The sequence below is a fragment of the Aulostomus chinensis genome, chromosome 7 (assembly GCF_037954235.1).
Source record: "Aulostomus chinensis isolate RoL2024-O1b breed Wild chromosome 7, RoL_Achi_v1.0, whole genome shotgun sequence".
NCBI classification, from domain to species: Eukaryota; Metazoa; Chordata; class Actinopteri; order Syngnathiformes; family Aulostomidae; genus Aulostomus; species Aulostomus chinensis.
The window spans coordinates 31,020,056-31,147,331 of record NC_141326.1 but is presented as its reverse complement, the minus strand read 5'-3'; the positions used below and the strand labels follow the sequence as shown (position 1 = coordinate 31,147,331).

Here is a 127,276-nt window from a genome sequence, read left to right as displayed (position 1 = left end):
CTTGTTCTTGGTCCTCTCGTCCCCTTCCTCCGCATCCCCCCAGCACACCAACCGTTCCGCCTCTGCCTCCCTGGATGTGCCTGTCCCGTCCACTCAGAACTGACCTTTATTCTGCCTGACTGGTCGATCCCATGGCTACAAACGTGTGCTCGGGTTTGAGTGTAATGTGTAGAAGACGGCAGCTGTGGTGGAATTGTACTCCCATTTTGCTGCCAGTGTTTCCAATTTTGCAACACAAGTCTATCACAGTGTGGAATGAGTTAAGTGACTGAGAGTGTGTGTGTAAGGGTCAGCAAAAAAAAAGCACATGAATTTTGCTGATTGTGTCCAAGTACCTGAACAGTGTTTGGACCAAAGAGTGTTCGATTCGAAAATTCGAACTCGAAGAGTTCAGGCCTCTGAGAGCTTGGTTCAGAAAATGAGGTTTCGTGTTTTAGCAATCAGGAAAAACTGTAAAGCTGTGGAGGATAAAACAGATCTTCTTGTTCGTCTCTCCTCTATTAGCACAGGATGCTAATCAAGCAGCCTTCCTCCCCCACCTCCCCTTCTGTTGGCATCCTGTCCTGGCTGGGAGGAAGAGGAGGGAGGGGGTCCACCCATCCGCATCCTGGCCTTCACACAGCGCTGATACTGAAAACACCTGAGTGACCAGAGTCAGCTGATCAACATGAACACTGGGTTTAAGTTCCACTCAACACACAAAAGAATGGCACCCAAAATGCAACCGTGGGTTTCTGAACCATCAGCTGAGGTCTGCCACTGAGCCAAATCAGACGACCTTCATGTAACCACTGCAGAATCTTCTTTTAACATCTTTATTGTTTATCTTTTTTTATTCAATGTGAGTTATTAAGAAAAGAGCGAATGAAAATACACTCAGGATTTGTGCAACTGAAGATGACCTGTTCCAGGTTACAAAGTTGTAAACTTACTTTGTGGTTGGCAGATTGATGTTTGCGGATGTTAATTTTAATAATCTGAACTATTTGACCTCAACCTGGGCGCCTATTTTGAGATTTTGAGAATTCTTGGATGTGACATGACTCTCCCTTCAAACTGCATGGCTCCTCCCTGACAGTGATGACGCTGACTGTTCCTCAGAAGCATCAGAGAACTTCTGACGCTCTATGAGTGCTGGAACTTCTCTCTCATGCATGAATAAAGTGTGTAAGGTTTGAGAAAGAGACCACCGCCTCCTTTCTGTTCACTGCTCCGCCAGACGACCACTCACGCCGGGCCACTCAGCCACACCACGGAGACGAAGCAGACTTCTCCTTCACCTCCAGTCTTCCACCTTGTCTCAGCTGATCCACATCTTCAGACATCTTCAGTCACGGCAACATGCTGCCAACTTAACGAGCTCCTGGTGAGCTCACGCGTTGGAGGCGGGTCTTGAGCTTGTATTCAGCGGGCTGATGGTCCCAGCCAACATGACTTGATCAGTTGGCTGCTCGTGTCAGGTTGAACACTGGATGTCTGAGAAAATGATTAACTGAGCAGAACGTGATGCTAGAGAGCTGCATGTGAATTATTTAGGGAGGGAAGTGTGTTTCACTTCATTCCCTCTGACTGGGATGTGACGGACACCCTCAGGAGCCTCCGCTGCAGGCTGAGCCCACATCGTCTTTCCTGTTGGTCTCTGAACCAGGAACTTTTCAGCACAAAGGTTCTGTGACACAGTTCAAGGGGTGCGTGCTACTTAGCCCAGCAAGAGCTGATTAGTTCCATTGGAGACAGGACTGGATACTTGCTTGCTAGCTAGGCAGAGGTAGCTGAGGCAGCATGCTAGCTTGAAAAGCATTAGCTGCTGATGTCATTTCCTGTGTAAACTCGTACTCTAAACCTGGAATAAAATGACTGACATGAAGAATTCAAGTAAACGGACACTAAAGTTGGAACTCACAAACATTTTTCTTGGTGTTTTAATACCCTGAAACAACGCTGAAGTTGCCATTTCTTTTTCAATTCACTTGATTTGTGATTGATGCTTTTGTTTGAGTGTTCACGAACATCACCAGCAAGAGAGAGAGAGAGAGAGGGAGACACAGAGAGAGAGAGGGAGACAGAGAGAGAGAGAGAGAGGGAGACAGAGAGAGACAGAGAGAGACAGAAAGGGGGAGAGAGGGAGAGAGACAGAGAGAGAGACAGACAGAGAGAGAGAGACAGAGTGAGAGAGAATGAGAGAGACAGAGAGAGTGAGAGAGAGAGAGAGACAGAGAGTGAGAGAGACAGAGAGAGAGGGAGAGAGAGAGAGACAGAGACAGAGAGAGGGAGAGAGCCAGAGAGAGAGAGAGAGAGACAGAGAGAGGGAGAGAGACAGAGAGAGGGAGAGAGAGAGAGAGAAAGACAGAGAGAGAGAGATGGAGAGACAGAGACAGAGACAGAGAGAGCCAGAGAGAGAGAGACAGAGAGAGGGAGAGAGAGAGGGAGAGAGAAAGAGAGAGATGGAGAGAGAGACAGAGAGAGAGAGAGATGGAGAGAGAGAGACAGAGAGAGAGACAGAGAGAGAGAGACAGAGAGAGAGAGAGAGGGAGAGAGACAGAGAGGGAGAGAGAGAGCCCAGCCGTCCTCACACCACAAGACTTCCTAAACAAACGTCATGTTTTCCTGAGCAGAGGCAAGGGTGTGCAGGTTGATTGGAAGCTGGAATTATTGACACAACTGAGTATTTCTTGTGTCCTGACGTCTCTCGGAGTGTTGTAATCTCAGATGTCCTCTGGTCCCCTCACAGAGACATTCACAGTGGGTCTGATCCTGATTTTTTTTCTGAGAGGCACATCAAATAAAACCTCTCACCACAGCAGAGACTTTTCCTGGTCAGATGTTGTCCTGGTCCCTCTGGGGGGGCTTTTCCCCCTGGACCACACAGCTCCAGACAGGAGGGAGGGCAGGTCGGCGCCGGGACCCTCCAGCTCACCTGCGTCCTTCTTATGTCACGTATAAGAGTGTTTCCCTAACCTGTAAATTTTCTTTATATGACTGATGAGGAGAGGCGTCGTTATGGCAACAGGGTCAACACCACAGATTGATTGATTGATTTGTAAAATGATCATCAGATCAACTGATAATTATCAATAATTTGACTTAAATGGAATAATCCACCACGATCGATTGATCAACCCTCAGTTTTCCCCGTACACATGGAACTGAATGGTACATTCATCATTTTCAGGCTCCAGCTCACTGCTAAGACACTCATCGCTTTGTTTCTTCTGAGGTCATAGGTCAGGGTGTGGTGTGTTTACGGTTGTCACGCCCTGACTGGCTGAGAGTCTGATGGACCAGGAAATGTGACTGTGTGTGTCATCATAACTTTGGTGTGGAGTCGTAGTTATGTGAGGTTAGGGGTCAAGTACCTGTGTGCCAACTTGCTGAAAGACACGCGTAATATTTTTTCATATTTTGGTGTTGCAAAGAAACAAATCTACGAAAGAAAATTCTAGTCCTGGAGAATATTCAGGGTGTGTGTGTGTGTGTGTGTGTGTGTGTGTGTGTGCACGCATCCTACCAGTTACATTTCCTATGTAAAAGTTCAGTTGCAGCAACCACAGTGACACACAGACAGGCTGCTGGTCCTTCTGATGTCTGACTGAGGGTTTTAACTGCTCATCCAGGAAACAACAGACCAGCGGAAAGAAGAAAGGTGTCGATAGCCAGAGGTCAGTTAGGGTTTGTAACCAGAACTGCTTTGCTCTGTCCAGGACACCAGCAGGTCTCTGACGAGGGCTGTGGTACCCAGCACCAGGGTGAAGGGTGTGATGAAGAGTGAATGATAAGGAGTGTGATGAAGAGTGTGATGAAGAGTGAATGGTGAAGAGTGATGAAGAGTGAATGATGAAGAGTGTGATGAAGAGTGAATGGTGAAGAGTGATGAAGAGTGAATGATGAAGAGTGTGATGAAGAGTGAATGATGAAGAGTGAATGATGAAGAGTGTGATGAAGAGTGAATGGTGAAGAGTGTGATGAAGAGTGTGATGAAGAGTGAATGGTGAAGAGTGATGAAGAGTGAATGATGAAGAGTGTGATGAAGAGTGAATGATGAAGAGTGAATGATGAAGAGTGTGATGAAGAGTGAATGATGAAGAGTGTGATGAAGAGTGAATGATGAAGAGTGTGATGAAGAGTGAATGATGAAGAGTGTGATGAAGAGTGAATGATGAAGTGTGAATGATGAAGAGTGTGATGAAGAGTGAATGATGAAGAGTGAATGATGACGTGTGATGAAGAGTGAATGATGAAGTGTGATGAAGAGTGAATGATGAAGAGTGTGATGATGAAAAGTGAATGATGAAGAGTGTGATGATGAAAAGTGAATGATGAAGAGTGTGATGAAGAGTGAATGGTTAAGAGTGATGAAGAGTGAATGATGAAGAGTGTGCTGAAGAGTGAATGATGACGTGTGATGAAGAGTGAATGATGAAGAGTGTGATGAAGAGTGAATGGTGAAAAGTGATGAAGAGTGAATGATGAAGAGTGTGCTGAAGAGTGAATGATGACATGTGATGAAGAGTGAATGATGAAGAGTGTGATGAAGAGTGTGATGGACTGAATAGTGAATGATGAAGAGTGAAAGATGAAGAGTGAATGGTGACGAGTGTGATGAAGAGTGAATGATGAAGAGCGATGAAGAGTGAATGATGAAGAGTGAACGATGAAGAGTGAATGGTGAAGAGTGAAGGTGTAGAGTGATGAAGAGTGAATGATGAATAGTGAATGATGAAGAGTGTGATGAAGAGTGAATGATGAAGAGTGAATGATGAAGAGTGAATGATGAAGAGTGTGATGAAGAGTGAATGATGAAGAGTGATGAAGAGTGAATGGTGAAGAGTGATGAAGAGTGAATGATGAAGAGTGTGATGAAGAGTGTAGTGAAGACTGTGATGGAGTGAATAGTGAATGATGAAGAGTGAAAGATGAAGAGTGAATGATGAAGAGTGAATGATGAAGTGTGATGAAGAGTGAATGTTGAAGAGTGTGATGGAGTGAATGATGAAAAGTGATGAAGAGTGAATGGTGAAGACTGTGATGGAGTGAATGATGAAGAATGTGATGAAGAGTGAATGGTGATGAGTGAGATGGAATGAATGGTGAAAAGTGATGAAGAGTGAATGGTGAAAAGTGATGAAGAGTGAATGGTGAAGAGTGTAGTGAAGACTGTGATGGAGTGAATAGTGAATGATGAAGAGTGTAATGAAGAGTGAATGATGAAGAGTGATGAAGAGTGAATGATGAAGTGTGATGAAGAGTGAATGGTGAAGAGTGTGATGGAGTGAATGATGAAGAGTGAATGATGAAATGTGAGGTAGAGTGAATGGTGAAGAGTGTGATGGAGTGAATGATGAAGAATGTGATGAAGAGTGAAAGGTGAAGAGTGTGATGGAGTGAATGATGAAGAATGTAATGAAGACTGAATGATGAAGTGTGATGAAGAGTGAATGGTGAAGAGTGTGATGGAGTGAATGATGAAGAATGTGATGAAGAGTGAAAGGTGAAGAGTGTGATGGAGTGAATGATGAAGAATGTAATGAAGACTGAATGATGAAGTGTGATGAAGAGTGAATGGTGAAGAGTGTGATGGAGTGAATGATGAAGAGTGATGAAGAGTGAATGATGACGTGTGAAGAGTGAATGATGAAGAGTGTGATGAAGACTGAATGATGAAGAGTGAATGATGAAGAGTGAATGATGAAGAGTGTGATGAAGGGTGAATGGTGAAGAGTGTGATGAAGAGTGAATGATGAAGAGTGTGATGGAGTGAATAGTGAATGATGAAGAGTGAACGATGAAGAGTGAATGGTGAAGAGTGAAGGTGTAGAGTGATGAAGAGTGAATGATGAATAGTGAATGATGAAGTGTGATGAAGAGTGAATGATGAAGAGTGAATGATGAAGAGTGAATGATGAAGAGTGCGATGGAGTGAATAGTGAATGATGAAGAGTGAAAGATGAAGAGTGAATGGTGAAGAGTGTGATGAAGAGTGAATGATGAAGAGTGAATGGTGAAGAGTGATGAAGAGTGAATGATGAAGAGTGTGATGAAGAGTGTAGTGAAGACTGTGATGGAGTGAATAGTGAATGATGAAGAGTGAAAGATGAAGAGTGTAATGAAGAGTGAATGATGAAGAGTGAATGATGAAGTGTGATGAAGAGTGAATGTTGAAGAGTGTGATGGAGTGAATGATGAAAAGTGATGAAGAGTGAATGGTGAAGACTGTGATGGAGTGAATGATGAAGAATGTGATGAAGAGTGAATGGTGATGAGTGAGATGGAATGAATGGTGAAAAGTGATGAAGAGTGAATGGTGAAAAGTGATGAAGAGTGAATGGTGAAGAGTGTAGTGAAGACTGTGATGGAGTGAATAGTGAATGATGAAGAGTGAAAGATGGAGTGTAATGAAGAGTGATGAAGAGTGAATGATGAAGTGTGATGAAGAGTGAATGGTGAAGAGTGAGATGGAATGAATGGTGAAACGTGATGAAGAGTGTAGTGAAGACTGTGATGGAGTGAATAGTGAATGATGAAGAGTGTAATGAAGAGTGAATGATGAAGAGTGATGAAGAGTGAATGATGAAGTGTGATGAAGAGTGAATGGTGAAGAGTGTGATGGAGTGAATGATGAAGAGTGAATGATGAAATGTGAGGTAGAGTGAATGGTGAAGAGTGTGATGGAGTGAATGATGAAGAATGTGATGAAGAGTGAAAGGTGAAGAGTGTGATGGAGTGAATGATGAAGAATGTAATGAAGACTGAATGATGAAGTGTGATGAAGAGTGAATGGTGAAGAGTGTGATGGAGTGAATGATGAAGAATGTGATGAAGAGTGAAAGGTGAAGAGTGTGATGGAGTGAATGATGAAGAATGTAATGAAGACTGAATGATGAAGTGTGATGAAGAGTGAATGGTGAAGAGTGTGATGGAGTGAATGATGAAGAGTGATGAAGAGTGAATGATGACGTGTGAAGAGTGAATGATGAAGAGTGTGATGAAGACTGAATGATGAAGAGTGAATGATGAAGAGTGTGATGAAGGGTGAATGGTGAAGAGTGTGATGAAGAGTGAATGATGAAGAGTGTAATGGAGTGAATAGTGAATGATGAAGAGTGAACGATGAAGAGTGAATGGTGAAGAGTGAAGGTGTAGAGTGATGAAGAGTGAATGATGAAGAGTGTGATGGAGTGAATGATGAAGAATGTAATGAAGAGTGAATGGTGAAGAGTGTGATGAAGAGTAAAGTGAAGACTGTGATGCGTGAATAGTGAATGATGAAGAGTGAAAGATGGAGAGTGTGGTGAAGAGTGAATGGTGAAGAGTGTGATGGAATGAATGATGAAGAGTGTGATGGAGTGAATGATGAAGAGTGAATGATGAAGTGTGAAGTAGAGTGAATGGTGAAGAGTGTGATGAAGATTGAATGATGAAGTGTGATGAAGAGTGTAGTGAAGACTGTGATGGAGTGAATAGTGAATGATGAAGAGTGAAAGATGAAGAGTGTGATGAAGAGTGAATGATGAAGTGTGATGAAGAGTGAATGTTGAAGAGTGAATGATGAAGTGTGATGAAGAGTGAATGGTGAAGAGTGTGATGGAGTGAATGATGAAGAATGTGATGAAGAGTGAATGATGAAGAATGTGATGAAGAGTGAATGGTGAAGAGTGTGATGGCAAAATGTAAATTCATGCAATTTGTTAACTGGTCTGAAGATGTTGATCAGGAGTGTATGACCATGCTCTGGCTCCTCCTACCCTTTTCACAACAAGATAGTCAAAGTGAGGCCAAGACAGCAGAGAGTCCCCTGGGGTCCACGAGGTCCTGACATCTGTTGGGCTAAACAGGAAGTAACCGCGTGGCATCTACGATGGTCTTGACAGGAATAAATCCAGGACAGACTAGAGACAAGGATGACTCGGGACTCGCAGGTTTATATTCAGAAAATAATTTAATACATTTAAATCAACAAATAAAAACATGTGAGAAATTAAAGTCGCATTGTTCAAATTCAAACAAATCCCACAAGAGCGAGGCGTTTCCTGCCGGCGCCGCAGCGTCCATCAGTCTCAGCAGGCGGCAACCATGATCACAGTTTGTATCAAAATAAAAGTCTGGTTTGTTCTTCGAACACAAAGAAAACACACAGGGGTCAAAGCCCCCCTCCCCCCCAGGACCCAGCGAAAGGTTACGAATCCAAACCAAAAGGGACAAACAGGTAACACAGCAGGGCGATACTTACGTAGACGGCGTGACCTAACGAGGAGGAGGGGGTGTGGTCCCGCAGGAGGGGAGGAGCCTCCCTCAACTTTGACTGACTCAAACTAGACGTCTCTGACCTCAACTAAAGCCACGCCCACCTCCTGACAACGGGATAACAGCCGCCGCACACGCTCCGACAGCACGCCGCTGGATGCCGCCTCCACCTGCAGCAGCTGGGGGAGATGGGCGGGGAGGAGGAGGAGAACAAGAGGAGGAGAGGAGACGATAGAGGAGAGAAAGCCATCAACAGGAGAGGGGGAGGTGTAAATGTGCTCCAAGTGAGTAGGTTGACGTGTCTGAGTTGATGTCCAGTGTGTATGAGGAGGTCTGATGGGACGCCTCATTACCATCATCAAAGAGTTGGACTCAACCAGGTCTGAATCTAACTCTCCTAACTAGCTGTTGGTTAGCACCTCTGTCCTCAACGCGATCAATCGGTCAACTGGTTACGTTTCACCCTCCCTTAAAGTAGCACAAATTAAGAGGTTCTAACAGTCCAGCTCTGTGACAGGTTCATCATAGTACAACCGTGTTCCACCAGGGGGTGTGTGTGCGTGAGAGTGTGTGTGCACGTGTGTGCGCGCGTGTATTACATCAGTCCAGAGGGCAGCACACAGCGGAAGGTTCTGGAGAGCTTGTTGATAAAGACGTCGCACCTGCGAGGACAGAAGAAGAAGAGGAAGGAGAAGCAGCGCCGTGTCATCACCACGCCAATCACAGCGCCATCAGTCTGTGACATTTCCACGGCCATGGGTCATGAAACATCCTGGTGCAACGGACTCACCTCTGACCTGTCCTTCAACTCTTTCCCCACGGCGATGGCTCTGCAAGGAAACACTTTGTCAGGTGTTTGTCCTCAGACATTCTTACACGTATGTGATTTCAGCACCGCCATGCCCCACAGTATCATCTTCCTGAACAAGTAAATGTCTCAACATGGTGGTGTAAGTAACATGCTGACATCATGAGGTGTGTCTCCTCCCCCTGACCATAATCAGGAGTGTCATTAGACTCCGCCCTCACCTGTTTCGATGTGTGGTTTTGGTGACTTACATTTTCCAGCTGGACAAACACTTGGGAGCGTTACTGGTCAACATCCTGGCCTGGAACTTCAGATGTTCAATGTTCCCATCCCGCCACTCCTGGTGCAGCAACCTGAGGATCAACACATCAGCTGACACCAACGCCCAATCACGCACAGCGACACCAACTGACAACAGCCATCTGATGAACACAGGAGGGTGGCTCAGCTGGATGCTCGCCAACACCTCACATCAACGTCCCAACTGTGAGGACCCATCTGATTCTGTGGTAGGAGATTTGAAGCCACAACACCTGGACATTGCTAACACAGGTTCTCAAACTGTGGTATAGGCACACCAGCTCCCCCTAGTGGTATGCAGAGGGATCCCAGGAATATTGATTTGAAAATGAAACAAGTCGAAAACATTTAAAAACATGGAGGACTTTCAAAACAGGAAATAATTTTCAATGATTACGTAAACAGAATCATAATTCATTCTGGGCTCAGGTGGATGAGCGGAGGCCCCAGTGTGTGTATGAGATGTTCTCAGCAGTGGATCATGGAACAAGAACCTCAGATAGAACCTCTGACCCAAACACCCAGGACTGCAGTCCAGATCCACGAGTCCACCTTGAGCTCCACCAGCAGCTCACTAGCAGGTGATCTGGCAGGAGGGAATCGTAGATCTCACCACTGGTGGTGGAGGAGAAGAGGATCCTGGTGGTGGTCAGCCCGAATCCTCCTGGAAGAGACATGATGGAGCCGGAGCTCCTGGACCGGCCGGAACGCTCCACCTCCTGGTTGTCCTGAGGACCAGCACATGCTGCTTCTTCTCTGCTCCCTCCACAGTAGAATCACAGCCAGCACTCCCTCTGACTGGTCACATACGTTCTGATGAGTCGGATTCTACAACTTCCTGCTGCTTCACAGTTGCATGGCAACCGTGTGTGTTTCAGAAGGGCTCAGTGCTGTGGCGCCCTGCCTGAGCCAAACCACTGTGTCTCTGCAGGAGCCGTGACTGAATGGGTGCTGAGCGTGTACTGAGTGACGAATGAGTGTGTACTACTACTAAAGGTACTCCACCAGGGGTTCCAGCTGTCTGCTGAAGTCACACATTCCTCCATCAGCTGGATGAGAGCGCTGACATCAGAGACGCCGCCCACTTATGTTCATGTTTATAAGATAACTCAATGTGTCTGATCAGTGATCAATACATCAATATACAGATCAATAACTGGTACCATTGTGACCTCAGAGTTCACCAGACTGACAAAACCAGTTAAACCAGTTTAGATTCACCAACATGTTCCAGCAGGTGTGTTTCATGCCTCCTTCTGATTGGCTGTCTCTATCCAGCCAGCGGGGCCCCCTGAGGAACCGAGTTGACCCCTGGTGGAGCTGGAGAGCGTCACCACGCTGCTCCAGTTCAACTCTGGTCACCATGGTTCCTCTTTGTCCGACTAGTTTTAGGAGCCTCAGCCTTCAAACACCAGATGAGAGCACCAGTCGACCTCAGCCCTGAGGATCGGACAGCCAACAGGAAGAAGGCAAGTCCACCACAGCGCCCTCCTTGATGTCTTTAGGTAACACCTGCTATTGATCGGCTGTTTCTTCTCATGTTTTCGTCAAGAAGTCATTGGTGGTTTTACAGACCGCCCTTGCTTTGTATTTGTGTGCACACACCTCAGGCTGAGCTCGATGTTGTTGGGCATGGCGTATCTAAGTCTCTCCAGGACCAGTGCATGCTGGGATTGCGGCAGACAGCTCAGATAGAGTGACACCACCTGGAAGTGCAGAGAGGGATGAACATGTTGACGGAGCTGGGCTGAGTCGACTGTAGAGTTCAAGTCTACAGGAAGTGACACGGTCACTCCAAACTGCATGACAGAGCAGACGTGGTTTTGGAAAGTCCTGACAGGTGCAGCATGAAGCTGGACTCGCCTTGTTGTGGAACCGGTAGCAACTCCAGAACTCTGCCGGGTTGAAGGGAACCTCTAGACGGGACGGGACGGTGCTCAGACAGCGGAGAACCAGATCTGAAAGGTGCGTGTGGCAACCACCAGCCTGCTGGCTAACGAACACCAGGTAACTGCACAGAGAAGCAGCAATTTGGTCTTGAGAACACGCTCACTGCAGTGCAAGATCCAGAGCCTGCGGCAACACTCACTCCATCCAGAGTCGGTGAAGCTCGTCTCGCTGCGTGGCGGCCCCCAGGGCCCTCTCGAAGGCGTCGACAGTCCCCTCCTCAGAGCCGTGCAGCCATTGCCATCGACTAAAAACACACATGATGCAGCTTCAGGAGAATGAGGAGCAGAACAGCTCCTCTTGTTACTTCCCACCATTCTCAAAACTCAACGCACAGAAACTTACAGCCGAGTCCCAGCAGCTGCACTTGAGCTTCATGCCAACAATGCCACATTGGTCATGTTATTAGGAAAATTACCAAAAGTCATTAAATAACAATGAAGAGTTCTAATTATTCGAATACGTTAGAACTGAACTTGGCCACAATGCGTCTGATGTCTGCTGAGATGTTGGAGATGGAAAACCGTAGGACGATGGCGTTCAACGTGTAGAGGGTGGAGGGTTTTCGTACCAGTGGACCAGGTGCAGGAAGGCTGTCTGCTGCCTCAGTTGCTCCTCCAGATCGGTCTTGATGATCGGACCCAACTGCAGCTCTTCAGTAGGGAAACCCAGCATGTGTCTGACGGGAGGAAACAGGTCCAATGGTCAACTAGTCCCGTCTCGCAGCAGCCAGGGAATGAAAATTAAGGACCTGCTATGACGACTGGCCAGGACAAGAGACAACTGCGATTTCTAACTTTCACCAATTTCAGAAATCTTCGAGACAAATTCTAATCATTGGAACGACCAGCAATTTCATCTCAGATCACACCGATGTACCTGAGAACATCCACTGGCGTCTTCTGACTCTGTTCGTCCTCACACAGCGACAAGACGAAGCCACGGAACAGAGGAGCCACGGCGCTCAGCTTGCCCTGCCGATCAACCACGACAGCAAAAGAACAGATGTCAAAGATCAGAACTAGAAAAAAGCCAAAGAGGGCCTGGGGCCCATTGATCTCCACTTACAGATGAACCTGCTGAGGAATTAAAGGTGAGTTCATCTTTGACAGGTTGGACCAGACTTCTTCTCATGATAGTTGACCAGCTGTTCTGATGCTCTGACAGCTCACTATCAAGCTGACGAAACAACCCGCCCCTAAGTTTCAGCCACTGATGCCTGAACTCACCTGAGCCATGAGGAACTTGCAGGAATGATAGAAAACCTCGGCATTGTTAGGACACTCAACCAGCGCGTGAAGCCACATGCTGACAGCCTGGTCGCCATTTCCCTTCCTGATGTGGAGGTCGGCCAGAGCTTCTCGCAGGCGACACGACTCGGGACACAACACCAGCAGTGACTCACACAGGACGATGCCCTCATCCAACCTTCAGGGAGCACAGGAAGACAAACCACGAACACACTCATCACAATGATCCACAAGGCTGTGGTCCACTCAGCTGAAAGAGAAACGCATTCACCTGATTTTACCGAGGCTCCAACCCCAGGGTGAGCTCACCTGTTCAACAGCTGGTGAAGAGCAAGGAGGTTTGAGTGTAGTGGCAGGCACGCCAGCGCCCTCTCACTCGGAGACAGAGACTCGTCACTGCACTGAAGGATCGCGTCTACACACAAACACAAACTCCCGCTCATCATTGCCGTGGCATAACTTTGAAATCAGCTGTGACCTGCTTGAGCCCGGCTTACCTTGGAAGAGTGCTATGAGGATGTCACTCGGTGTGCTGATGTCCTGTGGCGTTTGCCAGGGGAGCAGGAAGTCCTCTCTGCTGACCAGTCTGGATGGGCCAGACTCTGCAGGGTCATACAAGTCCGAAGGCAGCCGGTCAAACTCTGTCAAGTGGATGTATGAGAGCCAGAGCAGTGCCCGGTCACCAGCCATCAGGTGGTCAGCAATGCTGCGGTCATGAGCAGATTTCAAGGCACTCTGAAATCAGACAAATTATGAGTAGCAAGTTTCTGATAACTGGTTTGGACTCATGCGGTTCGGTCTTGCAGGTGGTGGCGCTGCTGCGGCTCCACGCAGTGACCTGAACCATTTAGATGTTTGTTATCCACACCACAGACCGGACAAATGCCATCTTGATATAGATAGACTGTGCTGCTAGGAGATGGACGTGTCTGACCTGTAAAATGGCGAGCGCGCTCTCCATCCGCCCTGTAAACAGGTTGAGGTTGACTCTGTAGAGCAGCGCCTCCATCAGCTGGAAGGACAGCTTCTCAGTGACACCAGAAGAGGCTTCGCTGAGCAGAAACTGCAGCAGGCGGTTGCACACATAGTCCTTCCCCTCGAATGAGCTCTCCAGGTTGAGATACTGGAGACAACAACATAGAGACAACGTGTCACATGACATGTTTCAGTGTCACTGCCAACCTGATCCAGAAACAGCACCACTCACGTTCCACCAGACACGGTGGTCGGGGGCATGCTCCACCGCCATCTCACACATCTCCTGGACTTCATCGCGGCTGCCTCGTCGTGAGAAGAGAGACAGGTAGTGACTCCACACCTCTGGGTCGTCACAGTTACTCTCCAGAGCACGAGACAATGTGTTCAAGGCTGCTTCCAGACACTCGGCAGCAGAGCTACACAACAACAACAACAACCACGTCAACCAAAATAACAATAAGAAGAAGGGATTTTCTGTACCATAGCTGACTTGTAAGCAGAATGTCACCATAGCAACCTCTGCCACAGACCCAACCAGGAGCCTGTGCTAGTGGTCAGGAGACGGAGGGCCGAAATCCAACATCGGTAAAATGTCTGTAGAGACCCTTTCACCCTGCCCAAAAACCCGTGTTGACCCACGTTTTTGGCAGTGTGAAAGGGTCGACTTGGCATTTCGACCTGCGTCAACCGACCCTCCAAGCGACCCGGGTGTTTAGCAGCTCGGGTCGCCTGCAGTGTGAAAAAGGCAACCCGCGTCGTCTCAGGTTTCCTGCGACCTTCCTGTCTCATCCTGATTTTGTCTCTGTGCCGCCTGTCAGGCTTCACCTGTAGCTTCTTCGGCTCCCTTCCAGACGAGCCAAAAACTCCATCCTCCTTCGCTGCTTTGGCGCTCAGACATTTTCAATCTGCGCCGAGTTTGTCTGCTTCACAAAAGAGACATCTGTGCAATGCACGCAACAAAAACGCTAACGTTCTACTCGGCAACGTCCACGTTGTGTTTTGTTTACCTCTTGGTGTTCTGGCGCACGTTTACGTGTAATGACGACGTTGTCAGCGCGATGACCTACGAGAGAGAAAAACACCAGCACGCGGCCTCACAGCAGGAGTTCAGACCCGGGACTTCTGAAAGCTTGAATGAGGCGTGATGCTGAGTAAACGAGGGTCACATTGACACGCCGTTTTCAGTGTGAAAGGGTGTAACAAAGCCATTGTAGCGGTTTTAGACTGCTAACGGAGTGTAAACTGGCTACTCGTGTTTGCTGTGTCAAGTTGTTACATGAACAACAAGTAGTGGAGTGAACAAGGGAGTCTTGGACCGGATACCCCTGGCAACTCCAGAACCCTAAACACTGGCCCTGTTCAGAGAGGCTGCATGGTCACAAGGAGCTGGTGGGTTCCGGGAACGATCCCCTCTGCCACAGATGGAACATTTATGAACTAAGAACACACCAACACTGATGTGACCAATGTGACATCCACCATCCTCTGCATCACCCATTCATTCAAGGTCAATCACAGCTGATTATGATCGGAATGAGGAACAGTGATGTTACAAGTCTGTTCAGAATTCTTGCAGCTGCTTAAACTGCAGCACCAGTGGATCATGGGATTGGTGAAGGGTTACGGTTCGTTCCGCAAGTGAAAAAAAAAAAAGCTCTCGTTCTCTCCATGCTGGAGATGGCTCATCCAGTGCTGGCTCCGCCCACTTTATATAAAGATGCACACAAACAGGAAACGTCAGTGTGATGTCATGAATTGATAACCTGCATCAAGGTGCCGATTCTATGATGGAGCCTGTTTGGCTTTGTCAAACTACAAAAAGTGAAGAAAGACCAGATCAGTGGATCCTGCTTCTTACCACAGAAAATCCTGAGTAAGGCCTGAATTTCTCTCGCTAAATCTTATAATAATAATAATAATAATAATAATAATAATAATAATAATAAAGATTATAATAATAATAATAATAAACTTTATTATTATTATTTTAATAATAAAGTTTATTATTATAATAATAATAATAATAAAAAACTTTATTTGTACAGCACTTTTCAAAACATAGTTACAAAGTGCTGTACAGTTCCCAATAAAATGATACAGACAAAACAAAATCATAATAAAAGCACACAAAAACCTGATCTGCTGAAAGATAAAACAAACACGGTCAAACCATAAAACACAAAGTTAAGACAAAGAACACCGGCCCCGATAAAATAGGGGATGAATAAAACAATGAAATAAAAGTAATAAAATGATGGCAGACAACAGATTTACTCTAAAAAGACCTTCCTGTAAAATTAGGTTTTCAGGCGTAATTTAAAAGGACACTGAGTCAGCGAACCCAAGATCCTCAGGCAGGGACTTCCACAGCCGAGGGCTCTGACTGAGAAGGCCTGGTCGCCTTTTGTGACAAGGCCAGCTGTGGGTGTAGCTAGGAGGGTCCTGCCAGAGGAACGTAGACAGCGGCCAGGCTCATACGGTTTGAGCAGATCAGAACTATAGGCAGGTGCAAGGCTTTAAAAGTACTAAGTTTAAAATCAATCCTGTACTTCACGGGAAGCCAGTGTAGTTGGGCAAGAGTGGGGCTTATGTGGTCATGTTTCCTTGAATTAGTCAGCAGCCTGGCAGCTGCGTTTTGACCTTTAACCTTGACTCCTACGTCCTGGGACACAGCCCTGGACGTGAGTGGCAGGGCTGAGGGGTTAGACTGCCAAGTGGACTGGAAGTTGTCAGTGACTTACATGTCAGGCTGCTGGAGATATTTGTAGGCCAGTTTGATCCACAGCTGTGTGTCGCAGGCGCTGTCCAGCACACTCATCTCCAGGTTCGATATGTCATCAGTGTCGCTGGTGAAGTACCGCTTGTCCTCTGATGTGATGCATGCGTCCAAAGCCCACTGGCAGGATGAAGAGCTGTCGTCTGTCAAAGATGAGGCCAACGTGATCGTTATTTGCTGGAGATCGATCAATACCTCATCAGATGGCTGAGATATAAATATGTATATTCTGGTGCTGGCAGGCACTGAAGGACGCAGACTTCTTGATCTGACTTCCTTCAGCAGCTCCTCCTCCTCGGGAACTCACCAGGCCTGGCAGCCGTCAGGTTTCCTCCAGCCGCTTCGTCCTCCGTGTCGTCATCAGCGTGAGGGCTGCTTGGCTGCAGGGGCTTGGGCCTCCACATCCTCACGTTTTTACAGGTGGTGAAGGGAGGAACTACAGGACGGGACAACAACATATTGCTGTTCGCATCCATCAGGCTGGATCAGTGTGAGAATGAGGCTCAACCCACCATGACGCTTGCTTTCATTGACTTTGCTGACAAGGAGGACGGCCTTCTGGTCCACGCCCATACGGTCTTTGTTGGTGCCGAACAGCTTCTTCATGTACTTTTCTATCAGAGACACAGAGACATCCATCCAGCCTTGTTAGCTGCAGACCACCACAATTGTCAGGTTCGTCTCTGGTGGCACCTTTGAACCATCAGACTACGTTTGTAGCATGTTCAAGGACATAAAGCCTCCACCCGCCCCCACATGACCCACCCCTTTTATACAGCTTGTTCTGGTGGATTTCATGGGCCTTGCTGTTATGTTTAAACAGCAGACGTGACACAGACGATTTCACCTTGGCAGCAGCCCACCTTTGGAGGTAGCCGAGGGGCACCTCTGGGTACATGCTTCGGCATTTCATGACATGTACTTGAGCAACCGCACAATTATAATATGCAGGGCTCTCAAGTCTCACCTATTTCAGTCCGCTCACACGCCACACCTTGCGAAAGGGGCCTAAACCAGAGTCCATTCATTTCTGATGACAGACACTTTGAAGGGCCTTAACAGTGGTCACACCTCACCTGTGGCAGCGCTGATGTCATCGTCAGTGCTACTCTCAGAGCAGCCAATCAGAGGCAGATTATAGGACAAAATATCCTGAAAGAGTTGGTTTCCCACCAGGGTACAGTTCCGCATGTGCTGCCTAAAACCACAGGAAGAGAAACCATCTCAATGTCATGAACCCACACCAACACACCACAGGTGGATCTCACTGCTCTCACCATCGACAGTCATCATCGTTGCAGGTTCCTGTTAGGTCAAACCGACAGAAACATTTCTTTGGGTCAATGGCGCTACTGTACGTGACGGAGCTCAGGGACAACTTCTCCTTGGTGCGGTAATATGGACTGAACCTGAACACACCATCAACAACACAATCAGCTGAGTCACAGAGTTTATGCTCACCTTTCTATAGATTATTTCATCTTGTCTGTGAGGCTCTGTATTAATCAAGTTTTTAAATAACGAACTGTGTAATAATAAAATTCCATCAGTTGAAGAGTGAACAGTTGACCTGTATGATCTGAAGACCAGCAGGGGGCTGTGATATGGCCCAAAAGGAACTGGCTTCAACTCTGCAGGAGCTGTGGGTGTGTCCCCTTCCACCGATGCCACCTGCCGGACACAGACACACAAACTTGGAACTGTGAAGCCACTCTGGTACAAAGGATCATTTTAACTGTCATGTCTGAAAAGGAAGAGTCCAAACCTTGGCGGCGGTGTGTGTGTCTACATCTCCTCCCAGGGTCTGCAGCTCCAGCAGCAGCAGCTCTCCCAGCCGGGCCTGCTGCTGGTACCTGCGTCTCAATGCGTCCATGTCCAGCTCAGCAAAAAACATCTCCGTAGGTGGTGTGGAGGTGCTGCAGGTCTTGGTGGGCTTGGTGCCACCATTATCTTTAGCCGGTGTGGAGCTCAACTGCTCCAGATTGGGTTTAGTGAAGGAACTCGACTGACGGAAGGAGTGGCGCCGGGTGCCGCTGACAGCTGCAGGAGCAGGTTCTGATTCATCAGGCTCAAGGGTGTCCTCACTGTCTAGGGTGAGTTTGTCTTGGGTGAGGTCATGTAGGGAGGGCTGAGGCAACGGGAAAGAGCTGGAGGTGGCCTGCGTGCGGCTCCGAGGGTCAGGAGGAGCTTGTGAGTTCAGCTCAGCAGCTGGTTCCGACACAGCTCCTTTGTTCCGCAAAGCCTGAGCCTCTTTCAGCTTCTGGATCTTGAGGGCGTACTCAGACTCTAGCTGTTGCAAACGCTGCTTCTGAGCAATCAGCTCTGCAAAGTGCCGCTCTGAGCCAAGGGGCGCACTGTCCACACGCTGCAGCTTACTGGCCTGAGACAGGAACGAGACAGAGGTTACTGGTCACCGATCCATCAGTTTACCTTCACACACAACTACGAACAAACCAATCGGGCCCCGGACGCAGTGATGTCACATCGGCATGTTAACCTTCGACTAAGAGCCATGCTTTCTTGGTTTGTGATGCTGTGGTTTTGTCTTGTGGTAAACCTCCAGGTCAGCTCTGCTGCTCGCCATGACAGGCAATCAGAGAGCATTCAAAGTACAACACAGTTGCTCAACTTTCAGGGTTACTTGCACTAGTTTTACACCAACAGAACTATCACAGGTGTGTGCATCTGTAGCAGATAGGAATCCTCAAACTCTTCCATGGTCATTCTTCATGTCTGAGAAGCTTCTCTTGCCATCACTCCTTCTACAGTGACTCCTGTCACAAGCAAGCACTCCAGCACAGGAGAAGCTATACTGGCGCGAGCCAAGACCGACCCCAGCAGGACTTAGGCATGAACCACCCCTAACTACCGCCACCGTTTCCTCCACTACAAAGACATGTTCAAAGTCATTCGTCATCATCAGTCTTTCATGTGTTCCTTTGACTGAACAACTCTAACTTATTACAGCAGTTTTTTCAAAGTGGGAAAATAAAGTCTCAAAACTGATGAGACAATGAGCCACTAACCAACTGCATCTTCTCAAACAGGAAGGGTAAGCTGATAGAAAGTTGATTCATCCATGTCCAGAAACTCATTTCCAGTGTGGACAGAGATGCAGCAGCGGCCGGCTCCAGCTACAGTGGCTGGACCTGCAGGGGGGCTGCCCACCCCTCCGCTGCTGCTGCTGAAGCAGGATCAATGTTGGCTTGGACTGCAGACATCATCAACTCCAACAAACATGCAAAACCCAAAGAAACTGACAGAAACTGTGTGATGTCAGAGTTGTGGAAGCATTTGCGTCAGAGAAGCTGCAGCAGATCTAGGAGTCTCAGATATTTGACCACTGACAGCCAACATTCTTGATGACCAATTGCATGGCGTTCAATGTGCAGCAAGCGGAGTAGGAACAGGAACTGCTCACCAGCCTCTGGCTAGCATTGGCTCTGCGTTTGTTCCCCCGGCAAGCAGCCTGCTGAGCCTGCAGCAGCTCCTGCTCCAGGCGGACTGCTACACTCTTCTTGATGGCCACTCGATGTTCCACACGATGCACCTACACACATACGCACACACACAGATGAAGATGTGCCCCCTGGGTGTCCGAGAGTGTAATGACAGGTGAACAAGTGGTGCCACCTGCTCTTGGAGTTTCTTCAGCAGTGTCCTGTTGGCATTGACAATCTTCTCAGATGCCTGCAACTGCTCCCTCAGCTTGGCAACTTTGGCCTCTGCCACCTTCAGAGACTCCGCCTTCTTCAGCTCCTGCTGCAGCAGATGTCGCAAGACAGCCTCGTCTTTGTGCAGCAGATCTCTGTAACAGACAGACTCATCAACACTCGCTGCAGAGACACGACCAGGATCAAACATCCCAGCATGGTGGCATAAATGTTTGTCAAATTCACCCAACTACACGCCCAGCTGCCTATCGTCGATCGGATTAGAACTCCATTCAGAAAACCAGTGTTTTAAAAATTGTTCGCTTGTCGTCATTTCGACACACTTGACATATCAGGAAGGCTTTTTTTACAGCTCACCTTCGTGATGTCATTATTTTAGCATCATTGTGATCCATTTATAACAATTGAATCTGTCAAATCTACACGCCATGACCAACTGCGTCTCTGTTGTCCATGAGTACAAGACAGCAAGATGATCGTGTAGCCCTGCTGGAAGAGGGAGAGACCTGATGCTCCTTTCCTGTTCTGTTCCTTTATGTTACCTAACACGAGCCATGGAACACACCATCAGACCCTCCGTTTATCTTAACAGCGGGTCCCTGTTGCCGGATTGTCTCACCTGTGTTTCTGAAGCCTTTGCTCGGCATCGGCCACCGATGAGTCTGCGGTGGGATTGGAGGCGGTGGGGGACAGCGAGCTGCGAGAGCTGTGGTTCAACATCTTCTGCTTCTCTCTACTACCGTGAGTCAAACACACTGTTAGGACACCTGAGGCATGTCGCAGCGTGTCATCTGGCCTCCAGGCACTCAAGTCATACCTGGCGATTTCCTCTTTGAGCAGGCGGTACTCAGTCTTCTTGGCTTCAGGTAAAGTTTCTGGTGTTCGTACTGGGTTGTTCTCCTTCTCTGAACCCGAAATGCCTTTAGGCTTTGCCGCCTGGAAACAATGAACTAGGTGAGTGAGTCATGTGACACCAAACTTTTCTATGAAATCCATGTGTTTTTTTAGCTAATGAGATGATGGTGAGTAAACAGTTCAGCTCTTAAAGCCACCCACCTCCACCGTCCTCCGTGCCTCTTTGATCATGAACTCCAGGCCTCCGAAGGCAGCCTGCGTGGAGCTGCAGGCTTCCACGTCTGAGTCGCTGTCATCCGAGTCGTTGAGTGAAACCACCACAGACTTGTGTCTGGGCAGCTGGAGGGAAACAGGCAGCCAGTGAGAGAGATTCCACTGCACGCCAACACTCCGTCACTCATCTATGGAAAAAAAACAAATCAAAACGAAGAGACAGGTCTTACCACGAGTGGCGCTCTGGCAGCATGCAGCCCTCTGGGGAACTTGCTGGTGCGTGACCGAGGCACTGTGTTGAGGCTGACGGTGCTCAGGTTTCCTCTGGTTAGCTGCTGAATGCCTGCTGGTGGCTCACAGCTCGGAGAGGGAGGGCTGCTTGACACAGTCTCCTGGAGATGTTCATGACACACATCAGAACACAACAGTGACGCCACCTGCTGATGGTTGATGGACAGAGACACTCACCTCGGTCGTCACCACCCTCTTGTTAGCCATGGACATCAGACATGTCTCCCTGAGCAGCATCTCCTCCTCTTCTTCCTCATCAGCGAAGGGTGGCTTGGGTGGAGGCTCCAGCTCATCTGGTGGTGGCGGGAGAGGCGGTGGTGGGGGAGGAACACCAGACATGATAACAGGCGGGACAAAGGGCTGCGAGAAAGAAACAAATAACTGACTTGCTATTGAGCACCAACGTCCCTGTCACATCTGTAGTGTTACATATCCTGGCGCTGCGGCCTGGTATGCCAGCATAGCCAACACCTTAGCCTGTAGCATCAATGCTGTGCCAGAACAGAGCCAGACTGAGGACTTGGTGTCCAGTGCTGACCACATCATGCTCCTGGCGGCCTACCGTCACATATAGAGGCATCGGAGGGAGACATCCAGGATCCTCAGCAGAAAACGGCATGCGTGTTGGAGAAGGAACTGATGATGAAGGAGGGCAGAAACATTAGGAGGATGAGCTGAGACCAAACCAGTAAACAGAGTCGTGGTGTCTCACCTGGGGAACTGGTCTCGCTGTCTGTATCCATCGCCACCTCATCATAGTTGTCGTACTGGTAGAGGTTTCCAGAGGTGTCCAGGCCTCCTTTACCTGTTGACTTCCTGTGTTCAGCATCCCTGGACTGAAGACATGACATAAGTCAAGAATGCTCACTTCCTCTTTTACCTGGCTTCATACACGAGGTCATGCATGCGAGTTGACAGTGATGTTTTAAGTTGCTGTCCGAGCAAAACACCAATGAGGCTTTTCACAGGCTATGGTCAACTGAATGCCTGCTCAGAGCGTCATCCTGCAACCTGATGCAGTGACACGACATCAGTGGGTCAGAACCTGAGTAAATAGTCCCATCAAGTCACCGCTCCTGTTCCTGGGTCACAATGTTCAGGACTCACCTAACGCCAACATCCGCATCCAAGTGCTCTGACATCAACCATGCCAACTGTGACCATGTCAAACGTGACATAAATAACCAAGCTGCCACACCTTGCTGCGTGTTTGCATCTTCCCGCCCACCAGCTTCATGAAGCGGTTGTACTGCTCATCCTGATTGGACAGGTCACGGATACGGCGTATCTCATCTTCCCGTTTGCGCCGTTCGTCGTCCTCCTGCCGTCGCTTCTCCTCCTGCTGCCGCTGCAGCTTCCAGGTGCGCAGCTGCTGCTTCCTGGCTGCCTGCTTGGCTGATGAGCCTGGAGGCCAAAGGAGAAGGCCCACAGTCGTGAACAGGATGGATGTAACAGTGCTCTAGAGGTGACCACCAACCCATCTCACCTGGGCTCATGGTCTTTTTGGTCATGTGGGCTTTTCCTGCAGTACGGCCTCTCTCAAGCGCCACTCTGGGTCCAGGTTTGGGGCTCTGCTTTGGCCTGTCTCTGGCTGCAGGCCGTGTCCCGGCTTTTGACCTATCTCGCTCCTGCTCCAGAGGCTTAGACCGGGTTCTGTTTCTGTCCGCCATGGCAGCAGCAGTGGCCGACCTGGTGGTGACCCTCTGCCTGCTGGGGGCTGCAGCTGCTGGGCAGGAGGCCAAGTTCTTGTCCTGTGTTGGCTTGATGATTCGCTCCCGGCTCCTCTTCATCACCTGCTGCTCCTTCTGCTGCCACTTCTTACTGGCCGACTGCAGGGCGAGGAGGCGGAGCTGCAGCTCTGACAGGTCCTCCTCTTCCACGTTCACAGCAGGCAGCTGGAAGGGATGGAGGGAGTTTTCGTCAGCCATCGTTGCACTGCCCTCAACACTGACACCGCCATCCACGAAGCTGCTTTACTATCGCTGAGTCAAATGTCTATCATCGATCATGATTTGAAAAAAAAAACAACAAAAACAAGAAGGCTGACAGAATGGTTACCATAGTAACCAGCAAGCTGACCAGTATGGTCCTACCTTGTCTGGAGACCCGACATGCATGACAGAGTCCTCGCTTGAATCTGATGAGGCGCTACAACACTTCTTGGTTTTCCCAGCATCCCCCTTGTCCTTGCCACAGCAAATGCACTGCGTCTTTGCTGGCTCCGCCTCATTATCAGCTCTGTGTTCCATTTCCTCTGCTGCTGTTTGTTGTTCTTCTTCACCTGCTGAGGACACAGGAAGTCAACCCAGAGGCTGAAATCCTATCAGGCTCCAAAAGGGACAGAGAACTACAGCCAGAGAGCAGCCATGTTGGCGTTGTGTTTGCACATTGTGACACAGCTGCTCCAGAAGGAGTCACGAACACAACGCAAGACACTTTTATTCATCAAGTTTCACCTTTGATGACATCATCACTTACCATCCTCTTCCTCCTTGCCACTCTTGTTCAGGTTCGCCGGTGTGGGAAGTTTCTGTCGAAGTGGTTTGATGTTGAATGCCTGGAAGACTCTCTTTATCTCAGGAGTTTCCTCCGCTGTGGCTAGACTCTTGTTCACCGCTTCGCCGGACACCCTGGGTTCTTTAATACCGCCAGGGTCACTGGGCTGCTGCTCGCCTGTCGTTGGCGAGGGAGCTTTGGGCTCCAGGGCCTTGCTCTCCTCTTTGCGGATGCACTCCAGCTCCAGCTGGATCTGCTTGTACTTGGACAGTAAGTCCTCGAAGGACTCATCAACACTCTCTGGCTTCACCACAACATGAGATGTTTTCCTCACCTGGCTCCTCCCCGCCGTCTTTTCTGAGGTCAAAGGTTAAGGAATATAAACCTGAAACTCGCTTCATTATGGTTTCCGTGACAAAACATCCTGGAAGAGCGGCTCAGCTTGTGATGGGGTTGGGGTCCTGATGATGTCACAGGGGAAAAAAATTGGAGACTTTAAATTCTGGCTTGATCAAAAGTCCCAACTTGTCGTCTCTCCCACCGATTTAGCTCTGAATACACAAAACTCCTATGGTTGATCACCAGGGAGCTGTGAGAGTCGTTGAAATCAGGGGAGCGACATGCCTGCAGTTGGACTTCGCCACCTGTAGAACCTGCAACCAACCTGCTGCTGTCAGAGTCTAGTCCAGCAGGTTCCTCTGTTTAGAACTTGATCCCTCCAGCTATTCCTGCTGACTCTGTCCAAGTAGAGCAGGTCCAGCACCTCCCTCCTTCAATGAACCTCCACCCAACAATTCTCCATCAGCAGCACATCCTGCAACAGCAGCTACCAGAACCTTCCTTTACCAGCAGGAAGGTGGAGCAGATCCAGGATCAGTGGGGACGGATGTCTGCTTAAACCTGCTGGAGGGAGAGAGAGAAGGAGGACAGGGACAGACCCAAGTCCAGTGTCCCAGACAGGGAGCCTTCTCCACGGTGTCCGGCACTGGCTAATTCCAGATTATAGCTCAGCGGGGTCAAAGGTCATTGTGCATTAAAGTTAATGGCTCTCACGTCACAATGGATGTACTAAATTAATGACAATCAATTAGTCGATGGACAGATGATCAATTTCTATTGTAATGAAATACAATAGACTAATAATGGATCAATCAGTATGATGCTGATCGACCACCTTCACCTTCATAAAATTGATCTCTAGCAATTCGAGATCGGCACCGGTAAAGGATACGTTTCCGGGACGGGGAATCGTTCTTGCCGTGACTCTCTCCGGGCCCGTACCGGCCGGGCGGACCTCTATCCCCCCAGTTGCCTCGGTTCCAGGCGCCACGTCCGCCGTTGGGCATTCCACGGTGTCTGAACCTCCCCAGGGCACCGTGACTCCTCTCCCAGAAGCTGGAGCGGGGACTCGGCTCACCGTGAGGACCAAGCCCCGCAGGCGGCAGCGGAGGCGGTGGAGGACTGGCAGCGCGGAGCCGGTCGGGCCCGCTCGGCCCGCACTGCTGCCGGTGGCTCGGGATGAAGGGCTCGTGTAAGTGAGGTCCGACATTGTATGGCAACAAGAGGCGGAAATTCGGCGGCTGGTGACCCCGGTGTGGCAGCATTTTGTGCGGATGTTGGTGCGGTTTTCTCGTCCGCGGAGGAGCCCTGCCGCCGCGGCAGGGCCTGCTACCATCCCCCCGCGGGATCAGTGCACTCTCCGCGGTTTCATCGTCGCATATCTCTCCGTCTTCCAGCTCGCCCTCCTCCCTTGGAGAACGGCTCGCGGAGTCCGAGTTCATCCTTCGGTAAAGCGAAGAAGCTGACGGTGGACTGTCAACTCATGGAGTCACGGACGCGGGGCACATACCGTCCTGTAGCTAGCCTAGCTCTTTTCCGATTGAAAACACTCGCGAGAACACGACCTTCTTCTTCTGGGCGAATTACATCAGACTGTACTGCCATCTGCCATAGCGGATGAGGCAGAGCAGCTAGCAGAGAGCTAGCTGGAGCTAACTCGGATGTGACTGGAGCTAACTCTGTTCATCACTCGGGACCAAGTCCCGAGCTGAGACGTGTCTGTGATATGCGGATGAGTAGTGAAGGCGAGATGAAGGCCCGTGAGGCTGCGAGCCACTTGAGCCCGTTGCTTCGAGAAAGGCTGCATTTCTCCAAGTTCATGTGTACACGAATCCACCTACTGGTCAGGAGTATAATCACAGGCAATCATCACGTTATGTGCGTTGCATTGAATTTTGTCTGTTATGGCTCTCAAGAATGACGATGAATTCCAAAAATGTATGACGAAAAAATAATTTCTCAACATAAATTATCACGTTTTCTGTCACTTTCGGAAAATGGCGTGGGCTTCGGGCTTCAGCAGGCTGAGGACAGTGATTCAAGGATCTTTATTGTCTCACCACTTCACATTTTCATGTTAGTGGTACGAAATTAGGACTCAGGTCCCGGGTTAGCAAGAGATAGAATAATATAGAGTAAAGTAACAGAATAGGTATTTAAAGTATATCTATATAAATAAGGTATAAATTCAAAACAAACTATATATAAAGAAAACAGTGCTGTTGAGAGTGGGAGGAGGCGCAATGGAGGAGATATATATATTATATATAGATATATATAGAGATATATATATATCCTCCATTGTGAAAGTATGTACATGTACACGGTTGAGGATATTGCACTTAATGGTGGAGATATTGCTCTGAAAGATGGAAGAGGGTGGGAGACTACATTATATATATATATATATATATATATATATATATATATATATATATATATAGTGTATTTATTTATCACATTTTGATTACCAAAAACCAGGACACTCACAACTGACAATGGGACACTCAAATGATACTCGAGGTTTACTCAGAGCTGTCATTTCAAGTTTGCTTCCTCTGCATGGATAGAAAATTGCTACATTACAAAACTACTTTGCAATATAACCACAAAAAACTAAAACAGGTTGTCAGAGTGGCGTCCAGCAAATGATGTGGGCTTCTTGGATGAGAGGCAAAACGTCTTCTACTCACACGACATTCGTCCAGTTGCCATTTTTTATGCTTTTTTTACACTTACCATGACCTGGATGACTGAGAATATCCACAGATACATTAATAAATAACTGGCAGAATTTCCACTCCTACCACTAGGAGGCGCCCACGTACCACTAGTGGTCCGCGGACCACCAAATGAAAAACCCTGCCCTAGACGACCTCACGTGAACCATCGCTTCAGGTGCAGTTTTTCTACTACTTGTGCTGTTCCGGTTCTGGGAGGCAGCAAGACATGACGGAGGTTCATGTCCTCCGGTTTTTTTCATGAGGGGGGACGTGTGACCGTAGTTGCCATGGAAATAGCTGATCAAATCCACGTGATCAACTCTGGCCAGACTGAACCAGCTGCGTCGGGAATGCGAAGTGCGCATGCGTCGCGGCGCTCCCACCGGAAGCTTACTTGTCAGTGTTGTTGTGGCGGTGGACAGGCACGTGACGTATACGTCAGCAGTGGAGAGTTGGCGACATGGCGGCGGATTCTTCCGTGAAGGTAAAAATATCTCCCGTCAGACAGGTTAGTCTGTGCGTTGGTTCTGGCACCGGTCGGACGGAGCAGCGGTGTTTGCGGCTCCGTGTTCAGCTGCTCTGCTTCGCTGCAGCGTGGTTCGGTCCCTGAAGCCGCACTAGCCTGCTAGCTAACCAGCTAGCTAACCAGCTAGCTGGTTAGCTGACATCATCCTGCAGCTCCCCGCCACGGACGCGCTGCGAGTTGCGGCTTGTATGGAGACAAAAACACGGAGGCTGAAATTCATCGTGCGCGTCAGTGCGGATGAGTAGTGAGCCGAGAACAAACCAGCAGAATCAATGCACCTGACTAGGTTCGATTCCCAGCCGCTGTCACGAGGCTGTCTGCGACACCCGAGCCAGCAACCATGGCTGCGACGCACCTGACCACGCCCCATGGCTCACCTGCACCTGCAGTGACTCGCATACGCTGATACCCGTCATAAGTCAGACTTCATGTCAGTGGTCAGAACCTCGCAGGCGTCACTCACCTCAGGCTGGGGTCCATCAGCTGATGGGTGGGAGAGGTTGGAGCGTTGTTGTTGTTGTTGTTGTTGTTGTTGTTGTTGTTGACCTGAACATCACGTTCACCCTGCAGGTTCTGTTTGAACACGAAGGAGTCTTTATCCACCCGAGCAGCGATGAAGACGGCGCTGATCAAGATTTGCTCGTTTCTGGGACTCTTCGTATTGTTGACAGGGTAAAACGTGATGTTGCCATGACGATCTAAGACACATTATGGTTGATTTTTGTATGAATTTCAGTATTCACAGTGTTGTCATCTTTTGTAAACACACCAACCACCAAAACAATCAGTACCTATGTTGGGCCACTCTGTTCTGTCTAGAACCTGAAAAAGTCAGAGAACCTCTGAACTTGATGTGATAACGTTCAGGTTCTAGATCAGTGGTTAGTGTATGAATGCCGTCAGTTATTTCTGCGATGGCCAGCTCCATCTGGCGCTGCCTCACCGGGACTCTGGTTTGTGTGTCTTCCTCCACACGGGCAGGATGGAGAAATCCTGGTGGAGTATCGACCATTTGAGGACTCGGTTGACCCGTCAAACATGCTGTGTGCCGGCAAGGTTGGTTCCCTCCGCATGGCACCTGTAGAGTTCGTGGCTCACGTTTGCTCGTAGCCGGACCCGGCCTGTCAGAATCACACGTGTGTCCTGTCACAGGATTCCAGCTCGGTGGTGGAATGGGCCCAGTGTCCAGGAGACCGACCTCAGCAGCTGTTGGAGACTCAGCAGAGCTATGAGACCGAGTGGGACCTGGTCAACGCCGTGTCCTTCAAGAAGAAGTCCTGCAAGAACGGAGACAGTGTGTCTTCCCCTTGTCTCCGTTTGTGTCTTTGTGTTTCTGAAAGTGAAAATGATCAGACGTCGATCCTCAGGACCAGCTGCAGACACCCCTCCTGTCCATCTGCACTGACACCCGCAAACATCCTACTTCTGTCCGTGGGGGCGGTTCAGCAGTCACTTGTGGGTCACATGACCTGCTGTAGTCACAGGCATTGTTCGGCTCTGCCGTAGGTCCCGCACGCTCACCAGTTTTTGCAAGAAAAATAAATCTGCTGCCATCCTGATGTGGAAGTACAGGAGTGAGAGGAGAGGCAGGCAGGTGGTAGCGCCACTGTAGCTGTCAGCTGACCAGCTTGGTCAACAGGCTTCAGATATGCTAACAAGGCATGCTAACCCACTGCAGATGGTGAAGTCACCGGCCAGGATGAGTCCAGAGATTCCTCAGTACGCTGGATTTGCCCCTGGTGAGGGGAGCACCACTCTGACCTTCTGGCAGGGAGATCTTATATCAGAGGCTCTCCGTGTTTGTCGGTGGTTTATTGCGTCCTTGGGCTCCAGGTGGAGGTTCAGACACATTGGTGAGGATGACGGTGGAGGAAGGGTGTCACCCCCGGTGATATAAACCAGAATGTTTGCTGGCTGACTGTTAGCCCATCGGGTCCTAAAAATGCTCCGTCATCATGTCAGGAACCAATCAGCTGCTGGTTCTTTAACTGTTGTTTATGTTCCGTCAGGTGCTCTGAACCACAGCCATGAGCGGAGCAGGTGGGCGTTGTCCTTCAGTGTCAGCGACCTCAGGTCTGTCACGGTCAAGGAGGAGGGGTGGTCCTTTCTGGTCTTTCGACTGAAGGAGTCCTCATCCCTGCCAGCTCTTCACTTCCACCAGGGCGGCAGTAGTGAGTTCCTGGATGGCCTGAGGAGGTTCGCTCTGCTCAGCGAGTGAGTGCCAACACCTCAGCAGCCAATCAGATCCCTCCTCCTCAGCCTGGGAGAGTTTTTCATCTGCATTCTTGTAATTGAAGGTTAAGTCAGAATCAAATCTCGTCGAGTCGTTTGAGGGCTGTAAAATATTGAGTTGCTGACATGTTTGGTGTCTTCTGACCGCCGGTTTCTCCTGATGTCATTCCTCCGGTAACGCCCACATTTACATGTGACCCTCATTTGAGGCAAATATCAGCAGAGATGAATCTCTCCCTCCCTTATTACTCTTCTTATCAAAGCCTCAAGAGGAAATTGTGCTGTAGCACCGCCTGCTCTGCCAGATTGGCTCAGCCACACGACGTGCGGAGCGTTGGTCCCTGCTGGCTCTGAGATGCTGCAGGAGAAGAACGAAGCTCTTGGCCGCTCGTGTCCTCAAGCAAATGATGGACAACGTCCTGACGTCCTCATTTCCATAAATATAAGTTCCCAGTGTTCATGTCATTTGACCTGCAGTAGGAGGAGACATCTGATCCCTCGCTTGTTTCTGATGTGGCCGCTAAGTGTGGGGATGATGATGATGTTGATCAACTTTTATGTTAAACTGTAATCCAGAATTTTGATTGACAGCGTCTTCAGGACATCTACAACAGACCAACGAATGACTGGTGAATAGGGCCGAGTGTCTGTCACACGTGCGTTTGTCTTTGAAGGGCTCCTGATGATGACACGTGTCTGCTGGTCAGCACACCAAACAAGGCTCTGTCCCAGTCCTTCGAGAATCTTCTAGATGACAACAACTACGGCCTGGTCCACGTAAGAGACGCCACTCGCTGGGACGTTACTCTTCCTCTTTGATTATTGACGATCAGTATTTGTGTGTAACAGAAGCTGAGGAAGGACCCGTACGTCACCACTCTGGGCGGCTTCTCCAAGGTCACCAATTACATATTTGATGCATTCCGGGGCAGTGAGGAGCAGCACCAGCGCCCCCCAGAGGAAGTGGCCGACCTGCTGGGTGAGATCATCCCCGGCCTGGAGATTAACCAGCAGGAGGAGCCTGGCTTTGAGGTCATCACCAGGGTGAGCGCATGCCACGTTTCACTTCAACGTTCATTAATCTGTGATAAGTGCACATCACGAGAAGGGCAGACAACGAGCGCCGGTTCTCTAGCAGATCACGTGTGTGTGTGTGTGTGTTGGGGGGGCAACAGATCGACCTGGGAATGAGGCCACAGGTGACCAGGGGTGCACCGCTGTCTGCAGATGACTGGTCCAAACATCAGGACCAGGACGGACGCGTGGTCAATGTCCAGCACCTCAAACAAGTCGTCTTCAGGGGGGTAATTTGATCAGTGGTATCCTTTTCGATGAGTGAGGAACATCAGTGCAGTGTTTCCTGACCGTTGTGTCTGTCATGTGATCCAGGGGCTTTGTCATGCAGCGAGGAAAGACGCCTGGAAGTTCCTGCTGGGATATTTTCCCTGGGACAGCACGCTTGACGAGAGGAAGGCCCTGCAGAGAAATAAAACGTACGACACTGTTAACTGATCAACAATCGTGTGTCACCTACTGAATGAGATATTGGTGGATGTGCACATGTGAGGATGGTGCTGCTGCTGAACTCTGGGAAACGTAATTTTGCTTGTTGTAACTGAGATGTGCTTCTCTGGTCTTTTTGGCCCAGTGACGAGTATTTCAGAATGAAGCTGCAGTGGAAGTCAGTCAGTGTGGAACAAGAAAGGAGGAACTCCCGCCTCCGAGACTTCCGCAGCCTCATTGGTCAGTTGAGTCCTTAAGGGAGAGCCGTATTTTCATTAATTGGTCAATCGCTGGTGTGACTTGATGAAAGGAAAGGACAAGTCCATCATTTTGATGCTGGTGGAGACTCCACAACTGAAGACCTCCTTTCATGTGTGAAGTTTTGGACCAGCATCACGGGCTTGTCTGTGTCTTTGCCACGAGCTCGTTTATGATAAGAACCATGCCAGCGATTCGTGACGTGAGCTACTGCAGCCGTACATCGCTCCTCTCCACGCCGCCAGACAGCACATCTCGCTGCTTCTGACATCTGAGTTACGGATCTCGGTCTTCCCGACCTTCCTTCAGTCTCAACCGCCACTTGGGGCACTGCAGAAAGTTCTGCTGGTAAATCACATGTCAGAAGTGACGATTGTGCGAATCCTGCATAGAGTACCGCAGCTTCTCATGCAGGGTTTGACTGTCTTGGATGACTCTTCAGAAATGGAATTAATTGGCATCCTGGTGACCTGCAGGTAGCGCTTGGCCGTAGCTGTTAGCTGCTGAATTAGCAAGTCAAACGATTGACTTCGTTCCTGTTGCAACTGCTTCACTGTAACGGCTGCTGTTCCTGTTTAGAGAAAGACGTAAATCGAACAGACAGAACAAATCGGTTCTATGAGGGCATCGATAACCCCGGCCTGGTGCTCCTCCACGACATTCTGATGACGTACTGCATGTATGACTTCGACCTGGGTGAGACGACTTCATCACACCAGTCCCTAACTTCCAGTCTTACCCGCCGCCTTGTTGTGTGTGCTGATGATGGAACTTTGCATCCAGGTTATGTCCAGGGCATGAGTGACCTGCTGTCACCAATACTCTACGTCATGGAGAATGAGGTCGACGCCTTCTGGTGTTTTGTGTCCTTCATGGACCAGATGGTGAGCGATGTTTCTTATTGATTGGCTGGAAGATGGAGAATCAGCTGATGAGTGTTTGTGTTGTTGGCAGCACCCGAATTTTGAGGAGCAAATGATGGGCATGAAGAGCCAGCTGATCCAGCTCAGCACCCTGCTGAGGCTGCTGGACCTTTCTTTCTGGAACTACCTCGGTACGACCGCCAGACCACCACAGCGTGATGTCCACTGACGCAGTATTTATTTGAGTCTGTGCTGTTTCCTCTGCAGAGGCTCAGGACTCGGGTTACCTGTACTTCTGTTTCCGCTGGCTGCTGATACGATTCAAGAGGGAGCTCTTCTTCCATGATGTCCTGCGACTCTGGGAGGTCAGTTGACGACTTTATGACCACACGGTTCGCCATCATCAGCGACCTTAGTGACTCAGCCCTCTTAACTGGAGGGACACACTGCGGCCTCACACTTGTAACAACACATCAGTAGTATAAGTAGTAGTAGTAGTAGTAGTAGTAGTAGTAGTAGTAGTAGTAGTCGTGTCAGAGTAAACAGGGCATGTAAATGATAGTTGACCCATGGTCTGGTTGCCATCAGGTCATGTGGACCGGTTTGCCCTGCCAGAACTTCCACCTGCTGGTCTGCTGCGCCATCCTGGACTCTGAAAAACACAAGATCATGGAGGAGAATTACGGATTTAATGAAATTCTCAAAGTAAGCGCAGCATCCTGGTCCTGCCCTGGTCCCTGGTTCAGCCCTGGTTCGTAACGTGTGTGTGTGTGTGTGTGTGTGTGTGTGTGGCAGCACATCAATGAGCTTTCCATGAAGCTGGACGTTAAGGAGATTCTTCAGAAAGCAGAGGGAATCTTTCTGCAGATCCACACGTGTAAGGTATGTTTTCCAGCTGTTCCTCAGGGCCAGCTGATCATCCGTCATGTGACTTTCAAGGGTCAATGATACAAATGTGTAATTCACTTAGAGGAAATAATCATAGAAGTGAGAACCAACTTTGTTTTAAGTGTGTTTGACTTTGGTCTTGGCGTGTCTCCTCAGGATTTGCCTCGTTCCATCATCAACATCTTAGGTTTGGACATGGACGCTGGCAGCGCTGACACACGTGCAACGGGTCCAGCAGCATGTGGCGGACCGAGGTTGCGGCAGGATGGCTGCTCCAATGGACACTTGATAGAAAAGCGCTCTCACCAATTTGCCTTCATGTCGTCGTGAAGAGTCGAAGAAAATGTAAAAAGGACTTGATGATGAAGAACTGTATTTTTGTAATTTCTTGTATCGTATCATCTTTTCTTATCTGACGGCGTAGGGTAGGACATGTCTTCCTCCCCTGATGGTGGAAGGTAGAACGTTTCCTCTTCCTCTGACGCTGGACTCAACATGTGTGGCTGCTGAAAGTTTAATCAAAGCATCAGTATTATCAGCTGCTTCCACCAGGCTTCACGCGTCTTTTAGACATTAGGAGGTTGTGCAGCATTTGGGAAACTCATCATCCCTTCAAGATGTTGGATGTTCTACTCAGTCAAACTCAGGCTCCAGTTTCACGCTCCTTTGGGAAGATAAGACAAAGAAACTGGTGAGACATCAACTGGTGACCTGGCGGACGCCCTTTGTCACGCCACAGTATCGGTCTCATCTCACACCGAACGTCACCTCATTTGGTTCTTTCTTTATCTACCAATAAAAACAATGTCCTCAACAAGGAGACCTTGGAACTTGGCAGGTAAAAGCCATCGTATGGAAACTAGCTCAGACAACCTGGGCGACAAGAGCTGGATAATTCCCTTCTGGCGTTAGCTGATCAGCTAACTACCTTATGGGCTAACATCAGCTGACTAGCTCACATTTCCTTATAGGCTAATAGTTGATTAGCTCACATCTGCAGCTTTCACTTGAGCGCATCGTTCTGGGGGTCATGAACAGCAGGATGGCAACCCTGTTGTCTCCTGTGACTTCAGCATAATAAAATCCTGCTGACGTTTCTGGGAGTGAAGCAGCGGCGTGAAATGATGTGTCTCTAAAATGCTGCATGTTTCCATTATCAGCAGCCCAGGGGAACGTTCACATGGCGCCATGATGGTGACGGTGCCAGCGATCTAGTATTGAGTTCCCCGCTGACTTCCTGTGCCTCGCAGCAGGTTGAAGCATTTGTGATTTCAGCTCTTTTCATGTAATTGGTTGAATTTTGGGCAATAAAAGGTTTTCAGGACTGTTTTCACCTTTCCAGGCCAACTTTGCCTTCCATCCTTCATATTGTTTTTCAGTTGTTGCAGCCAGCGTCATCCTGTGTGATGACTTCTTACACATCTGCCATGCTGTGGTCGCTGACTGCAATTATGATTGCGTTCAACAGCGTAGCCACTGCTGGAACTCAGCAACCACTAGGTAGACGTTCTGGTGTTCTGTGGTCTGGCGGAAGAGGAACCGTCACATGGGGGTGATGCCAAGCTGCTCTGAACAGATCCAACAGGACCGAGGGATTCCCGTTCATGATCTCCAGGACTCTGAAGAGACAACCTGTTTCAGTAAAGGTCAGCGAGGAGTCGACATGTCTGATAGTAGAACAGGAAAAGTTCTCAGCGAGGACTCAGAACCTGCTGCTGGCAGATAATTGTAGAACATGATGTGGATCTGAAATTGGTTTTTTTCCAACATGAAACCAGAGCGCATCAGGTGTGGTCACTGCTGACTGTGGTCAGGTGGCTGCTGGGTGGCTGGAGGTGCCAGCTAATCACTTAGAATGTCCACTTGTGTTCTCCTGATGTTCAACAACAGCAGCAGTGACTGGCAGGAAGAGCTCCAGTGTCTTTGACCTCCAGGAATGCCACAGAGGCTGAAGACATGCAGGCTGAGTCTGAAAGACTGTTTTTTCATCAAACAAATTTTTCTTGCCCTGAATTTCCTGCACAGCCGCTTGTGTGAGAGGAAAAGCTCTTTTAGCTGATGTGGGTGTCCTGGCTCACAGATAGAGGTGCTGACCAATGGCGGCTGAGTGTCAGTGAGGTAAACGCGAACAGTTGAGACCGAGACATGTTTGAGTGACTGTTTTCATTAACATTTCAACTTAAAATCTGCATGTGAGTGTTTATTCTCACTCCCACTTAGAAGCCTGTGATGGATGTGACCCCCCTGACACACACGCACACACACACGCACACTCGCTGGTTGGAGTTGTTTGGTCTGAGCTGGAGGAGATGAGGACACTATCAGCTGCCATCTGCTCATAAAGCCACTTCGCTACCACAACAAAGTGGCTGCTGCTCCTCATGCATCCCTCAGCTGCTTCATTTCCTGTGTGCCAGGAAATTGCCTGCGCTGAGGCTGATAGCACGCCGTCGCTATCAGCTGGACGCCTTTCATCTCTTGATGGAGGCTTTGTGTGGACAGTTACCTCAACTGTCAGTCAACTGGACAGATGCTTCATAAATGCACCAGCAGCCAATAACCTGCTGTTCCAAAAGAGTGAGAAGCTAAAACGGCAGCGATGGTATCAGAGTGATGACGAGCCAGTCGGCACGGGAGAGAATTGCAGGGTTTCACATGAGAGCCTGAACCTCTAACTCTTGAATAAAAGCATCAGATTTAGTGGAAGGATCCTCCGCCCAGCCCCGCACCTGCTGCTGAGCAGTTCCTGCTGGCTTGTTGTGCTGCATTCAGGTGCCAGAAGCTCTGTGGAAAGTTTCAGAACACAACTTGAAAGTTTCACCGGGATTCATGTTTACCTGCCCTCCATTCTTCTCTTTTCTCTCTCTCCTCCCTCCCTCTTTCCCCCCTCTCTGCCTTCAGTCTCTCCTCTCTCCTCTCCCTCCCCTCCCTCGTACAGACAGCATATAAGAGGCAATCCCTCCCAGCGCCGGCACCAGTCCCTCCCGGAGTGTTCATGAGTGAGGACGCAGCAGGACGCAGCCAGCCGGAGTCCTGGTACTCCTACACCCACTGGTTCCCAATGGCCTCCACCCATGTGATGAAGGGCAGCACTGAGCCGCTGCCTCTGCCCCGTATGCAGCCCGCCATGATGATGTTCTCCAGCAAGTACTGGACCCGTCGCGGGCTGTCACTGGACTCAGCCATGTTTGACCGGCAGCCGCAACGCCACACTGGCGGCCAGATGGTGAGAGACACGCCTGCTCTTCCTCCGTCTTCTTCTCTCACTACTCTAAGCCTCAGTCTTTGACCTTTGTACTTAGCAGGGCATCATCTTCCTCTGTTGTTGCTGAAAACAAGTTAATAACCCTGCAGGTTTAACCAACAGCTCAGGACATGAGCTGATCCAGTAAATCCCAGGCTGCTAATTAAGGTAAGATGTGATGAGAGGAGAGGAGAGGAGAGGAGAGGAGGGGAGATGTGACGAGAGGAGAGGAGATGTGATGAGGAGATGTGACGAGATGAGGAGAGGAGAGGAGATGTGATGAGGAGATGTGACGAGATGAGGAGAGGAGAGGAGATGTGAGGAGAGGAGAGGAGATGTGAGGAGAGGAGAGGAGATGTGATGAGGAGATGTGACGAGATGAGGAGAGGAGAGGAGATGTGATGAGGAGATGTGACGAGATGAGGAGAGGAGAGGAGATGTGATGAGGAGATGTGACGAGATGAGGAGAGGAGAGGAGAGGAGGGGAGATGAGGAGAGGAGAGGAGATGTGATGAGGAGATGTGATGAGGAGATGTGATGAGAGGAGAGGAGAGGAGAGGAGATGTGATGAGGAGATGTGATGAGAGGAGAGGAGAGGAGGGGAGATGTGACGAGAGGAGAGGAGATGTGATGAGGAGATGTGATGAGAGGAGAGGAGAGGAGAGGAGATGTGAGGAGAGGAGAGGAGATGTGATGAGGAGATGTGATGAGGAGATGTGAGGAGAGGAGAGGAGATGTGAGGAGTACTGGAGAATTTAAAGGACATTCCAGGCTTCTCCAGGTGAGATGGGGCTCTCTGCAGGAGCAAGATGATGGCTGGACTGGTGCCAGGCTGGTGATGAACTGAATTGGTGGGTCTGTTGATGGTCTTGCAACAGGGTGGAGATGAAGGACCTGCCTCTCCAGGGCCTCCATCAGGAGGGAGGGGAGAGCCCACAGCCTGGAGCAGCTGAAGTCCCGGGGGGTGTGGGGTCTTGGTGCAGGTAGAAAGCAGAATGTCTTCCTCACCTGCGGCGCCCTCCCCAGCTTAAACATGTGTTCAACAACCCACCCAGCTGGTCTGAGCAGGATCTCAGGAGCCAGGACCTGCTGCCACCAGAACCTGCTGCCACCAGGACCTGCAGCCACCAGGACCTGCTGCCACCAGGACCTGCTGCCACCAGGACCTGCAGCCACCAGGACCTGCAGCCACCAGGACTTGCTGCCACCAGGACCTGCAGCCACCAGGACTTGCTGCCACTAGGACCTGCAGCCACCAGGACCTGCTGCCACCAGGACTTGCTGCCACCAGGACCTGCAGCCACCAGGACTTGCTGCCACCAGGACCTGCAGCCACCAGGACTTGCTGCCACCAGGACCTGCAGCCACCAGGACCTGCTGCCACCAGGACCTGCAGCCACCAGGACCTGCAGCCACCAGGACTTGCAGCCACCAGGACCTGCAGCCACCAGAACCTGCAGCCACCAGGACCTGCAGCCACCAGGACCTGCAGCCACCAGGACTTGCTGCCACCAGGACCTGCTGCCACCAGGACCTGCAGCCACCAGGACCTGCTGCCACCAGGACCTGCAGCCACCAGGACCTGCAGCCACCAGGACCTGCTGCCACCAGGACTTGCTGCCACCAGGACCTGCAGCCACCAGGACTTACTGCCACCAGGACCTGCAGCCACCAGGACTTGCTGCCACCAGGACCTGCAGCCACCAGGACTTGCTGCCACCAGGACCTGCAGCCACCAGGACCTGCTGCCACCAGGACCTGCAGCCACCAGGACCTGCAGCCACCAGGACCTGCAGCCACCAGGACTTGCTGCCACAAGGACCTGCTGCAACCAGGACCTGCAGCCACCAGGACCTGCTGCCACCAGGACCTGCAGCCACCAGGACCTGCAGCCACCAGGACCTGCAGCCACCAGGACCTGCTGCCACCAGGACCTGCAGCCACCAGGACCTGCAGCCACCAGGACCTGCTGCCACCAGGACCTGCAGCCTTCATCATCTGGCAGGCTGTGAGGGAGCTGCTGCAGCAGGGGGGGCTGTGGGCTGAGGGGGGTAGCAGAAGAAAGGGTGGGTGTGAGGCAGTGAGCTGGACGTGCTAACGAGGGGAGGTTGGTGCAGAGGTGGGGTGGTGAGGGAGGGGTCGGGTCAGGGGAAAGGTCTGATCTTCTCTGTGGAGGAAGACATTCTTCTCATTTACCCACTCTTCTCAGACATGGTTTTCAGACTTAGCTGACATTCGTCCTCAGCTCCTCCTTATCTCCTGACCTAGGGACCCTCTTCTTCTCCTCCAGAGGAACCTTTATGTCTGGATTACTCCAGGTGTTGTTGCAAAACAGCGTACAATCCCGGGGGGTACAGCCAGCCACCAGGGGGTGATTGTGGCCTCAATCAAATTGTGGTCAAATCAAAGATGAAGTGAGAGACGATGAAGAGCTCCAGGAGATGCAGACGTCTGTTTCTACTCACCTTCAAATGGTTTTCATGAAAATATAGTTCAAAACAATGTATTAAGATATGTTATAACAGTGTGTGTGTGTGTGTGTGTGTGTGTGTGTGTGTGTGTGTGTGTGTGTGTGTGTGTGGGTGGGTGTGTGTGTGTGTGTGTGGGTGTGTGTGTGTGTGTGCAGTCGCGGCGTCCATCCTTCAGTCCCATCAGCGAGGGGCAAGACAGGGGGGCTGAGGGGGAGGCGAGCCGGACAGCTGTGGTCTTCTCTCTGAAGAACGAAGTGGGCTGTCTGGTCCGAGCACTGCGACTCTTCCAGGTGAGCCAACTCCTCTTCATCATCTTCATCATCCTCATCTGGCCTAGCCTCTCCCTCTGTCGTTCTGCTCAGGAGTTGATTCACACGTAAATATGTCGACACGCACTATCAATGCAGAAGGGCGAAAAAAGTTGACCACGCATGATAACGTGTGAACTTGTTGATGATGTCACATCCCCTCCCCCAGGAGAAGCGAGTCAACCTGAAGCACATCGAGTCTCGGGGATCGAAGCGCATCCCTGATGAGGTGGAGATCTTTGCTGACTGCAACTGCAGTAAGAAGCAGTTCAACGAGCTGCTGCAGCACCTCAAAGATCACGTCAATATCGTCTCCTTTAACACGCCAGCGCACGTGTGGTCAGCAGAGGCAGGTGAGGTCACACACTGCTTTTGTAGCAAAGGAGAGCCAACCCGGAGGAACCGATGACCCCTGAGGTGGTTTCACATCGGGTTCTTCTGTGGTGCATCAGATGATTCTAAAGATTTCAGTGCAAACGTAGAAATGTTGTTTCTGTACAATTCTGCACGAAAGGGTTGGGTGTGAAGATGATGGCGTGTTGTGTTGTTGGCTGCCCTGCACACCTGTGACGTCCTTCCGTGTTTCAGTCAGGTTCTGGGCTCTCACATGATACATCTCTGTTGGTTCCAGATGAGGAGGATGTTCCCTGGTTCCCCATGAAGATCTCAGAGTTGGATCAGTGCTCTCACCGGGTTCTGATGTACGGCTCTGAGCTGGACGCCGACCATCCTGTAAGTTTCATGTGGGTCGTGATGCGCCGGCATGCACACATTACTGCACCTCATACTAAGTACGAGCATGTGTTCTCCCTCCGGCAGCTCTAGCAACACTGGCCATTTAGTCACCAGAACATTTACTTGACTGGGTCACCTGTGCTGGTGGCCATGGAGGTTCTAGGGGGAATGATCCGCATCTCCCTTCGGCTCTCTTGGTTGTAAACACTTGAGAGCTTGTGGCTGTTGATGGCCAATATGAGCAGGATCTCTTGGTTCTTTGGTTGTCACACTACCACTGCGGTGTTGTGTGTCTGTTCTATGTTCCTTTCAGCGAAGGTTCTTGAGCTGCAACTGTGAGCTGTTGATTGTCTTTAATGGCAGCAGAAACGTCCAGACTAGAACCATGACAACATGGTTCCCCTTTAGCATGTGATGACTTAGGCAGTAAACTGACCACTCAGCAGAGAACCGCATATTCGATTTAGATCTACACGCGTTCCGTCATAATGTTCTCAACCAGCGCACGACATGGAGCAAGCAGGTCAAGTCTGATCTGAGAAACATATCAAAGCAACGAACAAAACTAGAACAACAGAACGTGTGAGTGGTGACCACCGGGACCCCACCCTGCCAGAACCCCTGAAACCACCACGGACATGTTGGCATGTGCCAGAAGCACAGATGGAGCGTGACTGCGATCTGGTGCGTCTGGCCTGGTTGGTCAACACGAGACGTTCCTGCTTGTCCAGTGAAAAATGACTAAGGAAGATAAAGTTTGTTGCCATCTTGATTTTCCTGCCTAAATGCGCGTTGACGTTGTGACATTCGTCACAATAGAAGCTTCACCGCTGATGCACTCGGTTTCTCCCAGCTTCTGACCGGGCGGCGCCCAGCGCACTGACGTGGCTACTTCCTGTCTCTTCCAGGGCTTCAAGGATGATGTTTACCGCCAGCGGAGGAAATACTTTGTGGAGGTGGCGATGAATTACAAGTTGTGAGCACATTTTCCTTTCACACTAACAGAGACACAAGTGCAGAGTACAAGCAAGCACTCATTCTGTTGTTTGTTCCAAATCCTGCATTTCCATGGCAACAAGCCCGCTGACTCCTCAGTGCAGAAGAAACCAATTGTTTGACTGAACATTCTGTCTCTGTGGGGACACCTCGGTGGTGAAACATCTGGCTACTGTGCTGTCCTGTGTCCCTCCAGCGGGCAGCCCATCCCTCAAATCGAGTACACGCCGGAGGAGGTGAGGACGTGGGGCGTGGTCTTCAGGGAGCTGACCAAGCTGTACCCGACTCACGCCTGCCAAGAGTACCTGAAGAACTTGCCACTGCTCACCAAACACTGCGGCTACCGCGAGGACAACATCCCACAGCTGGAGGATGTGTCGCTCTTCCTCAGAGGTGCTGACCTTCCCTGGGCTGATGGCTGCTGCCTGGGAGCCATCAGGAGGACATTCATGGTTCTTTTAGATTCTAAGATCTCCATCTCACACATTTTCCCATAAAATATTCCTGCAACATAACCAGAACTTCCTGAATGTTCCCCCTGACCACTCCACATTGTGACAGAATGTTCTATGACATGGTGGCATTCTGGGAAGGCGTCGCCACTGTGAGGCCTTATCAGTTGATGCGGGTTTCCTGTGTTTCAGAACGTTCTGGTTTCACAGTGCGACCAGTCGCAGGTTACCTGTCCCCCCGGGACTTCTTGGCTGGTTTGGCTTACCGAGTCTTTAACTGCACACAGTATGTCCGCCACAGCACCGACCCACTCTACACGCCAGAACCGTAAGCTCAGAAACAATCTACTTGGCAAGATCAGGCCTGATCACTCTTTTAACGTACTGAATGCCTCAGTACTGAAACCCAGTGGCGTTCTGTGTGGTCATGTGTTTCAGTGACACGTGTCACGAGCTGCTGGGTCATGTTCCGCTGCTAGCTGATCCAAAGTTTGCTCAGTTCTCTCAGGAGATCGGCCTGGCTTCCCTGGGCGCTTCAGACGACGATGTGCAGAAACTGGCCACCGTGAGTGAATGTGGTTCTGCTACTGGGAGAGAGGTGAGGCGTTGCAGTCTAACACTCGTCTCCTCTGAACAGTGTTACTTCTTCACCATCGAGTTTGGTCTCTGTAAACAGGAAGGTCAGCTCAAAGCATACGGAGCTGGTTTACTGTCGTCCATCGGAGAACTGAGGGTAACACACAGACACACACACACACACACACACACACACACACACACACACACACACACACACAAGAATATTCCACCCCCCATTAGAGTTGTAGTGCTCAGTGAGTAGGCCACCTGTTGTCAGGGTCGTTCTCAGGCCTGTAGTTTGGTAGGTTGTAGTTTGCGATGCTGCTGAGCTCTCCTGGGTTTGGCTGACAGCTATATCGAATATTTTCGGAATGAAAGCGACAAATATGAGGAACAGTTCCCAGCATCAACCAGCACAGGAGCAGGTCAACTCCTCCCTCCAACAGGTGCGTGTTTGGGATTTCTCTCAAGTCCATAAAAGTAGACTGAAAGTTTACTTTCTTATTATTAGTTTAAAAGAAGTTTACAAATAGCATACTTGGACAATATGGACAGAGTTTGAATTCATGATTTATTTGGTCTGTCACCATGACAACCAGCTGACTACTATGACAAATTCACATCCAATATGTTTGTCAGAAGATATGTCATCAGTGTAACGTAGTAAAACAGCTTCAGAACTGATCAATAAAGTTTTCTGTCACATGAAACAAAGCATCAGGTGGCGTCTAAGAGTCAGTGGATTTGTCTGATGGTCTGACCTCGCTCAAGGTTTACAACCTTTTTTCCCAGCATGCTCTGTCCGACCAGGCCTGTGTGAGGATGTTTGACCCAAAGACGACCTGCAATCAGGAGTGTCTCATCACCACCTTCCAGGATGTTTACTTTGTCTCCGAGAGCTTCGAGGAGGCCAAGGAGAAGATGCGGTAACAAACATCATTCCATTCCAAAGTTGGTGTCACCGTCCAGAACCTTCACATGCCCATGTCTAATCACATCCCCACCCACACAGAACATGTCTCAACCAGGGTTTAACCCTAACCCCCACCTGACAGGACGCACAATAACAAAAACTGTGTTCCAACTTGTGTTTTCCTGCCTCTGCTCAAGTGACACCTCACTGTCACCATGGAACACCGGCATTCCCCATCAGTCAGTGTTTTCTAATAGTCCTTCCACTCTCCTCTTCATATCCACGTGTCCTTCACCCCAGTGGAAAAGGTCATGGGGTCAAGTGAAAGTGGACAGGAGAGGATGGCAGCGGTGCTGAAAGAACGCAACTACATTCTCACTCACCAACGTGATGAACAGGCAGCCATGTTTCTAACGTGTATCTGCCTCATGGAACGGCAATGTTCTGCTGGTGGACCATAGAATGGCCATCTTAGATTCTTCACCTTGTTTGCATGGAAAATAGAACTTCATAACCGATGTTGAACAATGAACAACAGCTGTCAATCACAAAGGCAACAGGAAATGATGTCACACTGAGAATGTTTGCTTCTCCTGTCAATCATATCTATCCTAGTTATTAGTGTAGGAAATGACTGACAAGTGTCAGTCTACTAGTCTCCTGTGACATCATCTCATCATTCTCAGTGTTAGCGTCCTCTGGTTGCCGTGATAACGCCTCTCTCCAGCAGCCGTCCTCCTAACAGCCGATTGGTTCCTGCTGGCTGTTGATGTGATGACGTCGTGTCAGCGCCAGAGAGGCTGCTGAAGTCCTTCCACATGCGTCCATGAGAGCAGCAGAACTACAACTGTAGCTGTCAACCCTCCAGAGGAAACGCTGCTCCACCTGGAGCTGCTGGAGAGAAAACCATGGTGGTTCTGGTTCTGGCTTCAGTTCAGGTCCAATCTCTGATGGACAGAACCCAGATTCCCCTTTGCTAGAGCAGCAATCATGGAGGTTTGTGGGAGCTGTTTTACCAAACCAGAGGAACAAATCCTCCCTGGAGGCTCAAGTTTATCTGGTGGTGGTGCTGATTGGTTGTTGGGGTGAACAGCTGAGTGGGGCATCACCGTCAGAGCTGCTGCAGACCTGCCTGGCAGGAAGACACTCCGGTGTATCGATGCTAACAGAGGAGCTAACGGAGGAAGCTGGAGCTCCGTCCTGAGAGTTCTAGAGTTCCAGCAGCTCCCATCATGGCCGCCACACAGGTACCTCCAGGTCACATGACTCAGAGGGTTCCTTGGAGCTACAGACTTCTGGAACCCAACCAAACACTGACACTCACCTCCAGCTGCTGTCAATCAAACACATGCACACCCTTCATCAAGCTCTTTTGATGGCCTGTGATGATGATTTTGTGCGTGTTATTACATCATGAGTCTTGAGGTCTGGCATTTGATTGATAATTTTATCTGTGATTCTTGATCCTTGTGGTTACGACAGCAACACTTATCCTATCATGGTGACGACATGCATCTCTTCCTCTCACAGGGAGTTCGCGAAGAGCATCAAGAGGCCGTTCTCGGTGTACTACAACCCTTACACTCAGAGCATCGACCTGCTCAAAGACACCCGTAGCATCGAGAACGTGGTGCAGGACCTGCGCAGTGACCTCACCACCGTGTGTGATGCTCTGGGGAAGATGAACACCTACATGGGCATATGAAGCTGCACAGAACATTTGGACAGAAACCATCGGTCATTAGAGGTTCAGACATCACTTTAACATCGCCAGGTTGGGAACGATTCCCCCGCAGCAGCAGAGCAGCATGTGCGATGGCGCCTGAAGCAAAGACCACAGAAATCCTTTGACTGTTTGTGTCAGTTACCTTGATGTTTGAGGGCGTGACCCTCTAGTGCTGATGTCATTGCATGAATGCTTTACTGTGGACTCTGACACCACTGCTAACCCTAACCACCCAGCAACCCAAAAGAACAAAAACAGAAATTTTCTCACTACATTTTGATGTTCTGCTACTTTGTTTTTGTTGTTTTTATGACCACCATTGTGTCCAAGTCATGACATCATCAGAACCGTGGTGTCTGCATCCTGACATCATCACCTCCATTGTTAAACATCATCACAAGTGTGTGGTCTGGGTCCTGATGTCATCACTGCCATTGCATCTGGTTCATGACATCATTACGACTGAGTCATGATGTCATCACAGCCGAGGTGTACAGGTCATGACATCATCACTGCTTCTATGTTCAGGTCATGACATCATCACTGCTGTGAGGATCAAACACCTAAATGCAGTGTGTCTGAGATCATGCTCATGCTAGGGAAGTTAGCATTTAATTGATTCTTACAATAAGGGTGGCCACATGCTGCCCCCTGCTGGCTGAAATGTTGATAAATGATTTCAAACTTCCTGTAACGTGTGTGTTTGTCTGTCATGTGACTTTGCCTGTAGACGTGACCGAGATCGTACGCAAGGCAATAAAAATCAGTGTGAAGCAGAAACCTGCTCTCTCCCTCATATACATAATCAAGGTCAAACAATGGCCTGACACCTTACATGATTTTTGATGCACAGGTTCAGAGAAACAACTTATTTGTCTTGAAGTATATCCCATTAAATGCATCCAAGGTGTAAAGAAGGATTCTTCATCAGTTGCCACTGAAGCACTGACCCTCCTACATTACCCACAACTAGGGTTGGGTATCATTTGGATCTTACTGAGTCCGATTCTCAGTATCGATTCCTGTTCTAAACGATTCTCGATTCCGGTTCTTTGAGATGGAAGTCAGCAGGTCACCGCCTCCTCATCAGGAGAATCTTTGTTTGAAAAGCCTTCACACAGGCCAGGTTATTCCTCCACACTGCCAGTTTAGCCAATCAAAGCTCTACAGCCCAGACGGATGTACATGGATATGAATGGATATGATGGAGGTGGACTTTGCTGGCTGGGGGCGTGGCTGCTTCACGTAGCAGCAGCAGGTTGTGACTGCTAACGTTAGCATCATTAGCGAGCGTTCAACAACTATAAACAGACCCAGTCTGCAGAGCTGGTCGTCTGTCACTGAAGCAGGTTTGTTCAGAAGGAGACAACCATCATTGGCACCTAGCGGATTCTGGCAGCAACGAGGAGCTGCTGGCTGATGGTGAAGGTTGACCGTCCGAAGTGGAAGAAGCGACGGAGCAGGAGAGCGACCCCCCAGTTGAACTCTCTACTCGCTAATTGTTGCACCAGGCAGGCCGAGGTGTTTGTCATGTTTGTGGTGATCCTCCTTTGGCAGAAGCTGTTTCTTCAGATGTTGCTCTGTGGGACTCCGTCCTCTTCAAATTAAAATGAAGCCAGACTTTCCAGTGTTTGTTGCGGTCCACGTTCAGACGACTGATGTTCTAAAAAGAACCGGCCCAGCGAGCTGAACGACTTCCGACCGGTGGCACGAACTTCACACCCGATGAAGACTCTGGAGCGGCTCTTCCTCAACCTCCTCAGGCCTCAGGTGCAGCATGCTGACGACCCTCTACAGTTTGCCTACCGTGGGAAGGTTGGTGTGGAGGACGCCGTCCTCTACATGCTACACCAAGCCCACTCGCATCTGGACAAGGGAGAAGGCACAGTGAGGATCCTCTTCCTGGATTTCTCAAGTGCCTTTAATCCGATCCAGCCCCCTGCACTGCAGGACAAGCTCCTACAAATGCGAGTGGACCCCGGCCTGATTGCTTGGATCTCCAGTGACCTCACCGACAGGCCACAGCTCGTCAGGCTGAAGGACATCACGTCTGACACTGTGGTCAGCAGCATCGGTGCTCCGCAGGGGACTGGACTGTCCCCTATCCTCTTCACCCTGTACACCGCGGACTTCTGCTACAACTCTGAACTGTGTCATATCCAGAAGTTCGCAGATGACACAGCCATCGTGGGGTGTATCAGGGACAGTGAAGAGGAGGAGTACAGGTGCCTGGTGAGGAGCTTTGTTTCCTGGTGCCACAACAACAGCCTGCAGCTCAACACCTCCAAAACTAAGGAGCTGGTCATTGACTTTGGGAGGGACAGACCCAGACCTAGACCAGTTCTGATAGGAACGGAGGAGGTTGAGGTCGTACAGACCTATAAATATCTTGGGCTGTGGCAGGACAACAGGCAGGACTGGACGAGCAACACGAGGCAGCTGTACAAGAAGGCTCAGAGCAGGATGGACTTCCTGACGAGGCTGAGAGCCTTCAACATCTGCAGGAGGCTCCTGTGTTCTATCAGTCTGTGGTCTTCAGCATCCTGTCCTACGCTGTGGTGTGCTGGGGAGGGAGTGTGACGAAGGCAGACCTCTCCAGGCTGGAGAAGCTGATCAGGCGGGCCAGCTCAGTGGTTGGGATGAAGCTGGACCCTCTGGCAACAGTAGCAGAGAGGGGAACTCTGGACAAACTGCTGGACATGATATATGATGTAGACCTGAACCTCCAACATCCACCAGTCTGGTGTTTACTGGTGGATCTGATGTAGAACTGAACCTCCACCATCCACCGGTCTGGTGTTTACTGTAGAACTGAACTTGCTAATATTTGCAGCTGCTGGGAACCATACACCTGATTTCAGGTCACTGACATGGAGACAAGAGAACCAGATGTTCTAACTAACGTCCAACTTGTAGGACTTGTTCCTGCGCTGCTGTATTTGCAAATGATGGTGATGTCACTGCATCTTCACTTTGGTGTGAGAAATGATGTCTCATGTCAGTTTGGTTACTTTGTGTCATATTAGTTTGGCTCAGAGGTTGAGGGCTGTCGAGCAACCGAAAGTTTGCTGGTTCGAATCTCACATCCCCTGCTCCCGATGAGCAGCGGCTGCTCCATCAGTATTTGAGTGAATGAGAGGACACTGTAAAGCACTTTGAGGTAGAATGGTGTTCCATAAAAATTAGTCCATTTAACATTTGCTATTAGTGTGAAACTTTGTATACACACTAGACATTTAAAGGCTGATGTAATCAATGGTGGCAAGGAAGGCCAGGCGTGTCCCTCGTGGTCACAGAGCTTCCATCAATAAAAACAAAACATGTAAATATGTCAGAAAACAAGTGTCACATTTCCTTCACCATTTGCATGAATGTTTTAGCATCACTCATCTATGCAAAGCTGACGCAGTGGTGTTCTGAATGTTGGAAGGTCGAACGAGAAAGAGCTGCACAGACACCTCAGAGGCGGCAGTGACATCCGTCTTCCTCTTGAAGGTTAGTTCAACTTTGTTCGAACCAAGAAGCAGGTTTCAGGTGGCGACCACCAAAAGGCACAGTATTGTACCTCGAGGATATTGGAGGCTAATTAGCATTAGCTTGTTATCTAGATTTATCTCATCAGGAAGCTAACTGGTGTATGACTGATACCACAATTGACGCATTTTCAGTATTCACGTTTAAATGAGTGATGAAATTATCGTTTGATGAAATTACTAAGTGGCATTGTTATGTTAGAATCTTCAACAATAACCAGTAGTTCCTCTGGTTTGGGACATCATCCACCCAGCAAACATGAAACTGACAGGATGGGAAGCATCTCATTTAATCCCTTCGTTTCAGGAGACGCCACGATGGGAAACAGCAGCATGACTTCATCGTCCATCATCATGAGCAACATAAGCAGTAATAACTCTCTTGGCAGTGGCGCCGGCCACGCAGCGTTTGACCTCAGCTTCTCGTGGTCATTGAGTTTCACAGAGGTTATCAGCCACTGTCATGTTCTCACTGCCAACATGGGCTGGTTTGGAGTCAAGCTGGTCATCCTGCTGACCGCCCTGCCTGCCAATACGGCATTGGTGTGGATGCTGCTGCACAGGAAGAAGGCAATGACGCCATCTGAGGTGCTGGGACTCAACGTCTCCATCATGGATCTCCTGTGCTGCCTCATCCTACCTCTGGACATCTACACAGCAATATGGCAGAGCTCAGATGTGGCCTACACTGTCAGTGATGCCTTCTTTGCTTTCAGTATGTTTGGCTGCCCGCTCTTGCTGACCGCCATGTGTGTGGAGCGCTACATGGCGGCAGCTCACCCCATCGTCTACATGACACTTGGGAGGTGGGAGTACCGTGCTGTATTGTGTGCATGTGCCTGGAGTCTCAGCATGGGTGTGGCCCTGTGCCGATACTTCATGCACTTGTTCACCATGGTGCTGTACTTGGCTGCCACCATCTCTGCGCTGTTCCTCGCCATGCTGCTGTGTCTGCTGGGAATCGTCCGAGTATTACGTCAAAGCGGCCTGACATGCAGTTCAGGCTCCAACACACAGCTGAAGAGGCGTGCTCTGAAAAATGTGGTGGCTGTGATTGTGCCGTCGGTGGTAGCGTACTCTCCCCTGCTGGTGCTGGTTCCCTACATGATTGTGATCGTGTCCAAACCAGCAGAACATGTCAGTGCGGTCCAGCGCTGTATCCTGAGGGTCCTGCTGGCCTTCCCTAATGTGGGCCTGTACATCGGCCCGACCTTCTACCTGTCCCGCCTCACACTGGCTGCACGCTGCTGCAAAGACGAGCGGACCAGATGTGAACCCTGAGGTTCCATTTCTCAGATGCCACATCCATGTTTCATTGTCATGCCCACAATAATAATTTTGTGAATGGGAGTTTTTGATGTGTATGCCTACGACCCAGCGCACGAAAATAGTACCCAGATAAAAGACCTCCTTGGACACAGGAATCAAAGCCCTGTGTTTCCCAGCACCGCCCCCTCGCCAATTCACCGCCATCACGTTCCCTCCTTCGCTCTGGCCACCAGGGGGTGTCTGAGGCAATTACTGGTTTTTGTCGCTTAACTCAGCATCTGATACCATGAGAAAGAGACATGGCAGGCCACCGGCAGCATGAACCCTGATTATATCCTCGTGCAGCTGTTACAGTGAAATTATATACCCTTGAAATTATTTCAATTATTTTCTATTAATTTATTAAAAAAAATTCTTTTAAATTCTCCATCCATCGTCATCTTCCGCTTATTCCTACATTGAGGGTCGCGGGGGGGTGGAGCCTATCCCAGCATCTACGGGTGAGAGGCGGGGTTCACCCTAGACAGGTCTCCAGTCCATCGCAGGGCCAACATAGAGAGACGCACAACCATTCACACTCACATTCATACCTACGGTCAGTTTAGAGAATCAATCAGCCTCGTCCCCAAATTGATGTCTTTGGACGGTGGGAAGAAGCCGCTTATAAATTCTCATGATATTAATTAATGTATTTTTTTATATTAAATTATGTCATGAGGATTTGATAGTCATGAGGACAAGAAATAAAATTATGATAAAGTAATAGAAAGTTATGCACATAATATTCAGGAAATTGAATATTTATAAGCAGCATCATTATAAATGGCCTTAGAAAGTTCAATCGCTCTTAATGTGCTACTGAAAATGATCAAAAACCTAAATAGCATGGATGATGTAGTTAATAACTTAAATACGTCCTTTTTAGGTAGCATGGGGTCTTTCTGGGTGAGTCTCCATGTTGTCCCTGTTCCTGCTGGGTTCTCTCTGGTACTCCAGCTTCCTCCACAGTCCAAAGACATCAAGAGGGACCAGGTTAATCCAGACTCTAAATTGACCGTAGGCGTGGCTGGGAGAGCCAATGGTTGTCTGTCTCTATGTGTTGGCCCTGCCATGGACTGGTGACCTGTCCAGGGGGAAGGCTGCTGGGATAGGCTCCACCCCCACCACCCTCAACAGGAGGAGAGGGAGAAGATGGAGGGATAGATGGATGGATGGAGGGATGATGGAGGGATGGATGGATGAAGGGATGGATGGATGGATAGATGAAAGGATGGATGGATGGATGGATGGATAGATGAAGGGATGGATGGATGGATGGATAGATGAAGGGATGGATGGATGGATGGATAGATGAAGGGATGGATGGATGGATAGATGAAGGGATGGAGGGATGGATGGATAGATGAAGGGATGGATGATGGATGGATAGATGAAGGGATGGATGGATGGATAGATGAAGGGATGGATGATGGATGGATAGATGAAGGGATGGATGGATGATAGATGAAGGGATGGATGGATGGATGGATAGATGAAGGGATGGATGGATGGATAGATGAAGGGATGGAGGGATGGATGGATAGATGAAGGGATGGATGGATGGATAGATGAAGGGATGGAGGGATGGATGGATAGCGGGAGGGAGGGACATTCTTTGTAAGTGTTGGACCAAACTTAGCAGAAAACATCCCAGGTCCACAGACATCTAATAATTAAAGTCATTATTTATAGAAATTAATCCAAGTTCAATGTTTCTTAAGATTAAAGGGTAAAGAAGAAAGAAACTGTCAATAAATGCAAAAAACAAACCTTACTGATAACAATAAAACAGACATGGGAATCAAACAAAGGCCATTGAGGGGATTTCCAAACCATAACTCCTATCTTTGACTTTTTATTCCTAATAAAAAGAAAATAGAAAAAATCATTATGGGCCATTTCTCCTCTCGCACACTTCTCAGCAATTCTAGAAAAACTCTAACAACAAATGAGAAAGGGTTAGGGTCACTCTTGACAGTCAATATGGAGTCAATCCTGAGCTTTAATTTACTTTAATTTATTCGAGAAATTACAGATTCCACAGACAAAAACAAACATACAGTTTTAATATCTTTGAAATGTTTGATAGATGACATTGTGCCAGATTTGGATTGACTAACCGGCTTCTTGGTAGTACTGGGTCTAGTACTGGTGTGTGAGTCGGTACATACTTATATTTGTGTACAGAAATACTACTCTCTCTCTTTGTACACATATATCTATCTATCTATAGATAGATATAAATATATCTGTGTATATATATATATCTATATATATAGAGAGAGAAATGTGTGTGTGTGTGTGTCTGTGTGTGTAAGATTTGAGGGTTAAAACTAATAATTGCTTATTAATTAAATATAGTTGCCTAAATAAGGCCTTGATAGTATTGATGATTGACAGTCGTAACATTCGTATTTATTCGGTATTATTTAGGAGTGCATGAGGGGGCAGAATTCCATAAGTTTACACTTCTTCCTAATTTAGATCTGTCATGTAAATCAAGATATTTATTTTGTTTGTTTTGGTGTTTTGTTACACCTTCGAAATGAATGAATTATTCAATCAATAAATCAATCAATCACCTTGAATTTTCTTCCATCGACAATCAAATGTTATGCTTTTATTTTGAAGGTCAAAAGCGCCTCATCCGGCGTCCCCATCTCCTCCGTGATATTGACGCCATCTTGCTGCCCCGCGGAGCTCCGCCCGGAACTTCGGAGGTTTCCGTCCCGCCGCCCGCTCCCACCTCCGGACGGACCCGTGGCGTGAGGACGACGCGATCACGCCAGCGACCGCCGCTCGCCGGGAGACTCTCGGAAGGAGGCGGAGAGGAGGAGGAGGAGGAAGAGGAGGAGGAGGCCCGCTGAACTCCGCCGGATAGCGACCACGCGGTTCCCCGTGCAGGTGAGCGGAAGCGCGGTTAAAGAGGCGGAGAATCACCGGCTCCGGTGGAACATCCGGTGAGAAGCACGTCAAATCGTTAAACCGGAAGGACTTTTGAATGCTTTTTAAGTTTGTACACCATTGGCTCAGGTGTCCCTTAACTGTAAAGACAGTGATGTCAAACACCTTGACAATGTTGAGCAAATAACTGTGGTTGATGAAGATGAAAGAATGACAGGAAGATGAAAGAAAGATTAAAGAATGATGAGGAAGATGAAAGAAAGATTAAAGAATGATAGGGAAGATGAAAGTGATAAAAGAATATCATGACCTGCAGTTTATGACGTGTTTGTGTCCCAAAGTTACTGGAAATCAAATATTTTAAAGATTTTTAATCCAGATTAAACACCAGGCGCCTCAGTGACTCTAAATGTTCAAATGCCATGATGGATTCCGGTGTGTGACATCATTCCCACGCCAGCGATGCTCAGCTTTTCAGATTAAAAGTATGAAATGTCTTAATTTCAGATTTGTAAACATGTCAGATGATCAGTTTAAAACCTGTCAGTCATAGTGATTGACACCATGTTGAGACCAGAAATGTTATTTTCATGTCTCCAGTGAAGGTGGCTGTTTGCTGCTTGGGGGACTCTGGCCTGGGGGGGTCTGGCCTGGGGGGGTCTGGCCTGGGCAGCTCCTGGGGGCAGCAGGTCACAACCCACCACATCACCAGAGACCAAAAAAAGTCAGACCTGGCAGTTGATGAACAGCTGATGGCTGGTCTCAGTGGACCAGCCGAGCCCGGCGCCGCTGCCATCATGATTGGCCGCTCCTATCTGGTAGAGTTCACTTGTGATAGTGGCCAAGGATTGACCAATGAGATGCAGCCCTTGTCCATAGTTATTGGATGATGTCACAATAACCCCGCCTACTTTTGGAAAACAGTGTTGCAACAGTAGAAGTGTTTACATGAATAATGATTTCGTCTCCTGGACCCAGAAAATGAAGAGAAATGTTACCTATTTACAATAGAGTCTTCCTGTTGATGACAGGAGGGGCGGAGCTTGTCCAGAATGTCTCTGAGCCACTCGCCAGTGTCGCCCATGGCGGCCCAGGGCATCCCGTCACCTGCGCAGCTCACCAAGTCTAACGCGCCCGTCCACATCGACGTGGGCGGACACATGTACACCAGCAGCCTGGCGACGCTCACCAAGTTCCCCGAGTCCAGGTGAGCTGATGTGTCCTAACAACCTCCGAGCCGCGACATCATGAATGTTTCACAGAAAGCAAAACTACTTCCTTGCATGCTAGCATGCCGTCCTGCACGCATGTTGAGCATGTTGTTGTGTTATGTTAGCATGCTATCATGGTAACGTGAGCACGTCAGTGACGTGGCGTGTCCTCAGGATCAGCCGGCTGTTCAACGGCGGTGAGCCCATCGTCCTGGACAGTCTTAAGCAGCACTACTTCATCGACCGTGACGGCGACATCTTCCGCTACGTCCTCAGCTTCCTGCGCACCTGCAGACTGCTTCTGCCAGAAGACTTCCAGGTACATCACCAGAGGGGTCTTCAGCGGACTTTGTTGTCAGCTGAATGACGCAAGTGAACGCGTGAACGTGGTCTGATGACGGTCACTAAGTGGCTACGTGATGTTGTGAGATGCAGCGATCGAAACAGAGCTGGCGCCATCTGATGAGACTGCAAGTTCCAGCACCATCAGCGGGGCAGCAGTGTTGTTAAATCTACTTATTATGGTCCACACGCGAGGGCGCCGCCCAACTCACCGTGCTGATGTGTAACCTCAACATGTCATCAAGACTTGTGGGAGGATTTCTGACCATTCGAAGGAATGAGTGACAGTTTGTGATGAATATTAATTCACCAGCGGAGCAAGAAACCTCAGGACTCCACGTTGTCAATGCTGATGTTTACAAATGATGTAAGAGAAGGGGGAGGGGCCTGATTGCAGTTTAGTGATTGATGTCTATGTGAATGATGGATTAAATTAAACAGCATACATCAGTCACTTCTGACATGTTCCAGTCAAGGTAGCCCCGCCCTAAATATACTTAATGCTAATGACTCACAATAAACTTATCAGATGGTCAGATCAGTGACAACCCCCCCCAACCGCTGGCTCCCAGCACTTCATTTATGTGGTTATCGTGTCATATATTGTGACAATCTGAAGATGGCGTCTGAGGGAGGAGGGCGCTGGTAGCATGGTGGTGTGGCGAGGATGGGGAGCTAACAGTGGCGTGGGGGCGGAGACTCCGCTGTCTGATGTGGACTGTGTGTCTGTGGCAGGACTTCCCTCAGCTGTATGAAGAGGCTCGCTACTACCAGCTGACCCCAATGGTTCGGGAGTTGGAGCGCTGGCAGGCTGAGCGTGAGGCCCGGAGCGCGCCATCCTGTGAGTGTCTGGTGGTCCGCGTAACACCTGACCTTGGCGAGCGGATCGCGCTGAGCGGGGAGAAGGTTCTGATCGAAGAGATCTTCCCTGAGACTGGAGATGTCATGGGCAACTCTGTCAACGCGGGCTGGAACCAGGACCCCACCCACGTCATCCGCTTCCCCCTCAATGGCTACTGCCGGCTCAACTCCGTTCAGGTCAGTTTCGTCAGGCGCATCATCACGCCATTGCCAGCAGACACTTTCACCATCCTGACTTTAACTCAGCTGACTCGCCAAAACTTCAGCAATGGTCAACAGTGTGACGTAGGTCATCGACTTGCTGGTCGACTCCTCCTCAGTCACGATCATTAGCCAGCTGGTGGTGCTGAGTCAGAGGTTTGACACGTGACACGACCTGATTGTGTCCATCTGTGCCTACAGGTCCTCGAGCGTCTCTTCCAGAAAGGCTTCAGCGTCCAGGCGTCCTGCGGCGGTGGAGTGGACTCTTCCCAGTTCAGTGAATACATCCTGAGTCGCCGCCAGCAGCATGCAGCGTCCGTCACCCGCAGCCCAACTCGCATCAAACAGGAACCTCTTGACTGAACAACTATCTCAGGACCTTTAACTCACCTGATTCACCAATATGGCGCTGGCTTTGCCAAGCCTGGATGAGACCGCCACTGCCACCTGGAACCTGAAATACACGTGACAGGCGTGTGGGCTTTTATTGTATGTGTATTTAATGTCTGTCTGTTTTCATTTGAGCAGAAATATTTTTCCATGAAGTCACCACATCTCCGAAAATGTGATTGTTCACCAGGTGGAACTTTGGTTTCAGTGTCAGAGAACTCAGCTCAAAAGGGGTTGGGGACCGGGGGGGGGGGGGGGGGGGGGGTCGGTGAAGCATGGATGATTGATGGTGACTGCCGCTGCAGGGGAACGTGGACAGTGACAAAGGGACTCACCTCTTATTGTCCATCATCCCCAGAGACCACCCTTCTACAGGGAGCTGAGGCCCAGGCTAGTTAGCTTAGCCCAATGTCTGGTAGTGGGTGGGAAGTGTTAGTATTAGCTAGCTCAGGTCCAGCTAGTTAGTTTAGCCCAATGTCTGGTAGTGGGTGGGAAGTGTTAGTATTAGCTAGCTCAGGTCCAGCTAGTTAGCTGAGCCCAATGGCTGGTAGTGGGTGGGAAGTGTTAGTATTAGCTAGCTCAGGTCCAGGCTAGTTAGCTTAGCCCAATGTCTGGTAGTGGGTGGGAAGTGTTAGTATTAGCTAGCTCAGGTCCAGCTAGTTAGCTTAGCCCAATGGCTGGTAGTGGGTGGGAAGTGTTAGCATCAGCTAGCTCAGGTCCAGGCTAGTCAGCTTAGCCCAATGGCTGGTAGTGGGTGGAAGTGTTAGCATCAGCTAGCTCAGGTCCAGGATGCTGGTGTGTCCAGCAGGAACCCTCCTCCTCATCATCATCAGTAGCAGCAGTCGCTCTTCTAGTCCTCAACAAACCTTTGGTTCTGTTGACCCAAGTTCCAGTGGAGCTTTGGAGGTGCTGCGTCAAATCACTGCTCCCAGTCAGGAAAGTAGTTCCGGCTACGTGTCTGATTCTACCACTACAATGTCTCCTCATGTTAAACTGGTATTCATCACCAAGGTTACACACAACCCTCCTGATATTAATGCAGGCAGAGAGGGAGCTACGCTAACACTTCCCACCCACTACCAGTCATTGTGCTAAGCTAAGTAGCCTGGGTCTCAGCTCTGGGGATGCCTGTTCCTTCAGAACTAGTAAATAATTTTTTCTAAAAGTCAAAGTTTGTGATCGTTGTTATATTTTTAAGGTCAATGAGTTTTCTGGGATGAGCTCATTTAGGCAAGGATGGATAGTGATAACACAATGGTTTCTATGACAATGATAAATGACATTAAACCACCTTTATTTTCTTTATTTCATTTTTTTGCAAAGGTACAAACAACTGTAAAATTGCCTGAAACGCGTCCGTATGGATACAGAACATAGGAAATATAAATAATCGTAAAAGTTTCATCAGCCAATCATCATTAGAGCCGTTTATTATACAAACCAAACCAGACGTCAAAGCGTTAAAAACCTTCCGTGTTCACGCTTCAATTAAAAACTGCAGAGACAAATTCATGATTCACCAGGATGTTGTTCAGTTGCGCATGAGCAGCGCTTTATAGTTTGTGATTGCAGCCGTCGGTCGGAGAACCAGCTCCCGCCGTGATCAACGACCGAATCACCACGTTTAAGTCCAACATTCCTATTTGCTCCTCAGAGCTCTGATCTGTGACCCTCTCCCCTGGTTAGCCTAGCCTAGCCTGGCGATAGGAAGAAGCTTGTTTGACTTCTTTAGCCAACAAAATAAAACACCTACCACCTCCAATGTGTCAATCACACGACTCAGTCATTGCCTCCTCCCCCTCATCCTGATGGAAGGTGCTGCTGGAAGCTGACAGGTAAAGGTGTCACTCATGTCCCGCACAGACGAAGTGACTGGAGACCTGCTAATAATGTACCAGTGAACATAAGAAAACAAGCAAATGCCTCCAAACTGCTGGTCTGAATAACCCACGAGTCCTGAAGCCTCCACATGCCGAGTTATGAAAAACCTCACTACAAACATGGCGTCATAGCTGGACTACAAAACTTCCATCATCACCAGGATGAGCAGGTGATGATCAGCTATCTCTTTAAGTCAATGTGAACACATGAATACAGGAAACAGACGCAGCACTTCACCTCTGGTGAAAGAACAATACTCGATAGAGAAGCAGCATCTATGTTGTCGTGGTAACGGTGAGGACACCGTTCTTCACGGTACAAGACTCAGCTAAGGTGGTGGTGAGGTGACAGTGCTGCCGCCAGCCACAGAACCAGAGCTGCTAGAGGAGACAGACACCAGACTCCTCGTCCCTCTGGCCAGGTCTAATGCTAAGCTAAGCTAGGCTAAGCTGGTGGTGTCAGCGTGATTTATTTGACCTGTTTGATCTGCTGAGTGACACACACACACACACACACACACACACACACACACACACACACACAAAAACCCAACCCGGTCTCAGAAAAATGTGAAATAACCACAACCTTTCAACACAACACAGGATGGTGTCACCATGGAAACGATGAAGGTAAGTTAGATCTTTGTCACCATGACACCAGGAACCAGGAAATGTCAAGAGTCTGTTAGCACTGCCAACATGGCGTTGAGAATCATGGTCATTTCAGGCATTTCCTGTGAGCTCGAGTTGATTAAAACATTACAACATGATGCTGCTCATTTGAGTGTGGAAGCTCCTCCCCCTGGTGTTGTCATGACAACACAATTCGTAAAACATCCAACTTCCTGTAGTCAAGATGCAGTTAGAACCCACCCATCACCTCCTGGTTGTGAAGGTTAACAGATGCAGCGAGCAGCCGGCGTCCTGAGTGGGTCAGGGACATCAAATGGTACTGTTGCTATGGAGACGGTGGCATAGATCCGACTCAGAAGGCACCTGGCAAGGTACAGCGCTGGAGTCAAAGAGTCGAAGTCCTGCAGTGACAGTACATGTTAACATCCTCGCTTCACATGCAGCTGGCGGTGGGGTTTGGTTCAGGATCCGGGGGAGGGGCTGGAGTGGTGTCCAGGTGTCGCTGTGCATCGGGCCCATGGCGCCGGCTACTTCAGCAGCGCCTTGTAGAGCGTGAGTGAGCGCGCCGTGCTGCGGTCCTGCTCCAGGCAGAAGATGAAGTCCCTGAGGTTCACTCTCGTGATCCGCTGACGCAGCTGCTGACGGGAGGCAGCAGCAGAGGAGGAGGAGCCTGCACCTGAGCCCGACGCCACCTGAGAAGACACACATGAGCATTTGGAAACTCTTAAGATGACCTATAGGCTGGTTTCCATGGTAACAGACATCAGAGCAGGGTGCAAAGTTAAATGACCCTCAGGATGACCATGACATCATCATCAGGCAGAAATGATGAAGCACAGACACCTGCCGCTGGTGTGACACCTCACAGGGATGTTGAATCTTTGGCAGAAGCAGCTGTGACATCACTACAGAGGACAATAATGATCACATGACATTCCATCCATCATCCATCTTCCCCCTCTTCTCCTGTTGAGGGTGGTGGGGGTGGAGCCTATCCCAGCAGCCTTCCCCCTGGACAGGTCACCAGTCCATGGCAGGGCCAACACATAGAGACAGACAACCATTGGCTCTCCCAGCCACGCCTACGGACAATTTAGAGTCACGTGACAAGAGCCGATGTTTGACCACAAGTGATGTCATCGTCAATGAATCTGTGACAGGATTCTAAAATGCCCCGTCAGACTAAACTAGTAAAGATGACAGCCTATAACACCGTTGAGGCGCTTGGTACCGACACCAGGCCCCGCCCCCCTCACCCTGTGGACGCTACAAAGATCTTGTGGGAGCTTCAGCTCAAATGGTTCTGTTTCAGCCATGCTGGCTGCCATCTTCAATTTGTCTGGAGCCTTAGCTCCGCCCTTGAGCTGCAACTTCAGGCCTGATCTGGCTCCAGATGTCCCACCCCTTCAGGGCGCCAGGCTGCAGCGAATGCACGCCAATTAACGCACGAAAGCAACAGCTTCCCTTCACTGGAGGTCGATGGGGGGGTTACTGTGTTCAGCAGGCTGCTGCACGACCGGTCACACTGGGGGGTGCGTGCATGGACAGCCACCCACAATGCACTGCAGCTCACCTCCAGGCCATGACAACCCCGCAAGCTCATCACTACTGAATGAGTCTAAGGGCGCCACCAAGGGGAGGGGCTACTCCCCACGGGCCTGCAGGGCGACACTGACCCCCTTTACTCATCCTCACTAATATTCACGGATCTGTGTGTGTGTGTCTGCGCCTTAGGACATGTCCATGTTATTAGCAGTAATCAGATCACTTAACACATGGTTTTACTGGTCAAATCAATACATCAGTTGATATCTGAGTGTCCACCAGAGAGCGCAGACACAGAGGCAGGAAATCTGAGGTTCACAAAGTGAGGTCTGGGGATCCCCAGGACTCACTGAGGGTCTGTCCTTTGGCATATCATCACGACAACATGCCCCGTCAAGGTGGTAGAGCAGTTAGCAGATGAGCTAGCGTGGCACATAGTCAGGCAGACGTCTGTTAACAAGCGACTTCTACTCTCCGCCCCTCCTCTCGTGTACACGAGGGATTTCCAGACACAGTTAGCCTGCTAACGAGCTGACGGACCCTGTTCCACTGCCAGGAGACGAGGATTGGACTTTCTGGTTTGTTTGAGGTGATTTGTGGTGCAGCATCTTTGGCTTGTATACCATCTTTGGTAGCTGCAGGAAAAGCAGCATGAGGACAGCGAGCTCCGCCCCCCTGGGCCAGTGGATGGCGCATTAGAGGTGAGCGAGTGCAGCGGTGTCTTCAGGCAGATGCCCCGGACAACAGAGTCGAGCTTCCCCTGCAGGACAAACGGTCTAACTACAGACTGGAGAGTTGAAGCTGCTTGTGTGCTTGAGTCCTGCTGAGTGTGCGGGGGGCACGCCTGGGTCAAGGGTCGAGGCTCATCATGACCTTCCAGGCATGCCACCGCTGCCAAACTGATGCGGTCAAAAGGGGTTAACACAACATTGTCACAGCTCACCTCTGTGCCGGCTGCAGCGCCACCTGGTGAGTCAAGCTTGCGTTTCTTGCGGGGCCCAATGGCAGCAAGGGCTGTGAGGTTGGCGTCTCGTTGTCGCATCTGAGCCAACTCCTGCTGCTGCATCTGAGGACAAACGGAAAAAACGTGCAAGTTTACCTGCTAGACAGCACAGGTGGGGGTCTGAGGGTGTGGCTAACATGAGGATGGGTTGCCATGGCGATGTATGGACGAATGGAAAAATGTATGAAGTAAAATTAATGTTTATTTTCTCATGTAGTTATTGTAGCAGTGTGCAAAGCAAAGCAAACACTTGAAATGTTTCTCTATCCTCCTCTGCGTGTCTCAGCTCAGCCTGATTGGCGTGTGGTTCTGTAGCTCTCGGCGTTTCTGCACCGAAACAACGAGCATGCGGTTGTCCAGGCCAGCCGTGGCTTCGTGGCTCTTCAACTATGACAAAAGGTCAAATATATTAACCATCAACGCCAATGTTGTCTGTTGCCGCCATTGCTCCAGTTTCAGAAGTCATGTTGTGTCCAACTTCCTGTAGTTGTTCTCATCAACTTCAGAAAATCAGCAATTCAAAAGTTATTTTGTCGTCATGGTGACAGACCTGCCCAGTCATGAATTTATAGTGTTCAAACCACTGTCATTTCTTATAAATACAGCAATAAAAAAATTAAGTCAGGTTTTGTTTTTGTTTTTAAACGTATTTGACAAGTCCACCAGGTGCTCAGGAGCCTGGAGGTACAGACACGTGGACACAAGGCCAAACAGCGACATGTGCTGGCATGACCTTTGACCCTGACATGCTAATTGGGTCATTGTGTCTACAAGCTTTGTGCGAGAAAAAGTTTCAACAATTCAGAATGACTATTCAGAGTTGGTGTGTCTGTGAGACTGTAGAACCGGGTTCAAAGAGAACCGCTGTCTTCATGAGATCCATCGATGGCCGACTGGACGATGGTTAAGCGAATGAGAGCAGAGGACGAGGCCACCGGGGAAACGGCCGGTGGAAGACGGCAGCATTTACAACCAGAGTTGACCCAGAGAAGCGAATGGTTTTGGTGCAACAACACCGGAACAAGACCCGCCGACGTACGATACCAGCAGCCAGCGTTAATGAAATAAATGCTAAGCAGCGCCATTCTATCACCATAGCAACATATGCAGGCTGCTGCTGAGTCTTTGTGTTGAGTCATCAACCACATGACTCGTTGACATGAAGACAAACCTCTTTAGCCTTCTGCTTCAGACGAGCCTGTTCGGGATCCTCTTGCCTGGCGCGACTCTGGAGGATGGACACACATGCATGTTAGATTATAATATTCAAAGATGGCCGTCTGCGGCGATGCTTGTCAAGGATCAATGATGCAAAAATGGTTATAGATTCAGATTCTGGTGAGACCAGGATCTCGATGGTGCCTCGGTCACATCACGCCGTCAGGGGAAGCAGTTTGTACCTTGGCAGCCTTCAGCAGCATTTCCCTCTCCTGCTCATCCTTCCTCTGCTTCTCCATTCGTTCCAACTGCTCGAAGAAACGCAGCTGCGAGCGAACGTCCGACGTCTGTTCCTGATGCTCTTCGTCCTGGTGGAGGGGGAGAGGGATGATGTCATGCTCCAGAAAGCAAACAGATGTTTGATGACTTCTTCTAAATGTCCATCAACACACCGCTAACTACAGTCTCATCGGCCAGCCCATCGCCATCTGTATTGCGTGACCATGAGAGTCTAAGGACTTGACTTCTCTCTGTTGGCATGTGACAAGATAGTGCCTGTTCATCCTCAGGTGTGCTGGCGGTGTGGCCATGATCACATGGTAGCCAGGAACTGTAGGTGTAAACCCAACGCTGAGATCAAGCTCCATCTGCCCTCAGCCTACCAGCGGTGTTCAGCTGGATGCTTCTGATCAACTACCTGACTTCCACTTGCCCTGAGAAAACCAATGTGCAGGATGTTCATCTCGCCGGGCGCCATGACCTGCTGCAGCTAGAATATCGCACATTTGATGCAGAATCGTACAGAGAAGGTCATGTTTGGTGGACTCAGATGTCACAGGGATACACCTACCGACCCTCCGGCCATCAATCAGCCTGAGTGACTCTGCTCTTACCTTCCCGCTGTCGGCACGGTGCTGAGCAACTGCCGACACCTTCTCCAGCAGCGAGCGCAGTCGGGACTGGGTGGCGTGAGAGACGAAGTTCACCACCTCTAGCGGCACCTCAGTCACGCCCAGCTTCCGGGCTGGAGACAAGAGACATGGCAGACGTCAGGGGGGTGTAGGAGTCTTAAATGCAGACGCCGGGCGTGTCTTCACACCACCATCAGGCAGTTGCTGTGTTGATGTCAACCACCAGTACAGCCTCAGGGGAATGTGGCCATTACCTGTGTCCAGGATGCGGCGGTGCAGCAGGCCAGGGGGCAGGAAGGACTCGTCTTTGCAGGAGCGGATCTTGGTGCCAACGAGCTCAGAGCTGGTTGCTAGGATACGGGCGTTTTCCTCATTGAGGTTAACGCCAGCCATGGACGCCACATCATTGATGTCATCATCGTCTCTGAGGACAACAGCAGCAGAGCAGAGATCATGAACTCATGTGACAGGTGAGACCCAAATGATGCTCCACACGAAGGTTAATCAGCACCTGTCCTGATGACATCAGCTCTTCACCACGTCACCGCCATCTCTCGTTGGAATTGTGCAATCAAACAAATATCCCATTCGCCAGTGTAAAAATGTAAATATGTACGAAGACACCTCCTTATCTTCTAGATTTTCTATTTTTTCTCTCTTATACATCGTTTGTGTTCCTGTTGTTGAGACTGTTGATCTTCTTTTGTCTGCCTCTTCTAGGTTACTTCCTCCTTATTTACCTGGACTGTGAAATGGAGCCTGGCGACCCAACAACCGCCGGCGAGGCACGAATAAAGGATTTTCTGATTCTGATTTAACGCCGTTGTGTTTACTTTTCTGACAGATTGTTTCCTTTGAGTTCAGTCGTTTGTTCTTATCATGATGTTCTTCATTCAGCCTCCATGTTTGTGAACCGCTGCCTGCTGTTACATGACCCCATCAGCTGACGCTGGACGCCAACTCCTACTTCAACTGAAGCAGGTCACATGTTCCTGTCTGTCAGATGTTGACCATGCAGGTTCTCACCCAGGGTGGAGGAGTCACCAGGTTCACCCAGTCAGGATGTTTCTTTAGCTCCTAATTATTGATGGTTGTAACAACTCACCAGGAGGTTGAACGTTCACTTCAGAAAATCTAACTCAAACTTTCAGCATCAGTGAGTGCTTTCATCTTGGTCTATTGACTGATGGAGGTGTGTCTACGTCTGGAGCGCCAGGTGGCGGCAGCCTCAGGTGTCGTCGACGGGGACACCGTTTGACCTCAGGGTTTAATGCCACAGCGGAACCTACTGAGCATGTGCAGACCACAGGGCCAGTTTGAGCTGCAGGACCTCATTATGGTATGTTCCTCCACCAGCAGCTGTCAGCGATCAGCTGACACCTTGGTATTGACTTGCTCACCACCAGGCTAATGTTAGCCCCCCTATGCTAGCTGACAGCAGCAGCAGGGTTCCCTCTGCCGCTCGCTCCGTTTCATTTCAGCAGTACAATCAGTCACTAACACAGTTCAGGAGTGGCACCGACTGACAGTAACTATGGTAACGGCAAGGCACACTCATTTCTATCAGGATGCCATCTTCTAGTGTCCACTGACTGCCAATATTAGAGACCCAACCCCATCACATGATGCAGCATTGTGTCAGTTTGCCATTCACCTGAAAGTTCCGCCCCCTGGGTCGCTGAGCTTCTTCTGATTGGCTGGGGCTGCCAGGTGGACGGGACTCTTGCCGATGATGTTGGCGGCTCCTCTTACTATCGCAGCTGATGTAGAGGAAACAGAAATATACCACGACAAGAATGTTCATGTTATCAGCGCAGACGCAGTGATGACATCATCGTCACGGCCCTGACATCGAGCAGGTGAGTGTATACAGACTCACCTTGAGGTCTGAGTGTCTGACTGATGACGACAGGGGAACGACTCTGGAGCGTCTGCACGCCGGGTCTACTCACCGCCTGGACAACGACAACAGCACAGACTGAGGGCTGGTTCTGGTCAGGTTTTTTTAATCTCTAAATATTTAGGGGCGGGGTTACTCCCTGAGAGGGAGACGGGTCACAGTCACATCTGAGGCTGCCTGGAGCAGACAGGGTCAAGGCTGCGGGGGGAAATGGAGCTCCACCAACATCGTCCTCATCTCATCATTAAAGGCTCGGCCTGTTCTGGATACCAGGGTAACAACCTGTCAATCATCAGGGCTTCGCACTCAGCAAACAAGAGCAGCCGAGCAGCACCGGGCTCAGCAACGACTCACAGTTCTCAGGTGACTAGCAAACTGGTTCAGCCAGCTGCGCTTGGTGGACATGGCGCTGGGCTCATCTCTGCAAATGCGCTCCAACAACCCGACCGTGGTCATGTGCCAATGGCAGGTTCGGGTCGGAGCTCTAAGAACAAGTGATGCTAACCTCGCTTTCATCAAGAATAACATGAATAACGATACAGTGCTACTCCTGCCTTCTGGATGACTACTGTAGCCTCAAAAAAACGGAACACCATCCAATACTGACTTGACCAGTGATTGCCATGGCAACGAGTGAAGCTTCAAAGTCTCAAAGCTGCCAAGGGCTCAGGTTGGCCCACTGGGACATCTCAGCCAGTTTGAGCCAACCGTGGTTCAGAGGTCAAAGACGATCAGCTATAGGTGTTGATTTTCAAGATAAGTCGAATGATCATCGGTCATTCAGGGGGTCATGTGACTGACATGCTGATGACCTCTGGGACACGCAGTGGACCCTCACAGTCTGCAACACACAGGGATCCTCATTCACTGAGATTTAGGCCTGAATGTGCCAGAGCCATGTCACAGCACCCGTTCCACGCTGACAGACGCAACGCACTGCCTGAGAATGAACAGAGCGGGAGGTTTTGCTGTGATGACCTTCATGCAGGTGACTGATCACGGCAAACCCCCATCCCTCCCCTCTCAGACATGGGTCCATGTTGGCAGCGTTTCCATGATGACGACACACATCCCAAAACAAACTGAAGTATTTCAACAGGTCACCATGACAACAAGGAAGGCAGAGGTGTCCGAGGAGCTGACTAATGAGTCCACTGACTACAGGTCTGAGCATGACGTGGTTCATACGCCCGTCCAGGTGGTCAGGGCGCCCCCGGTGGAGACACACGTCTGGCGCCTTTTCGGACATTTTGGCTGGACAAGAAGTTTGTGCACCTGCAGACAATGTTACTCTTCTGACAGATGTGGAACAGGCTACAATCAGGTGGCGTCAGTTTCCACAGTTGCCTGAATAAAGTAATGTCTGTCTGTCTGTCTGCCAGCGGCGCTTCATGTTATCCGTCACTTTTCTCTGCTGGCCAGACTGAAAGTGACACAAGCATCAGATGACCCTCCTACCAGAGCACCCGGGGTTGCAAGTGGCGCGTTCAATCGGACAGTGCTGGTGGCGGGACTGATGGGCAGCCGCGGCTGGATGGCTGCAGCTCCAGGGGCAGCCAGGGGGGGCGCTGTGGTCAGAGACTGCTGGCTGCTGAGGAGAGACTGGCGCAGGGCGGGGAGGCTTTTCTGTGAACACAAAAGAATTCAAGATTAATCGGTTCCTCAGCTGAAACTGATCAGACACGTGAAACCCTGTCACCTGCTAGCAGCCATAAAAGTGAAATGGTGCTTACGTTTTCACACCTCGGTCCAAATATTCACACTGAGGAACTTTGTCCTGTCATCATCGTTGTTGAACTCCATATGACACCATCTGGTTTGTAGATTGCGTCCATCTGACACAAACATCGTACAATCCAGTGGACTCAACCACGGTCCAAGGCCCCCCCATGCCTGATTAAGCACTTTTGCGCTACTATGGACTTTTCCTTAATTAGGTCTGAATTCTTGCTTGTGTTGTACGTCGCTTTGGACAAAAGCATCTGCTAAATGAAATTGTAGAATTGTAGATTATGGTCCGAACCAAACCAGGAAGGCAGCTATAATTGTCAGTGCAACCAAATGCTGTCAAAACTGGAGAGAACATGCTGCTCCACACCGGAAGGGTTGGGCAGAGGAGAACCACAACAAGCCCAGGGTCCTCTTCTGCACAGGAGCCAGACTGGCAGAGTCTGGGAGTCACTCCAGGACCTTAAAACCCTGCGATTATCAGACTATAAACTGCCATCCTAAGTTTTGGCCTATCGAGTGAGAAAGGTGACAGACCAGGTGATCCTCCAGACCCAGACTTACGGTGTTACTGATTTAAGATCTTTAGGTCTCTAGTTCTTTGGGTTTTGAGGCCGGTCTGGTTTCTTTGGCCCAGGAGAAGCTATTTGACCTGAGTGGCTACTGTTACAATTCTACAATTTCATTTAGCAGACGCTTTTGTCCAAAGCGATGTACAACACAAGCAAGAATTTAGACCTAATTAAGGAAAAGTCCATTGGAAGCGCAAAAGTGCTTCAGTTGTGATTTGGTCACAGGTACTGCTATCTAGTGGCAGAAGAAGTGTTGCGCCCCCCCCCCCCCCCTTTTTTTGAATTTTTTTTTTTTTTTTGGACAGACATACAACATCACCCAACCCAGTTAGTGCTACATAGTCACTAAGTGCTGGGTCTTGGACCCTCTGACTGATTCTACCCCAAAGAGGAGCAAAGTCAGCTTCAGTGCCTCGGTGCTCTCTGAACAATTGAGTCTTCAACTGTCTCTTAAAAGTAGAAAGGGACTCAGCAGAACACACAGAGTTCAGTAGTTGGTTCCACCATTTGGGAACAACAGAAGAGAAGAGTCTGGCTAGAGATTTGGAGCAGCGCTGGGCTGGAAGCACCAGGCGTCTTTGGCATGCAGAGCGTAGTGGGCGAGAAGGAGAGTAGACCTGGATCAGGGATTCCAGGTAGGCTGGAGCCATTCTTGGGATTGTTTTGTGAGCCAAGAGAAGTGCCTTGAATTTGATCCTGGCTGCCACTGGAAGCCAGTGAAGAGAAACCAGCAGCGGGGTGACATGTGCCCTTTTGGGCTGGTTGAAGACCAGACGTGCTGCTGCATTCTGGATCATCTGCAGAGGCTTGAATGAGCCTGCAGGGAGGCCTGCCAGAAGAGAGTTGCAGTAGTCAATGCGTGAGATGACAAGAGCCTGAACCAGAATCTGTGTGGTCTGTTGGGTCAGGAAGGGTCTGATCTTCCTGATGTTGTAGAGGGCATAACGGCAAGACCGAGAAACTGAGGCCACATGAACCTTAAAGGTCAGCTGGTCATCAATCATGACACCCAGGTTTCTGGCTGAGTTTGTGGGCGCAAGTAGGCTCGAGTCAAGTTGGACAGTGACCTGAGGCTGAACAGATGGACACGCTGGAAAGACCAGAAGTTCAGTCTTCGACGGATTCAGTTGAAGGTGGCGTTCCTTCATCCATGTGAAGATATCAGCCAGACACGCTGATATACGACCTGAGACCGTTCTGTCATCAGGTGGGAAAGAGAGGAGAAGCTGAGTGTCGTCAGCATAACAGTGGTAGGAGAAGCCATGGGAGCGGATCACTGCACCAAGTGAGGTGGTGTACAGAGAGAAGAGAAGGGCACCAAGCACTGACCCCCGAGGAACCCCAGTCGATAGGCCATGTGGCCTAGACACCTTTCCTTGCCATGACACTCTGAAGGATCTGCCTGTGAGGTAGGACTTGAACCACAACAAGGCAGAACCAGATATGCCGAGCTCAGAGAGTGTGGAGAGGAGAATGTGATGGTTCACTGTGTCGAAGGCAGCAGACAGGTCCAGCAGAAGTAGGACAGAGCACTGACCAGCAGCTCGAGCTCGTCTCAGTGACCCAGTGACTGACAGGAGTGCGGTCTCAGTGGAGTGGTCACACCTGAAGCCAGACTGAAAAGAGTCAATTGGTTGTTGTTCCGCAGATGTTCAGAGACCTGGTTAAATACTGAGCGCTCCAGTATTTTTGACAGGAATGGCAGCAGTGATACTGGCCTGTAGTTTTCAACCTTGGCAGGGTTGAGATGAGGCTTTTTGAGCAGTGGGGTGACACGGGCCTGCTTAAAAGAAGCAGGGAAAATGCTGTTTCCAGGGAGGAATGGACAATGTGTGTGACTGCAGGTTTGATAGTGGGCAAAATGGTCTGCAGGATGCTGGTGGGTATTGGATCGAGAGGAAAAGTTGTAGGTTTTGAGCTCAGGAGAAGTCTGGAGACTTCATCTTGGCTCAGGGGAGCAAAGGAGAAGAGTGAAGCAGCAGTGGCAGGTTGGTGCTGACTGGACTGGTCAGGCTCAGAGAACTGGTTGCTGATTGCAGCAACCTTTTCAGTAAAAAAGGAGGCAAACATGTCTGAAGTCAGCGCAGTGGAAGGCTGAGCAACTGGAGGAGAAAGCAAGGAGTTAAACGCCATAAACAGTTTTCTGGAATCAGAAGTGGCACAGATCTTGTTACCTGTTGAAATTGTTACACAGGTTTGGCCTCAGCTCTGGACTTACTGCCAAGATTACGATTCTTTGTGAAGATGATGAGAGTGCTGAAAATGACAATAGTCTGAACCTGGTCAAGTGACTCGGGGGATCAGACCCAGCTGCTCCAGGTCCAAGATGATCTGCGCACCTTCTATTGAGCCACTGTTGCACAATGGTGGGCTTGTTGTTGATGGTCATGTGTTTTTTTTTCTGTGTATGCAGATGATGTTGTTGTTACCGTTAAAACCTGGAGGGTGTAACGACGTTTGGGACGGCAGCTGAAGTGAAGTGGGGGAGAAGTGAGATTGGCAGTGGGAGGGGGTTTACAAGTGTGCGTCCAATTTAGGTGGCTGGGGTTCATCTCAGGCACATCCTAGTGACCCGTGGCTCCCCATAGCTTTGGAAAAATAATATAATTTGGAAATAAATAACACCTTTTTATTTTGGGAATCAAAGTTATACTGTGACACTGAAATAAAAAAATGCCAGCAGTTTTGTTTCTAAAATAAACCCCATGGTGTTAAATGTTCTGTCCACAGCCAGAAACCCTTTTCATTGTTTCCTGGATTGTAAAAGGCTCAAACCTCTAAACTGTAGCGATGGCTGGCGTGAGCTCGTTTTGTTGGTGCTGGTTACTAAAGAGGAAATGCAGAGAAGGAGCAGCTGGTGAACTTGGTTGTGGAACAGGCAACCTGTCGGCTTATCAAGGAGGAACCCCGGAGTAGAGAGTTTCAGGTGGGAGCTGCTGGCAACGTCCTTCAAACCAGAGTCGGAGGAGAGGTCAGCCCCCACCCTGGCAATGGTACGCTCCATTGTTGAGGGGCAGCTGATCGTAGCGCTGCATCTTCAGGAGATTTTAGACACCTTTGTGATGCCTTGTGTGATCTGCTAGTCATGTATGGTTGGAATCTATCTGTTGTTGAAAATTAAAGGCCAAAAATCAATCTCCCTCTCCCTCAGCACACTTCTCTGCCCTCTTCTGTCTCACACCTGCTGTCTCATGGGAAATTGGATCTCTAAACTACATTCACTCTAACAGTGTGGTTCAAATGTCTTCTGATCACATTTTCTGTAATTTTGTGCGATAAATATAAAATTTACTTAAGTTGGACAAGTAAGTAATGTAGTAGTACAGTACTACTACCGGTGGTAGTAACATTACCCGTGCCATTAGTAGTACCAGTAGTAGTGGTGTGAGTACCTTAAGGAAGGGGATGAGGTAGGGTTGTGGCGAGGACTTGAGCTCTGCCTGCAGCCGAGTGGTGAACTCTTCTGGCTCAATCTTGGCATCCTGAACAAAGAGGTCCCCAATTAGAACCAGGTCAAACCCAGAGAGACCAGCAGAACCCACGTGGAACAATCAGCTTACGAGCAGGTCCTGCACCAGGGCCTTCACATTCTTGGAGGTATCCGGGGACGGCGAGTTATGGGATGCCAGCTTGATCAGCGTGGCCAGGAAGTTCTTGCATTTCTTCACGTTTTCTTGCATCTCCTGCATGCGACAAGAACAGGAAGAAGCTGTGATTGGTCACCATTGTTGCCTCACACCTCCCTGTCACTGTAGCCAGCAGCAGTTGGATGATGAAGGCTCAGAAAAGAAGCTTTTATTTTGAAAAGTGTCTTGGATGGGCCATTGGAACTGATAGGGCGGTGTGTCAACATCAACTAGGCTGTCAGCTGATTCTTCCATTTACTGTTTCAGTAAGACAATCACAGTTGAGGGGCGTGTCAACGTTTGACTGACAGCTGGACTGTTTGGACCATTTAATCTCCACTGTCAAATAAAATGACAGGACAACATGAGAGGAACAGTTAACCGTGACCCCACCTGAGACACCACGGTCACTCTGCCGGCAGGAGTGGTGGCAACAGCAGGGGAGCCACTCGTCATGGAGGGTGTTGGCGGCAGCCCAACAGACTTTGCCACAGGCGTTCCGCCTGCTGTTATCACCGTCTGGGCCTTCTGGGGGGGGGTCATCTTCACTGATACCGCTGTTCCGGCAGGAGCCACTGCGATGGCCTTCTGAGAAATGACAACGGCATGACAGGTTCAATTCAGTGTGTTACCTGGACCATACCAAGGTTGTGGGAGTGTTTGTCACGGTGGTGGTGGCTGTGGTCATGGGGGTGGTGGTGTTGGCTGGTGTCATGTGGTAGTCACAGTGGCGGTGGCGGGTGGTGTCATGGTGGTGGTCACAATGGTGCTTGTCATGGTGTTTGAGGTTGTGGTAGTGTTTGTCATGGTAGTGGTCATAGCGGTGGTGGTGGGTGTCATGGTGGTGGTGGTGGCTGTCATGGTGGTGGTTGTGGCTGGTTTCACGGTGGCTGGTGTCATAGTGGTGGTCACGGTGTTGGCTGGTGTCATGGTGGTAGTCAAAGTGGCGGTGGTGGTGTCATGGTGGTCGTGGTGGTGTTGTCATGGTCGTGGTGATGACATGGTGGTTGTGGTGGCATCATGGTTGTGGTGATGGTGTCATGGTGGTCGTGGTGGTGTCATGGTGCTCGTGTGCTCTGCTTCTACACAGGCCACTCGTTCAGGTACTGTTGCGTTTTTTTCAAGTTTGTGTCTTTGACGTAGAATTTAGACGAAGCTCTCAACACCACGCCTGAATGAAGTTAAAGGAATGTATGCCCTGGTGGCCCTGGTGGCACCCACCAGGCCGACGGTTCTTCTGTCAAACTGAAACCTGTTGATCCAAACGGAAGTTGCCAAGCTCCTCACACTGCACTTGACACTGATTAACAGGTCGCTGCCCAGGTCAGAAACACACCTGCACAGAGGCGGCAGAGGCCGCAGGGGGTGAGACCAGTCTGGTTTGAGCAGGTGCTGCCAGGCGAACCGTCTGAGTTGTCCCAGGAGCCTGCAGGCAACAGGGAGGGAAACAAATGACAAAGCACAGAAGAGCATCAAGCTACAGGTTCCTGTAAGCAGCTTCGGGTTATTGATCATCAACTATCAATCTGAAGTCATCAAACATCCAGTGGAAGACCTCCAAGACGTTCTGGAGACACAGTGAACAGCAGATGTTCGTCACACATCCTGACATCATCAACTGCTAAAACTGACCGGACTGGTGGTGCTGACCCTGATGGCGGCGGCAGCCGTGGGGGTCACAGGTCTCTGGGTGATGTTGGCCACTGTTTGGCCCTGCTGTGTCTTTGCCTGTGCCTGGGCCAGGACCTGCTGGGGGACCATGACCAACTGGCCCGTCTCTGTACGGACCAGAACCATTCCTAGAGGAGAGACACAGCATTGATGATCCTGTCAGCAGCGCCATCAGCAACATGATCAGAATGTCACTGGTCACGAGGCAGGCCGACTCCTGGCGACAGGTTCCAGGCTCATGCGTACATGGATGTGGATTTGGGGTCACGGGTCAGCCAGACTCATCAAATGTGTGTCGCTGACATTAGCAGCATTTTGCAGCTCTGTCAATCATCAATGATCGACACATGTCAATATCTGTTTTGTAAACATTTGTAGATCATTCGCCTCGCTCTCTCAGCATCGCTCGGCCACATCCAGTGACCTCACAGCGTTGCAGCTCACGTCCAAATCTCCACAAATCAACATTTTCTACTGATCTCCCGCCTATCGGTTGTGATTTCAAGCAATAAAGGAATCACGTTTTTACATAATTAAAGATGAATTCAAGGGAAAACCTGTCACATCCTAATCTCCTGTCCTCATCCCGTGGTCCAGGTTGGACGATCAAAGCCCAAGGAAGAAAATGATTGCTGGTTCTTGAAGATGTGTTAGAGAGATACTCTGTGCCGATATTGGTCACTGATATCGGGATGTACCTCCCTAACGCACCTGCAGCCCTGCACTCAGGGTCGGTGCTGCATGTCTGGACAGTGACACCGAAGCCGCTGAGCTTCTACGTATCGGCCCAGTTCTCATCATCATGACAGGTCACTACGATGAATAAACAGTGAATATGGTTCAAACATGAGTGCTGGCAACCGAAAATGCTGTGGATCATTATTATTCAGGATAAGTTCAACAGTACTTCGCGCTTATTGGTCGTGACGTCATTTTCAGCCAGCGTTCGAGAGACAGAACTTGTACCTGGAGAGGAAATAAGTAACTCCATCTCTGGAGGGGTGGGGGCGTCACTCACCGGAGGGCATGGTGTAGCCAGGCGGGAGCTGGATGGTGGTCTGCTGCTGGGGCCGGACAGCCAGCGGGGGCTGAGGGCCAGCCGGGCGAGTGGAGGTCGTAACCAGCCCGGCTCTCTGCTGCTGGAGGGAGGTGGCCACCACCGGGGCACCCGGCGGCCTCACTACGGCCACCGCCGGCTGGCCCACACCGTTGACCAGCTGCTTCACCCCGGCGGCGACCGCCGTGCTGGGCGCGCTCTGGCTAACGGGGGATTGGGCTGCGGCGGGCGGCGGGGTGCTCGTCAGTATGACGGAGCCCCCAGAGGCAGGCTGGCCGGAGGCAGGCTGGCCAGGCACCAGCATCTTGGTGTGCATCAGTGGGCTGCTGTGGTTCGGGACCTGAGACGCGGAGGCTGACGGCGAAGCTGCACCCTGGCTCCCCGCCTGGCCGCCTTTGGGGTCCACCCCGTTCTGAGCGAGGCTGGCAGCCGGGCTCGGGAGCCTCTGCAGGGTGGAGGACTGAGGAGCGGGCAAGTTGGAAGCCAAGGAGGCGATAATAGTGGAGCCGCCGGCGCTGACAGCACTTATAACAGTGTTGGTCCCGGCTTGGGGCGGGACTGCGGGCGAGTTCACCAACTTTACCGCTCCGGTGGTCCCGTTTAAACTTTGTAATCCGGGGGACGCGGTCCCGGTCGCCTCCGCGGCGGGAGCCGCGCTCGGAGCCAGGACAGCAGCCCGGTGGAAGCTAGCAGCGGCGGGCTGAGTGCTTAAAGTTAGGGGTCCTGGTCCGGGGGAGAGAGTGGAGGGAGATGCTCCAACTGCTTGCAGACTAGCTCCGCCGGTGATTACGGGCCCGGTGGCGACAGAGGAGGTAGCGGAGGCGAGGGCTTTACCGGGGAGCTGCTCATTAGCGGCGGATTCCTGGTTTAAGCCCGTTTTTGGATGCCCTTGTTGCGGCGGCTCCAGAGAGCCCACTTGATCGCGCACTTTCCCTGAGAGCTGGCTGCCGGCGGCCGCAGCTGCCTCCCGTTTCACGTCAGAATAAGAAGCGGCAGGAGGCTTTCGGTCGCCGAGTTGTGATTCCAGAGAGCCAACTAAGTCGCTAACTGCTTTCTCATCCACCTCATTGAAGAGCATGTCCTCCAGCGGGTCGGAGGCTCCCGCCATCTTTGATGTTAGACCGTTGTGCAAATCGTATTTTAGAATGTACGCATGCGCGGAGGCTCCGCGTTGTTTTCCAGCATAGAAATGAAAGAAATAGAAGTGAAACGCCGCCGAACGACCGACAGCAGCGAGGAAGCTTCAAACACGTCGGGGGCTGTTTTGTAGAGGTCTTTACACCCAAGGGCGCTGCAGTAAAACGCACCTCTCGTGTTTTGTGTATTGCACGTTTCATGTGAAGTCATTTGCTTAAGACTTTGTGAACGTCAGCTCAGAACTTCTGACTTCTCGTTGACTTTTTGGATCCACCGATGTCACCAGACGGTGTCCGACGTGTCACGTAAGAGAGGGACTTTGAAAATGTTGCATATCAAGGACATCGTTTATGCAAATGTTCTGGCGGCACACCGTGATTTGATTACCTGCAATTCACACACTTATTAATCTGAATTCTCCGACTGTAAATAAAATGAATCGGCCTCCAGTGACGTCATCAGCTACGACGAGTGATGTCCACTGAGCTGCAGCTGTTCGCCTTCTGTCTGAGCTTCATTAGAACACCAGTATGAGTCGCAGCTCCCACAATCGGTCACAATTATTACCGATTGAAAGTAACAATGGTACCCTTCAGAATTAACAACAGCACATTTTCATTGGTTGTGTATGTACGCTAAACTTGAGCAGTCCGTTGACCCAATGGAGGCAAGCGAGAGTGAGGCGTCGCGGGGGGGCCGCGCCGTCAGGCCTGAATGTGTGTGTTACTGTCTCGCTGAAGAGGGAGTCGGTTCGGATAAAGCAGAAAGTAAAAGCAGTGGAACAAGATGTGATAACGACATCCAGCAGTCGTCCCAAGACCCCCGAGACCTCCGGCCAGGCCCCGTCAACGCGTCCCACCATGAACATTCTATTTGAACAAACATTTGCTGGCTCCAAACGCTTGTCGGTTTCCGAGTCAAATACCCGGTGCCGAGTGGCTGTGTCGTTTGTTTTGTCAGCGACATTCGGTGTGTTTGGTAGCAGTCTCTCAGCTGTGACTTTGCCAGTATTGTAGTAATTTGGAATGGAGTTGGAGAATGCAATACAGTGGTTGTAATGGATTTGGATGTGAGGTTATCGATACACCGCGATGTTCCAGTTCTCACACAGCGAGGTGGAACCTCAGCTGTGCATTGGCTTTTTGAGTCAGTGTTCTTGTCTCCGTCCACGGCACCGTCCAGTCCTGCTGACGTCGTCCTCCATGAGTCTGTAAGACATGTTCCGATGTCATCCCCCTTCAAGATGTGGAATCTCAGAAACCCTGTCAGTGGTGTCCGAGGCTGGGTGATGTCTCCGAAGCTGGCATCTACACACACACACATTTACGCCACATCGCATGTTGCACCAAATATCAACAACAGACAAGGGCCAACGTGACGTAACTCTTAGTTTCAAACCACGAATTCACGCGGCTGTATGTCTACATTATTTTTCTCATCATTTTGTAAATATGTGAAGGGTGCTTGTGTATGTGTGTCCGTGGCCCCTGTCGGCTCTTCTACCCTACGCAGATCTGGTTGCCCCGCTGCAATGTAACATCGCGAGACTGCGAGTTCTCGTTAGCCCCCGCGCTTCCTTCCATTCGATGGAGGATGGAGTAGCCATGTTGTAGCAGCGAGCTGGTAGAAAGCGCAAACCGACGAGTTTTTGGAGTAGAATCCGACTTGCTGGTCGCGAAGTACGGACGGACCGTCTATCCCGATTCCCGTTCGATTTGCTCGGTTCCGAAAGCCACCATGAGCGGCGGGACGCCATACCTGGGCAGTAAAATCAGCCTGATTTCCAAGGCCGGGATCCGCTACGAGGGAATCCTGTACACCATCGACACCGAGAACTCGACGGTCGCCCTGGCTAAAGGTAACGGCTAGCGGCTAATGCTAGTGGAGACCGCGCTGTCGTCGTCACGAAGGCTCCCCACGGAAGGTCTGTGACGCCTAACAGTTCGTTTCGTGTTGGAATCGGACCTGCAACGCGAATTAGTCAATGATTATGCGCGAACAGCCTCATGCGCGAACAGCCTCGGGTCCTGGCCCAGGGGGGCCGGAGGCTTCGGCGCCGAGTTTCAGCAACATCCGACACTTCATTCATTTTCTCGCACTTGCGCCATTTTCCAGTTTGTCTGCGGCAGCAGGCCGTTAGCACCGGGCTAGCAGTGAGCTAGCAGCGAGCCGGGAACACCGGTGACGGAAGCAAGAGAATGTAGGCACACTGCGACTGGCAGGTGGTTCTGTTCCTCCATTATCTGCGTCCATTTAGTAAAGAAGCTGCTTCAGGTAGCCTCGACCTGAGACGTCAAAGGGCGCATTCGCCCCTCAAGCTTTATTAACTCACCGTGTTAACAGCCTCAAACTGGGAAGCCAGTATGGAATTCTGTACCTGAGACATTTCCACAGCTGAGACAGAAAAGGATTCGTTGCATTTTTGCGGGTCAGTCGTCCAGAGACCTCCGGCCAGGCCCCGTCAACGCGTCCCACCATGAACATTCTATTTAAACAAACATTTGCTGGCTCCAAACGCTTGTCGGTTTCCGAGTCAAATACCCGGTGCCGAGTGGCTGTGTCGTTTGTTTTGTCAGCTACATTCGGTGTGTTTGGTAGCAGTCTCTCAGCTGTGACTTTGCCAGTATTGTAGTAATTTGGAATGGAGTTGGAGAATGCAATACAGTGGTTGTAATGGATTTGGATGTGAGGTTATTGATACACCGCGATGTTCCAGTTCTCACACAGCGAGGTGGAACCTCAGCTGTGCATTGGCTTTTTGAGTCAGTGTTCTTGTCTCCGTCCACGGCACCGTCCAGTCCTGCTGACGTCGTCCTCCATGAGTCTGTAAGACATGTTCCGATGTCATCCCCCTTCAAGATGTGGAATCTCAGAAATCCTGTCAGTGGTGTCCGAGGCTGGGTGATGTCTCCGAAGCTGGCACACGACGACGTCCACAGTGACGCTCGTCCACAGATGCTGACACCAGTGGTTCTGGGTGAGGGTGGGGGCACCAGCTCATTACTCCAGTCGCTCTCACAGCACCCAGCAACTGTCCACCTCCCTGCCAGGTCAACAGCCATCATACAGCCTCCCGAAGCCTTTAAACAGCTCTTTGTTTCTAGTGGAACACAACCAATGGTGCTTTCACACTGGCCACCGAGCCGCTAATTTGCCCGTCTGTTTTTGCGACTCGGTCCAAGGTTCCACACAATGCGGCTCATTGGGGTTCAGTTTTGGCTCTGCAATATTCCTCCTCCCAGGGTTCACTCATTGCCGCCTCCTCTGCTATGTGAATCCAACCCGTCAATGTGCCGGCTCGGTGTGAGGTGGGTGGAGGTGTCGATGATGACGCAAACTCACAAACGTAACGCTCTCCGGTTCTCCCGCATCAAACACCTCTGAGAATATCAACGCCGACGCTGCTGGCAGCCGGAGCAGCGAACTGCTGTTTTGAAACTTAGACTGTCAAGGGACTCAGTATCCTTCCCATGTATATGTTGTACGTCACCGTTCACAGCAACTTCATGCTGCACGTCCATCATATGTTTGCGCCCACACAAGTGGCGGCTTATTTGAAAGGAGGAGTGTTACGCCTCCATTTCACACAGACAAGATGGCAAACCGGGCTGCAAATTTGGGGCATTCTGTGTCTAAAATGAAAGAAAGAAATGGGCTTAAGTTTTGGATGCGGTGTGGTGGCAAAGTTAGCCTGTTGGCTATGCTGAGGAAGCTAAAAACAACAGGTGCTTGATTAGCAGATGCACACTATCAGCGACCTGCAGAGACACAGCTGCTGATGTAGCCACACGTTGAAGGCAGGAGACAGGACACAAACCATGACGCTCTAAGACGACTACCAGCTCCCACAAGTCCTCCTCTGAAGAAAACTTCTGCCGCACAGAAACTCCTGAGGGGCGCAGTTCCTCAGTACAGAGGGCTTTCACACCTGGAGTCAGGATGGTCGGTGGTGAGAGCGGTCAGGTATCCACTGTCGCCCCAGACCTGCTCTGCTTCATCACTGTCCATGCCATTTTTCAAAATCCAGATAAACCTACTAAAAGCTGATTAATCCTGTTTCCATTGTGAGGAGATGAGCAGTTCCCCCTTTGGTTTTAGGGGGGTTTCCTGCCAAGGGCTTCCTGTTCCCATCAATGACAACTGACAAGTATTCGTGTTTACTGTAGGGTCATGTGACCGAGGAGTGATTGCTGATTAAAGCTGTTCCAGTTGCTAGTGAAAGCCAGATGTTAGCAGGTCTGTCGCCTTGTGGATGGGACTGTAGAGAAGCGAATTCTTCAGTTGCCAAGTTGTCATTCTGCGTCGCTGCTAGTGAGCTGACTGATATGTTAAGCCAACATGTCTACTCTGCTGATGATCCCAGTCATCAGTCTTTAAGATGTCAGCCGATCACCACGATTGGTTGCCTTACTCGCTTTTCAAGATCAGTGTTTTCTCAGTTGATGACAATTTTGATAAAGCAGATGTACATAAAGATTCAAAATTAGAAAAGTTAGTTTTTAACAAAGAGCTGACATCATAAGGTACTGAGACTCATGTTAATCTGGTCACATGTTGTGATGAACTCATATTTGGTGCCCATGTGTTTTTTCCAACCAGTGATGTCATATTTGGTTGACGTCATCTCAAAGGAGTTTGCAAGTTCCACGTCCAGAGGCTCCATGCCTGTTGCCACCAAATTTGATAGAGGAACAGAAGTGTTCCCTCAAAGATGGTCATCGGCAGACAGGACATTCAGGCTCTGTTTGAATGTTTCCTGGGAAGTGTAGAAATACATGTTTTGAATAACAGATATTCTGCACGTAGCATAATTGAACAGCGCTGCAATCGTTGGCACACTTGTTGCCGCTCCAACCCAGATGGAATATTTTGTATGAATTTGGCCACACGGCCTGGCCCTGAATCAGCTGTCCTCTGACCTGTTGTCTTGTTGTTATTAGTGCGTTCCTTTGGGACAGAGGACCGCCCCACTGACAGGCCCATCCCTCCACGTGATGATACCTTTGAATACATCATCTTCCGAGGCAGTGACATCAAGGACCTGACGGTGTGTGAGCCCCCCAAGCCAACCTGCTCTCTTCCTCAGGACCCCGCCATCGTCCAGGTGACTCACCTCTATTCTGGTCAGCATTTATAACCGAACCTTTTTGGAAATGCTGAGTTGTGACATGAATATGTTTTCTCCTCAGTCATCCATGAGCTCCAGCTCCTCTTCTTCAGCTGCAGCCCCACCCACCCCCTTCCAGTCTGCTGGTTCCTATGGTCTCTTCAACCGGGCCCCAGTTCCAGCATACAGCCAGTTCAGCACCAGCCCCCTGGTTTCACCTCAGTTTGGACCTGTTGGTGTTGGTAAGAAGATGTTGGTCTACTTAAATGGTTCAGAGATTATGAGGGGTCCCCTGATCAGAGTTGGGCACCTTAGAACTTCATTGGCTCTGGATCTGCTTATTGTGTCCAGAGAAATACAGAATGTGTAGCTACAAAGTTCACGATTGTTTTCAGTGAACTGGTTGATGTATCGGTCTTGTCTATGGATGCGGTGTGAAAATGTCATTGTATCAAAATTGCTAGGATTTGCCCTCATACTTTGGCCACGGTATCAGGTACTACAGGTATATTCTGCAGCACAGCCGCGCTCCTCCACTACCATGATGCTGTCGTGCCGCGACTCTTTATCTCTCTCACATCTGTCTTTGATGGTTCTTCACTGTGAGTAGTGAGAATATAAAGCTGTCAAGTTGTAAAACATGTCAGAGCAAAAACAAACTACAACCTACGCAGACCCTTCAAATGCCATCAGCCCAGTTGGAGGAGGCTAACAAAAGGAAGTGGCTAATGCTAGTAGGCAGAGCCCAGAGCCCAGAGCCAGCCTGCAGCCTCTCCTGCCTCCTGCTCTGAACTCAGCTGCTCCTGCTCAGCAGCCACAGACACTCACACACAGCTGAGACACAGAGACTCACCTTCAGGAGAACTTTACTGTTCCTCTTCCAGCGGCAGAGCACTTTATGTTGATTGAGTAATTTAGAGTTGTGGCTTGGGGGAAACTGTCAGAGTAATACTTCCTGTCATGAGGAAAATTAAAGTTTCCATTCAGGACAGGTTGATTTGTATGTTTTTATATTCTGTCTTTTAGAGCTCTTAGAAAGAAAATTGGAATCGGCAAAAATCAGTATCAGCCAAGAAAAATGCGAGAGCTGCGTGTCTTGCTTAAAGTGAAACCATTCCTTTACACCAATGTACACACACTGATTTTGGATCAGCTCCTTCCACGTGGAAAATGCAAGTGGTGAAATATTCAGACATTGATATTAGAACACCTGTCAGTAACATACTTGAATTGAGTGTCCAATCTTTGGTACATTCCATAAATGAAGCTTTAAGAAGACGTCAAAAAGAGCCGAGATGCCTGGCTTGATTTTTTTTTTTTTTTGCTGAATTTAATCTCTTCTGTTCCTTCCATATTCCAAAACCCTGGTTCGTTCACGTCAATTCATTACTAGGGCTGTAGTGACACACTAATCTCACCATACGATACGATTCGCTCCACTTCCATGCTTTTCTGGAAGGTTTTAAAGGACAAAGTGATTTTGGTGACATCTTGTGAGTTCCGTTGACTTGGATTGAACGAACTGAACTGAAAGCATCAAGTACACAACATGAGGCTCTGACTGGCAGCTCACAAACGCTGGACAAAATGAATCAAAGATGTGGTGAGAAAATTAGTGTCATTTCTTGAAACTGAGTGCAAATTGTAGCTTTCAAGCTTTAGAAAAGTGAACATTGAGAGTTAAAGTGCAGCCAGTGGCCTTCTGAGGCAGTGTTTTAGCTGGATACTGAACACAGGAGGGAGCTGCTGGCCAGTCCAGCCACCAGCTTCACCAAAAATAAACCATGGCAGCCAATAATTCAACTGGCGGGTGACAGCAGCATAGCGGGGCTCCATCGCGTTCACCAGGCGCCTCAAGCCGGTGTTTGCCACCACCCAGTAAGCTCTCAAATCCTGACTGATGAAACGGCAATGGACTCCATCATTTTCTGTGACCTCGGTGAGGAAGATGGGAACTTGTGGCAACAACCGCCATCACTGTCCAGCTGGTTTGTTTGGGGTCGCGCTCAGTCTCAGGTAGCATTTCCTTGTGCGGGTGGTGACGTTTTAGGAGGCTCGCAGGTTGGTGGTGCTTCCAGAGTACTTAACGTTTGTGTGCCTCAGCTCACAAACCACCACACTTTTGTCTAAAACGTAACTTTCCTTTTTGTCTTTGAACCCAAAAAGCTCCCACACATCTGCGTTTAAGGCTGCAGGCGCAGGATTTAAACTCGCCGCCGTTCTCCTGAATGTCTCAGCTCTCACCGGATGAGAAAGGCGTCGTCGTCTGGGTAACTAGAAATGCTCTACAGCGACACCAGCAGCTGCCAGACCGAACTGCGCTTCCTGCAAAGTGCAGGACACGGGGGATTGGAATAGGGCTCAATGTATCGATACTCAGCTGAAAAATCGATACTCTGAGGAAACAAAATACCGATAAATATCACAGGATCGATAAAACTGCTCAGCCCTAATCATTACTCCACTCTCCACTTTCTTGTGGAAGGGGAGACGGTGGGAATTGTTATCAAAAACCAGTGTTTATTGCTACAGGTACATGATGGGTCTGATTGTCCTGATAATCTCCTTGGCAAACGGGCCACGATCATATCCCTGGTGCCCCAAGAATTCCGTCCAACAGCTGGAAAGCACCCACGAGGGGCAAGGAAAAATCAATCTTGGCACGATGGCAGAAAACAGATTAATTGTATTATCAGCCACTCGTGTGATTATTAAAAAGGCTCATAAAAAAACTACCATTGGCAAAATCTGCCATAGCATCGAGTCCACTATAGCACATCAGTACATTAAAATCAGGGTCCAGCCCAGATGGGGTTTTTGAGCTGGACACTGAGTTTAGACCAGAGAAATCTGCGTCATGCAGGACTGGCAATAAAGTTGCTATGTTCATTGTGCACCAATTCTTTTTTTTCACAGTATGCCCAGTTAACATCAGTCTTATCAAAATTACCCAAAGTGCATCTGGAATTATATCCACTTGGAATTGAACACCCGTGGTCTGTGCCACCACACCCACACCTTAGTGGGAAAAGGATGACGGGGTCTCAGTGTCCTTAATACCAAGGGAACAATGGTGGAGCGAATGAAACAAATGACAATTCATCAGAGCATGGATGTCACTAGCAAGATGAAAAAACATGGATCCAGGCTCTTCTGACCTTACTGAGCCCTTCATCCATGCACGGCGGGACTGGCCTGCAGGTCAGTCCCTGGGGACACAGCAGTTCGTTCAGTGTGGACTGTCATGAAAGCAACGCGTCTCCTCTTTCTTCGTTGTGGTGTGCGCCTGTGATATTCCCTTTTCCTGACAGGTTGTCTCAGTGAAACTTCCTATCAACTGATGGATGAAAAGGTCATGTGAGTTTTCTGTGATGTCATGAATGAACTGTGATGATGTTACTTTAGTAGCGTGGATGAGTGACCTCACATGAGGTCACAACATTATTTTAGGACTCAACGTGACAGTAGGAAGGGACCTAGGAATGCAGTTGCCACAACGTGCTGATCAACATCAGGCTCCTGTGCAGGTGATGTCATCATGGCGAGCTGCTAACTGATCCTTTTGGTGGTTTTCCTCCAGGCCGTAGCAGCCCTACCCATGACCCTCTGCGGAAGAGCCCCACCCTGGAGCAGGGGATACAGTCCTCCCCAACCGTCCCCACCACTGCTTCAGCCCCCAGCCTGGGACGCAGGAGCCCTGCCCATGCTCGCACAGCCCCCTCTGCCGGCGGTCCAAACAGCCAGAAGGCCCAGCAACAGGATGCCATGGACACGAGGAGGGGTGAGACTGTGAGGGGAGGCTGCGGCGTGAGCCAGGGCTGGCCCAACCCCCGAACCATCCCCGCCCATCACATGAGTGCTGTAGATAGGGCCTCAGCTGCAGGGCTTCCCCACTCTCTCTTTAGCCACTCAGGTGAGAGCTCGCCAGCAGGGTGGCGTTGCCCGTCCCTCACAACCATTTGCTCTTTTCTGTTGGCTTTGTGTTCCAGAGAGCGGGCAACAACCCCCCATTTACCCCAGGAGCTAGAGTTGCTCTGCAGACGTAACAATCTTCTGACATCCAGAACATCCCCCGACCTGAGGGTGAGGGGGGCCAGGTGAAGGCAGGGACACCAGAAAACCCTCCTCACATCAGCCCCTGCATTCCCCCAGCTTGGGGACGGAGGACCCACCTTCATCCCCTCTTCTTCTCTCTGTCCAGATGGGATAGCGAGACTTGTCTGTCCTCCTGCTCACTGTGTTGTGTTATCATTGGCTGCTTTTTCTCTGATGTGGATTTAGTTGGGAGTGGCGCTCGCAGTCCGGTACCATCGTGGATGTTGTCGTTACACTTAGCTTTCTTGTGTCATCAATGTTCTTCACTGCTCTTCAGTTCTGTAAAACCGTTATCCGCTGTCCTGCAGTTGCCGCAGCACCAGCCAACCGGCGTGGAAGAGGAGGTGGACACAGAGGAAGAGGACGTTTCAACGTCCGCCGAGACGGACCCATGAAGTTTGAGAAGGACTTTGATTTTGAGAGTGCCAACGCCCAGTTCAACAAGGAGGAGATTGACCGAGAGTTCCAGAGCAAACTCAAGTTGAAAGGTTCTGAAGTCTTTATTTATTCTCCTCCCCCTTCCCTCAGCTCCCCCTGCAGAAAAGTCCAAAGTATTGAGGCGATCAAAAGAAAAAGCAAAGACTTACTAAGTGATTTTGAATCGTTTCATAAAGATGGTCCAGTGTGATATTTAGTCTCATGTTGTTGATCTTAAAAATTGCGGAGTGCTTTGATCCAACCGATCAGCCACCGACGGTTCCAGCCTTCACTCCCTCCCCAGAGAGCTCAACATTCTTTCACACCTTCAGAATCTTCAAGAAAACTGAAACAAGTCCAAGGATGTTGTTGGCTGCTGCTAGCTGCTGCTAACTACTGCTAGCTACTGCTAGCTGCTGGTTGCTGCTAGCTGCTGTTGCTAGCTGCTGCTTCAAGCTCATACAAACCTCTATTTGGCAGTGCCTCTCAGTTGGCTCGCTCTCGTTAGCTGTTCCTGGTCTATGCTCCAGTTGGTGGCATCTATAAAGTTGTCAACATTCGGGTGGAAAATTTGGTTGCAACCAACTTTGGGTTGAAAATGGCCTAATCATGAGGTCGTGGTCACATGATCATAATCAACCCTGTGGCGTTCTCCTGTGGTTAGTGGCTCAACTTATCCGTGTTGATGTTCTGCTCCCTCAGATGAGAAAACCGATAAGTTGGAGAAGGCGGTGAATGGTGAGGAGAAGGGTGACTCTGGGGCGGAGACTCAGAACAGTGAGACCAACGCTGATGACGAGTGCGACCCGCTTGGCCCCAACTGCTACTACGACAAGTCCAAGTCTTTCTTCGACAACATCTCCTGTGACGACAGCAGGTAGGAGGCAGCTTTCTTCTGCTGCCTGCCGACAGATGCTTCTTCGCCTGCTACTTGACTGTGTTCTCTTTTTGTTAGGAAAGCCAGCGACAAATCTGGAGGCTCCGGCTTCCCCAGGTGAGCCATCGTCTTGTCATGTGACACATTGCGTGTGCCAGTGCCTTTGCACATGCTTCTGACTGGAGGTAGTTTTGCAGCTCATCACGTGAGCCTTGCTAGACATGTTGTGTAACCGTCCTTACTTAAATGTTAGCAGCAGCATCTGAAACCTGATTTTTGAAGCTGATTTGTGGTGGCGTTGGAGCTTCGCCTGTGAACGGCTGAATGTCAGGGCTGCTCTGGAGGACTCGTCATGTCTGATTCCGCTCCCTGAATTTCCCCTCTGCTGCAATGTGTTTGGCGTCCTGCAGGGAGCGGAGGCAGACCTGGGCGGAGGAGAGACGGATGAATGCGGAGACATTCGGCATCCCTCTGCGCCAGAGTCGGGGCCGCGGCGGTTACCGTGGGCGTGGCGGTATTGGCTTCCGTGGGGGTCGGGGTCGTCCAGCGAGCAGAGGATCCTTTGGACCACCGCAAGGAGGCGGCTTCAGGGGAGGTTACCGAGGAAACCAGGCTGGCAGGGAGTTTGCAGACCTATCAGCATACAGGGTGAGGTCAAGCTTCAGCTGAGCGGCTCTGGATGGACACGTGCACTGTCTCCATCGGCCTTCACTACATCTGGTTTCTTTGTCTTTCAGAAGGACAACAAAGTGGCTGCGTAGTCGGCGTGGGAGGAGGCGTCAGCAGAGCGGTGCATCACATCAGACGACGACTATAATTGACGATGTGTACGAGTTGTATTTTTGTCACCAGCACTGGCGTACACGGACGAGTTGGCGTACGTCTTTAGAACGCTGTTCTTCTACAGGAAGACTGTGTATAAACCTGTGTTTGATCTGTAGTTAGTCGACGCCTCCAACGCCACACCCACTGATATAGCTTTATCTAGGGGAGGGGTTTATCCTGGGCGCTAACTTCAGCCGCACCTTTCTAACATGTATTTTTCTACTATCGCATACTTCTTGTCATGTTGTCACTGTGGCCGTCATCCACACGTCTCCTCTGGGTCCACGCCTCGTCCCTCCTCCTCCAGTCACGTTTATGTTAACCATGTAGCTTCTGGGTCGCTGCTGACGTCTGATCGCGTGTGGTGGTAGCTTCTACTCCAGTGGACGCCAGCGGCTCTTCTTTCTGCCATCTTTGTTTTGGTCATGTTTTCGTGGTCGGGTTTGACAAGTGTGTTGCTGCCAGGCGAGATGCTCCAAATGTTCTTACTCCTCCCACCAGGAATTTTAACTTTTTGATGACATCAGCAGCTTGCTAAAGCTCCAGACTGATGTCACCTGGAACGTCAGTGTGGGCGGAGCCTCTTCATTGACCAGCGATATTTATGCATCTTACTAGACAAGAACTTCAATCAGATGCTTTTTTTTCCTAATGCTGGAAACCATGTCGTTATGGTAACCAGGTCCCCCAGGACAAACGTTGACAGAGCAGGTCACACGGCAGCTGTACCTTCACACATGAGAGCATCAGAGCAGCAGTGAGCAGCTGTTGGCGCCATGTTTGGAATAAAGTTGCACCGTACATGGATGGGTCATGGTCATGGTCTATTTCATGATGAGTCTGAGAACTCAACTATCTCATCATTGGTTCCTACCAAACAGAACAGCAGATGGTGGGACGTCTGACCATACGTACCGTTTTAAGTCATTTTGTCTCAACTAGACATGCAACTACAACAGACGGCGATTCTCTGATGCGGCGGTGTCACCTTCAACGTATAACCTCCACTGACTCCCATCAGCCGTCGACAACACGATGGGAGTCTCGTGTGTGAACGTGCACAAACATTTGGTTTGGTTTGAGGACGGGAGACTGGCGCTGTCTTCAGTATGTCGGTCTCTGACACCAGAGTGAAGCCCCTTGCTGTGATGTCATCCTCAAAGGGAAGGATTGGCTCCATGCTTGGAAGTCAACTGTTTTGCTGACCTTGGTTGTTGAACTTCCACTTTCATGATGTTCCCATCGAGGTGTGTTCACGCCACGGTTCTCAAAAGGCAGTTGGTCCTGCGGAGCAGCGACATGACGGCGTCTGGGTGCTGCAGCTGACTCTGTCGGCAAGATTGAGAATTATTCATCACACTGTTAGAAGTGTGCTGTTACATTGTCCAAGTCACCAAAGATGGAAGAATAAAGGAGCGGTGCGCTGGCCCTCGCCACTGACAACCACCAAGGTTTCTGACCTGGTGTCTGGGGCGTCGCTTCCTGTTGTCAGCAGCTGGCACTGTGGGATTTGATGCTTTTTTCTTCCATGTGACTGAAGCAGCAAATGTCAGAGGAGGAGTTTGATATCAACGCCAAATCGCCCACCCCCCGTGGCACGTGCCTCGTAGCGTATGAACATGCGGCTTACGGAGGTGGAACCTGCCAGGAAGTGTGGGTGGAGCTAATGAACCAGCTTGGTTTAGACGGGGTCGGCCAGCACTTCTACCTGCTAGATCATGGTTTGATTTGAGTTGATAAGTAGTGATTGATTGTTAATTCTGGACGTGTCCAACGTCGTGCTTGTCCCATGGTCGTGTGAATGATTCCTCACATGACCACACCGTGGCGGTATCTCCCCAGGCAGGTGGGAGGGGTGACCCCTGTGCCTGGTTTTAGCTTCATTGTGTTCAACATGGCGGCCAAGTCATAAACGTGTCTCCGCAATCATTCCGTCAGCTTAACCCCTGGTCAGAGTGGTGGTTCACCATCACGCTATCTCGCCCTGATGGAAGTCGCGACTTCATCAGTGTAGATTTGACGATTACAATTGTAATAAACGGGTCAAAATGACCCTGAAACAACAAGATGGTGATGTGGACAAAACATGAATTCTGAGTTCAGACCTGTTGCCATGACGACAACATAACTTATAAAGTGCTGGTTTTCTGGTTGGAGTTCAGGTCACATGGTCTACAGGAAGTCACCGAGTTGACTTTTTTTCTGGCTCGCATCTACCCTGAACACAGTTGGCGTTCGGTTGGAACCACATTCAACAGGAAATGATGAAGTCCTTTTGGTGTGGGAGGTTTTTTTAGGTTTGCATTACAGGCAGAAGCAGAGGTGGCGCTGGTGCCGGGAGGTGGAGCCTATTGGTGACACTCACCTGCCACGGATGCTGATTCGGCTCGGAGCTGGGGCAGCACCCTTGTCTGTAGGGGCGGCGGCGGCGGCTTTTTATTAAGAATAAACAATAAACAGATGTTGCTGACACTGAGTCTCTCCTAGCTGTCTTTTCTACTCTTAGCGAGGAATCCCTCACCTGCCGGCATCAGCAGGTGAGCTCCGGGGGCTCCTCCCTAAACCTGTTCTCACCTGAGGGGCTTTACGTAAGACTTGAAGTTGATGTCACTTCTTCTGAACTCTGGAAGAAAGTCAAGTCTTTGCTGGCTGCTCCCAGATCCTCCACCTGCAGGGAAACATCAATGAGAACCAGAGGAGCTGGACAGCTTAGCGGGTCATCAGCTGCCCTGATGGTGCCAGGACAGCTGAGGTGTAGCACGCTAACTAACTGGGCTGACCTTTGACCTCTGCACAGCTCAGTGAATAAATTAGCTGGTCACAGCAGGGCAGGGTGCTATTGCTTGATTGGAGGTCATTGATCAGAAATTCGTCGTGCAAAGATGTGGAACAAGAAGGACACAGGAGCTGAAGAACATGGAAACACTTGTTTTAATAGGTTAGCAAACTTTGCAGAACATGGTTCTAGAACCGGTGTTCGGTTCTGCTGGGAGTTCAGAGGCTCAGATGAGAAGACGTTCTCGACATATCCATCCAGACAGAAGAGGAGACCATACCTGATCCTCTGTCCCTCAGACACAGAGCTTCCACTGTGGCGTAGGGTGACACCTGACCCGCTCTCCATCATCAACTTCCTAACAGGTGAATCAAGGTCAGCTGATCAGGCAGGTCACTGAGAACCAGCGCTGCAACACCTCTGCAGGACAAAATCAGATCCTGTTCTCCTGGTTGGTTCCAGGAAGTAGTGGAGCTGAGCGGATTCCTCCCTGACAGGTTGTTGTTTTTTTGAGGGGGGGGGGGGGGGGGACATTCCAGCCCCATGTCCACGTCACAACCAACACCAACACTCAGTCTCCAGTGAACCATAAATGTCAATTTCAGCTTCGAGTCACGTGGTCCAGTGCTTCTGTACTCCCCGGGAACCCTGAAGGTCCCCGGACCTCATCTTGACAGCCTTCATCCTCCAGCCCCTCCCGCGGTGGGCGGGGCATCGGCGGCTATCGCCGCCTCCGCAGCTCTTATTCTCCTGAGCCGCCACCAGCAGCCACTCCTCACCGAACCGTCGACGCCGCCATGGCACTGAGCAGCGACCCCAACTACCAGAAGCTGGAGCAGTGGTACCGGGCCCATGCGGGCGGGCTCAGCATGAGGGCCATGTTCGAGGCCGACCCACAGAGGTTCAGCAAGTTCAGGTGGGCCCGCGTGCGATGGTGCCGCTGCAGGTGCCGCCTGGTGGGCCGCTTATAGCTCAGGTCCCCGCAGCTTGTTCGGGACACGACCGGAACCGAGCCCCCATCAAATAGTCAAGACTTGTCGGCGTGACCTTCCGGTTCACGCGTCTAGGTTACGTTAGCTGGCTTGCTAATGCCGCAACATCCATTTCCGGACAGGCTGCGCAGTACCGGGCGGCTGCGGTCGACTGAGGTTCGTCAGTCCGGTCCGACACCTGCTGCTCCTCGCGAGGACTCCCGCTTCACCGAGGCCCGACACGTCATCTGAACGTGAGCAACCGCGATTCGAATGACCGTCCTTCAGGCGCAGTTGACGTCAACTTCTCATCAGACGTGATTCATCAGCGACGGAGCTAAAGCCGTTAGCCTGTAGCATGCGAAGCCGCGGTCGGGGGTCGGGAGTCGCGAGCGGGCCGCTGCCCTCCGGTTTCTCCGCACTCCCGCGCGTGCCTCGTCGGGTTTCCTCCGGTTGGGGGCGTCGCGTGCATCTTCAACGGCGGCGACGTGCGAAGCCGCACATCCGCAGATGTGCTGCAGGCGGACACGTGACCCGCCGACTTCAACGATCACGAGCCCTTGCCTACAAATGTATCGAACATTGATGACGTCAGTGTGATGGCGTTGAATGATGGTGACTTTCGACGAAACATCAGAATTGAATCTTCATCCGATTCTTCAGTTTCCTGTCAGGAAGATGGAGATCAGGGCATCGCTGTGGGGGCGTGGCCAAGACGGATCACCGTCACTGTTCCTTAGTTTTATATGGGGGGTGGGGGGCTGATGATGATGGGGAGCACCTGATTATTCAAGTTTTGTTATTGGAAATGGTTCCATTCAGGGACGGCAGAGGCGCCTGGGGGCGGTAGCCGCCACTGTGCCTCGCCGCTCAGGTTCACTTATGTTTCCCATAATTCCATCTGAAACTGACAGGAATCACACGTCTCTTTGTTGGACAGCACGAGCGTGCAGACGGATGACGGAGACATCCTCCTGGACTACTCCAAGAACCTCATCAACCAGGACGTGATGGCCATGCTGCTCGCCATGGTAACACACACACACTCTGATGGTCAGATACATTCTCAGGTATAGGTGGCCTGCCAGCAGGTGTGTTTCAAGCCTCCTTCTGATTTGCTGATGTGTGGCCCCTCCCTCACTGACACAATCCAGTGAGGCCCCTTGGGAACCACATCGGCCGGTGCTGGAGCGACGCTTCTCCAGTTCAACTCTGGTCACCAGGGTTCTACTTGATCATTGTAATTCGAGAACTTGTGGGTGAGGGTTTGGTGCAGGAAACAAATGCAAGACATGAAAACCTGGAAAAGTGATCGACCCCACCCCTTTTTTTGTAAACTCGCTATTCACGTTTCCTGTTAAACGATTTATTAGGGAGGCATTTTTGGTTTGGTGGTGCCATGTTTGTAGTTTCCACCCTCTGTAAAAGCTGCCATGAAGGAGGACTGGTGAGGAGCGTTAGCGTGCTAGCTTGAGGTGCTTAAGCAGCCTGGGAGGGCTGTGTGGCTGTTAGCATCACTAGCATCAAGCTGAGTGAAAGACTACAGAAACAGAACACATCGATCACTTAAGTCACATGACGACATGAACAGCTTTATAAGTCAGTGATAGTGGCCCCTGGACCCGGACCAGTTCTGGACTGGGGCCGCTTCTGTTGTGGCGTTTGTCTTTGCCACTAACTTAACTTCGCTGTCCACCATACTTGCTGCCTGTCAGTGACGTAGCTCCTCCCCCTTTGCTCGATTGGATCATAATTCCATCATCAAACACAACTGGACGACCTGCCTGCAACTCACTTTCAGTACTTCAGCGACTGTCCAATCACACGCCGGTACCAGGTAATACTGGTCAAGTCAGGTCAGGTTCATTAGTGTGGCACCAAATCCCAACCAAAGTTCTGTCCTGACTCTGTCCAAGTAGAGCAGGTCCAGCACCTCCCTCCTTCAATGAACCTCCACCCAACAATTCTCCATCAGCAGCACATCCTGCAACAGCAGCCACCAGAACCTTCCTTTACCAGCAGGAAGGTGGAGCAGATCCAGGATCAGTGGGGACGGAGAGAGAGCAGGAGAGCAGGACAGAGACAAAGACAGAGAATGGAGGAGGACAGAGAGACAGAAGGAAAGAGAGGGACAGAGATAAAGAGAGAGAGAAAGGAGGAGAGACTGATGGACAGAGACAAAGACAGAGAATGGAGGAAGACAGAGAGACAGAAGGAGAGAGAGGGACAGAGATAAAGAGAGAGAGAAAGGAGGAGAGACTGATGGACAGAGACAGAAGGAGAGAGAGGGACAGAGATAAAGAGAGAGAGAGAAAGGAGGAGAGACTGATGGACAGAGACAAAGACAGAGAATGGAGGAAGACACAGGGACAGAGATAAAGAGGGAGAGAAAGGAGGAGAGACTGATGGACAGAGACAAAGACAGAGAATGGAGGAAGACAGAGAGACAGAAGGAAAGAGAGGGACAGAGATAAAGAGGGAGAGAAAGGAGGAGAGACTGATGGACAGAGAATGGAGGAAGACAGAGACAGAAGGAAAGAGAGGGACAGAGATAAAGAGGGAGAGAAAGGAGGAGAGACTGATGGACAGAGAATGGAGGAAGACAGAGACAGAAGGAAAGAGAGGGACAGAGATAAAGAGGGAGAGAAAGGAGGAGAGACTGATGGACAGAGACAGAGAATGGAGGAAGACAGAGACAGAAGGAGAGAGAGGGACAGAGATAAAGAGGGAGAGAAAGGAGGAGAGACTGATGGACAGAGACAAAGAGAGAGAATGGAGGAGGACAGAGAGACAGAAGGAGAGGGACAGAGACAAAGAGGGAGAGAAAGGAGGAGAGACTGATGGACAGAGACAAAGAGAGAGAATGGAGGAAGACAGAGACAGAAGGAAAGAGAGGGACAGAGAAAGAGAGAGAAAGGAGGAGAGACTGATGGACAGAGAATGGAGGAAGACAGAGACAGAAGGAAAGAGAGGGACAGAGATAAAGAGAGAGAATGGAGGAGGACAGAGAGACAGAAGGAAAGAGGGACAGAGATAAAGAGGGAGAGAAAGGAGGAGAGACTGATGGACAGAGACAAAGACAGAATGGAGGAAGACAGAGAGACAGAAGGAGAGAGGGACAGAGATGAAGAGAGAGAGAAAGGAGGAGAGACTGATGGACAGAGACAAAGACAGAATGGAGGAAGACAGAGAGACAGAAGGAAAGAGGGACAGAGATAAAGAGGGAGAGAAAGGAGGAGAGACTGATGGACGGAGACAAAGACAGAATGGAGGAAGACAGAGAGACAGAAGGAAAGAGAGGGACAGAGATGAAGAGAGAGAGAAAGGAGAAGAGACTGATGGACAGACGGGGACATGAGCAGGTGGAGCTACAGGTGACAGCTGGAGCCTCTTCAGGTCTGGAGCCTCTTCCAGCAGCACCAGGATCTGGGATGTATGAGGACAGGAGGAGGAGAGAGAAGCCCAGTGCATCATGGGAGATCCCAGCAGTCTGAGCCTATAGCAGCAGATCTAAGGGCCAGCCTAAGCAGTCCTGACTATAAGCCTGATCAACAAGGAGGTCTTAAGTCTGCTCTTAAACCTAGAGAGGGGGTCTGGGTCCTGGACTGAAACTGGGAGACGGTTCCACAGGAGGGGAGCCTGATAGCTGAAGGCTCTGGCTCCATTCTACTGTTAGAACTCTAGGAACCAGCAGGAACCCTGCATCCTGGGAGTGAAGGGTTCTAGCTGGATCATAGGGGACTAGGAGCTCTGGCAGGGATGAAGGAGCCTGACTGTTGAGGACTTTGATCAATACTAGAACAAATTCTTCTTCTACCATCAGTTATTGACTGTAGATCATTTTCTTGGCTTGAACACTTTCCTGAGGAGTTCCCACCCTGGTTGTGCTCTTGCTACTCATCGCCATCACTTCTCAGAACCGATCAGCTGATCAGGGTGGATACTGATTCACCGATCTGTCCTGGTGTGTATCAACAAGAACAGCGTTGCTCGGGCAGTTAGACGGCGTCCTGGTTGCTACACTTGAGAGATGGTGGAAACTTTCCAAAGAGGAAATGTTTCACCTTTGTCCTGCAGCATGATGTTGCCAGCGGGGATGTGGAAACGCCGCTGAAGCTGCTCTTGTCATGCACGCCAGGAAGTGTTGAAAGGGCAAACACAGCTGCAGTAATCCCAGATGTTTGTCTTGGAGGGTCGGATGACGGTCAGAAGTGACTGATGATTGTGTTCACAGGCAAAGTCAAGGGGGGTGGAGGAGGCCCGTGACAGGATGTTCTCCGGAGAGAAGATTAACTTTACCGAGGTACATGACCACGTTCTTCCAGACATTTGAACCAGGTCATGTGATCTTTCAATGTTATGCTGGTCACCAGCCAGCTCAACGCCATCATCTAATTTCTTCCGATATCCTTTTCCAAACTTCTCTGACTTGCATTTAAACTCCGCCTCCATCCTGATGTCACTGTAACCGTGTGTGTGCGTGCGTGCACAGGGTCGTGCGGTCCTCCATGTTGCCCTGCGGAACCTCTCCGATACACCCATCCACGTGGACGGCAAAGATGTGATGCCGGAGGTCAAACGGGTGCTGGAAAGGATGAAGGTCTTTTGCCATGTAAGTTTGTCTGTCTGTGTGTCTTTTCGTGTGCCTCGGGTCCAAAGGTCGTGACCTTTGGTTGTGTGCTAACAGAAAGTGCGCAGTGGTGATTGGAAGGGCTACAGCGGGCGCAGCATCAGTGATGTGGTCAACATTGGGATTGGAGGCTCTGATTTGGTGAGTCACCTGGTGTCTGACCTTGCTGTGACATCACAGTCACCTGATTCTCAGTGATGTCTTGTCCTGCATGTTGCCTTCAGGGCCCTCTGATGGTGACGGAGGCGCTGAAGCCATACTCCACCGGTGGACCAAATGTGTGGTTTGTTTCCAACATTGACGGGACTCACCTTGCCAAGACGTTGGCGCAGCTCAACGCAGAGACCACCCTCTTCATTGTCGCTTCCAAGGTGACACAGCCGTGACATCATGACCACCTGATGCCTCTGGTTGTCTCCCGGTTGTCTGACAATGTGTCCTGTGGTCTTTGGCAGACATTCACCACGCAGGAGACCATCACCAATGCAGAGTCTGCCAGGGAATGGTTCCTGCAGACAGCTAAGGATGTGAGTGGATGGCTCCTCCCACCGCCACAGGATGACCTGATGCTGATGACATCACCACTGACGTTCAGTCATTCAGAGTCAATGTTGAGTTTGTGTTCCTTTTCCCCCAGAAATCTGCTGTGGCCAAACACTTTGTGGCCCTTTCCACCAACGCGGTAAGTGTCCGCCATCACCACTGTAGGGGACTTGACCTGACGTGACCACGCCCTCTGCAAGGTCACGTGCCCACATTGTCAGCAGGCCGTGACGCTAATCTGACCTTGATGGTAAAACCGGTGGCAGGTGCAGTTAGTGAGCAGACTCCGAGACGCCATGCATGACGTAAACGTGATGAACAAACGGCCTCTCGCCTCCATGCTCGACCCAACGATGCTGTCAGATGACGTCACTCTGCATCGGCCAATCACGGTCACTATGACCCACGGCAGTCGTTGCAAAGCATCAGAGGTTCCAAACGAGTCGTTACCGAGACACAAGTTGTCCCTTCCTTCACAATGGAAGTATCTGGGGCTGCAGTGCATCATGGGACAGAGGGGGGGAGGGGCTTTAATCCGGGGGTGTTTTCATTGGACAGGAAGTAGTCCACACTCTGACTGCAGGTGAAAAAGACAATGAAATACTTGGCAAATATTTAAACTAATTCAAAACTGGTCACATGGGGCCTTCAAGCCCCGCCTCTAAGACAGTGTTGGATCATGTCTCATTCAGTAATTACTCTCACTTTGTGTCCCATTGCTGCGTCACCTTGTCTGACCTCTGACCTCTGCAGGCCAAAGTGCGGGATTTTGGCATTGACACCGCGAACATGTTCGAGTTCTGGGACGTAAGTTGTGTGTGAGTGAGATGATGATTCTCTGCTCTGATTGGTTCACCGACTGTGATGTCATCCTCAGTGGGTCGGAGGTCGTTACTCTCTTTGGTCGGCCATCGGTCTGTCCATCGCTCTGCACGTCGGTGAGTCTGTTGAGATTAAGTATTGATCATCAATCAGCTGACGGATTGTCATTAGACAGGAAGTTAAACCTCTCCTGAATGAGTGATCTTGGCGTCACAGTATTGCGTGCGCTCTTCTTCGGTGGTGCAGCAGGAGCCTGTTACATGTCTGTCATACCCTGAAACCTGAGTCCGGTGTGGCGGCTCCAGAGATCGCTTCCCACCCGTCTTCTCACTGATTGTGTCTGTGTTTCAGGCTTTGACAACTTCGAGCAGCTTCTGGCTGGCGCCCACTGGATGGTACGACCGCCACTCTTCTTCACACCCATTTTGACCTTTCACCATCAGGCGAAATAAAACAATGTGTAACGCATCAGTAGCTAGACATCACGGTGCAGCGCCACCTCAGGAAAACCAGCATCCTGGCGGACTTTCTGAACAGATCCAAGTAGAAACTGTTACTTCCTGGAGCCAGCAGTTGGCGCTGTGACATGCTGGTGTGATTGGCTTTAAACTAAAAATGGTTGAAAGAACATGAGTGGACTTGTCACTGCAGATTTTTTAAAAATACATTTATCTTATATTAGGATGTCCAGGAAGTGTCGCGGCTCACTGTGCTGCCCCGCAGCACGTGGCTGTTGGCTCTTTTCCCAGTGTTGCATGTGGCTGGGATGGTGTTCTGTACAGACACTGTTGGAGGTTTGGGGAGGATGAGATTGTTGCTGTGGTAGCGCCTCTTCTGTTCTGTTGGGGCACCTGCTATTAAACACACACCTGATGTGTATGTTGTTGTCAAAGGACATGCCCACTTTTCAGCAACACCTATTATTGTCCCCAGTGATTCTACCACTACAACGTCTCCTCATGTTAAACTGGTGTTCATCACCAAGGTTACACACAACCCTCCTGATATTAATGCAGGCAGAGACTGAGCTACGCTAACACTTCCCACCCACTACCAGTCACTGTGCTAAGCTAACTAGTCTGGACCTGTGTGAGCTGACGCTAACACTTCCCACCCACTACCAGTCACTGTGCTAAGCTAACTAGCCTGGGTCTCAGCTCTGGGGATGATGGACAGTAGGTGGGTGTGTTCCTGAAAAGGTGCACAAAACAACAATATAGGATGAATAAACCCTACACTCATGCCGCAGACTGGTTGTTGACATCACTCTCATCTCCAGGACAACCATTTCCGCAGTGCCCCTCTGGATCAGAACCTACCTGTCTTGCTGGCACTTCTTGGTGTCTGGTACATCAACTTCTTTCAGGCGGAGACTCACGCCATGCTGCCCTACGACCAGTACATGCACCGTTTCGCTGCCTACTTCCAGCAGGTGAGTGTGGAAGGCGTGTCACTACAGGACCCCAACACGCACTCAAACTCTGGTGACAAATATGTTTGAAAACCTGAACATTTCACGAAAGAAATAAGTGTGTGTGGACAGGGCGACATGGAGTCCAACGGGAAGTACATCACCAAAGATGGCACCCGTGTCAACTACCATACTGGACCAATTGTGTGGGGCGAGCCTGGGACCAACGGCCAGCACGCTTTCTACCAGCTCATCCACCAAGGTGACACTGACATTTTTATTTAGGGGTTGGGTGTGTCTGACAGGAAGTTATGGTGTTAGAATACATTCAAGAATCATCCATCTATCCATGCCTTTTCTATACCGCTTCTCCATTAAGGGTCAGGGGGTGGAGCCTATCTCAGCTGACATTGGGTGAGAGGCGGGGTTCACCTTGGCCAGGTCACCAGTCCATCTCAGGGCCATCAGGAGCAGTTAGGGGTTCAGTGTCTTGCTCAAGGACACGTGGACATGGTCACCGGGGAAGTGGGGATCCAACCATTGACCTTAGGTTGCGAGACGGCCACGCGACCTCTGAGCCACGCTGCCCCATTCAAGAATTGTCTAAAAGCAGGGCGGAGTCAGTGGGCGTCGACTGTGTAAATGTCATCACACACCTTGGTCATGGCGTAATACTGGTGTTCACTCAGCTCTTGTTCACCTCTGCAGGTACTCGTATGATCCCTGCTGACTTCCTCATTCCTGCTCAGTCACAACATCCAATCAGAGACAACCTTCATCACAAGGTAACACCCACTGAGCTGCTGATGTGGAAACTGTTGCACCAGCGTGAAGTGTTGCAAGAGAAATCACGCCATTATCACTGAAGATAAGTGTGAATGAGACACTGGTGAAACTGGGCAAACAGCCTGCTCCTTCACATGAACACATTGCCTCAGTCCAGCATGCATGGCTGACCTTTGACCTGAGCTTTTCCTGCTTCAAAACCAGCATGAAAAGGCGCCTGCCATGTTTGACCAGCGTTTTGTTGACGTCTTTTTAGTTGTTTCCTTCGCCGCGTCCGTCAGCATCTTCTCATTTGTGTTTCTCAGCAACGGAAACATCTGAAGTCTTTTCTTGATGTGAGATGTGTGACATCATTGCTGTCAGCTCACAGGCTGTCTCCTGATTGGTCATCACCTTCAAATGAATGACGTTGTCACACGTTTCCAGATCCTGGTGGCCAACTTCCTGGCCCAGACCGAAGCCCTGATGAAGGGGAAAACCGCAGATGAGGCTCGGAAGGAGCTGCAGGCCGGTGGCCTGACGGGCGACGCTCTGGAAAAGCTGCTGCCGCACAAAGTAAGATGGCCAGCCAGGGTTCCTCAATGAGGTTCTCCAGGAACCGTAGGGTGGAAGTGAAGTTCATCCATTCGTAGTTGCTCCACCTTGACTGAGGGGTTCCTCTCGTCCTCAGGTCTTCCAGGGGAACAAGCCCAGCAACTCCATCGTCTTCAAGAAGCTGACTCCATTCATACTGGGAGCACTGGTCGGTAAGTCCTCACCCACACCACGGGGCTTCAAAGCAGCATGATCAGGCCCTCACGACCCTTCAGGACACCCAGGTCACATCCGCGGTGGTTGTTTCCTTTTAACTCAGAAATGTTAAATAATTTATGATCAAAATCCTTCTGACTTTGATTGATTGGTGGAAAATTCAGCAGCTATTCTCATTTGTTTATTCTGAAAATAAAGTCCACATAAGACAATCTTTTTTATCATCGCCATTTTAAACCGTAGCTGAACTATCCGACACTTCAAACATTGTATCACATGACGCAGCCTCGCGAAAGTCAGCTCAGCACCACGGGATGTAGCCTACGTTCTCGTCAAACTGCAGTCAGGTTTTTTTGTCGGGGTGGAATTTGAAAATGGAAGCAAGATGAAGAAGTCGACTCTAAAACAAACGAAACTCAGCTTTGGAACGCCAACAGGCCGCAGAAAGAGAGAGAGGAGGAGGTGAGCTGCTTTCGCTGGTGAGACGGTGCAGTATTTGGGGTTCCCTGGGTTCCCCTGTAGCCATGTCACTCCCCTCTCCAGGTGCCTCACCATTCATCCTCTGTCCTTGCATGGCAGCTAGGGATGCTTGATCAATGAGCATTCTCATCAGTGTAGTTTTTAATTAGCATTTCAAGCAACAGTTGTTCAAGCAACAACTGCTCGATAGGATTTCGTTTTCCAGTCGGCACAAAAACGCTTGGAGAAGGTGGAGGATTTTTCTTCTCTCTCGATTTGATTTTGGCGCATTTCAGATTGAAAAAAGGCTGGAGGGTCGTCGCAACCTGTTGTTGATGACGTTGTTGGGAACCTCGACACGACTCGGGCTATTTGGCGACCTCGCCAGACGACAACGTGAACCCAGGAAGATGCTATCTTAGCGCCGGTAGCATCGTGATACCTGCTTGACATTTCTGTGCTCACAGCTGCGGCTCGTGGCCGTTCAGCTTCCGAGAGCCACAGTTTAGTTCAGTGCTCTCAGCATTGCTTCCTGCATGGAAATAAAGCAGACAAATAGAAACTGGGTCAGAACCTTGGCTTTTTCTTCATCAAGTTAAAAACGAGTGATGCACAAGGCGCAAAAATAAAAGGATAAAAGATAAAAGAGTCCCTCGTGTGCTCTGATAGGACAAAATCTTGAGATTCACTGCAGAGTTGGAGAGCTGAAGTGACGAGACCTACAAACCCTGATCTCAGTTTGTCTCTCTCACACACACACATTCATTCTCATTCACTCTCTCACACACACACACATTCATTCTCATTCACTCTCTCACACACACACACATTCATTCTCATTCACTCTCTCACACACACACACATTCATTCTCATTCACTCTCTCACACACACACACACACACACATTCATTCTCATTCACTCTCTCACACACACACATTCATTCTCATTCACTCTCACACACACACATTCATTCTCATTCACTCTCTCACACACACACACACACATTCAATCTCATTCACTCTCTCACACACACACACACATTCAATCTCATTCACTCTCACACACACACACACATTCATTCTCATTCACTCTCTCACACACACACACACACACATTCAATCTCATTCACTCTCTCACACACACACACACACACACATTCAATCTCATTCACTCTCTCACACATACACACATTCATTCTCATTCACTCTCTCACACACACACACACATTCATTCTCATTCACTCTCTCACACACACACACATTCAATCTCATTCACTCTCACACACACACACACTCATTCTCATTCACTCTCTCTCACACACACACACACATTCATTCTCATTCACTCTCTCACACACACACACACATTCAATCTCATTCACTCTCACACACACACACACACATTCATTCTCATTCACTCTCTCACACACACACACACACATTCATTCTCATTCACTCTCTCACACACACACACACACACATTCAATCTCATTCACTCTCTCACACACACACACACACACACACACACATTCAATCTCATTCACTCTCTCACACATACACACATTCATTCTCATTCACTCTCACACACACACACACATTCATTCTCATTCACTCTCTCACACACACACACATTCAATCTCATTCACTCTCACACACACACACACTCATTCTCATTCACTCTCTCTCACACACACACACACACATTCATTCTCATTCACTCTCTCACACACACACACACATTCAATCTCATTCACTCTCACACACACACACACACATTCATTCTCATTCACTCTCTCACACACACACACACACACATTCATTCTCATTCACTCTCTCACACACACACACACATTCATTCTCATTCACTCTCTCACACACACACACACACATTCATTCTCATTCACTCTCTCACACACACACACACACATTCATTCTCATTCACTCTCTCACACACACACACACACACACACACACACATTCAATCTCATTCACTCTCACACACATTCATTGATTCTCTCTCTCTCACACACATTCATTGATTCTCTCTCTCTCACACACATTCATTGATTCTCTCTCTCTCACACACATTCATTGATTCTCTCTCTCTCTCACACACATTCATTGATTCTCTCTCTCTCTCACACACACACATTCATTCTCATTCACTCTCTCTCACACACACACACACATTCATTCTCATTCACTCTCACACACACACACATTCAATCTCATTCACTCACACACACACACACATTCATTCTCATTCACTCTCTCACACACACACACACATTCATTCTCATTCACTCTCTCACACACACACACACATTCAATCTCATTCACTCTCACACACATTCATTGATTCTCTCTCTCTCTCACACACACACATTCATTCTCATTCACTCTCTCACACACACACACACATTCATTGATTCTCTCTCTCTCACACACACACATTCATTGATTCTCACTCTCTCACACACACACACACATTCATTGATTCTCTCTCTCTCTCACACACACACATTCATTCTCATTCACTCTCTCACACACACACACACATTCATTGATTCTCTCTCTCTCTCACACACACACATTCATTCTCATTCACTCTCTCACACACACACACACACACACACACACACACACACACACATTCAATCTCATTCACTCTCTCACACACACACACACATTCAATCTCATTCACTCTCTCACACACACACACACATTCAATCTCATTCACTCTCTCACACACATTCATTGATTCTCTCTCTCGCTCTCTCACACATTCATTGATTCTCTCTCTCTCTCACACACATTCATTGATTCTCTCTCTCTCTCACACACACACATTCATTCTCATTCACTCTCTCACACACACACACACACATTCATTGATTCTCTCTCACACACACACACACATTCATTGATTCTCTCTCTCTCACACACACACACATTCATTGATTCTCTCTCTCTCTCACACACACACATTCATTCTCATTCACTCTCTCACACACACACTCATTCTCATTCACTCTCTCACACACACACACACACATTCATTGATTCTCTCTCTCTCTCTCTCTCTCTCTCTCTCTCTCTCTCTCTCTCTCTCTCACACACACACACACAATACTTTTGTGATCACTCCATGTTGGAGTTGTTCAAACAAACACGTTCACCTCCTTGATGGGTTTGTGGTTTGAACTCTGTTTATTCACGTTTCCAAAATGGATGAAATTCACCAAATTATGATGTTTTTTTGTCAAATCAGATGTGTCGCAATATTTGACCTCGGTACTTGAAAAATCCTGGGTACGGCCTTGGTCATGATGACATCATCGCTCAGGCAGGTCACCAACAGTCACTTAGTCAAACGGAACCAGGCGCTGTCCAGTCTGATGAGGTCAGCGGCGTCACGCACAAGGCCACGCATCACGTCAGTAAATGAACCTGTGTAAGGAATCTCGGCTGTTCAAATATCCGGAAGAGACACAGTACTACTACTCCAGGAGTAGTAGTACTGGAGCTATCAATGGGTGTAGTTGTACCAGGTCTGGACCGATTGTGGTACAAACCTGCGACTGGTGTGTGTGTGTGTGTTGTCGTTCCACAGCCATGTACGAGCACAAGATCTTCGTTCAAGGCGTAATGTGGGACGTCAACAGCTACGACCAGTGGGGGTGAGTCACTCTGATGTTACACACCTCTGACCAGCACCCAGCTGGTTGTCATGGAGACAGCTTAGTAATGATGTCATCTGATGAGTGGAAACACCTTTCAAGTGAAAAGTGCATTTTGTTCCAGCTGAACTCCCTACAAGGGTTCTAGTGAGTTCTGGTCTCCAGTCCAGGTGTTGGTGGATCAAGGAGACCTAGACTCTGCAGCTGCTGTTAGCATCAGTGTCTGTTAGCTTCAAGCTAAATCTACGTGGCTGGTTCTTCCTGCGTGATGGAGGAGGGAGAAACATTTAAAAGGAAAATTCTTCTCTGCTAATTTTCAAATTAACTTTTCGTTCATGGGTTCATTTCCTCGTCACTCAGCCTCAGTGACCTGCTCTCCTCCTTCCTGCTCGCAGGGTTGAACTGGGGAAGCAGCTTGCCAAGAAGATTGAACCTGAGCTCCAGGACGCCGCCGAGGTCTCCTCCCACGACTCGTCCACCAACGGCCTCATCAACTTTCTGAAGAAGAATTTCACCTGAGTCATTCCCCCTCGCCACCGCCGTCGTCCTTCTGACCAAGCTGTGTTCATCCTGTTGAGTCTGTAGTCAAGATCAGTGTTACTGTGGGTGTGGCCAGCACTGTCCTTCACAATAAAAGCCTGTTTGTCACTGAGTTGCTTATTTTTTTGTGGTCGTTTTTACAGCTGGAATGAGTGACATCACCGCATTGTGGAGTCGGATCAGCTTCACAATCTCCACGGTCGTGTTCACACCAAAAGGTCTGTTTTCTGATTCTAACCAAAGCGAGGATGATACATTGTTGCAGTTTCTCAACGCTCCGGTTCTCGTTCACAAAGGCCAAACTCAAACGCTCCAAAAATTGTCACGTGGCAGCAAAGCCGTTCGGTGATTGCTTCTACAGTTGAGGTCCTGTCTACCATGGAGCTTCGTCTGCTCAGTCTCATGATGGCGCTGGTCTGGACTGCGTATCAGCAGACTTTAACGGACCGCACGTATGAACGGCTGGGACGACTGCGGCGATTAAATGATGTATTCATACACGCACGTCTGCAGTCGGCGGTCGTATCACAGGAGACAACAGGCAGTAATGAGGGCCTCCCTCCATGTTTTTTCCTTCGCCATACGACCGCGACCAGTGAGGGAAGAGGACGCTAAAAAGCTCTGTCACATACATGTTAGTCACAAGGTTGGCTCGCCATACCAACAGAATATGACTGTAAAACGGTGCGCTTTCTGTGATCGGTGAGGATGGTCTCACACCAGAAGCAAACCGCTCTGGAGTTCACTTGATAGCGGTCCCAAACTACCCGCACCAGAGTTCCAGGCCAGCGTTCACACCAACCAAAACGAACCGGATCAGGGAGGGAAACGCTCCAGGGTCCAGTTCAACCGGACTAAACAAGGCCGGTGTGAATGCGACCTGATATTAGCAATTTCCACAGTAATGGAATCAACAGCACCACAGTCTGGTGGTTCCCTCCTCCAGGGGGCACAATCTTTAAGTTCATGCATCCATTTTCTACCTCCTATCCTGTTCAGGGTGGTGGTTAGGGTTGGGTATCATTTGGATCTTACTGAGTCCGATTCTCAGTATCGATTCCTGTTCTAAACGATTCTCGATTCCGGTTCTTTGAGATGGAAGTCAGCAGGTCACCGCCTCCTCATCAGGAGAATCTTTGTTTGAAAAGCCTTCACACAGGCCAGGTTATTCCTCCACACTGCCAGTTTAGCCAATCAAAGCTCTACAGCCCAGACGGATGTACATGGATATGAATGGATATGATGGAGGTGGACTTTGCTGGCTGGGGGCGTGGCTGCTTCACGTAGCAGCAGCAGGTTGTGACTGCTAACGTTAGCATCATTAGCGAGCGTTCAACAACTATAAACAGACCCAGTCTGCAGAGCTGGTCGTCTGTCACTGAAGCAGGTTTGTTCAGAAGGAGACAACCATCATTGGCACCTAGCGGATTCTGGCAGCAACGAGGAGCTGCCCTCTGTACGCAACCCTAGTGGGGGTGGAGCCTATCCCAGCAGCCTTCCCCCTGGACAGGTCACCAGTCCATGGCAGGGCCAACACATAGAGACAGACAACCATTGGCTCTCCCAGCCACGCCTACGGTCAATTTAGAGTCTGGATTAACCTGGTCCCTCTTGATGTCTTTGGACTGTGGAGGAAGCTGGAGTACCAGAGAGAACCCAGCAGGAACAGGGAGAACATGGAGACTCATCCAGAAAGACCCCGTGCTGCAGCCGGGGCTCCACCCACAACCTTCTTGCTGGGGGCCACAGGGAGGAACACTGCTCCACCCTGCTGCCCTGTTAAACTCATCACACCGATTTCCTCCAGCTGAGCAGACAAAGCGACCCAATCAGCTGACAAGCGTTCACACTGGAGGTTTGGTGACACGCTGGCGTGTTTAATGACATCATCAATCCAGACAGGTAAAACCCTAAGTTGCATCGTATTTAAAAATGTTGAATATGCATCAGCAGTAAAACAAACAAACAAAGTCTCGCTGGTTTTCAGTCTCGAGGTTTCAGAAAAACTTTTTTGCTGTTGGTTTCCATGATATTCGGGTTGGCGTCGTCGTCAATGGCGGCAGTTTCCCGCTTCCTCGCAAACTTCTTCTTCATGCTTCCAACTAAACTCTCATACCTGTGAACAGGAGGCAGAAAAGGTTAACACGTTTGACCCACAGATCCCAGGCGCTCACGTCTCATCCATCACCGCACCATCAACCTGACAGCTATCACTGAACTACTAGTCATGTGACCCAGGCATGGAAGTTGATTGGACTGTTGGTTGTGAGAGGGTTCGTACCTGAGCGCCATCTCTTCATCAGTGACATCTGTTTGCATGCAGCTGACGTCATCCTCGTCACGTTTGAGCGCCTCGCTGCCACGATTCATCAGCACCATCAGCTTCTGTGGCGAGCACCAGAGACACGCCCACACGGCAAGCAAACCAAAGTTAAATGATCGGTGACACGTCAGTAAGAGTTCACCACCAAGCTTTCAAACCATTGCTTGGTGAGTTCTAGAACGAACCTCGACTTCAGGGTTAAAACCTTTGACAGACATGCGGCCGTATGTCAGGTCCTCACACGGAACGAAGCTCCGCTCCTCCAGGATCCGGTTCCTGAAAGACCGGCAGGATGTTAAAATAGGGAATAGAAAGGCACCCATGAGATGGGCCAGAGAGACCAGGCGTCTCCAGAGAGACTCCAGAGAGACCAGGCGTCGCCAGAGAGACTCCAGAGAGACCAGGCGTCTCCAGAGAGACCAGGCGTCTCCAGGGAGACCAGGCGTCGCCAGAGAGACTCCAGAGAGACCAGGCGTCGCCAGAGAGACTCCAGAGAGACCAGGCGTCTCCAGAGAGACCAGGCGTCTCCAGGGAGACCAGGCGTCTCCAGAGAGACCAGGCGTCTCCAGAGAGACCCCAGAGAGACCAGGCGTCTCCAGAGAGACCAGGCGTCTCCAGAGAGACCAGGCGTCTCCAGAGAGACCCCAGAGAGACCAGGCGTCTCCAGAGAGACCAGGCGTCTCCAGGGAGACCAGGCGTCGCCAGAGAGACCAGGCGTCTCCAGAGAGACCCCAGAGAGACTCCAGAGAGACCAGGCATCTCCAGAGAGACCAGGCGTCTCCAGAGAGACTCCAGAGAGACCAGGCGTCTCCAGAGAGACTCCAGAGAGACCAGGCGTCTCCAGAGAGACTCCAGAGAGACTCCAGAGAGACCAGGCGTCTCCAGAGAGACCCCAGAGAGACCAGGCGTCTCCAGAGAGACCAGGCATCTCCAGAGAGACTCCAGAGAGACCAGGCATCTCCAGAGAGACCAGGCGTCTCCAGAGAGACTCCAGAGAGACCAGGCGTCTCCAGAGAACCATTCTCTGGCCTTTACAGAGCTGTTTCTGGTCATCTTTGAAGAAACTGTTCGATCCCAACGGCCCAGTCGGATCAAATTGGAGCTGAAGATCAAATGAATGCAACAACTGATGTGAAGTGTAGGTGATGAGATTCAGGGGTCAGAGGTCATACTCGTGAGCTTGGAGCTCGGGCAGGTCCAGGTACCAGTGCTCGTCACTGATGATGCGCCTCTCGTCCTCCTCCAGCTGCTTCTTCACGTCTGCATCCAGGCCTCTCTGCATGAACTACACGCACACGTGACCGGCGTGATGGGAATGTAATCCTACAAGGCCGACTGCATTATTTGTGTTGAAATACGGTTTTGGACTAAACACGTCATCACACTATCTGTTGCTATGCAACACTCCAAACTTTTTCATTTTCATGGGTTAATGAGTGATAATGACGTCAGATTTAACTTTACGTCTGATATGGCAAACATCAACAGCAACAGCGTGAGTCCACCAAACCGGAAGGGCCTGTTTTTGGTCATATAACCACCTACCGGTGTGTAGCACCTGTTTACCAGCACGAGCCCAAGAGCTAGCATAATAATTAGCCAACACTCACCTTCATGCGCAGCAGGTTTTTGGAGAGTTTGACGGAGTCGCCCGCCGCCATGCTAACCTGCTAACGCTACTTTATCAGGGCCTGGGCCTGGAGGCACTGCGGGGCGAAGACCCGATTAAGTTTGTTAGGACTGAACCCGCAGCTTCGCCCGCGGCAGCTGAGTCGCCTTCCGTGGAACAACGAAGCCCGCAGCGTCCGCGTTTCACTTAAGACTGAAGCAGTCGAGTGTCACTCGGCGGCGGTCATACTAATCGATCCTTGAGCTCGTCGATCTTTCAGTTCACAAACTCTACTGAAGTGATATGATGTCGAGTTCAAAGGTGTTTATTTGTTGTTCGTTACAAACCCGATCAAGATGTCAGATCACGTGAGACACAACAAGTCTGCAGACGGATCAGAGCAGCTTCTCTCGTCCCAGCTGACATTCAGCAGTGAGGAAGTTGACGTCTGCTGGACACAGAACCAGCGGCTTCGGAGTGGGACCTTCCTCCCGGAAGAGTTCCAGCATCTCCGATTGGCCACTTTAAGACACATGACATAATTTCCTCCGGAACCTTGTTGCCCTTTTGACCTTCAGATGAACTCCCGCACCACCAGCTCTTTGAGCGAGCAGCAGGACACCTCGCCCCTCTGGGCGTCCCTCAGTGCCGTGAGCTCGCCCTGCAGCTGAGCGACAGGCCGGCCCAGCTGGTAGCCCACGTCCACCAGCAGCTCCAGCAGCGCCGCTCGGTACCGGTGCAGGCCGTAGCGTCTCGCCGGGGGCAGAGCTCTGTGAGCGGTAGCCAACGATTGTTCGGGCTCCTCCAGGTCCCGATGACAAACGGCCACTGCAGAGAGTGTTGGTACCAGCAGGGTGCCGCGCTGCCACGGCGCCAGCTTCTCCTGGATCTCCAGAACCACCTGGAGCTGCAACAGAGCCAGTTTGAACTGGCCGGCTCGCAAAAAGTCATGCCCTTTCTTCTGCTCTGGCGCCGTAAAGAATTTAGGGAAAAGAGGCGAGTGTCGAACACAGCGTGTGGCAAAGAGTTTGGCCAGGTAGTCCTGGAGAGCCAGGCGGCGCTCCGAGATGCTGTTGGGACAGAAGTTCTTGGTCAGCAGCTTCCGTGGAAGCACCACCTCCTCCAGCTCCTCGCCAAACTCCTCCAGCAGTTCGAGGTGAAAACGGGAAAAGTCACTGTAGCGGCGCTCCACTGACACACGGTGGGAGTCGAAGCTGCCGGACCGCATCACCACAACCTCGTACACCTGGAACGACACGACTTGCTGTCAGGTCGCAATGGGTCAAATGTCATGACCCTGTTAATGTGCTCATGAGAGGAGCAGACCATTCAGCTGAGGGTTCAGCTGAGGGTCCAGGAGGAGACCAGCACCAGGGGGCGCCCCCCTCCAGGAACATTCTGATTGTGGGACTTACACATAAAATTGTGTTGGACTTCAGCAACATTTACAAAAAACCTCTGCATCACTTGAGGCAGGAAGTTGGACGTGGCAGCGAATGAAGTTCTGCAAAGAGACCTGTTCAAGGTGTTTCATCTGATCGTCTGGTGGCTCCGCCCTCACTCATGATGTCATGTATGTCAAGGCTTCTCACCACATATTTGGTAAGAACCTCTTTCATGATGCGAGTTGATGGGATTTCAAAGAGCAGCCTGAGGGGGCGCTGTTGCTGCTTCACCGCCCGCAAGTTCTGCTGCAGCTCCTTAGTGGTGAGACTGGAACAACAGGGGATAGGGTCTGCAAAAACACACACACACACACACACGAGATGGTCTCTATGACAGGAGGATTCCAGACCCAACAATCACAATTATTCGTAGGATTGTTGTTCTGGTTTCTGGTGGATTTAATCTCATTCTTGTAAAAACTCAGACTCTCGTTCGGAGTACAGGTTCATAGTTGGACGTCTCACGTGGACGCTGCTGGATATATGTGAACAAAAGGAGGTCGCAATGTCACCTGCCGCCATCATGTCTGTGTGGGCGGCGTCCTCGGTGTCTCTCGCTGCTTCTGCCATCAGCTGAGGGACAACATGACATCACCACACTCGTCTGAAACATTCTGATGTACCTGCAGCTCTCAGGGGGTCTGGGCCCATCCTACCTTGATGCCTGCAAGTCAAAGGTGGTACCACCTCCTCCAAAAAGAACCAGAACCAGAAGCTGCAGTCCTGAAACTGTGGACTGTGTTTGTGCGTTGTCAGAAGCTCAGAGGAGGAAGTTCCTGGTTGCAGTGTGACGGAACAGGAAGTAGCTTTCAGTTTGATTTATGCTTCGGACGAACCAGCCGGGTGGAGACTAGTGTGATCTACTCCGCAGTGAGCACATTTGGTACCGCCTGGGCCCAGGTTTAAGAGCATCCTCTACTTTCCTTTACCCGCTTCAGTTCTGACCTCGTACCGATGAACGTTGATTTGGGTCGAGCTCTTAGTTGCCGCTCTGTCTCTGGGATGCTGGTGCTGGTGCTGGCTGCCTGGACGTGTCCACTCATGAGCTGGTACCGGTAGCCATGTGGCTCAACTGTCAGCCTGGACCAGGACTCACAGCACCGGACTGACATGTGCCACCACTCACTTGAGAACCTCCGCTGTCTCAGGTGAGGACGTCCCTGACAAGTCCCTGTCTTCGCTGTTCCTCATTCACCGAACCAATGAAGCAAACGAGAGGGAAAAAATGCTCATCAGCATTTATTAGTACCTACCAATCACAGCCGAAAACGCGGCGTCACAGACACTTGGCCTGAACCTCTGTGGTCAAACTGATTCACTGGATCGAGACTGTGGAAATCCAGACTCAGGAACTGGACCAGACTCATTGTGGTGGGCATGAGGAGGACACTGGGATGGAGGCACCAGTAGGACCAAACCAGAGGTTCCGGGTCTTCCTGCCAAGGATCAGGTCAAGGAATGCCTAGAACCCAGCAGTGTGTTTGAGCAGGACCAGGACCAGGGCAGGACAGGGTTGGCGTGTCCCCCCCCCAAAACACACACATTTCTCATAATAACTCTGGAATAAACAGACCTTTGATGAACACAACAGCTCCATCTAGTGGCCAAACAGGCTCCAGCAGCCTCCTCACTATTTATTTCATCAGATTCAATCACAGGAGCAGACGAACGGGAGTGGCGGCGGCCGAAGGCACTTGGCTGACGCGCCACCATGTTCTTCCTTCAGTACAAATATTTACATCAGTCCATCAGATCAGGAGTTTGCATGGATAAAAAGATTCAGCTTCCGGGGACCAAATATGGAGGGAAGTCACATGAAACATTTATAATTGATACAGAGCCCTCGAAGTGGAGCTGATCAGTTTCCCTGACCAAGCAGACGCCAGGCGCCGTGGTGATGTCACACTGGAGCCCTGTCAGCAACAACGACTCAGGTGGGATTCATTTCCAAGGAAACTTGAAGAGAATCTAACACCGCAACTACAAAAGCATGAACACACCCAGTGACTGGTCTCAGCGGGACAAACTGCCGTCTGCCATCATTCAACGCCATGTCTGTGGGCGGGGCTTTTAAGCACAACAACCACCAGGTTCATGTAACTCCCCATTGTCAACCTGTGGGCTGTTACTAGCAAGCAAGATTGAAGACAATGTCAAGCTAAGCAATCTAGCAGACGGGGATGACACAGACATGCGTATCCATGGTCATGACTCAGTGGGAGGAGCTCCGGTCATTGGCGACATCCTGGAGCCGGCGGAGGAGCGCCGAGTGGTTGTCAGGACAAACCCTCTTGGGCGAGGTGTCGTGGTCCAGAGGCATGCTGCGCTTCCTGCTGGGTGTCTCTCCGGTCCGGATCATGCTGTTGATCTCCTGCAGACGCTGAGGGTCAGAGGTCACAGATGATGATGTCACCACAGCACAGGCATGGGGGAGGAGACTGAACACATTCAGGAAGTAGAGGTATGGTGTCATAGAGCAACGCCACAACATGATGAGGCGAGAGGGTGAGATGAGGGTTGCGCATCTTACATTGGGGGGGCTGCTGCAGATGTAGTAGTAAATCTTGTCTCGGGGGGTTGTCGGCGTGGGGGCGGAGCTTGTCTTGTGTGGTGAGATGAAAATGGTGTGCTTGCTGGACAGAAGCATCCGTCGGGGTGAGCCGGTCCTAAGGGTGGGGTACGGACACAGAGGGGGGGTTTCCACCTGCACGCATGCACACACACACAGATTAGTTGTCCTTATCTACTGACGTGACCTTTAATATCTTTAAAATGTTTATCATCGATTTACATTTTTTAATCAAAAACAATTAAATACAACAAATTAACTAAAAATACATAAAAATGGTAAAACATATATCTGTTAATGTACTGAAATAGAAAATTAGAGTTAATGAGTGAAACAACAGACATTATTAAAGTCATAGAAAATGATTAAATTATAAAAGAACAATTTAATAAATGAGCAGCAGTTACTGGCAGAATTTAAAGACTGAAGCTCAGATATTTTCAGATGCACGATCGTGTCGGCTGGCGCCACTGCGCTCAGAAGCAATGGCAACGGCTGAGCGAGTACCCACCCTGGCAGACGGCGAGCTCAGAGAGTATCGAAGAGCAAAATGCCTCATTTGCTTGATGTAAACGTTGTTGTAGAAATGGATCAAATCTCCTCGCTCGTCCTCTTGGTCCAACACAGAAGACGAGGAGGAAGACAAGTTCTTGTTGGAGGGGGTGGAGGGGTTGCTGCTGGCGCCACCTGCCCAAGAAACCAGAGAGCTTTCGTATGAGAGCACTGTAAGCTGACTGTCTTGTCAGCCGTCCGATCACATGCTAATCACCAGCTGGTCACATTCTGATCACCAGCTGTTCACCTGCTGGTCACTTTCTGATCACCTGCTGATCACTTTCTGATCACTTTCTGATCACCTGCTGGTCACTTTCTGATCACCTGCTGGTCACTTTCTGATCACCTGATGATCACCTGTTGGTCACTTTCTGATCACCTGATGATCACCTGTTGGTCACTGTCTGATCACCAGCTGATCACCAGCTGATCACCTGCTGGTCACTGGCTGATCACCTGCTGGTCAATGTATGATCACCAGCTGATCACCTGCTGGTCACTGGCTGATCACCTGCTGGTCAATGTATGATCACCTGCTGGTCAATGTATGATCACCTGCTGGTCACCAGCTGATCACCTGCTGGTCACTGGCTGATCACCTGCTGGTCAATGTATGATCACCTGCTGGTCAATGTATGATCACCTGCTGGTCACCGGCTGATCACCTGCTGGTCAATGTATGATCACCTGCTGGTCAATGTATGATCACCTGCTGGTCACCAGCTGATCACCTGCTGGTCACTGGCTGATCACCTGCTGGTCAATGTATGATCACCTGCTGGTCACCAGCTGATCACCTGCTGGTCAATGTATGATCACCTGCTGGTCAATGTATGATCACCTGCTGATCATCTGCTGGTCACTGTCTGAAATCTCTGTATCTCAAACTGAAGATGTGATGTCCATGAAATGTCCTGCTAGCTTTGACAGAGGTGTTAGCATGTGCACCTGCCAACAACAGCACCAACACACCAGATCCAACTCCTACCTGGATCCTGGCTGCTGTCCATCTGTGAGCTGGCTGTGTTAGAGGCGGTGCAGCCTGAGGGACGCCACCCCCTTACTGAGATCAACACACTCCTGTAGACCTGGCGCATGCACGCACACACGCACGCACACACACGCGCACACACACACAGTCAGTCATCAGTTGTTGATGGTCAGGTGGTGTCTCTGAACAGTTTCTGGAGGAGAACATTTACCAGGAGAAGAACTTGAACCTGCAGGTGACGACTGAGGTCACCTGAGTTCAGTGTGTGATTTTCTCACAGAAGAAAACAAGGCCAAAGCCCTGGCGTGTTAGCTGTCTAGCCCTGTTCTGGGATTGTGTCACCCTGAAGGCGATAATGGCGACCCTACACAGGCGCGATGATGGAAAGGTGTAAGTAACAACAGAACCCTGATCCCCCCCATTAAACTAAACACTGCTGCATGATGTCACCGCCACAAATTCTCTTCTGTCAGAAACACCTGACCATCAAACGTCAGGTTGCTCATGCTCCAAACCACCGGGAGCAGATTTATAGCAGCATGTAGTGTTCTAGTGTGGGCGTGGTCTCAGGGCGCCTTACGTTGCTGCTGGCCTGAGGCTGAGAACGGTAGCACTTCATAATGTTCTGGAAGGACTTGTCTTCTTTGGTCACCTGCCAGGAGCAAGGAGGACACATGAATGTGGAGAGATATACACACACACACACACACACACACACACACACACACACACACCTTGGCCATGACATAGACAGCACACATGAGCAGCTGGTCCAGGTGGCGGTCCCTCAGCAGCTCGGTGCAGTGAACCAGCGAGTACTCGAAGCAGGTCCAGATCTTCCTCCGAAGCTCGGACGAGATGTCCAGTTTAGAACAGAGGTCTCGGAGACGCACGCTGGCCAGGTGGTACACCTGACAGGGGACCAGAGTGTCACATGATCCCACCTCAGGAGGTTCGTGATGTCACAGAGCAGTCTACATCACATTCGGTTGTAAATGGCAACCATGTTGGATCAGTACCTTCCGAAAGAAGAGACACAGCGAGCCTTTCCTCAGTGGGCCGCTGGTTGTTTTGCCTAGCTTGGTCACAGCTGATTGGACGGTGAGGCTACCACTCAGCGCCTGGGCAGACACCGTCTGCAGAGTAGCTCCACCCTGTCCAGTCACGCTCACTTGGACGGGGATGAAGGTAATGCCTCCGCTCTCATTGGCGATACCTGCAGAGGTCAAAGGTCAGCTTGTGTTACTGGTTAAGATTTGAACCACATTCACACTCACCTTGCACAGGAATGGTGACAGTTTGCCCATTGTTGGCGGTCACTGTTGCGGTGGCCATGGTAACCACAGTCTGCCCAGCTGGGATGGCCGTGACTATGCCAGCATGGCTGGTCTTGGTGGTGGTAACTGGTGCTGTGCTGGCGCTGCAAGCGGAGGTGGAGCCAGACTCATCCACCGGGTCAACAAAGAGACGGCGCCGGGCAGCACCCGTGAGGGGGGAACTGTATCGGTCCAGCAGGGTGGTGGGGGAAGGCGACACACCTGCGGGAGGGAGCACAACACATTTCATCCATGAAGACCCTGGCGAGAAGGGTGGGGCTCTAGAGCACTCACCAGGGGTTGGATTGGTTCTCTCGGAGTAGGTGCGGCTCTGAGCCAAGCTCCACCCACAAGCTAAGATGGGGGCCAAAAGCTGAGAGGGGTGGGAACTGAGAGCACCTGTCATCCCCCCAGCTGACGCAACATGCACATCACCTGACCTGACCATCACAGGTTCATTCAAGATGGAGGACAGATGCCACTGAGATGTGCATCTTTCCTAAAGTTTAGTGTGTTCTTACCCATCCACCAGTGCCTTTGGCCTGAGGTGAATGATGTCACCAGAGCTGATGAGGTCACACATTCATGAATCTGACCTTTGATGGTGCTGCTGGTGTTGAGGTTGTGTCCGTGGCTGACGGGTGTGAGCGGGACGCTGCCAGAGCCGCTGTCATCGCTTGGCTCCAGGTACTGAGGAGGCATCACCTGCAACACGCAGTCACACAGTGAGGAGGATGGACACGTCTCAGGCCGCCATGTTCAGAGGGTGTGTGCCGTGGAGACCTCCTGGCAGGCGGGGACGTGATCTTTGGCGGCGTGGAGACTCTCCCACAGCAGCGAGTCGCTGGTCCAGGCCAGACTCTCCAGCACCTGCTCCTCCACCTGATTCAGGTGCTTGACCACCTCCCGGAACAGGCCCTGCTCGGACCGCACCAGAACCTCAATCACCTGCAGACACACGTGTCCTGCTTCTGTCAACATGCTAAACACAACATGACGACTGTACAGTAGTTCAAAAGAAAAGTGCAAAGTGGATGAAAGAAACAGAGACACAAAGTCACAGGCCCTTCAAGTTTGGAGATGGAGAAGTTGTCTATTCAGTGTCAAGAGTCAAGATTCCTGCTAAGATTGGCAACACAAAGTGTCATATTGAAACTGAAGTGGCACCTGCGAACGTTCCCCTGCTTTTGAGTGAGACATCATCAAAAAGGGCAGGGACAGTTCTGGACATGGAACGTGACAGTGCAGTGATGTTCAACCACCTGTCAAACTGGACTTTACGAGCTCTGGACATTACTGTGTGAACATTGTGGACAGTGAGGATCAAAGTCCAGCTCACGCTGGCCAGATATTAGCTACTTCTGAAGAGGAAATACTGACAATCACAGACAAGAGGAGCACAAGTGAGAAGATGAAAGTTTTGGAGAAACTTCAACAGTTTGGGCATGCCTCTGCTGACAAACTACAGAGACTTTTGAATAATTCTGGTAAGGAGGACACAGAATGCACCAGCCTGCTGCAAAAGATGGTTAACCAGTGTGAAGTTTGTCAGAAACATTGTAAGACCAAACCAGAACCTGCTGTCAGCTTCCCACTGGCATCTACATATGATGAAACAGTTGCTGTAGATCTGCACGAGCTTGAGCCAGGGGTGTGGTACCTACATATTATTGACCAGTTCACTCGTTTCAGTGCTGGTAGTGTCCTGAACACCAAGAGATCTTCTGAGATCGTCAAACATTTTATCCATGATTGGATTAGTGTGCATGGCTCACCACAAAAGTTATTCAGTGACAATGGAGGTGAGTTTAATAATGAAGAAGTAGGAGACATGGCTGAGAACTTTGATACTGAAGTTAAGACAACACCTGCCTACAACCTCTGGAGCAATGGACTTAGAGCGCCATAATCAAACCCTGCCTGAGATCATCATGAAAGTGAAGGCTAGAACTGGACGTGACTGGAGCACCGCTATGGATTGGGCCCTGATGGCAAAGAACTGTATGCAAAGTGCCCACGGATACAGTCCACATCAGCTGGTGTTCGGGCAGAATCCCAACCTGCCCTCTGTGTAAATTGACAGAGCACCGGCTCTAGAGGGTACCACCAAGAGTGAATGGGTTGCTAAGCACATTTCAGCCCTGCATGCTGCAAGAAAATCTTTTACCGAAGCAGAATGTTCAGAAAGGATTGACAGAGCACTAAAGAAACAGTTGCCACCCATGGACGAGCAATATGAACCCGGAGACAAGGTCTTTTATAACGAGTGGACTGTCCAGAATGGAAAGGGCCTGCAGGGATCATTGGACAGGATGGTGCAGTGGTTTTTGTCAGGCATGGAGGCATCCGTGTCAGAGTGCACCGACTTAGGTTGAGAAAAGTTACTCATGAGCATGAGGAGCCTCAGATTACCTGTGACAAGGAAAACAATCAAGGACAACATGCAGTGAACATCAGTGAACAAGAAGAAGAGACAGCTGTTGAAAACACAGAAGCACAGAGACCAGACACTGAAAACATTCACATAAAGTCTGGTCAAATTGTGACATTCAGAACCTTGAGAGTGCTGTTTCACAAACTGCAAAAGTGTTGGGACGTGCTGGCAAAGCAACAGGAAAATATAAGAACTGGTATAACTTGGATCTGCTTGAGCCTGCGGAGGTGGCAGGTAACAGTGAATCAGCTGATTTGTCGCTGTTGGAGGAGCTTAACATCCAGGCACATGTTCCCAATATGGATACACACAAAGATGTTTTTGTGATTAATGATGTGTCTTTTGACGAAGCAAAGGAAAATGAAATATAAAGCTGGAGACGGAACGAGGTGTTTGAAGAAGTTGAAGACAGAGGACAAAAATGCATCTCCACACGTTGGGTGTGCACTCTGAAAGAGAGAGAATGGATTCGTACCAAAAGCAAGGCTTGTTGCGCGAGGATTTGAGGAGCTCCAAGTTTCTGAGCTACAAAAGGACTCACCAACTTGTGCCTCAGAGTCACTGAGACTCCTTGTGGCAGTGATATGTCAAAGACAATGGGAACTTCACTCAATGGACATAAAATCTGCCTTCTTACAAGGAATGGAACTGTCCAGAGACATTTTTATCAAACCACCGCCAGAGGCCAATTGCACAGGGACACTTTGGAAACTGAGAAAATGTGTGTATGGTTTAGCTGACGCCTCCCTGTATTGGTACAACAGAGTGAAAAACATCATGATAGAGGCAGGAGGTGTTATGTCTAAGGTAGACCCTGCAGTTTTCTACTGGCTTGATGAGGACAAAAATGTAACTGGTGTACTTGCTTGTCATGTTGGTGATTTCATATGGGGGGGGGGGGGTCGCACATGTTTTCACAGTCGGTCACCTCAGATCAAAGTTCAGTGTCGGTCGTGAAGCTCACAATAGCTTTTTCGTATGTGGGGGTGGATCTTGTTACTCTGGGCAGAAAGGTGCAAATACACCAAGACACATACATTTGGCACCTGCAGCCCATACTCCTTACTCCATCACGAGCAGCAGAGACACCGAGGAAGAGCAGCTCAGATCCAAGACAGGCCAGCTTCTTTGGGTGGCCAGACAGAGCAGGCCTGATGTCTGTTTGAGACTCGATGCCAAATTACTTGAATCAAACAGGCTACCGTACAGACCATGAATGAAGCAAACAGAGTTGTGAGTAAACTCAAAGCCAAGTCAGTTGAGCTGAATTTTCAACATCTTGGAGAAGACAGTGACTTAAAGATGGTTACATTCACTGATGCGTCTTTTGCAAATCTCTCAGGTGGTGGTACTCAAGGTGGGCACCACATGGGCGGTTCTCTCCCATCTCGTGGCAGTCAAAGAGAATTAGGAGAATTGTCAGAAGCACACTTGCAGGTGAACACTGGCTGTCTGAGGGGATTGACAATGTTATTTTTCTGTCAACCCTGGTTTCTGAACTTCATGCTGGCAGTACTGCTCACCCTGTACCGATAATCGGTGTCACTGACGATTTCTCTCTCGTCGATGCACTCAAGTCAACTGAGTTTGTGGCTGAGAAAAGGCTGCGTTTGGAGATCAGTTCAATCAAAGAACTGATTCAAACTCAAAACGTTCCTCAAGTGTTGTGGTCCAAAACAAAAGACCAACTTGCAGACTGTCTAACCAAAAGGGAGCATCCTCAGCCTTGCTTCTGAGGGCTCTCTATGAAGGACGTTGGACTGTTTAATGAACTTATTCATGGTTTGCTTTAACTCACTAAAACCCTCAATGTGATACTGTTCTAACCTAATGCTTTATGGAGGTTTAGCTGGTGGATTATAATAAGGTTTTTGTGTGTGTGTGTGTGTGTGTGTGTGTGCGCTTTGTTGTTTTTTTCTTTAAGAAGAGAGTGAGTTTGTTACTCTTTTTTTGTATGCGCATGTTAACATGCCTTTCTGCTAGGGGGCACTGCGGCTCTTGTAAAACATGTTTTTGGGGGTTCAAGCGGTGAATGGTTTTTGGGCTGGCGGTTGTTGTTAGGCTGTCGAACATGACGTTAAAGGAATAAAGTTACCTGAAGTAAACATGGAGTTTTCATTTGGATTAACAATTGAATATGGTAGAGATGAATATTAATACCTTGTAGAAGTGATAGACCGGCAGCCGGAAGATCCAGATCACTTTGGGGAAATCACCAGGAGGTCTGTAGGAGAAGAGGACGATTTCCAGACAACAGGCCATCAGAGAGCGATGGAAGATATCTTGCTCCAGAATACACTGTAACACACACACACACACACACACACACACACACACACACACACAGTTCTACTATACCAAACACATACTTCTCCCGTACTGAAGAGCCACTGTTGGCTTTTTTTCCATGGAGATGCAGTCGTTAAATATTCAGTGATGCTGTAGTCAGGAAACAGAAAGTGATGGAAGTTCAGTCTGGGCAGAAACGCTCAAGGCCACAACTCACCGACAGGTCTGCATCTCCCAGAATCATCTTCTCTCTTTCGATAATGGACTCCAGTATCCTGTAGTAGAGCGCCTCCGCCAGGTGGAAGTACTTCACCGCCATGTCTACAAGACATGTTCATTCAGCGAGTCAGACTCCTCTACCGGACACCCATGCTGATGTGCAATTATTGATCTGCAGCCACCTTTGCCCATCCCCCGCTTCTCAGCCCCTTTGCCCTCATAATAGTGAGAGAAGAGCTCGAACATGTCCTTCAGGCGCTTGCTGATGACATCACTGGGGTCTCGGGCACAGGACCTGAATTGAGGAAGTTCAGAGATTCTGGTCTTGTGCTGCTGCAGGTAGCACACACACTTCCTACCTAGTTAACATCATGTGCAGCAGTCATCACTCTGGTGGCCATCTTATCTCCACTGCATCAGTTTAGGATCCAGAATTGTACCTGAGTGTTTCAGCTAGCTTAGCACTTGGCCCTTGCTTGGTCCCCGACAGAAGAGTGTGGAGACGTCCGACACACTTCATGGCAGATGAGACCGGAGAGACCAGGTTGTTGTCCTGAATGTATTTTCTGCCCGTCAGAGGCGTAGAAACCTTCAGAGCCGACGCCTGCAGAGAGAGAGAGACCAGTTTAGAACACCAGCTGCTGCCAATGTGACTCTGCTTCATAGCAGACGTGCCGTCTCACAGAAAGGTTGGTGTGAAGCCTGTAGGTGGCGCTGTCCTGGTTTTCCACGCCTTCACACAGGCAGGGTCCCGGGGTGCCGATGTGGTTGCTAGCGCCCTCGTCAGTGAAGATCCTCTCGTCCAGGCTACCAGTTGCCAGAACATGTTCTTCATACACCCGACTGAGAGACAGACTGGAGGGACAGAGCCGCAAATGAGAGCAGGAAAAGGGGTTAAAGAACTTTGACACTGGGAAAAAAACTGCAAAGAACAACTTCCTGCATTATGGCATCAAAACAGGAACTGTTAGATATGTTAACTATTAGTCCTATTACCACCAAACCTGTTCCAGTCAGGACCGCTGCTGTCAAAAAATAAAACCTGGACAGCAGAAAGACTGATTTCCGTCTGACTCTGGGACCCTTCATGGAAGGACAGAGGCCGTGGCAAGGGAGTCAGATACAGTCAGGAGAAGAAGACTTGTGGTGGATGTGGATGACCCACAGCGCCTAGCGTGTAAGTGGGTAGCCGGCCAGCTGAGACAGGTGGGCTCGGAACAGCCCGTGGTCAGCTGAACTAACACTCTGGTCCACCAGGTTCTCAGAGAAGTCCCCAGTAGGACTTTCCGTTCACAGTCATGAATTCCTCCTCACTGCCTCTGATCTGGATGACCTCTGACCATTGCAAAAAGTTATTGGCTCAATGTTGATCAAAAAAAAATTGAAATGTTTTGCTCATAACCAGGATGTAATGTCATATGTCAAACTGAGTCAGAAAACCTGAATAAGCTGGATTCCAAATGGTCGATGGAGCTATTCTAGGACTGCCGGAAGGTCGAGGGTCTGTGACACATGTTCTTAAAGCTTCCGTCCAGCTGGGTTTGGAGGTTTGGAGGGTTAAACTTGCATTTTATCAGACAAACAAAACACAACTGTATAGACTGGATGGCATTTTACATCCCACCTCTTACATTCCACTAGCAGAGGGCAGACTGATGAGCAGAGATGTTCATTCACTGTAAATGGCGTTGTGCCATCGATGATCACTTACATACTGTCACCAAAGTTCATGGGATCCAGAAAGCCGCTAAGACTGTCCTCCTTCCCTCGGAGAATCTGTCAGACAAAAAAAAGACTTCATACAAATAACTGGATTCTGCAATCATCTACATATTTACTCTTGTAAATTTATTTTCTGCTCTAAATTTTACTTTTGAAAATGATGCATTCTTCTATTTGTTGTCCAACTGGACAACATAAGGAAATGAGCCTTTAGTGACAATCTGACTTGTTGTAATATTCCTCAACTGAGGAGTCGGGAGTCTCCCCTCAGCTGCGAGTCAAGTCCTACCCGCTTGTGGAAGAGCTTCTTGATGAAAGGTTTCCAGAAGTGTTCTTTGACCCCTTTGGCCTCCAGCACCAGGCCATCGTGCAGCTCACACAGTTGCTCGATAAAGCAGTGAGGCCCAGCAGGGGGGCGGTAGTCCTTACTGCCAAAGTCTTCCAGCAAACCTGCAGGATGCCACACACCAGTTAAATGGATCAACGGCTCTTACTGGGTGTCTCCTTTTAGTAGAAATGAATATTTGAACTAACGTACAGTTAGGCCCAGAAATATCTGGACAGTGGCACAATCTTCAGGATTTGGGCTCTGCATGCCACAACATTGGATTTGAAATGTAACAACAACAACGGAATTGAAGTGCAGACTTTAGGGTTTAATTCAAGGTGTTGAACAAAAATATATGATTAAACATGAAGGAATTGCAGCTAATTTTATACAAGTGCTCCTCATTTCAGGGGCTCAAAAGTAATCGGACAAAGAAACATAACCCTTAGTAAAATGTTACTTCAATATTTTGTTGAGAATCCTTTGCAGGCAATGACTGCCTGAAGTCTGGAACCCATGGACATCACCAAACGCTGGGTTTCCTCTTGGTGATGCTTTGCCAGGCCTTTACTGCAGCTGTCTTCAGTTGTTTGTGGGTCTTTCTGCCTTAAGTTTTGTCTTGAGCAGGAGAAATGTACGCTCAATAGGGTTGAGACCTGTGATTGACTCGGCCATTGCCCAATATTCCACTTCTTTGCTTTAAAAAACTCCTGGGTTGCCTTTGCAGTATGTTTTGGATCGTTGTCCATCTGGACTGTGAAGCACCACAATCAACTTTGCTGCATTTGGCTGAAGCTGAGCAGAAAGTACATCCCTCTACACTTCAGAATTCAGCCGGCTGCTTCTGCCTTTTGTCACATCCTCAATAAACACAAGTGACCCAGCACCGTTGGAAGCCATGCATGCCATCACACTGCCTCCACCATGTTTGACAGAAGATGTGGTGTGCTTTGGCTCATGAGCTGTTCCAGTTCTTCTCCAAACTTTCTTCTTCCCATCATTCTGGTACAGGTTGATCTTCGTCTGATCTGTCCAAAGAATGCAGTTCCAGAACTGGGCTGGCTTCTCCAGCTGTTTTGGCAAAGTAAATTCTGGCCTTTCTATTTTTGAGGCTGATTAACGGTTTGCACCTTGCGGTGAATCCTTTCCTTTTCTATTTACTCTCATGAAGTCTTCGCTTTATGGTAGACTAAGATGCTGATGCACCTTCTTCCTGGAGAGTGTTCTTCACTTGAGTGGATGTTGTGAAGGGTTTCTCTTCACCATGTAAAGGATTCTGCGACCATCCACCACTGTCGTCTTCCATGGACGTCCAGGCCTTTTTGAGCTCCCAAGCTCACCAGTGCACTCTTTTTTTGTCAGACTGTACCAAACTGTTGATTTGGCCACTCCCAACATTGCTGCTCTCTCTCCGATGGGGTGCTTCTTTGTGTCACCCTCAGGATGGTCTGTTTCACCTCCACTGAGAGCTCCTTTGACCACATGTTATGTGTTCACAGCAACAGCTTCCAAATGCAAACGCCACACCTGGAATCAACTCCAGACCTTTTAACTGCTTAATTGATGACAGGTTAACGAGGCAAGAGCCCATTCAGCCTTGTTATTTTTTTGCAGGCTTCTGAGTCAATTGTCCAATTACTTTTGGTCCCTTGAAAAAGAGGTGGCTACATATTGAAGAGCTGGAATTCCTAAACCTTTGCTCCAATTTGGATGTGAATACTCTCAAATTACAGCTGGGAGTCTGCACTTTAAGCTCCTATTGATTATATAATTGGATCCTGAATATGTTTTCGTGAACAGCAAAAATGATAAAACTTGTGTCACTGTCCAAATATTTCTGGGCTGAACTGTAAGTATTTGTGCATATGTATGTATTTTATGTAAAGGGCCAGAGGATGATAGTGACAGTTGCTACAAAAAGAAGGACAGAAAACTCTAGGACCCATTGCCGGTCATTTCGGTTCACACTGAGAGTCCCAGCTCAGGAGTTAGGGGAAGGGAACGGCTTGGGTGGGGGGGTCCACAGTCCCCATTATGAGTCCTGGTTCGTTAATGGCCCTAATGGCTAATGGACCACGGCCCCCTGAAGAGGAAAAGAGACGCCAAACCTGAGGACTCTTAAGAGTTCTTGGAGGGAACGTGAGCTCTGCTGGCTCTGTCTCACAGAGACATGGCTGACTGCGAGCTCCCCGGCTTCCCGACGGTCAGAGCGGACATAGACACAAAGGCAACCGGTAAATGTAAGGGCTGAGGACTCACCGTCTTTATCAACAAGAGGTGGTGCAACTCCAGACACGTTACGGTAAAGATAACCATCTGCAGCAGGGACATTGAGCTCCTAGCCAAGAGTCTGCGTCCGTACTATATGCCGTTGCGCACACCATTCTTGTTATTGTTTACATCCCACTGCACGCCCTCGCGGAGACGGCGTGTGACGTCATCCACTCGGCTGTAGGGAGACTACAGACGCAGCACCCTGAAGCCTTTGTTTTGATCTCTGGGGACTTCACAAACTGGGTGAAATCAGGCAGTGTTTTTGTCCAGGGTGACGTGGTTGGACTCCCCTACCAGGGGAAACAGGGTTATCGACCTCATGTATGACAAACGTGAAGGATGAATACAGTGCCTCCACACTTCCTCCACTGGGAAAATTTGACCAAAACCTCATCCTGCCCCGGCTTCAGTACAAACCTAAAGTAATGAGACTCCCCTCCACCACACGCTCCTTCAGGAATTCACCTTCCCCCTTTTCAATAACAAACTCCCTTCATTGACAGGCTGCTGTCACTGTCGTCCCACACCGACAGGCTGAGGGAAGTCATTTGTCCCTGAGGCCATTCGGCTCTTCAACTGCTGATCCTGGACTAGAGGTGTGAAAGCAACTTGAGGATCGCAGGTCACATGTCTGGATCAAGGAGACCTGGATTACCAGACCACCTGGAGAGTTGGTGAACAGACCGCTCCAGACAGTTTAGTTGTTGTTAGCATCAGTCTCCATCAGCTTCAAGCTAAATAAACTTGGCTGGCTCTTCCTGCATTCTGCAGTCTCCAAAAAGTGAGCTGAACACTCCTATTGAAGTAGTGAGTGAGTAATTGACAGGTGAAATACACTTTTGAAGAAGTATGACTTGACCATATAACATTAGAAAGTAAATCTGTAACAATTCTCTGATTGTCTGTCAAATGTATTAAATACAGTATCAGCTGGTGGAGCTTCATAGCAAATGTCTGCTTGACCCTTCGACTCTCTGTGTGGTTCATGGCTAAAGCCAGTTAGCTGCTAGTAGGAGGTGGAGAGCAAACAAGAGACAAGAACAGGAACATGGGAAGCTGACAAGGTTAGGGTGCTACCTGTGAAGCTGGGGTTGAGCAGGTCCTTCCTGGCGTTGCAGAGCAGAGCATTGGTGAAAACAAGGTCAAGGGTGCACAGCAGCAGATGATAGGAGTTCACCAGGTCATCACTGATCATCGGGAAGTTCCCTGAACCAGAGGAACGAACACAACATCACATGGCACAGAAACCAGTTTAAGAGTCTGCAGGACAGCGAGTAAAAAGTGGGAGCAGCTCATGGGAGCAGAGCACGTCTGCTGGAAGTTCAACTGACAGCAAATGTGATCGAGGTGGTCAGAGGAGGAGGAGCCAGATGGGAACACTGCCACAAAATGACAGTGGACTGCTCGATCTTTAGATGGGTAGCAGGAATAATTCCCAGCTAAACATTCCCACAATGTCAGCTAATGCTAAGAAACGATTCAAGTAAAGCGTCACAGTGAACGTCATAACTGTAGCTCAGAGGAGTAGAACTAAATCATGTCAACAGGGTAAACAATAGAGTAGCCTTAAGTAGCTGAGAGTAACCTAGAGTAGCGGAGCGTAACCTAGAGTAGCTGAGAGTAACCTAGAGTAGCTGAGAGTAACCTAGAGTAACTGAGAGTAACCTAGAGTAACTGAGAGTAACCTAGAGTAACTGAGAGTAACCTAGAGTAACTGAGAGTAACCTAGAGTAGCGGAGAGTAATTGAGAGTAACCTAGAGTAACAGAGTAACCAAGAGTAACAGAGTAACCTAGAGTAACGGAGCGTAACCTAGAGTAACTGAGAGTAACCCAGAGTGGCTGAGAGTAACCTAGAGTACAATCCTACAATTCTACAATTTCATTTAGCAGACGCTTTTGTCCAAAGCGACGTACAACACAAGCAAGAATTCAGACTGAAGGAAAAACCCATAGTCGCGCAAAAGTGCTTCAGTTGTGATTTGGTCACAGGTACTGCCATCTAGTGGCAGAAGAAGTGTCGCCCCCCCCCCCCTTTTTTTTTTTTTTTTGGACAAACATACAACATCACCCAACACAGATAGTGCTACATAATCACTAAGTGCTGGGTCTTGGACCCTCTGACTGATTCTACCACAGGACAAAGAGGAGCAGAGTCAGGTTCAGTGCCTCGGTGCTCTCTGAACAATTGAGTCTTCAATTGTCTCTTAAAAGTAGAAAGGGACTCAGCAGAACGCACAGAGTTCGGTAGTTGGTTCCACCATTTGGGAACAACAGAAGAGAAGAGTCTGGCTAGAGATTTGGAGCAGCGCTGGGCTGGAAGCACCAGGCGTCTTTGGCATGCAGAGCGTAGTGGGCGAGAAGGAGAGTAGACCTGGATCAGGGATTCCAGGTAGGCTGGAGCCGTTCTTGGGATTGTTTTGTGAGCCAAGAGAAGTGCCTTGAATTTGATCCTGGCTGCCACTGGAAGCCAGTGAAGAGAAACCAGCAGCGGGGTGACATGTGCCCTTTTGGGCTGGTTGAAGACCAGACGTGCTGCTGCATTCTGGATCATCTGCAGAGGCTTGAATGAGCCTGCAGGGAGGCCTGCCAGAAGAGAGTTGCAGTAATCAATGCGTGAGATGACAAGAGCCTGAACCAGAAGCTGTGTGGTCTGTTGGGTCAGGAAGGGTCTGATCTTCCTGATGTTGTAGAGGGCATAACGGCAAGACCGAGAAACTGAGGCCACATGAACCTTAAAGGTCAGCTGGTCATCAATCATGACACCCAGGTTTCTGGCTGAGTTTGTGGGCACAAGTAGGCTCGAGTCAAGTTGGACACTGACCTGAGGCTGAACAGATGGACAAGCTGGAAAGACCATAAGTTCAGTCTTAGAGAGATTCAGTTGAAGGTGGCGTTCCTTCGTCCATGTGGAGATATCAGCCAGACACGCTGATATATGATCTGAGACCGTTCTGTCATCAGGTGGGAAAGAGAGGAGAAGCTGAGTGTCGTCAGCATAACAGTGGTAGGAGAAGCCATGGGAGCGGATCACTGCACCAAGTGAGGTGGTGTACAGAGAGAAGAGAAGGGGACCAAGCACTGACCCCTGAGGAACCCCAGTCGATAGGCCATGTGACCTAGACACCTTTCCTCGCCATGACACTCTGAAGGATCTGCCTGTGAGGTAGGACTTGAACCACAACAAGGCAGAACCAGATATGCCGAGCTCAGAGAGTGTGGAGAGGAGAATGTGATGGTTCACCATAAAGTACCTAAAGTAGTAGAGAGTAACACCTAGAGTAGTGGAGAGTAACCTAGAGTAGTGGAGAGTAACACCTAGAGTAGCTGAGAGTAACACCTAAAGTAGTGGAGAGTAACACCTGGAGTAGCTGCGAGTAACCTAGAGTAGTGGAGAGTAACACCTAGAGTAGCTGAGAGTAACACCTAGAGTAGCTGAGAGTAACACCTACAGTAGCAGAGAGTAACACCTAAAGTAGTCGAGAGTAACGCCTAAAGTAGTGGAGAGTAACACCTAGAGTAGCTGAGAGTAACACCTAGAGTAGTGGAGAGTAACACCTAGAGTAGCTGAGAGTAACACCTAGAGTAGCTGAGAGTAACACCTAGAGTAGCTGAGAGTAACACCTAGAGTAGCTGAGAGTAACACCTACAGTAGCAGAGAGTAACACCTAAAGTAGTCGAGAGTAACGCCTAAAGTAGTGGAGAGTAACACCTAGAGTAGCTGAGAGTAACACCTAGAGTAGTGGAGAGTAACACCTAGAGTAGCTGAGAGTAACACCTAGAGTAGCTGAGAGTAACACCTAGAGTAGCTGAGAGTAACACCTAGAGTAGCTGAGAGTAACCTAGAGTAGCTGAGAGTAACCTAGAGTAGCTGAGAGTAACCTAGAGTAGCGGAGAGTAACACCTAGAGTAGCGGAGAGTAACACCTAGAGTAGCGGAGAGTAACACCTAGAGTAGCGGAGAGTAACACCTAGAGTAGCGGAGAGTAACACCTAGAGTGGCTGAGAGTAACACCTAGAGTGGCTGAGAGTAACCTAGAGTGGCGGAGAGTAACACCTAGAGTAGCTGAGAGTAGCACCTAGAGTAGCGGAGAGTAGCACCTAGAGTAGCGGAGAGTAACACCTAGAGTAGCGGAGAGTAGCACCTAGAGTAGTGGAGAGTAGCACCTAGAGTAGTGGAGAGTAGCACCTAAAGTAGTGGAGAGTAACACCTAGAGTAGCTGAGAGTAACACCTAGAGTAGCTGAGAGTAACACCTAGAGTAGCTGAGAGTAGCACCTAGAGTAGTGGAGAGTAACACCTAGAGTAGCTGAGAGTAGCACCTAGAGTAGCTGAGAGTAACACCTAGAGTAGCTGAGAGT

General features: G+C 49.8%; 10 protein-coding genes across 25 annotated transcripts in view; 5 read left to right on the top strand and 5 right to left on the bottom strand.

The window, feature by feature from the left end:
- Positions 1-7,923: 7,923 nt before the first annotated feature.
- zfc3h1 (zinc finger C3H1-type containing) lies at positions 7,924-25,991 on the bottom strand. Of its 4 annotated transcripts, none has more exons than XM_086209985.1 (35): positions 25,061-25,990; positions 23,812-24,186; positions 23,427-23,617; positions 22,820-23,228; positions 22,532-22,737; positions 22,046-22,169; positions 21,896-21,969; positions 21,511-21,693; positions 21,273-21,434; positions 21,031-21,168; positions 20,792-20,910; positions 20,594-20,707; positions 19,934-20,108; positions 19,722-19,850; positions 18,066-18,680; positions 17,871-17,971; positions 17,578-17,709; positions 17,377-17,498; positions 16,813-16,914; positions 16,608-16,736; positions 16,266-16,443; positions 13,754-13,940; positions 13,481-13,669; positions 13,044-13,281; positions 12,856-12,961; positions 12,526-12,724; positions 12,176-12,270; positions 11,868-11,975; positions 11,439-11,543; positions 11,213-11,360; positions 10,955-11,055; positions 9,301-9,402; positions 9,032-9,071; positions 8,841-8,903; positions 7,924-8,420 (listed from the first exon to the last, which is right to left on the bottom strand). In XM_086209985.1, the coding sequence occupies exons 1-35, from the start codon at positions 25,608-25,610 to the stop codon at positions 8,310-8,312; spliced, it is 6,120 nt and encodes a 2,039-aa protein (XP_086066111.1). In that variant the 5' UTR covers positions 25,611-25,990; the 3' UTR covers positions 7,924-8,309. The 4 variants fall into 4 exon arrangements, with proteins under 4 accessions (XP_086066111.1, XP_086066110.1, XP_086066108.1 ...); XM_086209984.1 differs by having other exon boundaries at positions 20,594-20,710; positions 25,061-25,989; XM_086209982.1 differs by having other exon boundaries at positions 20,594-20,910; positions 25,061-25,991.
- Positions 25,992-27,216: 1,225 nt separating this feature from the next.
- tbc1d15 (TBC1 domain family, member 15) lies at positions 27,217-34,476 on the top strand. Its single transcript, XM_086209986.1, has 17 exons — positions 27,217-27,375; positions 27,988-28,089; positions 28,399-28,473; positions 28,570-28,711; positions 29,427-29,631; positions 30,324-30,426; positions 30,499-30,693; positions 30,825-30,953; positions 31,039-31,142; positions 31,298-31,392; positions 31,990-32,106; positions 32,194-32,294; positions 32,365-32,464; positions 32,541-32,638; positions 32,862-32,978; positions 33,069-33,155; positions 33,318-34,476. The coding sequence occupies exons 1-17, from the start codon at positions 27,352-27,354 to the stop codon at positions 33,489-33,491; spliced, it is 1,968 nt and encodes a 655-aa protein (XP_086066112.1). The 5' UTR covers positions 27,217-27,351; the 3' UTR covers positions 33,492-34,476.
- A 160-nt stretch (positions 34,477-34,636) lies between these two features.
- Positions 34,637-45,317, top strand: tph2 (tryptophan hydroxylase 2 (tryptophan 5-monooxygenase)). 3 transcript variants are annotated; one of them, XR_015117327.1, is made up of 12 exons: positions 34,637-35,933; positions 36,063-36,387; positions 39,032-39,166; positions 39,354-39,537; positions 39,816-39,916; positions 40,828-40,895; positions 41,112-41,308; positions 41,560-41,695; positions 41,806-41,932; positions 42,005-42,100; positions 42,739-44,106; positions 44,390-44,515. XR_015117327.1 is itself a non-coding variant. In XM_086209988.1 (12 exons), the coding sequence occupies exons 2-12, from the start codon at positions 36,157-36,159 to the stop codon at positions 44,562-44,564; spliced, it is 1,584 nt and encodes a 527-aa protein (XP_086066114.1). In that variant the 5' UTR covers positions 34,637-35,933; positions 36,063-36,156; the 3' UTR covers positions 44,565-45,317. The 3 variants fall into 3 exon arrangements, 2 of the variants coding, with proteins under 2 accessions (XP_086066114.1, XP_086066113.1); XM_086209988.1 differs by having other exon boundaries at positions 42,739-42,872; positions 44,390-45,317; XM_086209987.1 differs by having other exon boundaries at positions 41,806-42,100; positions 42,739-42,872; positions 44,390-45,317.
- A 6,769-nt stretch (positions 45,318-52,086) lies between these two features.
- Positions 52,087-55,560, top strand: LOC147259536 (BTB/POZ domain-containing protein kctd15-like). Of its 2 annotated transcripts, none has more exons than XM_086207936.1 (5): positions 52,087-52,330; positions 53,362-53,537; positions 53,716-53,860; positions 54,619-54,921; positions 55,147-55,560. In XM_086207936.1, the coding sequence occupies exons 2-5, from the start codon at positions 53,383-53,385 to the stop codon at positions 55,306-55,308; spliced, it is 765 nt and encodes a 254-aa protein (XP_086064062.1). In that variant the 5' UTR covers positions 52,087-52,330; positions 53,362-53,382; the 3' UTR covers positions 55,309-55,560. The 2 variants fall into 2 exon arrangements, with proteins under 2 accessions (XP_086064062.1, XP_086064063.1); XM_086207937.1 differs by having other exon boundaries at positions 52,087-52,386.
- A 1,058-nt stretch (positions 55,561-56,618) lies between these two features.
- Positions 56,619-74,642, bottom strand: LOC147259535 (transcription initiation factor TFIID subunit 4-like). Of its 3 annotated transcripts, none has more exons than XM_086209970.1 (15): positions 72,981-74,642; positions 71,924-72,090; positions 71,628-71,717; positions 70,685-70,876; positions 70,226-70,348; positions 70,058-70,147; positions 65,824-65,991; positions 64,345-64,420; positions 64,120-64,225; positions 62,720-62,889; positions 62,448-62,578; positions 61,797-61,922; positions 61,568-61,624; positions 60,337-60,459; positions 56,619-58,540 (listed from the first exon to the last, which is right to left on the bottom strand). In XM_086209970.1, exons 1-15 carry the CDS (start codon positions 74,125-74,127, stop codon positions 58,376-58,378), a joined length of 2,931 nt encoding a protein of 976 aa, XP_086066096.1. In that variant the 5' UTR covers positions 74,128-74,642; the 3' UTR covers positions 56,619-58,375. The 3 variants fall into 3 exon arrangements, with proteins under 3 accessions (XP_086066096.1, XP_086066097.1, XP_086066095.1); XM_086209971.1 differs by having other exon boundaries at positions 70,685-70,879; positions 71,942-72,090; XM_086209969.1 differs by having other exon boundaries at positions 70,685-70,879; positions 72,981-74,639.
- A 1,064-nt stretch (positions 74,643-75,706) lies between these two features.
- On the top strand, positions 75,707-87,949 carry lsm14aa (LSM14A mRNA processing body assembly factor a). 3 transcript variants are annotated; one of them, XM_086209974.1, is made up of 9 exons: positions 75,707-76,014; positions 79,097-79,260; positions 79,346-79,505; positions 82,844-83,176; positions 83,667-83,846; positions 84,478-84,652; positions 84,731-84,769; positions 85,063-85,300; positions 85,393-87,949. In XM_086209974.1, exons 1-9 carry the CDS (start codon positions 75,894-75,896, stop codon positions 85,411-85,413), a joined length of 1,431 nt encoding a protein of 476 aa, XP_086066100.1. In that variant the 5' UTR covers positions 75,707-75,893; the 3' UTR covers positions 85,414-87,949. The 3 variants fall into 3 exon arrangements, with proteins under 3 accessions (XP_086066100.1, XP_086066099.1, XP_086066101.1); XM_086209973.1 differs by having other exon boundaries at positions 75,708-76,014; positions 85,390-87,949; XM_086209975.1 differs by having other exon boundaries at positions 75,710-76,014; positions 82,844-83,044; positions 85,390-87,949.
- Positions 87,950-88,992: 1,043 nt separating this feature from the next.
- gpia (glucose-6-phosphate isomerase a) lies at positions 88,993-102,957 on the top strand. Of its 2 annotated transcripts, none has more exons than XR_015117324.1 (18): positions 88,993-89,169; positions 90,165-90,255; positions 93,459-93,527; positions 93,717-93,836; positions 93,912-93,995; positions 94,079-94,225; positions 94,310-94,381; positions 94,492-94,536; positions 95,151-95,204; positions 95,275-95,335; positions 95,571-95,614; positions 96,499-96,651; positions 96,763-96,892; positions 97,339-97,415; positions 97,843-97,971; positions 98,087-98,162; positions 101,897-102,079; positions 102,239-102,287. XR_015117324.1 is itself a non-coding variant. In XM_086209972.1 (18 exons), exons 1-18 carry the CDS (start codon positions 89,051-89,053, stop codon positions 102,822-102,824), a joined length of 1,662 nt encoding a protein of 553 aa, XP_086066098.1. In that variant the 5' UTR covers positions 88,995-89,050; the 3' UTR covers positions 102,825-102,957. The 2 variants fall into 2 exon arrangements, 1 of the variants encoding a protein (XP_086066098.1); XM_086209972.1 differs by lacking the exon at positions 101,897-102,079 and adding an exon at positions 102,701-102,957 and having other exon boundaries at positions 88,995-89,169; positions 102,239-102,305.
- Positions 102,958-104,756: 1,799 nt separating this feature from the next.
- On the bottom strand, positions 104,757-107,118 carry mphosph6 (M-phase phosphoprotein 6). Of its 2 annotated transcripts, none has more exons than XM_086209981.1 (5): positions 106,779-107,118; positions 106,341-106,453; positions 105,354-105,444; positions 105,127-105,227; positions 104,757-104,961 (listed from the first exon to the last, which is right to left on the bottom strand). In XM_086209981.1, exons 1-5 carry the CDS (start codon positions 106,827-106,829, stop codon positions 104,829-104,831), a joined length of 489 nt encoding a protein of 162 aa, XP_086066107.1. In that variant the 5' UTR covers positions 106,830-107,118; the 3' UTR covers positions 104,757-104,828. The 2 variants fall into 2 exon arrangements, with proteins under 2 accessions (XP_086066107.1, XP_086066106.1); XM_086209980.1 differs by having other exon boundaries at positions 105,127-105,230; positions 106,779-107,116.
- Positions 107,119-107,124: 6 nt separating this feature from the next.
- Positions 107,125-109,031, bottom strand: snx20 (sorting nexin 20). 4 transcript variants are annotated; one of them, XM_086209977.1, is made up of 4 exons: positions 108,879-109,031; positions 108,735-108,795; positions 108,388-108,512; positions 107,125-108,023 (listed from the first exon to the last, which is right to left on the bottom strand). In XM_086209977.1, exons 2-4 carry the CDS (start codon positions 108,790-108,792, stop codon positions 107,352-107,354), a joined length of 855 nt encoding a protein of 284 aa, XP_086066103.1. In that variant the 5' UTR covers positions 108,793-108,795; positions 108,879-109,031; the 3' UTR covers positions 107,125-107,351. The 4 variants fall into 4 exon arrangements, with proteins under 4 accessions (XP_086066103.1, XP_086066102.1, XP_086066104.1 ...); XM_086209976.1 differs by having other exon boundaries at positions 108,370-108,512; positions 108,879-109,030; XM_086209978.1 differs by having other exon boundaries at positions 108,370-108,512; positions 108,735-108,785; positions 108,879-108,949.
- A 797-nt stretch (positions 109,032-109,828) lies between these two features.
- The window catches only part of rbl2 (retinoblastoma-like 2 (p130)), a 22,508-nt gene continuing 5,060 nt past the window's right edge, over positions 109,829-127,276 (bottom strand). Inside the window, exons 5-22 of the mRNA XM_086209968.1 lie at positions 123,997-124,125; positions 120,607-120,767; positions 120,307-120,371; positions 119,279-119,450; positions 119,036-119,199; positions 118,778-118,890; positions 118,594-118,697; positions 118,248-118,385; positions 114,437-114,601; positions 114,250-114,358; positions 113,615-113,875; positions 113,357-113,553; positions 113,072-113,248; positions 112,918-112,989; positions 112,335-112,434; positions 111,303-111,478; positions 110,753-110,926; positions 109,829-110,602 (exon numbers count right to left, since the gene is read on the bottom strand). Of these exons, the coding sequence (XP_086066094.1) occupies positions 110,435-110,602; positions 110,753-110,926; positions 111,303-111,478; positions 112,335-112,434; positions 112,918-112,989; positions 113,072-113,248; positions 113,357-113,553; positions 113,615-113,875; positions 114,250-114,358; positions 114,437-114,601; positions 118,248-118,385; positions 118,594-118,697; positions 118,778-118,890; positions 119,036-119,199; positions 119,279-119,450; positions 120,307-120,371; positions 120,607-120,767; positions 123,997-124,125 (2,645 nt within the window). The 3' untranslated portion in view covers positions 109,829-110,434. The remainder of the gene's footprint in view (positions 110,603-110,752; positions 110,927-111,302; positions 111,479-112,334; positions 112,435-112,917; positions 112,990-113,071; positions 113,249-113,356; positions 113,554-113,614; positions 113,876-114,249; positions 114,359-114,436; positions 114,602-118,247; positions 118,386-118,593; positions 118,698-118,777; positions 118,891-119,035; positions 119,200-119,278; positions 119,451-120,306; positions 120,372-120,606; positions 120,768-123,996; positions 124,126-127,276) is intronic.

Bases quoted from the DNA above. Each gene is read 5' to 3' on its own strand.
- zfc3h1 (XM_086209982.1), bottom strand. From the start codon at position 25,610: ATGAACTCGGACTCCGCGAGCCGTTCTCCAAGGGAGGAGGGCGAGCTG. The intron at 20,911-21,030 runs GTGGGTGGCTTT...CATTGTTTCCAG, and splicing joins AGGCACGGAGGACGGTGGAG to GCGGCAAAGCCTAAAGGCAT. The intron at 12,271-12,525 runs GTGAGTTCAGGC...GTTGATCGGCAG, and splicing joins GCAAGTTCCTCATGGCTCAG to GGCAAGCTGAGCGCCGTGGC.
- tbc1d15 (XM_086209986.1), top strand. From the start codon at position 27,352: ATGGCGGCGGATTCTTCCGTGAAG. The intron at 29,632-30,323 runs GTGAGTGCCAAC...TTGTCTTTGAAG, and splicing joins AGGTTCGCTCTGCTCAGCGA to GGCTCCTGATGATGACACGT. The intron at 32,979-33,068 runs GTAAGCGCAGCA...TGTGTGTGGCAG, and splicing joins GATTTAATGAAATTCTCAAA to CACATCAATGAGCTTTCCAT.
- tph2 (XM_086209987.1), top strand. From the start codon at position 36,157: ATGAGTGAGGACGCAGCAGGACGCAGCCAGCCGGAGTCCTGGTACTCC. The intron at 41,309-41,559 runs GTGCTGACCTTC...CCTGTGTTTCAG, and splicing joins TGTGTCGCTCTTCCTCAGAG to AACGTTCTGGTTTCACAGTG. The intron at 42,101-42,738 runs GTAACACACAGA...CTTTTTTCCCAG, and splicing joins CGTCCATCGGAGAACTGAGG to CATGCTCTGTCCGACCAGGC.
- LOC147259536 (XM_086207936.1), top strand. From the start codon at position 53,383: ATGTCTCTGAGCCACTCGCCAGTGTCGCCCATGGCGGCCCAGGGCATC. The intron at 53,538-53,715 runs GTGAGCTGATGT...GCGTGTCCTCAG, and splicing joins ACCAAGTTCCCCGAGTCCAG to GATCAGCCGGCTGTTCAACG. The intron at 54,922-55,146 runs GTCAGTTTCGTC...CTGTGCCTACAG, and splicing joins GCCGGCTCAACTCCGTTCAG to GTCCTCGAGCGTCTCTTCCA.
- LOC147259535 (XM_086209969.1), bottom strand. From the start codon at position 74,127: ATGGCGGGAGCCTCCGACCCGCTGGAGGACATGCTCTTCAATGAGGTG. The intron at 72,091-72,980 runs GTGAGTGACGCC...TCTCTCCTCTAG, and splicing joins TGGCTACACCATGCCCTCCG to GAATGGTTCTGGTCCGTACA. The intron at 58,541-60,336 runs GTGAGCTGTGAC...GTGTCTTCTCAG, and splicing joins GCGCTGCAGCCGGCACAGAG to GTGGCGTCGGGCTCAGGTGC.
- lsm14aa (XM_086209973.1), top strand. From the start codon at position 75,894: ATGAGCGGCGGGACGCCATACCTGGGCAGTAAAATCAGCCTGATTTCC. The intron at 84,653-84,730 runs GTAGGAGGCAGC...TCTTTTTGTTAG, and splicing joins ATCTCCTGTGACGACAGCAG to GAAAGCCAGCGACAAATCTG. The intron at 84,770-85,062 runs GTGAGCCATCGT...GGCGTCCTGCAG, and splicing joins GGAGGCTCCGGCTTCCCCAG to GGAGCGGAGGCAGACCTGGG.
- gpia (XM_086209972.1), top strand. From the start codon at position 89,051: ATGGCACTGAGCAGCGACCCCAACTACCAGAAGCTGGAGCAGTGGTAC. The intron at 89,170-90,164 runs GTGGGCCCGCGT...TTTGTTGGACAG, and splicing joins CAGAGGTTCAGCAAGTTCAG to CACGAGCGTGCAGACGGATG. The intron at 90,256-93,458 runs GTAACACACACA...TTGTGTTCACAG, and splicing joins TGGCCATGCTGCTCGCCATG to GCAAAGTCAAGGGGGGTGGA.
- mphosph6 (XM_086209980.1), bottom strand. From the start codon at position 106,829: ATGGCGGCGGGCGACTCCGTCAAACTCTCCAAAAACCTGCTGCGCATG. The intron at 105,445-106,340 runs GTATGACCTCTG...CCGGTCTTTCAG, and splicing joins CCCGAGCTCCAAGCTCACGA to GAACCGGATCCTGGAGGAGC. The intron at 104,962-105,126 runs GTACGAACCCTC...TCCTGTTCACAG, and splicing joins GATGAAGAGATGGCGCTCAG to GTATGAGAGTTTAGTTGGAA.
- snx20 (XM_086209976.1), bottom strand. From the start codon at position 108,792: ATGGCAGAAGCAGCGAGAGACACCGAGGACGCCGCCCACACAGACATG. The intron at 108,513-108,734 runs GTGACATTGCGA...GTGTTTTTGCAG, and splicing joins CACAGACATGATGGCGGCAG to ACCCTATCCCCTGTTGTTCC. The intron at 108,024-108,369 runs GTGAGAAGCCTT...GTGTCGTTCCAG, and splicing joins AGGTTCTTACCAAATATGTG to GTGTACGAGGTTGTGGTGAT.